We start from the raw sequence: 144,179 nt of genomic DNA on the forward strand, positions 1-144,179 counted from the left end.
TTATGGCTGCAACATAAAATTCATTAAAAGGGACAAGCCGTTGACTCCACTATTGCAACCTAACATCCTTAATAAAACCTAAAATAACCTACAATGTAAGAATGGTCTGAACAATTCAAAGGGCTTGAATACACTAAAATAACATCTGGCGGGAATTCTATAAACGGGTCAGTGACGTGATGCTTTTGTGTCCCTTTGGTTTAATTATATTTAAAAGGGTTAACATTTTAAAATAAGCTTGCTGATTACTGGCATACATTCTATTTTCTGAGGACCATGTCTAAAATTTCTGGTTTTGAATCATTTTGAGAGAATATTTGCAAGAATGATTGCAAAAATGTAAATGTGGTGTAACTGCAAAAACTTGATACCAAATAAATGATCTTGTTTAAACGAGGTGAAAATCTTAATAAAACACCATATCAGTTAGTTTGGCATAATCTGACATTAGTCCTATTTAATAGTAAATACAAGTAAAAGGAACACAATTGTTCTGAATATTATAATTAATTTGGGGAATCATGTGAGTCAAGTCAAATTCATGTAGTGTCAAGGTGGTGTAACCACCATTTAAGGAACAATTTTGCTAATTCTTTGCAAGAAGACACGTGACAGGAAATGAAATCACAGAGAAGAACCCCTTACTGCTAACTGCTGCATGCAAAGATTAGTAACTCTCTTGCAGAAATATTAATTTTAGGAAAAGTTACTCAGTATAAAAACAATGGAATACAATGGAAAGTTTGTTTTTCCCATAATAAAATACATTTGCACTCTTGTCATTCACTTAAACATCTCTGTCTGTCTAAAAGCATCTGATCTGGTATGAAATTTAGTGGTGGCCCTTCAGAGAAACATAATGCAGTTTGATCGAAAAGTCTGCAAGATAATGTCTTATTTTATTAGATCATCATAATCGTGTTGATACATAGCTCTATTGTGATCCTTTTGTATTAATCTGACTGCCCAGTGTGTAGAGTGGAACAGCTCTTTAAAAAAAATATTTTCTTAAGTGGAAATGACGAATGTAGAATACCTGAAAGGTCAGGGACGTGCTCCCTTCCCCATTTTAAATGGGTGCTGTGCTTCTCAAAAATAAGCAACAGAACGATTCTTGCCCTGAAATTTGACTGTTTATGATCACGCCATATCCAGTTACGATGCGTCAAAATTTGCAATGCGTGAAGTATGCTAAGAACAACATACGGTGTCATTTGACCCATCTTTTTCACAGGCAAAATATTTCATAATGTGTCATGACTGTCAGAGAGGAGACGGAGATTCAATTGCAGGTAATGAATACTTTATTAAGTACAGGGTAAAATAGGGAGAAATCGGTTTCCAGACACCAGCAGCACAGTCCAGAAAGCACCAGATTCCTTCTAGCTCCTCTGAGAGCCGCGAGAGTCTGCGGGAAACCGACTCAGCCCGGCGGTATCCACGGAAGAGACACACCTCTGTCCTGGAGGTTTCTCTCCACCGGAGAAGAGTGAGATGTACAGGAGGTCCAAGAGAGCAATAATAAGAGATAAGAGAGCAGGGGAGAGTACTAATTGGGGAAGGAGCTACAGGTATGAGTGATGAAAACTGGTGAGTGAGGAAAGCCCAACAGGGAAACACGAGGGCGGGGTAGATGAAGCAGACACCGGACACGTGGAGAGCTGTCAAACGGCACTCCACATGTTCGACAAAACAAAGAACACACACACCCCCGCAGGACACATGCCCCGAGAGAGCCGGGTCATGACAATAATGGGTGTAATGTTTGACTGATCCAATGAGAGGCTCCTGCTATATGATATGCTGTGGTGGAACAGAAGCTATAACCTTTCCTTGTTTAAACAGATTGTTTCTTAATTGTACCATTAGAAAATGTCAATAAGTAAATGCTATGCTGGGTGTGGTTTTTTGTTTGCTAGTGTACAATTGCACCTCCAGGCGATATGATAATGAACCATTTGCATGACATTGCCTGTGGACACCTGTTTGGAAAAAACAACACAACTATGGCTAGATTGTATAACAAGCATATCAATGTACTGTATGTACCCAGCTGTATTATGTTCACCCCCATCTATTTATTTTATTCTTATAGCTCAAGGCAGAAATGTTCCGTGAGTGTGCACTGAAAAAGCATCGGTGTGCACTGAAGAAGTATGCATCCTTATACTCCACAAACCGACGGCTTTGATATGGCCCAGTTTGAGTTTTCTGGGTTAAAACCAGGTCTGGACTCTCCACTGAATATTCAGACCCCTTTAAAGGCTGAAATTCCCTTTCATCCCTCCCCACCACGGTAATCCCTCATTAGTCAAAACCTCCTCTCCTTTCCTCTATGTTTCTCATGTCTCACTGGGCCGACTTGTTGGTAACAGAGCAAAGTTATGGCCGCTTCTTCTCTGTTTTCCACCTCATTACCTTTCAAATCTTTTGGGCTCCTGCATCCTATATCTTTGAAATGTAACTGCTCGAGCTATTTTTCCATCTTTGTACTCACATCAAAGATGCACGCTTTAAAGTCTCAGCACTTTTGCAGACAGTGCATTATGTAGCGGGACTTAAAAACAGCCATTAATGAGATTTTTCTCTGGGTGTCCAAGTGTTGTTTATCGACACTAGCCATTTGTTCAACTCCGTGGTAAATTATCCTGCAATATAACGGCTGAGTGTATAATTTATTTGTAGCTGATTCTTTGTTCTGTCCTTTCCACACTCTCATCAGCATTAGCACAGACTTGTGAACTTGGATCAAAGAATTTACCCACAATTCCTGGAATTATGTCAGCCATGCAGTTTCTCATGCTTCACAGTTTTTTTTTGTTTTGTCATATTTTACATTTAAGCTGTTGTTATTTGTCACTCCCGTCCTTGTGCAATGTTTTTCTGCTTCTCTAACACATACAATACTTTTATTTTCTCATGAGACCCCTCTCTCTCTCTCTCTCTCTCTCTCTCTCTCTCTCTCTCTCTCTCTTCTACACAAGGAATAACATTATTGTTATAATACCAAGAACACATTCTCATCACCATCAGAGATGTACTATGTACGCTGTATGAAGATGACTTGGTCATGAGTTTCTAAAAGTGTAAATTGTTATTTTGTGTTTTTATGTAAATTAATTGTTTTTTATTAAAGGTGAACTTAAATCTCAAATCTCTCTCTCTCTCGCTCTCTCTTCTATACAAGGAATAACATTATTGTTACCAAGAACACATTCTCATCACCATCAGAGCCACCAGTGACTGTCCAATGAGCTTCATTATCACCATTAACATTATCATCCTTGTAATCATATCCAGAACACTCTATTCTGCATCTGTTTACTATTTTCCATTCATTCATGTGACTCGAAAAACGAAAGTTGTTTTAGTAATGTTTCCCCTAACATCTGCCCTGATTTATTTCTGTTTGTTGTGTTTACGGATAATAATGAGGGCAGTTAGTGTGCCAAATGATTAATGGTAACCATAGGGACAGAGACTCTCTGGCTTTTTTGGGAGAGATGAAAAAGACATTTCAGCCATCTGCACTGATCGACGTCCTCTGATGGAATTTTATGTGGGTCAGCTCATTTTAAAGCTGTGTTCTCGAACAGCTTTTAACCCCAGTCTTGACATGCCTATTCAAACCGTTGGCTTATGTTTGGGATCTGTGAAAAGGTGAATTAAATGGTTAATTTTCCCACGCATGCTTTTCAAAAGGCTTCTTTTAAATGTTGCTGCAGGGACGGAGAAGTGAGAATAATAGCACGGTTAGAAACCTCTCACTTTCTGCTTGCTTTTGAGTCTCACTGGGGTTTATAAAGGTGGTTCAGACGCAGCCAAATGGTGTTGGTGGTGTTGTGTGTTGCTAGTAGATAGCTCTCCTACAGTTAGCAGATCGCCAGCTGAGCTCTGCAGCTCCTAAGCAGCCTCCCACTGGGCCCCAACAGCCTCTTCCTGCTGTCTCGAGATGGAGATATTTGGCAGAACCAGCGTAAACTGGTGCAGAGTGCTTCTCTTAATGTAAACATGCAATGCCGGGAACAGGAAACATTACACATGGCACTGAGATAAGCTCTGATTTCTGAGTGTGAGCTTTTGTGCTCACAAAGTGCTCAGGAAATTATAATAACGGCGGAAATCGTGCGTTTCTTTTTCTCTTTAGTGGTGAGTATTGGGGCCACTGATGACTTTCCTTACTTTATAACTTTCATGTGATATCACACACCCTGCGTTTACCCCTTAAACACACACTATCAGTCAAAAAACTTGATTTGAAACAGGAAGTCAGGATGGGACATTTTGAGTGACCCCTCCCCCTCTTAAAACAACCAATATTTAACATTTAGTTTACCTCACAGACTGAGATTCTTACATTAAGTTAGATTTTATGTGAAGAAACACAACTGCCTGTAACTTTCAAATGGATACCAGGTTAACAATTACTTTTTTCTAGTTAAAAGCTTTATATTCTTTTGTCACGCTGTGTATACACAACTTTTTCATTCTCTTTACCAATACATGTAGGTTCCTGCATTTAAAAAAGAAAAATTAATTTTAGATTAAGTGATTTTCAATGAAAATATACTTTGTCTGATTAATGTATGATTAATAAAAATTTGCTTTCTCTTTTATTTTTTTACCATGGTTACGGTAATGATTATTTTTGACCAGGGACGTGCACAGACATTTTGAGGGGCATGGGCTCAAGTGGAAAAAAGGGCACTTCTCATATTTGTTTTAATTTTTTCCAAACAAAATGTTAAATTTATTAAAATAACTATTTTTTGAAATCCCTCACACTCACCCAATTGTTTCATTTTCCAATAATGGTCTTCTGTAGAATTCACAAATTTTATCACAAGAACAGACAACAACATGAAATTAAGCCACATTGTGTATGTTTTCTATGCTAAAGTCTCAAGTATATATTTAGGATAAATGACTGCACAAAGGAAAATGACATTTTCACTAATAATTTGTTTATTTTGCACACGCCAATAAACTGTTGGTGTCCCAATAACACCAAAATAATTAAAACAATGACCTTCACACTAAACTGAAAAAGGCAGTTGGTGCTAATTTGTTATTTTACAGGAAAAAAACCTGTAAAAATAATTAAAACACTGCAAAAAATGATTGACAAAATACAAAAATACAGCAGCTTAACTAATTATTACTATTATTAATAATATTATTACCTATAATTACACTTACTGTACCATGCACGCGCACACACACACACACACACACACACACGCACACACACACACGCACACACACACACACACACGCACGCACGCACGCACGCACGCACGCACGCACGCACGCACACACACACACACACACTAATGGTGACAAGAACTTTGTTTCACATTTGAGGGAGGGCAGTTTAGATCTATCAGCATACACAACATACTGTATAAAATGGATAGTTATTAGATGAGGAGTCTGACATCAAACTTAAGAAGTTATTGTTTAAGGCAGGATAGGCTACTTAATGTACTGTTCAATTTTGAGATGTTGGTCTATTTTGCTTTCATGTCTTCTTTTGCTCTAATGGAAAGGACATTTCCAAAATACACATAAAGTTGTTTGTTTTAAGTCTTCTATACCCTCGTCTGTTTGCTTCTGTAGATTTCTTCTAAATTATCCAAAACAAGCGGCATATATATCTGCATATGTAAACATAACATTTTAAGGGAAAAGACTCTTGATGTATGTCATATTAACTAATAACTGGTGGTATGCTTTAGTTATTTTGTTTATCCTGTTCATCTGAATTGCCTGACAAATGTATGCAAGTTAGCACATTTTAATTACTTAATGCCTGGTTTACATATCAATGAGGCGGTTCTGATGACGTTATTAATTTGACTGTATTCAGCTGTCATTTCATCAAGTCAGCATGTATGCCAATGATATACTGCCTCAGCCTTAGCGAAACTTTAGCTATTAGCTTACTCATTAGCTCATAAGCGATGGATGTTAGCAAAACAATATTTGCAGTTTGTGTTTTGGATCATTAGGTGTGAATTCGAAAGCACATGTAGCTAGTCTATTCATCACCACTCACCTCCACACCAAAACAAACGCTACTGGAAAGGAGGGAGGGCTTCATTTCCTACTATTGGGCTGTGCTGCGCGTGCGCGCTATGTGCGGCAGACGCGGATGGGAGAAAGGCATCAGAACTCTCAACATTTCCCAACCTGACCAGACATTTTCTAGTGGTTTGCCAGGGAAAGCTGTGCGCAAATAGAAACACATACGCACATACATATATCCATTAATAAAAAAAATCCCAGAAAAAGGGCACTTTCTCTCGAGGAAGAAAAAGGGCCTGGGCTCAAGCCCCCAAAGCATCCCCCCCGCACGTGCCTGTTTTTGACTGAAGTCCCGGAGTAAGTCCTTTTTTGTAAAAAAAGTTCAAAATTGTGTTAAACTGGCAGTAAAAGTTTCGAAATTAATGCTTTTAAATATGTCATACCTTGTTTGTAATGAATTACAAGGAAATGATGCGAATGTTTTTAATAAAATCATGTTTGACATCTTGAAACCAAGATTTCACGAGAATCACTCAAGTAGTGTTGTCACAGTATACCGGTATTGACAATCACTGTGATATTAAAAAACTAGATTATTGGGCGTGCAAATCATAATTCAGCACCTGTTAAAGTTTTAACTTGAGAGCCCCAATAGTTATAAATTCTCTCTATAATCCCTATTTTAAGTGTCGGCCGACAAAAGGAGAACACACTAAATGAAATATGAATTTGACTAATAGAATTATTTGTTCATAAAAAAACATTTAAATATATATCGTGATATCCTTTCTGTGGATTCTTGTGACCATGATTACTGTGATGAAAATTAGATATTGTGACAGGCCTATAGCACAAAGGCTAGCATATCTATCTAAAAGCTAAAAAGCTTCAATATTTGCAATTGTTATATTTTTAAGATTTCATGGGAAATTTAAATGCTTGTTATTTATTTATGACAAATAAATGTATTTTATCATATTTAAGAATAAATTAAAAAAATGAAGGAACACCATCTAATAAGAGAACTCAATTACTCAATACTGTAACTGCGTTCCAGCATCCAACTCATGAGAACAAAGAATGTATACAGAAATGTTCTTTAGACAATAAGGGGCTAGTTTGAAGAATATATATTTGCATGTATTTTATATTAATTTGCTCTTGTTGCATAATGTGAAAATTACATAAAGTGCATAATGTAAATAATAAACAAAGACGAGGTTGCTGCTTCCAGTCTTCCATTTGCTCTTTTACTTTACTGTATTTTAATCTCACAATACATTCGCAATGTTGTCTTTCTGTCTTTCTGTGTCTAAAATAATAATCTGAGCTAATACTATATTTAGTGGTGGTCCTTCAGAGGGATATAATGCAGTTTAATCCAAATGTCTACTACAATGTTTTATCTTATTAGATAAGACACACAGCTTCATCGTGATATCCTTGTCTCTGCATTAATCTCTGATTACCCAGTGTGTCAGATCCGTCTCACTTACTTACTACTTATCAGCCTGCTCTATGATAATATTATATCAAACCAACACTGCCAGATTAATCACTCTTAACTAATGGGCTTCCAAAGTAAGTGTTATCTGTCTTTGGTGTAGACACCCTACTAATGCTTTAGCAATAATTTATACCCAGCCCACATTTGTTCGCAGTACATTCAGCAATTGTTCTTATCTCTAGCGCGGTGATGCTGTGTTGCAAAATAAAAATGCAAAAGAATATCAGCTCAGCAGGCTAAATTGTTTATCAGGAGAATTCAGCCTTCATGGATTAACAGCTTCTGCTACAGAAGATCTGATTAGTTTTTCCATAAACATATGCTGTATACTGAAGAGGACTTTGTGAATTGCTGTAGTGTAACACCTTCCTTCCTTTTTCAGATCTCTCGGACAGTATGTTAAATTCTCAGTGATTAGACGAGCCAGCTCGCTCTCCCTTTAACCGACGGGAACTAGGTTGTTACCATGGCGACAAAGGCATTGACGGACACGGCTGCGTGCGTTATGTGAGCTGGTCCAACATGAAAGTGGCCTTGAGTGGAATCCCAATGAGGATGGGCAAGTGAATAATCCTACAATCTAAAAATTGTGCCACACTCTCACACTCGCTCATCTAATCGTATAGATTCGTCCAGCGTGGAAGCACAGAATGAACTGAAATGAACACTTTGTATCGTAGTCGCTTTTTCATGGTTTACTTATGCTTGTATTTAATTGCAAGTGGGGAACTCTGCAGGTATTTCAGCATACAGTAGATACAATCTTCTGTTCTTTTTTCACTATATCTTGTTCCACCCCTCCCCCTGTCCTTTAATAGCCATGCACATCTGTTTTGAGTGACTGGCAACCATTTACATGGTAATTATCTACAAAACGCTGTGGTTGTTCACACAGAAATACAAATTGTGTCTCCCATTTGCCAGTTTCCCAGCTTTTTAAATACAATGTGATTGAAAATGAAACACCTTATTGTGACTAAATATTATACCAGCATTTGTTTCTCTGAGAGAGAGCAGTAGAGATGTGTTGGCATTTATTTCTCTATATTTGACCAGCCATTGCATATAAACTTGCAGTATTGTATTCTAGTAGAATAGTCATCATTAAAAAAAAACTGAGATATTAGACTAGATCTGCTTTTACTGTAGAAAATATCAGCGCTTGCAAGATAGCAAAGGAACAGTGTTCAAATTTTTGGTGAGTTTAGTTTTCGGGACGCAATGATGCATCAAAGCGTTGTCGTGAACATCAGCACATTTTTGTTTTCAGTCAAAATCAATAGAGGAACACCAAAGCAATTACAGTTTAGTTTGCAATCATTATGACATCAGTTTTTACTGTATAATATACATAACCCGAAAATGTGGTATGCCCATTTGCCCAAGGCTGAAATGATCTACAAAGTTTCTTTGTAATAGTGTATTGAGCATTTAGAGCCGAATAAATTGCAGACGCTTAATACTTTAGGATTTGGAAATAGCCCTACTGTTTGAGCCATCACAATACTGTGCTGGCTTGAACGCGCAGTAGAAATAAAGGCCAAAAACAGCGAATGATGAAACGCACCCAAAAGTGTGAAATCCTTCCCCCACCACAACAATAACCAGTGGATGCAGTCAGAGCATGTTTTCAACGACCACCATTTCAATTCTCAAGTTAAGGACCTCCAGTGCCTTTTCCTTTAGAAACCTCAAAATGACTGACGCTGTGTTACTGTATAGGGAGACTAAAATTGCATCCAGGCAGGAAAAAATAAAAATAGCTACAATTTGGGAGACTGGGGTAGTCAGTAATTGAGAACTGCTACTATATATTTAGCTAGGCCAGAACAATTACCATTTCCTAGGAAGTGCAAAATCTCTCATTTTCTTTTCTTTTTATATGTAGCTATAACTGCTTTAAGACCAGAATCAGGACCTCACATTATCATGTATCACTTTTTGGTAACAAAATGGTTTCAAGCATCAGCAGCCTATATGGTGAGCTAAGCAATTCATTTCAATTCATTCATATACTGTTTATTGTGAAAGAAATTGCAGCCCCTGCTTTGTACCCTGCATGTTCATAGAAAGTGCCTCATCAGGCATAATGAATATAATATAGGCATAATAAATGCTAAGCACAAAGGGGGAGTAAGACAGAAAAGCACTGCACCTCCACTCTCTTCTTTGCTGGAGCTCATATGGGCATGAAATATGCATGCGCTAACCATTAACCTTGCTGTCCTCCAGTCTACTGCACTCACTGGAGCTCAGCGGAGACGTTCTCTCCGGCCCTGTTCAATAATAACACACGCTCTGCTCAAAGTAAGTGTGTCTTCAGCCTGGCAGATCACTTTACAACCCCGACATCTACAGCCGACATATTCCAGAAGAATTTCAATGTGAAGATTTCTAGTAAATTAAAATGGGTAGTCATTATAATATAAAGAAGTTTATGGAAAGATAATAACCATCATCATCATCGTGTACACAGTATACAGTAGCTGTAATTAAAAAATGCTTAAACCAGCCTGGTGTTAGCTGGTCTGCCATGCTTATTAGGTTGGTTTGATATGGAGTATTTTAAGATGGTCATCTGAGAAACCAGCTTGCTGACAATATACATCGAACAAACTAAACACCAGTTTGCCTTGCTTAGAAGACCAGCCTAAACCCAATAAGACTGGTACACCATATTAGGCTGGTTAATTTTGTTAGAGCTCAACACAAACCCATAATAAGGTTATACTGAAAGTATCAATTTGATGTTAAATTCACTGTGGAGGTTTTTATATTATTGCCCTTTTGTCTCATAAAATAAAATTATGAAATTATAATTGCTCCATGAATAAAATTGTGTTTCCCTTGCTGAATCAACAAACATTTAACATCTCTAGTAATTCCCTGCTATTCTGAAAATAATCGGCATAGTTTTATTTTCTTCTTGTTTATTTCATCTGTTTTGTTGTCCTCAGTTCCAGTATTTCACAAATAATACCCATGCATTTATTTGAGTGCTGTCAGTGCTGTTACTCAATCATGTATATCGTCATTTGAATATTTTAATTAAACACAATGACATAAAATTTTAGGCTCAACTAGTTCTTTAACCCCATCTCTGCCTTTTCAGGATTAGAATAATAATCATTTAAGATTCAGTGAAGAGGAACCACAGGTTTTTGTGTATATGATGTTTCTATGAACAATGTCCAAAGTATTTTTATATAATTTTTATAACTGCCCCTTTCAAGAAAGTACTGTGATGGGACCATTTTTGAATACACATTTTAAAATATATTTATATTGAGATACCATGGCACATTAGTAGTATACAGTATATGAGGGACATTGTGTCAAAATGATTGATGGTAACCTTTGACCCTTGCGGGGTTTCCTTTTTGCCCGGACCACCCACATCGCGTTAACCTTTTGACTGTATCCGCCCATAAATTGGGCTGGGACCTACCATTTGGCGCCATTTTTCCGGGGCATGTCCGGGCATGCCTTGTTTGTTGTTTCTATGATGAATGATGCTCTGGGGATGAATTAAATTCTTACACATGAATGAAAATACAGGTTTTTAAAGGAAATGATGAAAAATAAACAGTCCTTTAAAGGAAACGATGAAAAATAATCACCCCTTTAAAGAAAATGATGAAAAAAATAAACACGGTTTAAAAATAATAATAAATGAATAAATAAAGCAACGAATGACTAAATAAATAAAACAATGATTAAATAAATAAATGAATAAATAAAGCAAGGATTAAATAAGTAAATGATTGAATAAAGCAATGAATAGGGTTATAGGATGTGAGTTTTACAGAGACGACTACGGTCCTGTTTCACAGTGACTGGATGCATTCCTGAGAGAGGCGAACACTCTGGTGTTGTACCGAAATTTGACTCCCCGTTAGATTACGACTCCCCTACTTCTGATTGGTTCATTCACTTAGGATGCTGCTTTGTGATTGGTCCCTATCTCTAAATCCCGCCCCCACACCTAATCCTAACCATAACCTTCGTAGGGGAAAACAGGTGAGTCAGAGCGCGGTTATATTCAGCCAAATGCTTGTGTTTTAGGTCTTTTTCATCTTTTCTTGACTGCTCTATAAGTACTTTCAAACATACATTGCATTATAATTTGCCTTCACCTTGTCTTTCAGTGGTGTAGACTTGCATCGTCATATGAAAGTAAGCCCACATGCATTACCCATTCCAAATGTCACATGTTAGTAAATGACAGACATAACAATTCACTTCTTAAACTGCATGTCCGCTATAAACCAGTGCTTCGGAAATCATAATTTAGTTCATACTTCTCTAATAACCTGATGGGTGAATATAATTACTGTGATACCCTATTTGTCTTAATAAACAGATGTACCTTAAGAGAAAATGATTAAATCCTAATACCATACTACGATTTACAACGTGGATGCAACTTCTATCTCGCACTAACTTTTTGACTTACAAATCCAAAAACATTTTTGCACATCTCAAATTGTTTTTTTTTTGGTAAACATTTTTATAATTTTAACATTTGCATTATAGTCAGTATAAAGTTGTCAGGCTTTACACTTATATTTTATATAGCGTTGTTCTAATATTTATGGCTTTCTGCTTATCCACGACTTATTCACGGCTTTGAGTCATCTACACACGTTGGTTTCATACATGTCTCACTAAAGCTAACCGGCGAGATGTTGTTCCATCCTCAACGCGGCGTCGGTTTACACCAGGAGCGTCTCAAAAGCGAAGCAGCTGAAATTCGTGAGACCACATGATTGTCCGAAGTTGTTTTTCTGAATTTTTCGTGTTTTAGGGGTTATACCATGGGAAAGTCGGAAAAAGGGTTAGGTTTGTGCAGTTTTTTTGTTGTACTTATTGCTATGTCATGCTTTGTTCCCTCATGAAAATGTATTATGGTTTTACTACACTTAAAAAAAACATTATTTTAACGCAAAATAAAGTTTTGTTTGAGGATAAACCTCTCGTCCTGCATTTCTGGACTCCTGCCAAGGATGCGATGTGAAATACTTACTGACGTCTGCACAATGACTTTTATTTTGACATAGAACTGTGCGGCTTGGACATGGCGTCCGTCAAAATAGTTTTTCCTTGAAAAAGAAAGCGAAGTTGATCTGGCAAAAAACCTGTCATACATACATGGAATAGTTGAAACTATTAAAAGTCTTACTATTATTTGCTATTGCTATTACTATTGCTATTGCTCTTACTATTGATACTATATACTTGCATTATACGCATATGAAAACTGCTTCTGTACATGTAATTAGGTTACTGGAAATATGTCAGCTTTTTTATCATTGTGTGTGATTCCCTTTTTCCGTGAAAGTATGAAAATTGTTCTGTATTATTAGTATGCATTGTAAAACTTTGGCTACTATATTGGCATATCAAAAATATATGTTTTAAATTTTAATTCTATTAAAATGTAACTATGTTCTTAAAATGCAGTATGCATTTTTCATGTGTTCAGATCTAAAACTGTCAATTGTTTCCTGAAACAGGCCTAGTCACTGTTTATTTTTTATTTATTATGCTTACACCATGTCTACACCGGACACGACACACTGTAAACCCGAATAAGTTGGGAAAACTCAAAAAATTTGAGGTAATCAGTTACATCAATTTTTTTGAGTTATGATGTTCCCAATTTTAAGTAAGCAAAACTAGTAAGTTTTGAGTTTGTTGTACTGTTGTTGACTCCTTTTAATTTTGAACAATTTTAAGTAAGCAAAACTAGTCAGTTTTGAGTTTGTTGTATTGTTGTTGACTCCTTTTAATTTTGAACATTTAGCAAAGTAACTTTTTTTATTTACAGCTAAATAAATGAAAGGTCTTAAGACAACCTAAACAGTTCAGCTGCATCAACAATTAACAAACAGCCTTCACAGAGAGTGATGCAACACACACACGACTGCTATTGCACCTCCCACAACCTAAGCATAAGCACCACTCTTCTGAACGATGGTAACCCCAAAAGTCAAAAATACAACAAACTCTTCTAAATATCCAAGATAATTGAACATTCATCATTAACAAGGCTTTTTCCTTTCTAAAAACTCATAAAATAACACTTCATTTCAAAATTTACTTTCCTAATGCAGTCTCACGCAAAGCATGCTGGGAACTGAATTTCATTCTCAACAAATCATCTTGAATTAACTTGTTGAAATTAAGTTAAACTAACTCAAAAGTAAGAATTAGTTACAGGAACTGAAAACATTTAAGTTAGGATTTTTTTTATATAAAATTAAGTTTACACTACTTAAACTGTTTAATTTCTTTGAACATTCGGGTTTACAGTGCAGGCGCTGCATCCAGTGTGGATAAAATTTTAAATTATAATGGGTTTTAATGCGTTTCTAATGTCCTTTTTTGTGTCGAATCGGTCGCGTCCGTTTTAGACACGGTGTCAGGAAGAATATCATTTTTTTGCAGTGTTGCTGTGCTAATGCCAATCTCTTCTTGCTCATTTTGAATCTCAAAAGTTAAAGTGTTTTAATTTTTGTTTAAGTAGTTTAACTCAAATTTAAAACAGGACTAATAGGAAAGTAATTAAATCTACAGTAAGTTACTGGCAAACCTGCTGCAAAACTACAACAAAGTATTACAGTGTAGTTTTTTACAACCAAGGTTGGAAATGTTAATTGCAATTACATGTGAGATAAAATATAGGCTGACCACTGTCACGGATGTGGAAGGAAGAACCCAATTGCAGGCAGCAGCGGTGGTGAAGGGGTTAACAAAGACTTTTATTGACACAAAGAAAACAAAACACCCTCGAGGGGGAAAACGAAAAATTATATATATATATATATGTAAAAGAAGACTTCCCACATGGGGGCAAAACGTAAAACAAGAACAGCAAAAACTAAACTAAAGAACACAACCAAACGTCTTACACAAACACGGCAGGGTAAAACACAAAACTCACAGTCCACGGCCAAGGCAAGGAACAGAAACACGGGAAGACACAGAGTTTTCTTCACACGGGTGAGTACAAGAACAAGGTACAGGGTACAAGGTACAGGGTACAGGTACAACGGCACAAGAACAGGTACACTGAACGCAACGCAAGAGCACAGGACAATGAAACATGAGGGCATTTTAAAGGAGAAAACAAACGAAGGATAATTAACGAGGGCAGGTGGGGAACATGAGACAGGGAAGCAATACAGGAAACGAGAGGGGCAGACACGACACGAGAAAGCACATGGGATGTAAAAACGTAAACAACTCATGACTTTCTCACACTAAACATAAGGGATCTGTCCTGATCCTGCCACACGACTAGAAAATCATGAACAAGAAGGCAGGACCTTGACAGACCACATTACATATGATAATAGAAATAGATCATAGAAAATAGTATGGAAAATTTGCGTCTTATGCTGTCCTTTTATTACTACAATATTCCAATACTGATTCCCACTTTCTTTCTCTCTCTGGAGCTTTTGAGTGTTTTCACACCTGGCTCATTTGGAGCTTATAGCATATTTAGAACACCTGTTCAAATTGCATTAAAATACAAAGTTTAAAAACTGTTTAGTGAGCGTCTCACAGTGATGGGCTGTAATCGCTCAATGAAAACTTGAAATACAAATTCTCATAGAATGTATTTATCACCAATAATACGGTATATTGAATCATCTGTTTATATTTTACTAAACCCCTGATGGTAGAGTCCAGACATCAATCTAAAAGAAAAAGGCTATAACCACGAGTTTTCTATTTTAAATGAGAGAATAATTTATGCGTTATGGATGTGACTAAAAATTTACATTTTTGAGAGACAACATACAGTATATATAGGATTTTTTAGGGAATTAAACGTTTCCATCCAGAAGCAAAACAAAAACAAAACAAAAAAAATCTCTTCATCGAACATAAAAAAGTTATTCTATTTTTTTCCATGTGCTTATTTAAGAGGAACGCGTTGCAGATGTGACAATTCACTTACTGGACTATGAAAAACTATGCTTTAAAAACACAAAAGAGAGACCACACATTGGTATTTTAACCATATGTTGACATCTGACCTATCAGCATAGTCACAACCTTTGGTTCATCTTTAGATTGACATTTGCATGGAATTGCCCAAAACAACAGCTACAAAGAAAGCCAAGCCTGCATAACAGTTGACTACGATGTATTCTGAACATTGTTGATACTTGGAGTACTTTGACCAGTGACAGATGGCAAATTTTGGTTAATTTAGAAATGTTGCCATGTGAAAGCAACACTACAAATCTTGTAATCCCTGTTTGGGAACAAAGCAAACCATCTGAAAACGTTCTTAGAGTCAAGCCGCATCTTTGCAGCTACCTGAAGTGACTCTAGTTGATCTGATTAATGCAAGGTCAAGCAATCCAATTAAATCTACAGAGTTTAAGTTAAACATCCTGTACATAAACACGTTTACTGTAAACTGCGCTGCAAGTGTAGAAATGGTGGTGGTAGTTTTTCCATGCACTGTCACGTTGGCTACTGATTCACTGGATAAATTGTGTAAGTGAGATAGAGGCACAAACTCAACAAAACATGAGACAGCCTGACTATCCACTGTGACCCAGGCGCTGTTGAACCTCCTATATACCCCCCCCAAATTTGGTAGATCACAGTATGTGTCAGTTCTGTCAATATGGCACTTCCTATTTATAAATTAATCACAACTTAATTTAAAGATGGCACACACTGTAAAAACGGCAATTAATTAAATCTTGGAAGGGCAAAAATATACAAGTTGAACCAATATTCTTGTCTAAATTCAAATATGCGGTCGCACAGAAAAATCTCCAGTGTTAAAAAATGTCAAATTAACTCTCACAGTGTATATATAATCCACACTTCTATAGGTTAATAAAGATAGCGTCTATTTGAAAATTTGCTCGGATGCTTTCGGAGAGTGAGCTCCAGGCGATCACCGGGTGTTCAGTGCTCATGTACCGTGCCCAACGCAGCCTCACCTCGGACAAGTGCTTCTGAAATGTATCGCTGGCTCTGATGTCTCTGGCGTTTAAACATGGGATTTAATTTGTTTTGGCTATATCTAAAGGGCAATCTTTGGTCTTATAAATCTATCATTTGCTCCTGGGAAAATGCAAAGTTAAGTTTCATAAATGCTATTGAATTTAAGATGTTTTAGTCGGAAGGTTCACTGCTCATTCGGTATCAATCCGCACATAACTGCCGGAATTTTGACTCCCCTCCAGATTACGACTCCCCTCATTGATTTTAATGGTGGATTAGCTAATCCTAACCCCTCCCCCACATCTAATCCTAACACCTAATGTTAGTGGGGAGTCATAATTTGGCAGGCACAACACCGGCGTCACTTTCCGCCAGTTTCACACAAGTCGGGCAGCCGTTTTCTCAAATTCACCTCAGGTAAGTGGCAGTAAATAAATGTTAATTTTAGACCAAATTAATTGACAAAGACGCAAATATTCAATGTTTTTGTGAAGATATAGGGTGTGTTATATGGTATGTGCACGTCCTAGGGAAAGTAAAGCTTTTAGTTAAGATATAGATAAGTGTTTACGTTGTAAATTGTATGTCTGACGGACATTAAATTTTAGTCAAGGGAACAAAGTCTTTCACCTTGCTAATTAATAACACGCAATGTTTAAATCTGTATAATGAAGGTTTTAAATGTAATTTTGGCGTGTTGTATGATTTATTTTTGTAAAGTTAAAATATGGCATGTGCTTTTTCTCTCATAAACCAAGTTGTGTACGTTATGTCCCTTACGAAAATGTAGTGGTTACTGTAGTAAAACAATGGTTATCACAAAATAACCATGATTTGAAAACCATGTTTTTGTAAAAACCATGGTAAACGATGGTAACTGTAGTAAAATCATGATTTTGCCCCAAGTAATCATTGCACCAAAAATCCATGGTTACTACACTTGTACCACAAAAAAAACATGGTTAATTTTCGTAAGGGGTTGCTGTATGGTGCTCCATTTCGATGCGACTGACTGAAATCTATTAAACTTTTTGTTAAAAATAGTTTTATTGGTTCATGGGCTTGTTTAGTGTGTTTTTGCCTGCGCTGTTTATTCAACGAAGATAAGATGGCATGAGGTTGAGTAATTTATTTGAGAACTTGGGTGAATTATTCATTCATGTTTCCCTCTGTTATCCAATGTTATTTCCAGGTCTATGCAGAATTTGAAAGAATCACTGGAGGAATCTGCACTCAACTTTCCACAAAGCCTTGGAAGTCCGTGCTAAAGATCTCATCAGGATGTATCTGTCACGGCTGGCGTGGTGGAAGAACCCAAGTGCAGGCAGGCGGGTATAAGGGGTTAAACACAAGGACTTTATTATAACGAACAAACACTGAACAAAGGAAATACCCACGCGGGGGTGTCAAAACGAGAACAGAACTGCTATACAAAACTTGAAATAAAATATACCTCGATGGGGCAAAAGTACACTAAACGAGGTACGACACAACGTCACAAACAGGGAAAGGTAAACCAAATAAACAAACAAGGCAAGGGGATCACACAAAGCACTAGGCACAAAAAACCTCACTTGACACATGAATCTCGGGACTTACAAGAACTCAGGCCGTAACATAGTACAACAAATCCGCAGCAAGTGATTTTCTCCATAGGAATTCACTATAACTATAGTTAAAATTCCCAAATAATAAAAATTAATTGAAGTAACAGATAAAACACTTAAATTTTAATTGACAGAATCTTTGCTCTATGTTTTCAAATATTAAACTAATTAAAAAACTTTAGTTGAATGAACTATAAAACGAATTGAGCAAGCATACATTTTAATATTTGAGTCAAGTTTGGGCCAACTAAAAGATAACAATTCAAGTATCACTTTGGGGACAGAAATTGAGTGAATGTAAAATTTCTGTGGAACTATAGTTACTAAATAATAATTAGTTGAAACAACTTGAATTTTTTTAAAGTGCAGAGTGCAAATGGAACCTGTTTAAACTGGGTTACGGGTTAACAAATAAGATGTAGGTTTTTGCACCTTCTGTCTATGCATTTCCATTTTGCATATTGCATTTCCATTTTGCATATTACATTGCATATTGAATTTTGCAACACATATGCTTCCATATCTGTCAACTCTCTATTTGACTATGCAAAAAATGACACCAAAGAACATGTGCATGGTACATAAACTTAAATAGGTGGCAGGAACGATTGAATGAATGAATATTTGACCCGTAAGACCTTGTGCTCTGTGTGTAATAAGGCTAACATGTTCAGCACAGATCCCCAGACGCAGCGGATGTTTCTTATCTATTATCCACCTGACTGCCTTCCAGTAAAAGATTTTCCCCTTTAGGCTCCATTACAGAAAGTGAGACAGCAGGGGGATAAGAGGCTCTGTGTTTGCTCATCCGTGTGTGAGGGGCCAGAAAATGGAGCTCACCCCGTTTCATTGACTGCTCTTCGGGAAGGTGCCAGGCTCGCACAGGGTGTTCAAAAGACGGAAAGTCCTTGAGATAACATTTTCCCAAACTCAATGTCCTATTTAAACAGCTGAGAACAGAGATCATACAGGGCCTTGTGCCAGATTTTTTGGTAAGTGATCAAAGAGATCAAGATTTATATGATGAGAAGAGGAGAGCTGTCGGATAAAGGAATGGTTTGTTCAAAGCCCATATGGCTTTCTTTTGTAAAACACAAAGCCTAATGTCTCTGCTAAAAAAAACCTTGATTTAAAGGGGTATTTTTTGTCTATTTTCAAAATCTTTATTATGTTTATGATGTGCTAAACAATAGTTGTTCATGTTTCGATAAAAAAAAAAAAGCTTTATATATTACATATTTCACCGGTGTTTTACACCATCATCTCGATTCTAAAGACTTAATCTGTCTCCCCACACTGGGACGATAATCGCACATGTTTATCGGCAGCGTTTTTCAACGTTCATACGCAAGCGATTTTCACTGCCGATTAGCCGAGTGAACGTGCAAATTCACTCATAGATGGCGCTTAAAGGGGTGGTGCAACAGTGTGTCCAACACATTCTCACTCCCGACTCGTCACATATTTACGCTCGGTCAGAACGCGCAGGGTACTCTTTTGGCATCGTTTTTCGACGTGAAGGGCACGTGAATTTCACCGTCATTATGAAAATGTATATTAGATATACTGTAATTTGCAATGATGATGTTTCGGGGTTTAATTTAAATTTAATGGCAAGGATAATTGTGTTTACATGACACTATTCAGACCGTTTGAGCAAGTAATGTAACAGTTTATTTATCGTAATATAAAACACGTAATACAAGCAGTCACAATGTCGTTCAAAAATACAGATATTCCAAGGGTACCAACGCCAAACGATCGATTTGTATGAGGAACAGATGCGAAAGTGATCACCGTCCGCCGTAGATCTCAAATCCAGTGAAGCACGACGTTCGAAATTTGCCGCCAGAGGAAGTTACGTCAGCTTCAATGCCATTGGCTCTCCCGTATCTCGTGACCAATCGCGTCATTTCGTTGGCTTTGAACATGAAACGGTATTGGTTCCCGCAACCGACTGCATATAGCTGTTCCGGTTTATATTTGGTGCCGACCTCATGCTTTCACGGACACGCACGGCTTCATGTAAAGGTAACGTACGGTTTTGGTGCAAAAAAGGTCTTCGAAACGAGTTGTTTGTTATATTTTTATTATACTTTTTGTCAGTTTGTGCAATAAATACCCGTGACTGTACTTTTATTCGCGTGCTGTGTTTTATATGGCTGAGAAGTGGTTAGGGTGAGGTTGGGGTTAGGTGCTACAAAATATTAAAACCATAACAATTATGAAATGCTAATAATTGCACGCATCTTGGTCTGGAGCATTTAGAAAACAGCAACGCAGTTCCCTGTTCGTCGAAAAACGACGCCAAAGGGGTACCGTGCGCGTTCAAAAGTGACGCCGTGGCCCGAGCGTAAATATGTGACGAGTCGGGAGTGAGAACGGGTTGGTGTGTCATGCATTCTGACTTCTTTAAAATGTAAAACGTGCTGTCTTCTCATGCTTAACATGGTCAACTTGTCAAAAAATGAGTTGGGCATATTACGTAGTATTTCTGTGCTCAATACACTCCCCCAGCGATCGTATAGGTTTTGGAAAGTTTTTTGTTGTTTCGTAACAATAGTCCCTTATTGGACAATTCTCCCAGAAAAGCACTCGGCAGCAAGGAGAGAAGGAGCATGCGCAGACGTCACTTTCACTTGTGTGCAGGAGAGAGAGAGCATACGTTCGTGAAGTTCAGGTGTATGTTTGTTCACTGCATTTGGGTGATAAATGTTATATAAATGGTGGATATAACGCTGGATTTGGAGATCGTTTGAAACTGATATATGGAGCCGTCCCAGCGCTAAAAGATGCCGGACATGAACCGCATGCAGTGAGTGAAATTGATGTTTGTGTTTTGTTTGCAATGGATGCGCACGTTCAGCCTACATCTCCCCCCCCCCCGCATGCACCGTATGCTTTCGGAAATAATCGTACAGATGTATCTATCTTTTATAAATGTGATCAAACTAAATACTCTACGAAGATACAAAGTATGCAATACTACTCTATAGGTACTCAAGATTAATATGAGATTGGCAGAAACCGCGTGTGTTAGGGCCGCTTTAATGAAAAACAGAAATACCCCGGTACACAAGGTGGCGCTGCGCAACTTTATGCTTCTGACACTCGCTTGTCACACAGAAGGAGAATTAATTGTGCTTCCTCTTCGTCAATGTGTGCTCGGCAAGACCGTTTTGTGCTTGAGCGCCACCAAGTCGTGTTTTACTGTAACTTCAGCAGGTTCAGGCATGTGAACAAAAGCGGAAATTTTATTGCTAGTCCAGGTTTTAATGCGGTGCTTTAATCCCCAAAAACGGGCCAGAGGCGTTTTTTTTTTAAATTATGCTTTTACGCCTGCCGTTTTGCGCGTCCGTGTGCACACTCACATTAGCGTTCTTTGTTTAGTCACAAGGCGTTAAACGTTGACGATAAATGCGCGCGATTACCGTCCCAGTGTGGACAAGCCTTTACAAAACAGGCCGATGAGTTCCTGGTTCAGTTAAGTCCCTCCTTACGAAACACTTTGATTGATCTACTGCTGAGCCCGTCTTTTGTGATTGGTCTACCCTTTCTGTGTTCCAGTGGGCAGGGTCAATGTATATTTTGGGATTTATGATGTCACTAACCCGGGAAAAAGTTAGTTGTAGTCTCAACGAGCCGTTCATTATAGTCTTTAAAAAGTGATTTCTGTTAAAGAAAATATCTTCCTTTTTGCTAACTTTGAGCGTTGCGACTTGGCAGATGTTGTTTATGCTTGAACAGTTCACTAACTAAATTTAAAGAAGCGAAATTCCATCAGACCTCCCATTTAATATACATTATAATTATGATATTCACTGAGATTTGGTATAGTGGTACATATTCTGGTCACAGTAATTTTACCTAATTTTACTGTTCTACTTTACATCTTTTACACATGTTTTTGAAATGCTGTAAAAATATCAAATTACAGAAAAAGACTGCAAATATACAAGTGAAACATATAATTTTTATACTTTACAAAAAGTATTATTTTGCCTTGTATTTCTGGAACCCCAACTGTCAGAATATTACCGCTTTTACAGATATTTTTACAGGTTTGAAGACTAAATGGAACCACATGTGGGCTACAACTGTTTAACCCTCAAGCAAGCCACTTTAACCTCAGGTTTCTCCCAGGGGACCATGTCAGTAATATGTGTACTGTAAATCAAGAAGTCTAGGTGAAATGATAATCTTGTGTAACCAGACGTTTCAATAAATGGCGGAATATTGGTCCACATTGCAGCTTATTCTGGCTAAAACAGTCCACTGAAACAGAAAGATACTGCCTGACCCACATGTAATGCAAACAACCAGAGTTTATTTTGCTTGTGCTGTAAATGGGTGGGATTATCCAAAATAGTTGATACCACAATACAATGACAACTTAAAAAAATTTATCAATACCATTAAAATGTAATACTTTATGTCTACACTAATAATCATATCAACAATTGGGTGGATATATGAGCCTTGAACAATTACACTGGCATCACTGTGTACACATGTTTATTTCTCAAACCTGTTTCATTCAGGTCAAAAAGAACTGGGTCACTTATGCTCAACATTTTCAAGTCATTTCAGTTTGTAGTGGCTGATTTGTATGCTGAATTAATTCACAAGCATCATCTCAATATGGAATGAAGTAAAGGAGATGCTGCTTGGAGACTGCTGCAAAGCTGTTCATATTAACATTTTAATCTTTTATTTTCCTGCCTGTCATCAGTGAAAAAAGCTGATGTGGAAAATGAGGGCACACATCTAACAGAGTCTGACGTGAATCTCGACCTGACGTAATTATATCACCCTCTCTTTGCGAAGTTGTAAATTTCAGACTTTTCAGATGATGGATCGAATTTGTACACAGCCCCTAAAGGGACCTTTGCAAAAATAAGAAATCCACATATACTTTCACATTGCACAACATACCTTCCGTGCCAGCAAAGTTTAGAATTTCTTATTTTCAGTGCGTATAACCTTTGGTATTATTATATGTGTCTTAATATGGAGTCAAAATGTGCATCTAATCATAGAGGTATATTTTAAAATCTTTCAATATACAACTTAAATATAATCACACAATGACATTTAAAGATCGAGAAACCTGTTCCACTGAAAGTGCTATTTGAGCATTAAAAAAGCCATTGTATTTATTCAGCATCAGCTTTATGCCTCAGGCACACTTTATATGGTAAGATACCAGGAATGCACAAAGGAAAAAAGAGAAACTGGAAAATGTAATGCATGACTGCTTATGTGAACACGTGTCTGCAAACAAAAGTTAGTGCTTTTAAATAAATGTCTCATACCGGGCTTTGAAATGTTCTGAGTTTTAGTCTGGAGTAATAGTCTGAATATTCTATTATCAATAACTCACCCTCATGTCATTTGAAAACTGTTTAACTTTCTTTCACGGCAAAATAAAATTAGGTATTTGCACAAACTATATTTATGTTTTTATGGTGCTCTTCATGATGTCATCTGTTCCTCATTCCCACCCACCGTCATTGTATGAAAAACTTTCTACTAAGCTTTTACTTTTTCAAGAAAGCAAGACTGTTCAGGTTTGTAGTGACATGAAAGTAAATCATTACAAAATACACGGGTGAACTTAAAAATGTGAAAATTTAGCGCTTATAAACACACACACACAAACTTGAAAGACAAGACACATGCTCTTTTTGCTGCAGGTTGTTTTAATGAAATGCTTCAACTCAATAGTGTTCAATATAGTCATGGTTTAATAAAAAAATCAACACAAAGCCAAACTTAACACCGAAGAAACAAACACTTAAAAAATGCTGGGTTATTTTCAACATCATAAAAATGCATTGGGTTGTAAATGAACCAATGTTGTTTTAACTCATTGTTGGATCAGATATAAACATTTTCTGGGAGTAATTTAAACCAACAGCTTGGTTCGTCCCTTTTTGACCCAACACTGGGTTGAAAATAACCCAGCATTTTTAGAGTGCAGAGTATATCTAAAATTTGCACTCAAGGACTTAAAACAAAGAGTGACATTACATTTATTCATTTGGCAGACATTAGAGTGAAAATGTTTCTACCTATATCTGTCTGTGTTAACTGGGACCTCAACATACAAACTGGGATTAAACATTCAAATACAAACACAGACAACAGATAGACTTGAAGTTCTTGTCATTTCACTTCTATGGAAAAAACATGGTAAATTCAAATAATAATTAAATGTGACTAACCACATTATTTTGCATAGGGATGATAGCAAAACCAAGCATATAAACTTTTTAAAGTGGAAAATCACTCCATCATGACTTCAGTATATTTCATGTAAAAAAAGGAGCTCTTTGTAAAATATAGGTAACACTACGCTTCTGCTGTTGTTCATGGGTTTATTTGACATTTTTCAGCATGTCATGTCAAATGACTCATTTGTATGATACAAGTGGTGTAAAATCTGAGTTCTAAAGCAAAGCCTGTTGTTGAAAATCACTACAGGTATTTTTTTTTTTTTTTTTTTAAGTTCTTCTAATTGTAGGTGCTCTGAAAAAATGATGTAATGGGAAATATTTGATTGATTTGCATGTAAAATATATTGCATTGAAACTTAAAGCATGTATTGTATAGTTCTGTACACAAAAAAATTAGGAGCACCACTCCTGTTCGTGTTAAAAATAAACACAACAATAGACATATCCAACTTTAAAAAATATAAATGGAATCATGCAGGAAGATTAAAGTTTGAAATGCAATTTACATAAGGAACCAATTTACATCCCTGAGGTACATGATAATGTCTGAGGTGCATTATTAAGTAAGTATAAAGCATGAAAAGTGCAATAAAAAGGGAGTGTAAGCATTTGCATAATATTGTTGATAAATATATAATTTAATTTATTATATAAAAGATACAAATTAATGAAAATTAAACAAATACTATATGTGAATAAAAAATAGGGTTCATTGATGTGACTTTTTGATAGTTATCTCATAGTCAAAACGTTTGCAAATTTACCTGAATTTAACTTACATGGACACAAAATCTACATTTGGATTCAAATCATTGTATTATGTTAAACAAAAGATTGCAGTAAGAAGTTGCCAGTGTCAATTTAGTTAATAATTAAATAAAAGCTTTCCTGTGGCTCAGTGGTTAGAGCATGGCACTAGCAATGCCAAGGTCATGGGTTCGATCCAAGGGGATTGCACATAGTCAGAAACTGCCAAATGCATAAATGTAAATATAATTTACCCTTCACGTGGAGTTTGATTGAAAGGCGGCCAGACCAAACATAACGCCGATGTTATGCGCCCCAATAGGCCTACATCTAATTTGCACAGAAAGGAAGTGTGTTTGCATAGATTGTTTGACAATGATATTTATCATGGCACCGCATTATTTCAGAACACTGACATTTCTGGAAGTCAATTGGTACACACAACCGTTTAGTGTCTAGTGTCCAGTACTGACTGCAGTCTGACCCCTGAGGTCATTCAATCTGAGAAATAATATCTCTATGTAACCTCATTGGGAACAGCAAATGGCTCTGATCACAAAAAGTCAAAATCGGTTGAATTTCCACCAACAAATTGTATAGGCCAGTGGTAGTTGTATTGGGATGAGACTGTTTGTGACTGTTCACATGGAAGATGCCCTCCACCCTGAGCTTCTGTGGAACACAAAATAAGATATTTCGAGAAATGTCTCAGTGGCTTTGTGTCCATACAATGAAAGTCAGTGAGGGCCAATGTTGTTTGGTTACCAACATTCTTCAAAATATCTACTTTTGTGTTCTGCAGAAGAAAATCCAACAGGTTTGAAATGACATGAGAGTGAGTAAATGATGAAAGTATTTGAATTTAGGGGTTAACTATACCTTTAAAGTAATTCATTTTTATTTATTATTATTGTTATTGTTATTTTTCACCCATATGACATTTGTTCTTCCATTGGACACATCAGCATTCCTCATAAAAGCTATTGTTCAACATCAGCAGACTCTAAATACAGCACACAATCTATATACTGTAAATCATTTTCCTGATACTTTAATGGTGCTTTTGTGTCTGAAGCTTAGGTCATCGTTCTTTGTGCTTTATAAATATCATGTTCCATAGAAACAAAGAAAGTCATATGGGTCTGGAAGCAACATGAGAGTAAGTAAAGGAAACTAAACGATGACAGACGTGCCATTTCTGAGTGAACTAACCCATTAAAATGCATGTGTTCTGGAGTAATGTCTTTGTGATATTCCCTGACGCAGCAAAAAATGTGCTGGCAAGGCACTGTCTGTTTCTCTCTTCCTCACAACCGGAGACAGCAGGTCATGACACATACCAGGATTTGAAGGACCGGAAAAACAGAACACGTGCAGGCAAAAGGGTTAAAACTGTGGAATTACAGTAAGTGCAAAAATACTTAAAAGTGAATAAAAACGTAGCAAGAGCTGTTTGTGTTTACAACACGTTTTACAACGGCGTTTTCAGCCGGGCTCCAGCAGTTTTCAGCCGCGTAAATGCGCCTCGGTGGACAAAGCCACTTAGTCATTTAGCATACGCTTTTATCCAAAGCGACTTACAGATGAGGGAAACAATGTAAGCAATTGGAACAACATAAGGATGACAAAAAGCATAAGTGCAATAAAAGAAAATTGGTCTCATATAGCCTATCACAGTATACAGAGCTAAGTTTTTTTTTTTTTAAAGGGAACCCGGTGTATAGAGAGATGTATGGCTTAATGCGTTGTAATAGCCTTACACTACTAGCATTTGTCGTTAGAAACACATCAAATATTTTCAGTTCTTAAAAAAACCCTAAATGTAATACTCATTTTAACCTAAGGAGGCCGCCATATTCTTTTTCAATGACGTAAACTGGTTGAACGCACAGCTAGGCAGCCGAACTAAACACCGACACACTAATCAGTTCTTCAGTAAATATAAGGTTCTGTAGGATAATATACAGTATATATATATATATGTGTGTAACAATGTTCACAGCAAGGAAGAAGGAGGAGGGAACCGGCGAATTTAAAATACGAAAGTAAAATGCCGGCAGCTCCCTCGCGGTCGACTGCCGGTCACACAATAAAACATAACGTAAAGTCCAGCCCCGGTTCTCTCTCGTCCTTTACTGTTGTCGCTCCTCCTTTTATATAATGATAAAAGAAGAAAGAAAGAAAATAAAGACGCTATTTGGTGTATTTTCCTACATTTTGATATTGTTTGTCAGAAACAACTCAAACATGCATATTAATAACAGAAATCATTTCGAATTTATCATATACATGATGTTTTAGCCATTATACAATGCATTTTATCCAGATTTTGACTAGACAGTAGCCTAACGTTATTGTCTTCTCTCCCTCGGTCATTAGCTGACGGGGGCTAATATTCACGTGCGCTCTAATACAGAATAAATAACCAAACCGCAAGCATTATTATTGTTTATCAGTATATTCTCATAATGTATAAAGTAGGCTACGATTATGGTGGATGCTGATGTCTTAAATAGTCTTAAATGTCTCAAAGGCGGTAGTTTAAAGCTATGATTTAATGCACGCTCACCTTGAACAGACGTCTAATACTGAACACGTTCTTCTTTTATGGCTGGCAGGCTGGCTTGTGTCAAGAGGACATACCACCACCTACTGTCCCTGTGTGTTTGTATATCTGATCTTGTGTTTTACGTGTCATATTTTACTGTTTTATATGGAAAACGTGTGTGTTTCGCTGTTGCGAAAGAGAACAGGTTTAGGTCGCAACCATTTGACATTACGGATTCTGACGCAAAAAATGGCGGCCTCCAAGTAAAAATATTTTTTCAAAGTTTATGAATACTGTGACAGTTACACAGTTTTTTTATTTCACAATTATAAAGTCAATGCCATTGTTCATTAAGCCATACATCGCTCTATACCCAGGGATCCTTTGAAAGAGTAGAAAATAGATAGAAGTCAGAACTGATCAGTCAGATGTTGACGGAAGAGATGTGTTTTCAGATGGTTCTTAAAGATGGCTACAGAATCTGCTGATCTTGTAGCAGTGGGCAGATCATGCCATAAATGTGGAACCGATCCAGAGAAGGTACGCGAGAGAGATTTTTTACCTTTTTGGGACGGCACCACAAGACGTCGTTCGTTTGCAGAGCGTAGGGATCTGGCGGGTTATATAACTGTGCGTTCAGACCGCCGCCGTCGAGAGCGTCAAAGTGGCCGAAAGTCATTCATTTTCAATGTGAGCCGGTGGCGAGCAGCGGCGAGGTGCGGCGCGGTGCGTCTTGGCCATTGAGGGCGTCAAGGAGAGTTGAAATCAGGTCAACTTTATGGTAATGAGCTGTGACGCGGTTCGGCGGCAACCAATCGGAACGTAGAAGTCCATCGCTTGAGATGATTCCAGAGAAAGCAGCCCTGTAAACTTTGGTTCAGACCACATTGGTTCCCAAGCAAAATGGAGAAGTTGCTGTGGCGGGTTTCCCAATCCTATACGACGCGTACAGGGACATAAATAAAAAAATGATACGTGGACTAAGGTGTCTGAGATTGTTTGTGTTCCTGGTGAGTTGCTGATGATGTGCATTAACGTTATACATTTTCTGTAAATAAGCGGGAATTTCATGCTAACTTTAGCGCCAGAGCATGCAAAACAGTGTTAACCATGAACACAAAAGCCACACTACACAAATGGCTTTTAATTGGTTTATTTCGTTAGCAAACCTGTAACTACAATAAAGTTCTTTCCACCGATCAATCTTTTGTGGTCAGTCTGCACAAGATCAACAAGCTTGTTTGCTGCGGCCCCTTTAAATACAAGATAAGATTTCGATCTACCTCAGAGCGTCAGCGCGCCCAAGACTCTTTCTACAGCGTTGTTGGCAGGGCGGCCTGAGCGATTTTGATGCTCTCGACGGCGGCTGTCTGAACGCTCAGTAAATCTGCATTAGCAAGTGAAGGCAAGGTGGTGCCAAATCAGTGGTGGTCTTGAAGGCCAGGAGCAGAGTCTTGAATTTGATTCGAGCGACTATAGGGAGCCAAAGTAACTTAGTGAAGAGAGGAGTGACGTGCGCTCTCTTCGGTTCATTGAGCTCTTTAAAAGTACAGGATCAAATACCATAGTGATAAAAAATGGCTACAGTTAAAAATAAATCTTGGTCACCCAGTGAAAGTGTAATTACTATGCATTAATTTTTTGTCCTCAGTATATAATATGCTGTCCAAAAAATGCTGAGGCCTATGTTTGAGAGAGCGAGAGAGAGAGAGAGAGAGAGAGAGAGAGAGAGAGCAAGTAAGGGAAATGTATTGGGCTGAGCAGATAGGATGATGGGAAACAGGGAGGAAGAAAATATTGCAACTGATGGAGAGACTGATAGAGTCTGTCCCTCCAAAATGAAGGCCATAAATTTTGTCCTACGGTTGGGTAAATGGCTCCTGCAGATTTCTAGCAATTATAGTTGAAAAAGCGAGAGGGTCCCCGTATACAAAGTCTACAGTTCTCTTTCGCCTAGAGAGGATTCACCTGATGCCCTGAATATGTCTTACACGATACATAATATGTGAGTTTCTGTTTATTTATAGATAGTTTTTTACAAAAGAGGGTTGGATTACAGGATATTAAATCCACCCCTGAGGAGTTTACCAGCAATATAAGCACTCTGTAAACTCCCTGAAAATCTGTTTCTTTCCATAATCTTACTTTAACGTCATTGTCTCATTTGTGTTTCTTATTCGATATTTTAGCTGTTGATAAAGCATGAGTGCTCCATTGGGTCTCCCAAGCTATCAGTAAATGCTTTTTGGTATAGGGTCTTCCACATTGTTTTAAAGCAGGTTCCTCATTAAACTCACTGCTGTTTTTTGAGAATCAGTATGACCTACAGCGTAAGACACAGAATTCATCACGCGTGAAATCTGTCGGTTTAATCTATTCTGCAAACTCGGCTTTCTCCTGAAGCTTATGCCATTGGGAAGAATAAATCCCAGACTTCATTCTCAGCTTCACATGTGTACATTTGGAAATCCAATCAGAGAGAGTGAAAAACGCCGGATGGAGGTAAGCAGAAATAGAGAGAGACAGTGACATCAACAGTGTGTAGAGCTATGACACACGTTGTGTGTCACAGCGTTCGGCCAGAACGTTTTGATTGGGCAAACGTTTTTTGGTCCTACACCTTTCACAGACGAATGTATAATAAAAAAATATTATTTGACCACTTTACTTCTTGATTGCTATCAGGATGTAAAAATATTTTCAACCAACATGACAAAAAATGTTTCTGGACAGGATCACCCACCATGCCTTTAAAAGTGTATAAATAACTTGGCAGTAGATGTAATAAATGTAGCTTATCACAATTACTATGTGTCATGGCTCTGCTTCTTTTAGTCTTGTTTTTCTTGGTCCTGTAGCTGAGCCATGGCAAAGCCTTTGGTTATGTGTGGAGAGAAACATATTATTGTCCTTTTGACAATAATATGCGTTCTCTCCAGTGTCTCGTCATTCGCCCCGCCCCTCTCGTTTCCTTGTTTTCTTTCCCTGAGTGTCTATGTTCCACACCTGCCCTCATTCGTTATCCCTCGTTTGTCTTCCCTTTAAATACCCTCTTGTTTCTTTGTCCTGTGTTCGTGGATTGTCTTATGGATATGTTCTGTGTATGATTGCTTCGTGGTCCTGCCCGTGTCATTTATTCAAGTAAGTTTAGTCAGTGTATCTTTGTCTAGTGTTGTCTTAGTTTAGTTTATTTAGTGAGTGTTCCTGTTTAGTTTGTTATTATATTCCCCGTGTCGTTGTGTTTTACCCCCTCGTGGGTTTTTGTTTTGTTTTGTTTATTATTTGTAAAATTAATAAATATGTTAACCGCTTCATTGCTGCTGCCTGCGTTTGGGTTCTTCAGCCACGCAAATCGTGACGCTATGAACACGTTCCAATAGCATTACAAGCAGAACATTTTTTACGTTATTTTGAAGAGTTTATCTGTTCTTTCAATAATTTAAAACTAGCAAATGTTCTTTGTGTGAATGATGTTATTTTCAGAAGGGTTATGCTTATTTTCTATAAAATGAATAATGCTGTCTTTAAATTATTCTTCGTTCAAACATTTATTTGTGTTTAAATAGAACTGTCTCAAGCCAAGCAGTCAAACTTTTGTTTGTCACATACCTATTGGCACACAATATAAAAACTCAGTTAAGAATATAAAGTCATGATTCATACTCACAAAATTATGAATTCTTATTATCATGTATATTTTTCATAATCCACCAGGTAAAATGTAGAATAAAATAAAATACAGTTAAAATTAAATCATTATTAATTTTGTAAGTGTGAATCATGACTTTTATGTATTAAGTAACTGAACAGGCACGGAAATAAGGTGATGGAAGTGCATACAATTTTGACATACACTTTGGTATGGAGCAAAAGGCAAACATTTTTTGTATGGGTCAGGGTTTGCACAGACAGAAAAAAAATATATATAAAAAAAACCCCTCTATTCCCATAAACAGCCAGGGCTAAAACATGAGCTGCCGGTAAACTAGACATCCCAACACAAGACAACTGACACAAGATATAAGGAACAAAGGAAGATAAGGGAAAGCAGGTGCAGGGCATGAACTAATCATTTTATGATTAACAAACAAACAAGGCGGGCTCAAGAAACCTGCTGGAGAGCACATTGTACACAGAAAATATTAATAAACAAAGTCTGTGTGCTTTGTTTACACTGAACCAAGAGACATGAGTATAGATCTCAACACCATACTAGAACGCCAACAAACATGACAACTCATGGAGCACAGAGTCAAGATTCCAACCGAATGGCAAACCAATCTAGAAGAATCCAGACTCCATGCTCCCACATAGAACATAACAAAACATAGAAAAGCACTGTGAGAGATGTCATGGTCCTGTCAGCCCTGCAGTGTCTAGTCTCTTGTGACAGGTTTGTGGGAATATCGTGTCTTGAGTCTTAGAGCATGATGGTTGGATCCTGACTCTTAGACTTCTATTGGGTTTTGTCCTTGTTGTCAGGATCTGGACTCCTGGGTCTTGTCTGATTGTGTGCACAATGCACATGGCATGTTTCACATGTTTTATCTCTGAATAGAATAGTCTAGTGTGATCATGTCAAAAACAATAATCATTCAAAAGGCGATAAGAACATCCAACCATCTAAAAAAAACATTTCTCAGTAATAGTTTCATTCTTTTTGTTTGTTGATCAGCGTGGATAAATTTGAGTTGTGCTCTGCTTTGCTCTAAACCAGAGGAAGCATTAGAGAAATCGCTCAACATCATTCCTAATCGCTCAACATCTGGAGGAGAGTGAGAGACACATAGATGGGCAAAGGTTAAGTTATATGGCTTAAAACGAGATGAGTGCTTGGTCTAAACCATCACAAGGAGTTGAACAGTTCTGAGCAGAAAACCTTTAACCCCATAATCTTCCAGATAAACGTCAGCAAATCTCTTCCTGGTGCTGAATTATGTTTGCTGGTCAGTCAGTGTTTGATTCTTTTGTTCATTTTGTTTTCACCTGATGTACTTGTTTATAATCAAATGTCCTCTGGATCAATATTCTGGCATATCGTCGCTGTCGGGCGGAAACCTCATATGTCCAAATTTGGTCAATTTCATATTTTTTCACAAATCAATGCTATTGGTCAGTCCCCGTGTGGGTCTGTTATTTTTACAAATTATTAAACAATCTAAAGTGTTGAAAATAGCTTGAGAGCAAATCTCTTAACTCCATTGGACACTTCAACTGTCTGAGAAGTCTCGTAACTCCACCTCTTCTTCACTCCGCGGGAGCTTCTCGGCATTACGTCTCCTGATTTAAAGTTTTTTAGACAATAACGAGTGAAAATAGTTAGGTTAGATACATTTGAGTAGGTCTGTTTTGTTAAAAATAGATAGCTGTAATGCTTCGGTGCAGAAGGAAGTCCGTGAGCCACGAAGGTAATTTTGCGAGCAGATTCTGCTAATTTCCGCCTATTAGACAGCCTAGTCAGCTCATTGTTTTTTGTATTACATCACTTATAGTTCTTAAACTTTTAAAATAGAGTTTAGGAAGATGTATGTAGCCACAGTCGTTAGCTTTGGTTAACTATTGAAGCCTTTTCTCTTGTCAAGAGGCTCAACGCAACCGCCGACTTTATTTGCGTGCAGTTTAATTTCCGCCTATATTAGACAGCCTGTTTAACGTTTTATTTTGGTATTGCATCACTCATAGCTCTAATGTTTAAAATAGAGTTTAGGAAGATGTATGTAACCACAATCATTAGCTTTCATTAGCTCTTAAAGCCTCGTCTCTTGTCAAAAGGCTCAACGCGACCGCAGACTTTGATGAACACTGCTGGCAGCAGCGACGTCTGTGTCCGTACCATTCTTCTCAATGACAGCGTAATCTCGTATCTCCCTGCTCCCAAGTTATAAACCTTGTATCTCCGATTAAACATGGTTTTGGGGAAGTGTTGTGTTAATGTTGGTACACAACAGTATATGATATCAATAAAAGGTATAATACCAACTTTAACGATACAATGTTTAATAACTCCAAAAATATGCAGTTTTTTTAACTTCCTGAAAAATAATGGTTTTGGAGATACGAGGATTCTGCCCGACAGCGACGATATGTAAAAATTGAATGGTTACTTTGTCAGCCCAACCTGTGGGCGCTTCTGTGTTCAGTGAATTTATAGAATACATTCATTGGTCACATGCAGCAATTATATTTATTTATTTGATATAAATTAGAAATAATAAGACAATGTGAAAATGTTTCACACTTTATGTATATCCACACATCTGGGATAATAGGCTATAATGTATGCCCATAATATCATGACTGCAAGTGTGCAACTGGTTTTACAGCTCAATGCAACAAAAAGTAGGACAAACCAAGGAGTTTTCCAAAAACCTTCTTGTATGTGAAATGACTTCTTTGACATACATTTAGGATCTGCTGTTGCTAGTTCAAATGACACAAGTAAGCCCCAGTTCACATTGGAACATCACATAGTATGAACTGAAATGGATTGGGCTGTTTCTGAAAAAGGTACTTACGTTACCGCATGACAGAAAAGAAAAAGGGAGAAAGAGATCACAATTTGCACTGAGAAAACACTACAAGCTTAGAGTTGTTCAGTGGTTAGTTACTGTGGTGAAATGATACAAAACATGCCAGTGTCCCTGTGTTGTTCTGGTCTTATCTGTATATGACCATTCTTTCAACATTCAATTAGATTTAAAGACCATAAATAACTGTTGTAAGCAATTAACTTTTTCCACCTCGAAATAAATAAACAATGCAATTAATTTAAAACCATCAGGAGTGACATCTAAAGTCATTCAACAGCAATGTGAAAGACTGATGACACGACACATGGTAATTCGAGGTTATCACATAAAAAGGCTTTTTTTCTAATCACTTTTTCTAAATACATGTACAAATATTACTATTGCATTGCTTAAAAGTAAATATTAACTTGTTTTCTTTGCAGTATTTGAGGTCTGAAAAAATACAGAGCATCTTTTGTGTCAGTTTGGCCTGTTTCTCCAGTTTTTACTTTCTGCAAATAAATGCAAATAAAAGCAATATTTTTATTTGAAAGTTGGTAGACATATTGTTAGAAGCTCACAAAATTAAACAAAATGATAATTTTACCCAAACACATACTGTACCTATAAATAGTATAATTTTAAATAAAAAAACTGATTTTGAAATGGTCTTTTTGCCACGGCTGTATTTAGTGAAAGGTTCCTAAAAGAACCGTTTCTTTCTTGCATGTTTATAGTCAGTAGAATTATAAGCATCTTTTCACTAAAAAGAACCCTTTAAGCACGATTCATTGGATGTTAGAGGTTTGTTACGGAACCAAACAGCCAAAAATAGTTCTTCTATGGCATTGTGTCGCACATTGGGTGTTTGAAAGTCATTAACATTAGACTGTGTTAGAAAAAAACGTAAAATCTTGGCTTAATTGAAGCTTTAATTTTAAGTATTAATGTAAGATTATGCTATTAATCATTAAACAATGATTTGCTTAGATGCTCTCTAGGTGCTCTTTATCATGATTTAATAAAGTGTATATTTCATTGCATAAATGTCATTAATACATCTGTGTGACAATACTTCCTGGGGCCATTGTAAGATTATAATTCAGGATTCTCTGTGGCACTATTAAATTGGTGTAGTTTTGTGACATTTTACACAAGCCCCAAAAGTGTGTTTTTATGCTCAGTCATGATCATGTCTGGATTCACAGCAGCATTTTATTAGCTGTTTCAGAGCTTCTGGTTGAAATACATCATGTGCTTTGAATCTAATAATTAAAGGGATGTAGTGGGTGATAATGACACAAGGGTGTTTTGGAATCTACTCTGAATTCTCTCACCTAAAGTGTCTTTCTGACACCCTTTATTTCTAACACCCCAGTGCTCTCTCTCGCTCTCGCTCTCTCTCTCTCTCTCTCACTCACACACACACACACACACACACACGCACGCACGCACGCACGCACGCACGCACGCACGCACGCACGCACACACACACACACACGTGTGCGCAAGCATGCAGGCACCTCTAATTCATTCAGCACATCTGCTTCTGCCATTATGCGTTATGATGTGTTATGACATGAATGCATGGCTAGGCAATGTTATAACATTGAGGTTTGGTTCTGTAATTGCACCAAATATGATGCAACCTTTGTAAAACATCATAAAAAAGCCCAACCACCGGGAGCTCCCTGCCCCTCCTGCATCCTCCACTAGTTATGGCGTTGTTGTCTGTTAAAGTTATGGTTCTGCAGAAAAAGTGTTTTTGCATTTAAATTTACATTTAATCATTCTGAGTTGTTTTAATGCAAAGTGACTAACAAATGTGGAAAACAAAACCATACGCAATTTGTCAAAGGCTGTAAGGAGAAAAGTCTAGAAAAGAAAGTAAAACTAAAAATTCTGCAGTGATGCATTAATGGTATATTAAATGTCAGAAGTAAAATACAGCGAAGACATTAGTCTTGTGTTAGTACCATGCACCATGACATAGAAGAATGGTTTTTGGTTCCCTAAAGATGCTGTTAGTCACTGGTTCTTATACCTATTTTTCCATGCACCTTTTTCTGTGACAGAAAGATTGTGTGTAAATCAACAATATCAATGTCAAGTATCACAACTTGCAATTCAAATCCAGCACCAACCTCTGCCTCGGGCCACCAATAACAATCACCTACTGTAGATCAAATTATAAAAGTAATAACAGAAAAACAGTAATTCTAATTTAGATCTCCATTGAAACCACACAGTCTACACTTTAATACTTTGCTTACCAGGACTCAGTCTTGTCTACGCTATATTATCTTCCCCCAGAAAGCAGCAGCTGCTTGTATAAACCTTATAAACTCCTTGTGGCATCTTAAAGAATTTACAAGACCCATTTGGCTTTCCAATTACCACAAACAAGCAGATCGAAATGTCTCCTCCTCCTTTTGCACTGCCTGAGGGATAGAGACCAAGTGTAGGTTTCTCCACCCACCCGGCATTGATGAAGCTCTGATGTGTCAGCCCCCGGGACTGTTTTATTTTTGTGACGTGTAAAACAATAGCAGACCTTTCAACACACACACACTCTCTCTCTATCTATAGCCCAATCGCTGTCTGTTTGGTGTAGCTGTTTGACAGATTGTAATGGTGTTCTCTGCCTCAACATGTCCTCCTTCACACTCCATGTACTGCAGCTGTACAGCATACCTGCACCTCGGTCGGAATATTTTTTAAAGAAAAGAAAGATATAAAGAGTTTATTTGCAAAACAGATAAATCCATTTTTAAAATGTTCAATAATCACGTTTTATTGTGTTAGATAGCTGTATTTTTTTGGTTAGTATTACTTAATCAAAACAACCCAACTGCAGTTTAATTGATATTACTTATAATAATAATAACAGTAATAATAATAATAACAATAAACTATTTTCTGAAAATTGTTAAAAACAGAGTTATCTGTTTTTGTAAACTAACTCTTCACATATGAATCAGTTTTAAGGAAAAATGTTGCTTACTGATAAAATGTTTATAAAAGGTGCTGAATTAAAGGTGCTGAGTGTGATTTTTAGGACGATCTATTGACAGAAATGCAATATAATATTCATGTGTTCAGAGGTGTATAAGGACCTCACATAATGAAACGTTATGTTTTTATTACCTTAGCTATTTCTATCTTCATTCAGTGCAGGTCCCCTTACATGGAATTCCCCATATTGTTTCTACAGTAGCCCTAAACGGTCAAACTGCTCTACAGAGCGCGTTTTATAAATATGTTATCTGCTTTGGCAAAGAAGTGAAAATGTAACGACATCTTAGTCCTGTGTCAGCTACCGTAGCACTTTGAAAGGTGAAAATTAGCTGTTGGTTACAATTCACAACTTCACCGCTAGGTGCCGCTAAAATCTCCACATTGCTTCTTTAAGGCAGACTCAGAAATAGAGGGTGGTTTAGTTATTTTCCCACTGTAAGTTTTTCAATGCTTATTATCTTCGTAAATGAGCAGCACTAGCAATATAAAAAAGACACAGATGCTTATTAAATATTTACAGAGTCACATATGAATATCTATTAATTGTATAATAGCTGCAATAAACCGTGTTCCCACCAAGAAATATAATTTAGTAGCTTGACTCTGGATGCATTTCATGCATCTATATATCACTTTTACAACTGCTTTAAATGGTTCATATTTATAATCTGTTTTAGCATTTTGAATAACTTTTTAATTACCGTTGGTCATCCTTAATGTTAGTCTGTGGGTTTTGCAAATATTTATTCAATGAAAAGTATTTCAAAGAGCTTTTCAACCTTGACAACACAGTGTTAAATAAATTTAACGGTGTTTTTTTCACAGTAAAAGTATAGCAGTTTATATAGATACAAGGTTTCTTTCCAACACCAAAGATTTATTTGCGCTGCTAAAATGTTTAAATCAACAATTTTTGATTACAATTTTTTTGTGTAAACCATACTGTCACGGTCCTGCCTTCTTGTTAATGAATTTCTAGTCGTGTTGCAGGATCGGGACAGAGCCCTTTTTATGTGAGAAAGCCATGGGTTGTTTATGTTTTCACATCTCATGTGCTTTCTCGTGTCTTGTCATTGGCCCCGCCCCTCTCGTTTCATGTATTGCTTCCCTGCCGTGTCTTATGTTTCCCACCTGCCCTCGTTGATTATCCTTCGTTTGTCTTCCCTATAAAATTCCCTCATGTCCATTGTCTCGTTGCTCGTGCATTGCGTTCTACGTACTATGTAGCCCATGTTCGCTGTGTTCCTGTGATCCTGTTTGCTGTTTAATAACCCAGTCAAGTCTAAGTAAGTGTGTAGTCTAGTCCAGTTAGTAGTGTCAAGTGTTGTCAGTTTAGTCCAGTCCAGTTTATTTTTTCCTGTCAAAGTTTGTGTATTATTTATTCTGTTAGTGTTGTTTTATCCCCTTGTGGATCTTTGTTTTGTGTTTTGTTTATTTAAATAAAGTCTGTCTTGTTAACCCCTGGAACCCCGCCTGCCTGCAATTGGGTTCTTCCGCCACGCCAGCCGTGACAGAATGCACGAGCCCTCTACCAAAACCAGTAGGCAGCTAGGCGTGGAGTCGGACGAGGCGTTTAGGAGCCGCCAGGCTCACGTCCTGTTCGGCTTCCGCCAGAGAGCGACCCCCGTGAAGGACTTTGCCATGGACTTCCTCTCCACCGCGCACTACTCGGGGTTCACCGAGGCAGAGTTGAAGGTAATCTTCAACAGCTGCCTCGATGAACCCTTCGAGCCAGCAGAGATGCGCCGGTTGAGACCCCTGGGCTTCGTGGAACGTCCACGGCGGAGTCTCTCACGGGGCTGGCGGATATCCCCAAGGACAGTCCCTTGCAGGTCGGGGTTTTGGGTGTTGCCACGCTGTCCGCCCCACCCCCTGCAGCCCCGCCTTCAGCCAGCCTCGGTGGCAAGCGGGGGAGACTTGAGTCTTGGGGGTCCTCGTCGGAGGCCTCCAACCCCGAGACAGCCGTGCCCTTCACCTTCTTCCTTCAGCCGACCACCAGATGGGTGGCTCGGCTGAAGAAGAAGAGGCAATGGAGGGGGGTGCGGGATCCGGCCCAATCTGTGTCCAGTCCGGTGCAGCCGGCGTCCCAGCCGGCATCCAGTTCAGTGTCCAGTCCGGTGTCCAATCCGGTGCAGCCGGTGCCCAGTCCGGTGTCCAGTCCGGTGCAGCCGGTGATCCAGCCGGCGTCCAGTCCGGTGCAGCTGGCGTCCCAGCCGGTGCAGCAGCCGGCCTTCCAGCCGGCCTTCCAGCCGGCGTCAAGCCCTGTCCGGTCGGCGTCTAGCTCGGCCCAGCCGGCCTTCCAGCCGGCGTCTCAGCCTGCAGTCTGCCCGGTCCCTAGCCGGGTCCGGCCGACAGCCAAGTCGGCCGCCACCAAGTCTCCGGGGACTCCAACCATGAGAGCGCCCCCGGGGACTAAGACTATCTCCCCTAAGACTGTTCCACCCTGTCCTAACCCATTTGGACTTCCCCCTTGAACTCTTTTGTTCCACCCCCCCCTCCCATGTTTGTTGTTTTTGTTGTCTCACCCCAGCCCGCTGTCATTTTATCATGTTTACCCTTAGTTATGTTTTCTATGTTTGTCTGGTTCTTGTCACTGTCCCAGTCCGTCATGTCTTGTTAGTCGACCCCTTGGTGAACACCTGGGTCCTGCCTTCTTGTTCATGAATTTCTAGTCGTGTGGCAGGATCGGGACAGAGCCCTTAGGTTTTATGTGAGAAAGCCATGGGTTGTTTGTTTTCACATCTCATGTGCTTTCTCGTGTCTTGTCATTGGCCCCGCCCCTCTCGTTTCATGTATTACTTCCCTGCTGTGTCTTATGTTTCCCACCTGCCCTCGTTGATTATCTTTCGTTTGTCTTCCCTATAAAATGCCCTTTGTCTATTGTCTCGTTGCTCGTGCATTGCGTTCTACGTACTCTATGTAGCCCATGTTCGCTGTGTTCCTGTGATCCTGTTTGCTGTTTCTGTCAAAGTTCGAGTATTATTTATTCTGTTAGTGTTGTTTTATCCCCTTGTGGATCTTTGTTTTGTGTTTTGTTTATTTAAATAAAGTCTGTCTTGTTAACCCCTGCAACCCCGCCTGCCTGCAATTGGGTTCTTCCGCCACGCCAGCCGTGACACATACACTTTAAAAAATAGGTCATATTCAAGCTGGGGTGCCATAAAAAACATAATAAAATGTACATGTTGTTCATGTGATTGTTCATTCGAATTTAAATTAATGTAAATTTACATTCTATGTCTATATATTCACATTTTTAACTGCATTTTAAAAACATGTAAAAATTCTGTACAATATAACAGTAATCTTAATAAAAAGAGACATCCATAAGTTCATTTGTTTTAAGCAACTACAACGTAAACAAACACAGTAACATTGGCTCAACCTGTGAAGTGAGTTTGCATGAGGACCGGAAGCAGAAAGAATGTTCACTTCCCCTTAAAATAAATGTAAATAATCATGAACCAGAAAGCAAATAATGAGTGTGCAATGTACAGTATTTGCATAGGTTTAATGTGTTTAGTAATGACAGTGAATAATTATAAAACTGACCACGGCTAAATGTTAAATCTGACATGTTCTAAATTATGCACTAGACTTGTGTGTTTTGAGTGCACCAGTATGGAGGTCCCTTTAAGGAGAGTGGCGAGGGCCCATGTGGGACAGGCTTAATTTAGCTCTCACAGAAGAGGATTCTGACACAGATTGTCTGTGACAGCTGTTTCCTCCCACGCATACTGTACACAAACATGTTTCCAGACTCTCCCTTTCATTCTCTCCCTCATACGCACACATACACAGACCCTTGAAAGATGAAAAGCATTTGATGATTAACGTGAAGTGAAAATTAAAAAAAGAGGGGTTCGTTAAAATTCCTTGGAGAACCGTCAAAGATGATCCACTGCTAGATGAGACAGCAGATGGGAAAACTAACAATCATCATCATATTTGCTTTACAGAAATTTTGAATTTGATTAATCAACATATGTTGTATACTATATAAAAAACTGTTTATGTGTGTGAATAATGTGTGTGCGTTTAGCTCGCTCATAATTCATTTCCTACTTAATAGTCCCCAAAGCTCATCCGAAACACTTTATCGCTTCCAGTCTTCATAGTCTCAGCTGTCTGTTCTTCCCCATCCAGCAACCCCCCAATCCTACACTCGTATATAAATAAATTAGCCAGTGATTTAGAAAACTCTCTGTCAACTCAAATTGTCTGTTGAGAGGGCTGTGGGACACCTGAGCATCTGTTTCAATTCACACCTCAGCCCTATGAGACAACACTCGAGGGGCTGTGATGAAAAAAGCCTTCAGTGGTGTTTTGTGAAGTCTTGGGTCTATGCTGTTTTTCTCAGGATGAGTGCTTGCGCATGACGAGTGATGAGGCAGTGGCTCTCCAGTGGACCCCTGACTGAGTCAGCACCTGAATCTTGGGTCAATCCTAATTATGTTACTAAAATGGTTTGGTAGCATTTACACGATACATTACAATTTACAACATTTACAACAAAAAAATACGTAATAAAGAGAAGTGTTCATTTCAGGGCAAAGATGTAGCCCAGTTGTGTTGTGTTCACAATGGTTTTGGTTGACCTGCATTATGTCCCCTGTATTTTTCTCTATGTTTTTTTTTTTGTGTGTGATTTCTACGTGTAATCAGTTATGCTGCTCAACTTTTTATTTGTACTATATGTTTTTTATATAACAGTACATGCTAAATGGAAAGTGTAGTCATTGCTATGCCACAGGGACTGATGTGTGGTGGCAGCTAACGCAGGATGAGATTTAGCTAAGAACATTCTCCGTCACTTCAGTCCAATGAGACTTTGTATGTTAATAATGAAACACACAACCCCTGCCCTAAATCACACATAACAGCACTTTCCCCATTCAGTAGCAAGGTTTTATAGAGCTAAGAAAAAGATGGATTGTAAAAGCATATCATTTTCTTGTTCTGTATGCACAGTGATGCAGTGTTGTTTGGACATGATTCTATTCTATTCTATTCTATTCTATTCTATTCTATTCTATTCTATTCTATTCTATTCTATTCTATTCTATTCTTAGCAGGCTGACTGAACGATTGTGTGTTTGTCTGTTTGGTACACGTCTTTCTTGTGATGATATCGCCCTCCAGTGGCAAGAGTAGTGGCACTGTTGTCGACGACATCGCCGTGCGCCGGAAGCGCTTTCTGTCCTGCGCAATGGCGTCATCACACTGACAGTTCTTCAGTGTATTAAAATGTTAAACACAATGAGTTGAGATTACACGTCTTATTCTTTATATCAACAACATACTGTAATCGGCGACATGTCTTTCCTCGTAGATTCAGCGATTATGTTCACATCTCAGGTGAGTGCTGCTCTTGCCACATCAGTCTCTTTTCTAAAATGATTAATTTAACTTACATGCAGAATGACATGAACAACACTAACATAAGTTAAATGCTACATTTGTGCCATTACAATGAGTAATACGTTACCTTTTTTCTTTACATCCTTTAGAGGAAAGCAAAACAACGTGCACGAGCCCCCTTTTTATTATTAAAAGGACATTCGTTTACATAAACGTAATATATATGATTATTATTATTTCCGGCTGTGATGGGATTGACAGTATGCGAATTTTTACTAGAGTCATGACTAGTGTTGCCATAAATCTGAGTGAGTGTCAGTTGTCACTTTTGGTCTTTTTTTTCAATTCCATGTCACGCTTTACTAGAGGAGGACATCAAGTTTTGAGTGCTTTATGTGAAATGGTTTCTATCCACAGGTGCTGTTTTTCGGTTTCGGGTGGCTCTTTTTCATGAGGCAGTTGTTTAAAGATTATGAGGTAACGTTATCATGCATTATGAGAGTTTGAGGGTAGATTTGGTTACGTTTGCTCTGTCCGTTCAGATTCAGAATCTCGCTTACATGAGATCTTGTTTTAATTTCTCAACAGGTTCGACAGTATGTTGTTCAGGTGGTGTTCTCCGTCACGTTCGCCTTTTCATGCACTATGTTTGAGCTCATTATCTTTGAGATCCTTGGTGTATTAAGCAGCACGTAAGTATATCAGTCACTGTATAAATGCGTTGTTTATGACAACTGTAGATCAGATGCTTTCAGTCACTTGATGTTTGTCTCCGCAGGTCCAGGTATTTCCATTGGAAGCTGAATTTGTATGTGATATTGCTAGTTCTGATATTTGTGGTGCCTTTCTACATTGGCTACTTTGTAGTCAGTAATATACGTTTGTGTAAGTCGCCTATTCTGTTTCTGTAGTGTCTTAATACACCTTCTCAGTGTTTTATGGAGCGTTTACATCACGTTGCTTTGTTCTCTCTTACAGTTCAGCGACAAAGGCTGCTTTTCTCATGTGTGGTCTGGTTCACGTTTATGTATTTCTTCTGGAAACTGGGAGATCCTTTCCCTATACTCAGCCCAAAACATGGTAAGAAAACAGCATTGGTTTTACTTTTTAAGTAAACATAAAATACGATTTCCAACCTATTTCACTTTTTTTTATGGAGACTGTAATATTCAATTATGCTATATTACGCTATTTTGAAATTGTGTGAGTTAACGAATTATGAGGGATTTGTGATGTCAGCTAAATTTGAACGTCGTTTCAGAGGCGGAGCAATTTAAGTGAATAATTGCAAACTTTTTTTATTTTACACTTTGTTTTTAAAGCTTTTTTCTAAACGCTTTTAACTTTTAAACGTTGCAGTCAAATATACAGATGTGTATCTCTCTGTCTCCTTAGGCATTCTGTCTATAGAGCAGTTGATCAGTCGTGTAGGGGTCATTGGGGTCACACTAATGGCTTTACTGTCTGGCTTTGGTGCTGTGAACTGTCCTTATACCTACATGTCATATTTTTTAAGGTAACATTGCTCTCAGACAGAAAAAAATTAAAACACAATTAAATGTGCTGTTTGAATGCATATTATGAGTGTATGTTCAATTTCCAATTCAATTATACTTTTATAGCGCGGTTTTCAATTTTGCATTGTTGCAAAGCAGCTTTACACACAGTTAGGCAGTGGGAAATACTATGTAAAATACTTAATATTTGTTTGTTTTAATTTCTCAGAAATGTGACCGACAGTGATATCCTGGCCTTGGAAAGAAGGCTGCTCCAGACCATGGACATGATCGTCAGTAAAAAGAAAAGGTAAGATCTGCATTTTCTTTTTCTGAACTATACTGTAGTATTATTTACTGATTTGTTAATGTTAAAAAAAAGTTATATCTTTCTAGTAGCAACTTCTTATGTGTGGTGTACAAAATATAGCTTTGCAGCACCTATAAAGAATATTTGACATGATACTGCACTCCACACACACTAATGTCTCTTTGTAGGATGGCCATGACAAGAAGGCAGATGTACCAGCGTGGCGAGGAGCAGAATAAACAGACGGGATTCTGGGGGATGATCAAGAGCGTCACCTCCTCACCATCAGGCAGTGAAAGTATCCTTAACCATAAGCTTAATGCAAAGTGCTTGACTAATAATACAGGTCCTGGGCTAGTAAAACGAGACCCTTTTGATCACAGTTAGGAGTGACCCAGAAACTGTAGGATTACCAGGATCACATTTCATCGCCACTGTCTTAATGATCGGAGCAAAACACTTAACCTCAGTCTGCTCCTGTGGGACTGTCTAACCATTTAAGTTGAAAAGCTTGAACTAAATGGCAACTAACTGAGTGCATGTGTAATGAGTGCATGTGCTTTTTAAGTAGAATGGTAAACCTGGATCTCATGAGTGATTTTTCTTAAGTGTGGCACCGCAGACCTGTCTTTGATCCAGCAGGAAGTAGATGCCCTTGAGGAACTTAGTAGACAACTGTTCCTGGAGACAGTGGACCTGCAGGCTACCAAGGTAGTGTGCTTTTCTTGAATATTGAAATTCAATGTATACATTTTCTAAACATAGATAAAATCATTCAATCATGGACATTGCAGTTAGTATTGTTTGTTTCTTGTTATATGAAGAAATTGTTCTTAAAAAGGTGCAGAAACCCTTTATATTAATAAAGATACATCAAAAGCATTTCACAAATGGTCTTATAACTCTGTGTCCCCAGGAACGGATAGAATATTCGAAAACATTTCAAGGGAAGTACTTTAACTTTTTAGGGTACTTCTTCTCCATCTATTGTGTGTGGAAAATATTTATGGTAAGAATGTTTTTTATTAATTTTTTCATGTTTTCAAACAGTGTGTAGTGAACTATATAATGTCCTAAAATGAAATGTTTATCCACTTAGGCCACGATAAACATAGTGTTTGACCGTGTGGGAAAGACTGACCCAGTGACGAGAGGAATTGAGATCACTGTCAACTATCTGGGAATTCAGTTTGATGTACGTTCTACAGACCTAAGCTACTGTTAACATTTTATATATATTTCGTTAAATGTTTATGCATTTACAAATGTGCTAGCCTAAACATATTTGAGATTTAGCCTGCTGTGCTGGGCCTAAATTGCCTTTTTGCTTTACTCTTTCTGTTCTCAACTTTTCTGTGTACTCTTCATTCGACTTATATTATCAAGTATTGAATATGAAAGGTCAGTTCATCCATAAATTTACATTTTGTTATAATCTAATTATAATTGAATTTTGTTATAATTTAATATAACAATTGCCTCCTCATGTTGACCCCTTTTTAGAACACAACAGGAACATGTGGTAAAGAATGTTTATTCTGCTCTCTTTCATAAAACGATAATGGACGGGGCTATTAAAAATTCTCCATAAAAGCCACAAAATTGTATTTAAAACAACTCACGTAGTATAGTCTGCAGTTAGTTTTCTGAAGTCACATGATGGTTCTGAAATTTAACTCATTATTCACAGAAAATCGATGGCTTGACCATAGTCACCATTTAGTTTCTTTGTACGGAGCTTGTACAACAATCTCTTACAAATAACTCTTGTAAAAAAATTTATAACATAAAAATTAAACTAATAATAAAATCATACTGGTTTCAGAACACACAAGGTCGATTAAAAGATGGATATTTTAATTGTTGGACAGAATGCTCAATTTCAACATCTAAGGAGTTTTCCCTGGACATTCTACTCTCCCCCTAGTAGCTAACAAGTGAAACGGCACATTATGTAAAACATTCCTGCATTATCACACAATTTGTCAGAACAATAATTTTAAATAAAAAATTTCAGATAATTTAATTTTCTTGCCCTGATCTCTAATCGGCACAATCCCCTAATAGACTTTATACTCATGACATAAGCAAGCCGTGATTGCGTGTGCTGTGTCAGCTGACATTTACTGCTTTTATTGGCAGTTAATGTTTCCCCAGCCTGTTAAAGTCTCTGTCAGCACAGCGCTCATAATGACGGTTTAATCTTTCCCCACGAGGAGCTAATGATTCAGCCTCTTAAACATGTAACATCTGCGTCCGGGTTCTCTCTCTCTCCTGATAAGAGCAAATGCTGCTCGTCCTCTCCTAATGGATAAAGCCTCTTAACCCATGTGCAGAGCTTCTCTAAACCTCTGTTTTCCCACAGGTGAAGTTCTGGTCTCAGCACATTTCCTTTATCCTGGTGGGAATCATCATAGTCACGTCCATACGAGGCCTTTTAATCACACTTACCAAGGTAATGAGGCATGAACACGCTTTTCTTTCTCAGTCAATCTTATCACTTCAACTGCCTCATTTTACACATGTTCGTGTAGGCGGGGATGAGATTATCCTGTCTGAACATCTGCGGCGTGCTTTGGCCGAATTCTTTTTCTGAGCTTTTATGGCATTTAAAGCACAAACTGTGCGGTTTGGGCTAATCTGTTAGTTTTGTTTACAGTTTTTCTATGCCATATCCAGCAGCAAGTCCTCCAATGTCATTGTGCTCGTCTTGGCACAGATCATGGTAAGACAACATTTAAAACAGACATAAATGTAATGGAAATTATTTCTTTTGAATCCATGCAATAAACAAAATGATGAGGGTGTGACATGTCCCACGTGTCCCTACAGGGAATGTATTTCGTCTCTTCCGTGCTCCTCATGCGTATGAGCATGCCTTTGGAGTACCGCACCATAGTGACAGAGGTACTGGGAGAACTCCAGTTTAACTTCTACCATCGCTGGTTTGACGTAATCTTCCTGGTCAGTGCCCTCTCCAGCATCCTCTTCCTCTACCTGGCCCATAAACAAGCACCCGAGAAGCACATGAACCTGTGACCTCATCAGCAGGGGCAGAACAGACTGAAGTGTCTTTCTTCTGTCTCTCATTTTAAAGGACTTCAATGCCCCCACCCTGTAATGAGCATTATTGGGTCTGTATTTCCTGAATCAGGAGGGGGCTAGAGACATTTATATGTTGATATGGGCCTTGGTTGAAATCAGTGATGCTGAATTTTGTTGTCTTTCAGTATATGGATTAACGTTAGTCATGAAGAGGAAATATGGTGTGTGTAATTTCTGTCTTTTTTATGGAATTACTAAACATAAAATATTCTGAATCAGATTATTGTCTGAATGGCTGTTTTATGTGTGTTTGGATTAAATGGTCATGAAATCTGTATTAACCATACACAAGAGATTCAATGTGAAATTCAACCAACAGCCTGATTTAACTTTATGGTCGAAAAAAGAAAAAACATCATCACACTGATCATTGATGGAATTCATTTCTTCCAAAACAGTTATATACGTGTACGTTTTTCACAAGATCTTAGGATGACCTGTTGGACTCTTGTTTTTCTCTCTTGAATGGCCTGTTAATTGTTAATTTCATTCCATATCTTTAATGATTCATATATTAATACTGTATTAAATGAGAGTCGTGCCAATCTTCTAACAAAGACTTGACAGAACAAATAGTACACGTGGTAAGGTATTTTGATTTGGGGTAGGCTACTGCAGAACATGTGCGTTGTTTTCTTTATGTAACAGACGAGTACATTTGATATAAGGACTGTAGGGGGCAGTGTCTACGCGCCATATCACTGCACGGCGTTTTAACAAGGAATGCTTTTGCAGAATTGAATGAAAATGCTTTTCAGGCATCCCCACTGTTTCTTAAAATGATAAAAATGGATTTCACAGAACCAAACCAAAGAGGTTTTACTCTTTACATTTACATGAAGTCATTAAACAGACGCTTTTATCCAAAGCGACGTACAAATGAAGAACGTCACAGGCGGTATAGAGTCCAGCAGAAAATGACAAAAACATTCTGAAAGAATAAATTATAAATCGTTATGCATCGCCTGAAAGCCCATAACTGCTTTTACATTTTCTCAAAGTGCCTGTTTTATTTAAATGACTCAAGCGGACGGTTTTTTAAGATAATCTTTTCAAATCCTTTGATGCATGACTTATTACATTTGTCAGGTCTTTAAAATCCATGTTTATTCATTCAAGGTGTGACGTTATATAGACGGTTTCATCAGACGCACGCGCCTAGCCAGAATTCAGTTATCTTCCCGTGTTTGATTATCGGTCTGGCTAGATGCTTTTTTTATATTAGTATACATTTATATCAATGTACACTGTAAACCCGAATGTTCAAAGAAATTAAACAGTTTAAGTAGTGTAAACTTAATTTTATATAAAAAAATTCCTAACTTAAATGTTTTGAGTTCCTGTAACTAATGCTTACTTTTGAGTTAGTTTAACTTAATTTCAACAAGTTAATTCAAGATGATTTGTTGAGAATGAAATTCAGTTCCCAGCATGCTTTGCGTGAGACTGCATTAGGAAAGTAAATTTTGAAATGAAGTGTTATTTTATGAGTTTTTAGAAAGGAAAAAGCCTTGTTAATGATGAATGTTAAATTATCTTGGATATTTAGAAGAGTTTGTTGTATTTTTGACTTTTGGGGTTACCATCGTTCAGAAGAGTGGTGCTTATGCTTAGGTTGTGGGAGGTGCAATAGCAGTCGTGTGTGTGTGTGTGTGTGCGTGCGTGCGTGCGTGCGTGCGTGTGCGTGCGTGTGTGTGTGTGTGTGTTTTGCATCAATCTCTGTGAGGGCTGTTTGTTAATTGTTGATGCAGCTGAACTGTTTAGGTTGTCTTAAGACCTTTCATTTATTTAGCTGTAAATAAAAAAAAGTTACTTTGCTAAATGTTCAAAATTAAAAGGAGTCAACAACAGTACAACAAACTCAAAACTGACTAGTTTTGCTTACTTAAAATTGTTCAAAATTAAAAGGAGTCAACAACAGTACAACAAACTCAAAACTTACTAGTTTTGCTTACTTAAAATTGGTACAGTGTACGTATTTAATTAAATTAGAACCCATCAACAGTTATTGATTTTTGCAGAGGTCTACCGGAAGTTAGGTTTGGGCCACATGACGTTAGGTTGTTGCTGCTGTAACCGTCAAAACAAACCTACGTAAATAATCATCTTTGACCCTAACCCCATAATATATGGGAGTTCTCTTCATATATTACTGTGTTTTTATAAACTCAAAAGGCATCATTTTGGGAAAAATGCTGAAATTACTGTATTCTTAAATTTCATGCCTCAAAGGGTTAACAAAGCAAGTTTAAATAGATTTTTTATTGTGTAGAGCCCAAGCAGAACAGTACAGGTATAACTGTTACAATTAATACTACCATTATCTGTTTAAGGCTGGAATACACTACAACACTTTTGCTCAGATTTTGCCCAGTTTTTCAGTCTGGACTTGCAGATTTTATCGCTTAATGTGTGATTCCGTTTTTTTCTGAAACTTTCAAAAAGTCTGCAAGTGTGTGATGTCTAGTTTAAAAAATCTGTTCAGATTTTAAAAGTGGTGTAGTGTATTCTTTAGCTGTTAATATTATGGAATTGAAAATACTTCAGTATTCTTAAATCCTGGAGTGTATTGTTTGAAGGGCATTTCACTGCTTTTAGATTGTAGTTGATCAGGTACAGTAAGTACATGGACCTGTCACTAAAGCAGGATATCGACGGATCTGTCAGTTCATTGAGCTCAGAGTCTCTGGTCCTCACTGTCTGATGAAGATGATGATGACGAGGACGAAGTCTAAAATGAAAAGAAAAACATTAGTATTAGCATTTAGCTAACTAGCATTTATCTCTAACATAACAAAAGTTATTATTTTAAATTAAATGGATCACTTATGCACAAATGTCCCACCATGTAGATGGAGAGCTAAGAGCATGATTTTCTGTAGGCTAAATAACCACTAAAATTTCAGTCTGCTCCTCACACAAAGCTATCATATGGCTTTAGAAGACTTACAATGTTTCATTTTATATTTTGTGATGCTTTTTATACAAACGTATAAGCATGACATCCAATACATTGTACCCTTTCCTTTAATTTGTTGGAAAAGACAGCCTAGAACTTTAGTGTAGGCCTACTTTAGGTTTGGAAGTATACACGAAGGTAAGGATGACAGAATTTTTTTCCATATTCCTAAGTATCCACTCAAGGTTGTGTCAAATATTTGCAAATCTGAAGAAATTTCTAGGTTCATGTAACCGAACAGTTGGGTTTGGCCACAACCAACACAAAAGCAAGCAACACAATCTCAGGGAAATTCGTATCTATTTTGCAAGCTGGCTAATTCGTACGATCTTTTCAGATGCATTTCAGTTTGATTTGCTTTCGTTCCAGTGATGTTACGTTTAGGGGTGGGGGAGGATACGGGAGGAGCTTCAGTATTGCTTTCTTCTAAAAATCGCACATTTTCTATACAATTCACAACGTAGAAATTAAAACGAATTAGCCACCTCGTAAAACAGTTACTAATCGAGAATTCGTAAAAACCCATGAGAACCTCAGAATTTTTTAGATGTGTATAACTCAGTATTGTGCTGCTTATAATTTTCATAATTAAAAAATCATTCGTCATAATTAAAGACATTTCCTGTTCCTGAGAATAATAAATGCCTGAAAGCGTTCCTTACCCTTGAACGTGGTGGAGTGGCAGTTTTTTCTGTCTCCTTGTCGCTCTCTTTATCTTGATGCTGTTCGTTCGTCTCTTCCTCTTGTGCGCTGGCTGGTGTTGGAATATCAGCGGAGGGCTCTTCATCCAGCAGTTGAGGGGTGATGGTGATCCCTTGCGCTTTCAGGTGGTCATAGGCTGTCTTCCCAGCCACTAGGAGGACCAGCCTGTCACCGCTTTGGCGGATGAGGTTCACAACCTCCTCATGTGTGCTCATTTCCACGTAAACTCCATTCACTTCCACAAGAATATCTTCATCTTCTAGTCCGGCTCTGTCTGCTGCTCCACCTTTCACCACCTGACAGAAAAAAACCCATTCGAGAAATAGCTCATTTTATTTTTTGAGATTTATAGGCCCAGTCATTAAATGGAAAACAGTGGCCAATACATTTTTTTTGTTTAATTTCACTTTTGTGTTTCAGAAAAGAAAGTTACTATTTTAACATCAAACACTGGACCTACAAACAGGTCTAGACAAGCTGCTTTACTGTAAATGTCAGCGTAGGGCTAGTAGCACTTCAAAGACATTATTTCTGAGAGCCCACCTCTTTGATGTACTGTCCATGCACTCCCTGGATGCCATTGAGATGGAAGCCATATCCTGCAGCAGTCTTCTCAAGTCGGCACAGTTTGGGTTTGTGGACCGTTTCTGCGGGAATGGGTGCAGGAACTGCTGGGACGGGTGCAGGAACCGCTGGGGCTGGAGTCAGGGCAGGTGTAGATTCAGGTTCAGACTCTGGATAGCTGGGCAGATTTGCTCTCATTTCCTCATAGTATAAGAGAGGAGAAGCACCACCCTATACAAGACAACATGATTTTAATAATCCCTTGATAGAAATTTATTTTAATTTGTTTGAATACAGTATGTGTCCCCAAAACTGGAATACAGGTTATACAAGGAAATACAGTAGTATTTAAAATGTTTTAGGATCAAGTGGTATAATGGTTCGAGTTTTCATCTTTTAAAAGAAATGTTCTATAAGAGCAAAAATAACGAGAATCAGTGTTTCAAATCAAATAGTATGCAGTTCTTCAGTATAGAATCCAAGAGACTCACCAGTTTGTACATTTGTTCTGTTTCAGCATCCAGCACCAGGAGGCAGCACTTGTTTCCTTGTTGACGTATTTTCTCCACCACCTCCTCGTGTGTGCAGCTGTGTATTTCGTCTCCGTTCACAGCCACCAGTCGGTCAGAATCCTTGAGTCCTGCTCGCTCTGCTGGGCTTCCCTTATCAATTTCTCCAATGTAATGGCCTAAAGACATTCAGAGACACACACATATGAATACTAAGTACCAAAATATGTCTAAACTTTACAATTGTATCTAAACTTGTCTATATATTTATATATATAAGTCTTTTTCTGTTTTGGTGGTAGATAATTTTTTGATTGCTTATTACATCATTTATACATCTCTTGAGAATTTTTAATAGATATTTTATCTAAACATTATATTTCTATTACACAACGCATATCACAGCAAATGCCAGAGGAAATATTTTACGGTTCTTTTTTCAGAAAGTATAGTATTATTTTTGAACATTTAATAATTTAAGCGTAAAGTAATTTAAATGTAAATTTCTGATGATTATTGAATATGGAAAATATTTTTTTTCATTTGTTCTGCTGAACACAATGTAAGATATTTGGAGGAATGTTTATAACATAAACAGTTCTAGGGGAACCTAGCTGTACAGGTTCCTGGGCACCACCATCTCTCAGAACCTGAAGTGGGACAATCACATTGGCTCCATTGCTAAAAAAGCCCAGCAAAGGTTGTACTTCTTACATCAGCTGAAGAAGTTCAACCTACCACAAACTCTATTAAAACAGTTTTACTCAGCTGTCATAGAGTCTGTCCTCTGCACATCCATCACTGTCTGGTTTGGCTCCGCCACAAAGTCAGACAGACTGCAGAGGACGGTTCGGACTGCTGAGGAGATCATTGGTGCTCCCCTGCCCACCCTCCAAGAACTGTATACATCCAGAGCAGTGTTGTAATGTAACGAAGTACAAATACTTCGTTACTGTACTTAAGTAGAATTCTCACATATCTGTACTTTACTTCGTTATTTATATTTCTGACAACTTTCACTTTTACTCCACTACATTTCCTAAATAAAATGTGTACTTTTACTCCGATACATTTCTCCTAACCATCTTCGTTACTCGTTACTACAAATGAAAGAATTTTCAGAAGAAATTTGAATTGGTGACGTAATGCCTGTTTGTTGTCATGTCAACCGCCAAGCACGACGAAGAAGAAGTCCTGCTTGTCCGGGCATGTCACATTATTGATGCCATCATGGAAGCACCTGCTGCAGGCTCTGCTGCTAACGTTACCACTCCGGTAGCAGATGACGAGCATCTCGACTACAGTGACGAACTTGGTGAACTCCGTGGTGGTGACGAAGATAACGTTACACACCCGTGGCCGTATTTGCAAGAAATATTTTCGTACATTGGAGTGAAAAATTCTTCCTACCGGATTAAGTGTGGGTTTCCATTACTCTGGTTTTATTCGCATTTTGAAGTTTCGCGTCAGAATGGAAATGCCAAATTTCTAATTAAAAACCCTTAATTCGCAAAAAGGTTTTTACGCTCGCTTGAGGTGGTTTTTCATTTTTGCGAAAAAGGGTTAATGCGAATAATGGGAGATGGAAACGCATTTGCTGAATAAATTCCTCCAAAAAGTCACGTAACTGCACTATGAGACTGCGTAACCTGACTAACCAGAGTAATGATCTTGTGACACAGCATCAGAAATGTTGTGATGGTCATTCTTAAACGCCTGAGCAAAGTCGTCAAGTATTTTTGTAATTGCCTCTTAGAACTGTCACGACTGTGTTTCCCGAACAGCAGGCATCCACAAAAGCACCGCATTTATTGAGTTTCCTAATCGTCTGCTTGCGCAAGTATATCAAAACTATTATATTCAGTGGCTTCTCTTACTGATATTTAGTGCCAGTTTATTAGGTTGACTAGTTGGATGGAAACGGCAAATGTTTTATGCGATTTTCCAATTTTGCGCATAAGCTAAATTCGCAACTTTGGATGGAAACCCGGTATGCCTACCGAGAGTCACTGAAATATTGGCATTAAAAAACTCCCCGTCCAACCTGAAGAAGCACATCGAGGTAGGTTAAATTAATTTTCATTCAATTCACGTTATTTAACATGAATTAGTTATCATAAGCCTGTTCAGATATCTGGCTAACGTGATGGCCAGGCTAACGTGTGCTAGTTAACTTTTCTGATTAGCCAATGTGCAGATATTTAACAACACCAATGATTTTCCCTCCGAATTAATTCAACACATAATACTGAAATGGTTAATAACGGTTTCTGGTATAGCCTAAGTGGCGGCCGAATATTTCCTAGGTAAATTAGTGTTACACCGGTGGAGGGATTTTTTTTGACCACATTAGGCTAATTAATGGCAGGTTACAGAGGAGCCTTCAGGATTACTCACATCTTCAAAAGCACCGTGCATTTTGTTGAACTTGAGATTTGCTTTGATTTAATTACCTCAAAATTCTAACCGTTCACTTTTTTTTAAATACCTTTACTTTTACTTTTACTTTTAATACTTAAGTACATGTTATATCAGACAATTACTTTTGATACTTAAGTATACTAAATGTCAGGTACTTTAAGACTTTTACTCAAGTAATATTTTAAAGGGTGACTTTAACTTCTACCAAAGTCATTTTTTTGTAAGATACTTGTACTTTTACTCAAGTATTGCTTTCAAGTACTTTATACAAGACTGATCCAGAGTGAGGAAAAGGGCTCAGAAAATCACCCTGGACCTCTCACATCCAAGCCATCATCTCTTCACAATGCTGCCGTCTGGTCGGCGCTACAGAGCACTGAGCACCAAAACAACCAGACACAAATACAGCTTCTTCCCTCAGGCCATACCTCTTGAACAGTTACAGTAAATGTTTTTACACACCGTGCAATTAATAACTCTGTGCAATAATAATTAAGTGCAATATTAATTATATCCTCCAGATAATACACTATCTATTTTTATACAACTTTTTCTGTAAATTATATTTCATTCATTCTGCTGTATATAGCACATACCTCGTACTACAATAGTCTATTCTTATTTTTTACTTGTACATATTTACATACATACATAGCTTTACTCTCTATATCTTTATCTTATGTTTATTGTATTGTATTTCTTAATTTTTTATACCCATAGGCCCTTATTTAAATCATTGTGTATTCTATTGTGTTATGGTCTCTGTGTACTGTTGTTGCTGTTTCTGTGTTCTGGATGCTCCTGTCACCAAAACAAATTCCTTGTATGTGCAAACATACTTGGCAATAAAGCTCTTTCTGATTCTGATTCTGATTTAAACACACAGATAACCTTTGCACATCAACCTATAGCGTCATCAAAATTATGACAGTTAAGCATTATCCGTGGACTACGATAAACTTTGCATCATTAGTCACCACACTGCTAGCACTACAGCTTGAAGTCATCTTTCAATTGACAATTTATTTAATGGAAACTGTAACTGGTATGTGATGTATTCTATCGGTTGGATTTTAAATCTTGTTGGAAGGAATTTTTAATGGTTTAATGGAAAAAGCTATTGGTATATAATATATGGTATATTAATGGAAACCATGCATTTCTGTGCTGGTTTCTACTGAGTTTCTATGTTTTTTTTTTTAGCAGAGGCGATAGCAAATCATACTGAAACACAAATAATATGGATGGAGCGATTGTGCACAAGGATTAAGTAAATTAAATTAAGTTTGATCTCTATTTTAACCAAGAGCCCTGTGCAGCATTCACTCACCGGCACGATTAGGCTCTGCCTTCAACATAAATCCATAACCATCCGCTCTCTTGACCATGTCTGCAATGCGTGGCTTATGTGGGAGGTGCCTGACCGTTGCGTTATCCACCCCTTGCCGAATGCTTTTGTTTTTGAAGTATTTGTCAGCATCCTCATCCACCAGTAGAAGCATGACACAGTTCCCAATTTCTTTCAACTATCAAAGACAGAATGATGAGTTTATCCATTGCTATTCCATATTTGTGATGTACGTTACATATAAATATTGTTGATAAAAAGGAAAATGCCATATGTGTTTATTAAATGTTGTTACTTACCTTTTGCACAATCTGATCATGAGTGGCACTTTCAAAATTTTCACCGTTTATCTCCACCACACGGTCGCCCCCCTTCACGCCAGCCTGATCAGCCACGCCTCCAGAAATCACTTCTGTCATGAATGTGCCTTCATCACCTGAGGGTCGAATAGGTTAGATTTTTTTTAAATAATAATAAAGACATATAGACTCAATACTGGTCTTCGAAGAAGAGTTAATTCGGCTTGCCTTTGGTAGATCTTAGAGAGAAACCAAAGCCCCGACTGGATTTTTGCAGATAACATAATTTGGCTTTAGGGGCTGGTGCTGACACTCCATTCATAGTGGGTTGGTTTTGACCGGTCTGGGACTGAGGTTCGGCAAGGTTCACTCCATCGGTTTTGGCCTGCTTGTATGCATCTTCTCCAATAACATGGAACGTGACAGTCATTCCGCTTTTTCTCACCATATCTGCAACCTGGCACAAGAAAATGTATGAAAACCATCCAACATTTTGGATATTGGGACATCCCCAAATAATTAGACTTAAAACCATCCAAAACAAAATACTAGATCTGTTTGTTAAAGGGATCCTTCACCTAAAATGAAAATTATTTTATCATTTACTTCTGTATGACTTTCTTTTGCACAAAAGACGATATTTTGAAGAACATTGCTAACCAAATAAGATTGGAACCCATTGACTTCCACTGTATGTACATAAAACCAGACATTTCTCAAAATCCTCTTTTGTGTTCCACAGAAGAAAGATTCATTGGATGACAATGGGGTGAGTAACTGACAAAATTGATATTTTAGGGTAAACTGTCCCTTTAATACCTGGTTGTGCTCCATATTGTCCACAAACGTTCCATTGACTCTGATTATACGGTCTCCATCCTTCATACCAGCCAGTTCAGCAGGGCCGCCCATCTCCAGGGATCGAATCAGGTGACCCTCCTCCCCTTGCTCCACCCGGAGGAAGAAGCCATAGCTTTGCCCCTCACGCTTGGTAAGAGTAACAATGCGTGATTTTGTCCATGCCATATTTCTACTGGGAAACATCCATAAATCAGTGGGAACTTCTTGCTGGGGTCATCTAACATGTGATAAGATAACATCCAATGTCATTAAAAGCATATTATATGCAGATAACCAGACGTCATTATACACCAGAAATGTAGCGAAAGCGATTGCCAACAGCAATGCAGCATATGCAATGCAGCACTTTATGTCTCACTATATGTGTTATGATGACAACATGTTTAAAGTTAATTTATTATAAAAGAAGCAGTGGGTAACCCTTCCCTGTTGACATGATAAGGTAATCTTATGCTCTTAAATGCAGAAGATAACTGGGGTAATATGAGCTTCAAAGGCCACATAATCAAAACTGTGTGTTTGGGTGCAGCTGCAAAGTCACTAGAGGTGGGGTCAAAATTTACAACCTACACATTATATAATACTTGCAAAATGAAATGTATTTCTGAGTTAAACAGAATAATACAAAACAATTATGGACTTTATTTACAAGTTAAGGTATGATATCTATTCCATTCATTACAGTGCAGAGGTTGAAAGAGGGCTTGGTGATGGTGCAGTTGTTTTCATGGAAAAGTAACTTATTTACATTTTGTCGAAACACTTTCTTTGGAGTTACATGTACCAGTGAATTAAAGACAAAACTAGGATGTTTTTAGGAAATTAAAAGGATCAATTATGATTTCATAAAAGCTCAAATAAAAAAAAATGTGTGTCACATTATGATGTTGGCTTGTATTGGTTCAAAGTGCAGCTTTTATTGAGTAACACACATAACCAAGGAATTAACCCTATTGTACCAGTGAAAAAGTGAAAAAAAAGAAAAAAAAGAAAGTTCTGTGATCATGTATTCACCCTCTTGTCATTTCAAACCTTGTCGTTTAAAACCTGACATTCTTTCTTTTCCAAAACACAAAAGATATTTTGAAGAGTGCTGGTAACCGAACGACGGTGGTACCCATTCACTTGCATTAGTTTTGTGTCTATACAATAGAATCGAATACCAGTATTCTTCTAAATATCTTCTTTTGTGTTCTGCCGAAGAAAGAAAGTCAGGTTTGAAACGACAAGGTTTGAAATGACAAAAGGGTGAGTAAAGGATGACAGAACTATCCCTTTAATGTATGTATGAGGGTTTAAATACAGTACACTACATATAATGGAATAATAAGGGACGGGTGGACAGAGTTAGGAAAGAGAAAAATACCCAAAAAGGACCAAACTAAAAAGTAGAATTTTCAAAATAAGACTGCGCTAAGACTGACATGTAACAGAGAGCGAGAACTTGGGACAGTTGTTAATTGTTAACAAAGCAGCTGAATGTGATTATGTCAAAGTGCATTTCACTTTAAATTGTTTATACCTTGTCTCCTCTCCATTCTTATGAATGTGAACCATGAAACGGCGGTGAAGGTTCACACAGACCTGAAGCATGCGTTTAAGACTTTAAATATGTTGCCCAAAGCTCTGATTAATGTTTAACTGGGGTGAAAAGCACAAACATCCAGCAACTTAATCGAGCACCAGTGATGCCATGTTAATTACATAAGACCTCACACATCAGCTGAGAGCTCAAGCACACCTCTCACACTTGAATGGTCCATCGACTGCTCTATGAACCGCCAATGCTATATTATTAGACTGAGGCTAAAACAACCCTTTTGCAATTGAATAATTAATGCCTCTTGGTCATTACTTCTCTTTTTTGTAAGCCATATGAAAACGTTTTACTTTTACTTCGCTCAAGCTGTCAGACTGTTAGGTGTTGTGTTTTAAATATCTGTATGTCATTGCAAGTACATCTAGAACATCAGAGTCAAGTTCCCATGGCCCGGTCCAAATTCCAATGCCCAATAAGATCATTCTATTCTATTCTATTCTATTCTATTCTATTCTATTCTATTCTATAATGTCATTAAATGTCTTAATAATAAATATTTTTCAAACCACTGGTAAACTAACAACTGTCTAAAATGATTCACAACAATAGAAGGAAAAAAAAGGAAAAAAGTGGATGCCACTCACCGGTTACAGTGCCTTCGGTGTCCCAGACGAAAGGGGTTGACTGCTTGCCTCCGCTCAGGTGTTATCTGGCAGTGTTGAAGTTTGTGTGAAGGACTTTGACATGCCAAAGGTTGTTCTAAAAGGTAAGTTATTTAACCACGTCTCGTGGCGGGAGGTTTTTTCTCTGTTACTATGAGTAACCATATTCCACACTTGAAGTTCACATAGAAAATAATTATTCCTTTTGTACTCTTTTACTAGCTATGCAATTAAATGGCATTCATGCTTTGAATGTATCAAACCCAAAGTGATTTTTGTTCAGGCTCCTAAGATTTGCATAAAACAATAAGCTATAAATTAAATTCAGCACTGTAAAAAGTAATACCTTAGATCTACTCAATAAAATTATGGCAACAGATTACAAGCAATTTTTTTAATTAAATACAACTTATTAGAAATGAGTAAATTTCAATCAATTTTATTGCTTAAAAGTTACACAATAAAATTGAGTAAATGTAAATTGTGACATAATAAAATTGACTTAAGGTTCCAAGGTCTACTTAATTAAATATTAATAACAAATAATCAAAAAGAATAATTCAACTTTAAATATTATACAGCGAAGGTAGAATTTACCTAAAAATGATTTTTTTGCATACTCTTGACACGAAAGGTTCTGAGGTGAATTTATCTTGGTCAAAACTTTTGGAAGAAAGTCAGAAACACAGACATTAAATGAAAGAAGCATACAGAAAAACACACATATAACTCCGTAAATAAGAATAATAACAAATTAATTCCTTCCCTTCTAACACTGTGGCCTAACCAGATGAATGATACAAGAAGCCACGACATTTAAAAAAGCGATTTCGCCGAAGCGGCTAGTAATTCGGCTTTAAACAGCACGGAAAACATATACCTTCCTTAGAGGTTTTTCATGCTTTTGAAAACGTTTTAAAAACATTCAGTGTCCAGTTTTTTAATGTTTTAAGAACGTCCCCAGCTAACAAAAGTCACCATCATGGTGATCAGTGTTTTCTTGAGTTGGGCTCTTGACCCTTAACTTTCATAGGTTGTTTTTTTTAGCATGCTGTATCTGTGTGCTTTTAAAGTACATTCGTTATCACTGTAAAAAATGATTTGTTGTCTTTTGTTGTTTCAACTTAAAAAAATAAGTTACCTGGTTGCCTTAAAATTTTAAGTTAGTTCAACTTAAAAATATTAGTTCACTTAATGAATTTGTTGCAAACTCGTTGTGTTGACTAATATTTTTAAGTTGAACTAACTTAAAAAGATAAGTTACCTGGTTGCCTTAAAATTTTAAGTTGAAACAACAAAAAACAACAAATCATTTTTTACAGTGTGGCAATGCAGTGAGAAACTAATCGAAGGTATTGCTTTTTACAGTGTAGGCTAATGCAGTGCAACATTTTTTTCATAATCATGCAGCAAGATTAAAATGAAAACCAATGGCTTTATAAAACCCATTCGAGAAATGGGAGCCACAATGTCTGTTACTCTGTTACTATTTCAACAATGAACAGATGCTTAAGCAAATCAGCGACGGTGTTATGCAGGTCGGTCTTCTGGTAAATCAGAACCTCTTATGGGTGTTTTCAGTAGCCTGCTCAAGTGACCTGAGCAAACTCATAAAACCCAAATCCTGATGTGTAGCAGAGTCAAGTTAGGAGACACTATGAGTACGTGTACGATCACAACTTTGTTTGCATTCCTTCTGCGCCTGTTCATGTTTGCCTGAGTTTCCATCAGGAGACTATGACTGTCCACAGACAGCCTCAGCACATCTACTCAACCGCTTCATTTGGACTTCATTTGGACTCTGTTTAAATTGCTCATCAGACAAAAATAACCCAAACAGAAACCAAAGAGATAAGAATCTGTAAAAACATTTTCATGGATGGGCAGATGATGACTTGTATATTATCACACTATCTTATTATATGATTACATTGTATCATAAACGCATTCATCTTGTAAGATTTTTACTTGTTTAATGAAACCTGTCTAATGTAATCGAAATAGGCCTACAGTACGAACAAAATTAAGCCATGGGATATTTATGCAAAAAGTTACTTTACCTTTTTGCAAATTTCCAATTTATGTTTAGATGTGTAACTTCACTTAATTTTGTCACTTAATCACAATAATGATATTTATTGTAACAATAACAATAATAATAATAATAACAATAATAAGATTTATTAATAATAATAACTACAAAAAAATACAATAATACATTTAAAATTCAAAATGTATTAATCTATAATGTAATAATCTAGATTTTAGATTTTTATCTGGAAATTAGATTTTTATTAGATTTTTTAATGAAAAATAAATGTGATAGTATGCTGTGATATGCTAAAACAAGCCCAGAGAGGACAAATATTTGATCACTTATTTAAAGTGAAATTTAGATGGAGATAGCACAATGACATTTATTACAGCACAATCTAACAGAAATATATATATATATATTAAACTGCCTTGCAACGGAGTTTCATTGAAATAATCATTTCACCCTCAGTTATTCACCTGTTCTGCTTCCCACAAGGGGGCACTGATGCATCACTCCCCCGTTCTTATCATTCATAACTTTTAAATCTTCCAATGTATCTTCTCCACTCATTCTCTTCAAAGTCTCCACCTCTTCACGATGCTCAGATCCCTGAAACCCACAGACTCACCCCCATATTCCCACCCCTGTTGTTTAAAGCCTCATCAATAAACACCCAGCCCGCTCGTAAAGAGAAGCAGAGAGACAGACGTACCAAAGGCGTTCAGAGCTGCATCACATTCTCTTAAAGATCAACAGAGTCAGCAGCAACCACGACAGAAACCTTTTATTTACGATGAGCTAAGCGGATCGACTTATCTTAGTTCTCCCTCTTTACGTTTTTTTCTATTGACTTTTGGTTTAATCCTTCTGAAATCCCATGCACACTAAACCACTACTATTGCGCTTTTACTAGACGGATGTTTTAAAGGGAACGACTACCTTCAATTTGTTGTGACTATGCCCGCAATGGATTTACAAGCGTTAAATGAAACGTCTGGGATTTGGGCATGTCTCCAGTTTCAGAACAGTTCGGTTCTGAACGGGAGTTTGGAGGTTCCCAATGGCACCTGCGGAGACGCGCTCCTGTTACCCAAGACGCAACCTGCGCGCCCCAAAGGTAAGAATTAAAAAATCTTAGTTATCTATTTCTAAATATATTAGTTTGTTGGTTTATAATTTTCCTTGGGGAAACGACGATTTGCTTAAGTTACCCTGAGAAAAATAGATAAATGCACTTCTGTCAGCATCTAATTGCGCTGATTTGTCATTTAAGACAAGCCTGTATTGAAAAGTTGCTGTTATAAAACTGATGTGGTTTTGACACTTTTATGGTCGACTGCGTCAAAAGAATAAAAATAAAGCACGTCTCTATGGAAACCTGATTTCCATATTATAAGCAAAGGTTCAAGAAAGAGATATTCTAAGATACGAAACCGGAATAATTGGGAAGGACATGGCCCTCTCAATATCTGTTAATATAGCCCCGAATATTTGGTTTAATTGGGATGTACATGTCTAAATGAAACCATGCGCAGTGTCTCCTCGGGAAACGCGGAGTTTGCGCTCTCTCTCCTGCTATTAAAATCACAGCCGAGCGCGTAAATAATTCAGCGGTCGTTCGTTGCATTTGTTTCATGTTCGTCCTGCGGGCAGTATGTGACGAGGGCTGTTTTTTTGCGAGCAGAGATTGTTTATCTTGTGCAAGCCTATAGTGAGTTAAAATAAACCCCTGATTTATGTAAAACATATCACTGTAAGCAATCAATATTAACCCGCAAAACCCACAATTAAAAATAAAGGTGGTGGATAGGGAACCATTTTTGGCTCACCAAAGAATCTTTCCATCAAGGGTTCTTAAAAAAATCTATCTCTTTCTTTCATTTTTGTAGAATCATTTTCCACTACAAAGAACATTTTCTACAACAGAATTGTTCACGTTAAAGGTTGTTTAGGAAACATACAGCCAGACAACGATCCTTTTTAGGAACCTTTCATTTTTAATAGTGCATTAAAAAATAAAACATTCCAAAGTGCTGCAAGGAGAATCGATATTAGCATTGAAATGAGCTACTTCTTATGGAACAAACAGGCACACTTTTTTTCAGGAGGCCCTTGAGAAAAGCTGCACGTTGGCTTGTGTATTAGATTAGGGACGGACATCACTTGACGGGTTTAACTGGCACTTGCAGCATATCAAGCCATAACCACAGTGGCCCCAAGGTTTCATGCTGTTGTGCTGTAACAGGATTGTAAGATCTCTGGTTGTGACTGGATTTCTAAATTTTTAACTGTAAATATTGAATTAGACATTAGAATGTTTAAAGACTATTCAGACAAATTGCGCTACATCAACTTGAATACTGTAATTTGGCAACTGGGTAACTTGGCAAAAGCATACAATTATAGCAAGACAAAACAATGCAAAGATGTACTGTATGTAAATGAATAATAACAAAAATCGAATTCACTACCCACTTTCACAATTCACATCCAAATCAACCAGGTTTATTCAAATAAGAAATATTTAATAATACCGAATCATTTTGCATTACATTAGTTACGCCAACAAGAGTATATGTTTAAGGCTCAGATCAGGTAGAAATAAGGTTTCCTCTACATTTGTCTGTCTCCCTGGGTGGAAGTGTTCATCATACCTCCAGGGGGATGGCTAAATTTAGTGAACGGCCACTGAAGAGCCCAATCACAGAATGCTCTACAACACACATTTGCTGCCCATTTCCTCAATCAGGAGAGGCTGTTGGGCCTCTCTGTTCTTGCGTCCAGCGTGCACCGTGATCATCAAACACTCCACTGTGATTATCGCCATCACACAGTGCTCCATCAGCATCGCTCTTCAAATCCACAGATTCAGGCCTTTTACGTTCATAACTGCACTGCTGCCTCATGACGAAACCATTGATGGAGATGTACCAGAATGTTTTTTTTTTTGACTCTATAATGAGAACAAGAAGGGTTCTGCCGGTCGGTTGCAAAAATTGCAGAATTCTTTCCACACCTGATGCATGAGAGGCGGCAGCATATCAAGTGTATGCATGCCTGGTACGAGTGTGTGCGCACTATATGAAGAGTTTGGTTCCAAAATGAGATAACTCCGTTTTTTATGATGTTTTCATTGTGTTTTACTCTGTTATTGTGTATTTTTTGTTATTATGGCTTAAATCAAAACAAATCAACTACAGTCTGATTGATATTAATTGGAATGCACGATAAAAACATGATTTTTGAAAAATTTTGGAATCAAACTATTCATATATTCAGATCTTGTATGCTGGCTTTCATATCGTAATGTATTAACTTGACCAATAACGCTGAGGTGATGCTGCATCCAATCTCTGGTGAGAACCTTGTTGAGTCTGCAGATGGTATAAGATCATTACTCATGAGCTCATTTAACATTTAGATGAGTTCAGCGGTGAAGCTAAGCCCTCTAGTTACAGGATCATTCCAAATGACATAGATGCCGACTGAATGTCATCGGTTTGTAGTTTTAGGTTACTAATAGAATATGTGACAAATCGGAATATGTCATTAGATAATGCATTGCTCTATGCCTGTCTTTAGCTGTAATCTTCGCTGTTTTTCTGTCTTTTAAAAAATGAAGAAGAAAATGAGCAGGACATTGTAATTGTATTATTGCAGTACCGTGTGCCGGCACAGCTTTATTGATGGTGTTAATTGACAAATGTGATGTTTGGTTACCCTGAGCACAGCAGGATGTGTTCAGATTCTAAATGACTGTATTACCAGTGTTTTTGGCTCACATATTAAGGTACACAAGTACATAACAAACCCCAATTATTATAACTGACTAAAGGAAATTATGTGTTTATACTGCAATGCTTACCCATTTGATAATGTTTCAACATTTGCGTATTTGAGAGAGATACCGTGAAAACATCTTAGACCTGATCCTCCTGCATAAAATGAGATTAAGTGCAACGATAAGAACACAGTTTAAAAAGTGTTCATAAAGTGGCCATAAATGAATAATACACCTGAGACTTTTTCTAAATGTGGGTGAGCTCGTCCGCGTTCCTCACCATTTAGATTTCTCTTGCAGACACAGATGTGCACACACAGGTGCGGTCTCGCCTTCTGACACTTAAATTGTTATCATCACATGTAAAGCTTGCTGACTCACCGTAGACTCACTGCAGCTGATGTCATGACATTCGCAGCAGAAAATCTCTCCAGGCTTTGAGTAATTTTGGTAAATACGAGAGCGACATGCCAGTGTGATGTCGTCTTCAGCCGTTTGATAGAACCATTTACACATGCAGTGCAGGCATGATGGGAAGGTCGGAATGATGGTGTAAGGGAGGAGTGAACTGCATGCGATCATTAGTTTGGGAGAGATGCTGCACATTAACTCTGACATCTAAATGGTACTGTAGAGAGAAAGGCTATTTTCAGAATGGAGTACTTGACTATGCTTTTCTGAATACTTTAAAGCATGTAGTGCCTACTAGACTTTAGAAATAGTATGTGAGACAGAATTTCAAACAGTGGATGAGAAGATTAAGTCTATCAAGTGCATTCATTGGGATTCAATATGCCTACTCTTTTTTTCTTGTGCACAGTATAGATAATATACACAGTAAGTAAGAAAGTTGGATTAGTAAAAAAAGGTATGGTGGTAGGACTATATTCTGAATTCAGTAGAACTTTTGGCAATTTTGTATTTGCAAAGCAGCATGACATGCAGAGTCTGTAGAAAGACATCGGTTTTAAAAATAAAATGCATAGAAAATATTGAATACGTGGTTTTAGAATAAATGGTATCTTTGCAATTCTCTCAACACAATATACGTACTTTAATTAAACTGAAATTGTCTGTTTTTGTAACTGGAATGATTTTATTTGTAGTGCTAATAAGCACCGTGTATATTTACATTTACGCATTTGGCAAACGCGTAAAGCGACTTACATTGCAATATCCTACACATTTGTTCCTAAGTATGTGCAATCCCCTGGGATCGAACCCACGACCTTGGCGTTGTTAACGCCATGCTCTTACCACTGAGCTATGTGTATATTAGCATTTTTCGTTGTAACGTAAATTTAATATATGAAATATTTTAACTTATTTTATTGTCTTCCTCATCCAGGAAGCATTGTCTTCCTGACCCATGCTGGGTCAAAACAGGACAAACCCAACCATTGGGTTATAATTTAAACAATGCTGAGTTGTTTTAGCCCAGAATGCTGGGCTGTTTTAACCTATGGTTGGGTCAAATATAAACATTCTCTGGGTAAATTTACCCCAACATTTGGGTTTGTCCTTTTCTGAACTATCCATGAGTTGGAAATAACCCAGCATTTTGGAGTGCAGTGGCTAAAATAGATTATCAACCAAACTTTATTTTAATATGACATCTATTTTTGAAATAAGCAGTGTTGTAATCGGCACACTATACATTGGAGGATGTCTCGGTTTTGATGGATCGCTTGTGACGTAACTTGTGAATGTTGACAGGTTTGTGCGTGACAGGACGTGTTGAGATGTCCTAAACAAACTGATGCCAAGATTACATGGTGAAATGCTGAGGGAGACATTTCTCCATAGGGAGAACAGCACAGAAAAGAAAGTCTTTGGATTTGATTAGACAGTGCCTTTGTAACGTTTCAGTTGTGATGGAGTCATTCTCCTGAATGTAATTTATGTTTCTACTTTGTCTCAGCCTGTTTGCTTGTTTGTTGGTCTCTGTGTGGGGTCTATCTAAGATGGCTTGACAACTGGTGCCAACTGTTAATTTCCATTTTATTAGCAGACATCCTATACCTTCCATCCATTCCTCAAACCTGGAGGGCTAGATGAGCACTGAAGTTTGTACAACTTGTTCAATGAAACAAAGTATATTTAAGGTCACTTCAGCCCATTAAAAGCAACTGTTAAAAATACTAACACATGCTGTTAAAATTAGTCAATCCTCCCCCAAGCCAAAAACTGCATCAGGGTTACCTAATACCTCACTTCGAAGTATTTCCCAAGGGTCATGAAACCCACGTCTGTGACAGAATATACAGCAATGTGCAAACTGTCATGTTCACGGCTCTCCCACGTAGAAACTAGTGCTATGAATACTTGATAACGTTTGGAAGCATTTTAAGCAACAAAGAGAGGAAAGTGACAGATTGCATTGATTTAAGTTGAGCTACTCATGTGGACCACATGTCTCAAAAGATCAAAGTCCTGGAGTTGTAAGGATCATTTTGGCGAATCTAATCCTTTAAGACCGGTGGCTACAGGCGATCGGTAATGGAGCACACACACAGAAGTCTGGGCTCTAGTCAAACGTGGCCTCGATTGATTGCTTTAGCCTGACTAAGCCACAAACAGGATATGACTGTTCACATCCCATAATCCTCTCTGCTCATGCTGGTCCACATTGACTGTTCAGTAGTGAAAACAGCTTGAAGACTTTGCACTTTGACGAAAAATGGATTCTCGTCTAACTCGGCACAAAAAGTTGGGCTCACTGTTGAGATTGGTTGTTAACTCTTTATTACAGATCATTACAGTGGAAGTTATGCTTGACTATGTATTTACTTTATGGTGAACAAGTGCTGGTAAAATATTGGCTTTAAAACCATCTCTTCATTTAATTCATAAAAAAATTAACCATAATTTGTATTATTAATGTCTGTGTTGAGTGAAGCTTATTTTCATTGTTGCTTTTCTGTTTCAATGTGGAATCTGATGCATATTGCACAGGTCACATTGGCACTTAACCAGAACAAAATTCTGGTCTGCATGGAGTATTTATGTATCTTCTCCCATCTAACAGCCTTTGATCTAATAAATCTGGTGAACATCTGTTTTTTGAACAAAAGTTTGAATGCTTGTTTTTTTGACATCATATAACCCTACCATGCTTAGAGGTCACTACAGTATGTCTTCAAACAAGGACAAAAGCAACAAAGCAGTTCAAGTCTTGTTTTACACACACACACACGCACGCACTCACACACGCACGCACACACACACACACACACACACACACACACACACACACACACACACACACACACACACACACACACACACACACACACACANACACACACACACACACACACACACACACACACACACACACACACACACACACACACACACACACACGCACACACACACACACACACACACACACAAACTCACACAAAATGTCTTGTATAAAACATATTAAACAGGTATTTCAAACATTAAAGCAACACTGTAGTTTTTCTGCCTTAAAATAATGTCTCAAAATTTTTTCAGTGGTAGAACAACTCTTAACTGGACGGATTCTACTCCCGCTGCTACTTGAGCAGCATTATAGCGGCTACAACCACACTCTGTAAAATCTGTGTTCAGGTCGGTATACACAGCCCCACCCATCCCCTGCCTGCAGAAGAGTGCCACATGGTTTCCAAACAACGTTTCTGGATTCGCTGGCTCCATTAACTTAGTAAACAAATTCACGTGTATTGCTCTGCCCACCGGGCAGCTTATACAGCGACATTATTTACAAAACTGGTAACAGACAATTGCCCTTATCAACCACATGGGGGAACCCGTGAGCAAAAAGTTCTAAAGTGTTGCTTTAATGTAAAACATCTAGGCCCGGTTTCACAGACAAGGCTTAGCTTAAGGCAGGACTAAGCCTTAGTTAAATTAGGATATTTAAGTCGCTTTTATAAAGATGCTTTAGAAAAAACATTACTGCCAATCTCATATTAATCTTGAGTGCCTATACAGTAGTATTGCATACATCATATCTTCAAAGAGAATTTAGTTTGATCAAATTTATAAAAGAGAGATACAGCTGTACGATTATTTCCGGAAAAACACGAGCTGCTAGAGGTGGGACTAGTGGGGAGAGTGGGATGGAACTACAGCACGAGCAAGCCACATTATCACATTCATCCCTTCGTGTTTTGTACATTATGCACGTACACGCCGATTGCCAACAAAACACAGACGTATGACTTAGATTGACTTACCGCGTGCAGTTCATGTCTGGCATCTTTTAGCACTGGGACCGCACCATCTGTCAGTTTCAAAGATCTCCAAATCCAGCGTTTTATCTACCGTTTATATAACATCCATCACTGAAATGCCGTGAACAAACAGACACACCTAAACTTCACTATCACAAGAGTAACGAGCTGCAGCGCAGCGCAGCCCATCTTGACGCACCGCAGATAATCTTGATGGTTAGGGGGTCTCGATCGTCGGTTGGCTCATGACGGGCTCTTTCTTCGCCTTGCCGTGCTTTTCCGGGAGATTGGAAAATAAAAGGAATAGGATCCCTTTGACGACACAGGGATCCAGAATTATAAAAAAACTTTCCGAAACAAGTTGGAGTGCTGGGGGAGTTTTTTAACAAGATGACCATGTTAAGCATGAGAAGCCAGGACGTTTAACAGTGTAAAGAAGTCAGAATTTGTGACATAGCATGATACCCAATCTTTAAGCCAAAACAATGGCACTGATCTATTTTAAAATACAATATGTCAGGGTAAGCTATTTTCAGTTAAGACAGTTCAAACATTAATTTTAGTCTGGGACTCGTCTCAGGACTGGAACATGACGTAATCAAATCACTTTCTCTCGCCTCTGAGCTTTCAAGCGCACAAGTTAGTTTTGCTAAGGGTTTATCGCGAAAGTAGTAGCAAAAGTCAAGGCGGGAAGATTTGAATCTGCAGTGACAAGTTTGAGAGGTTGTAGACGGCCGAACACGCGGGAGAGGTGTAGCGTCGGCGGCAGCACAGGAGAGCGAGTTGCAGGTTTTGATGGTACCTGCTCATCAGGCATGGGGAGAAGCTCCGAGTCCTTTGCCACAGTCCCCGGCGTGGAGCACTGTTGTGAGGAAAGGAGTACGCAAGCACCATAAGCCTCCAAATTTATCCGGGCAGCCCAATGCTTGGGCTGTGTAGGCTCGTTCAAAACGGAAGCAACGGAGGAAAATGGGAATAACTGGTACTGGCACTGAGCACAATATTCAAGTGGTTCAAACCAAGCTGGTGAGTGTTTTTGCTATTAGATTTTCCCCTTGCCTTGACGCTGACACTCTTTGTGCTTATCTGACTGAAAGATTGGGCAAAACGGTGACATGTCGGAAGATTGAATCAGGTTCAGTTCGTTTCATGTAACTGTGTAGTGCAACGAAGTAGCAGACATGTACAACCCACAACTTTGGCCGGCGGGGATCTATGTACGCCGTTTTTTTTAGGCTCGTAAATCGAGAGCTAATCGTAATAGCATGGCTCATGGATCAGAAAAGGTGGATGATTTGTCACAGCACCGTTTAATCTCTGTTATTACACCTGCAGCTCTACATGAGAGTGGTGGCCATGCAGCTGCTTGGGATATATTCAAATAAATTATCAATATCGTGTTGTATAATGCAGGAGGCCTGCGTGTTGGACATAGTGAAGCAGATAAATCACGCTGTTTGGTGGTGGATAAACTATTGGAGACATGAGATGTTCTGTGTGTTCAAGAGACTTTCTTGTCGAAGCAGGCTCTGGAAGGTCTGAATTCCTTACATAACAATTTTTATGGGGCGGGTGAATCTACCACAGACTTAAGTGCTAAAATAGCCCATGGCAGAATATCTGGAGGTGTAGCCATACTATGGCACAAAACGTTTGATCAACAAGTGAATGTGGTCAGACTGGACGTTGACAGGGCTATTGGTATTGAGTTTAATAGTGGTGGAAAAAGCTCATTATTCTGAATATCTATACACCTTATGGGAGTCCCCAGAATGAAAATGAATACCGATATATTGGCTTATATTATGTCTTTTACACAGGACAATGCATCTACATGTTTTTTTTGTACAAGATCAAGACATACAGTAAAAACTAAGCTAAGCCAGGTTGGAATGAATATGTTGAAGAGTTCCATGCTGAGGCTAGAAGGGCTTTTATAGTGTGGGTTGAGTCAGGTAGACAGACATGGCCCCTTGTTTGAGTTTAAGAAGCAGGCAAATGCAAACTTTAAATATGCCCTACAAGAAATTGCAAAGGAATAATACAAATGATTCTGGAAAGAAATTAATAGAATGAAAAATTGTTAAACATCTTTGCCAACAAATAATTAATGGTGTTAGTGGGGTAGAGGAAATTACTCAGATGTGGCCAAAACATTATCAAGAGCTGTTTAATTGTGTTAAAAGTAACCCCTTTATAGTGGGTGATATTGATAATAATGAAGATGTGACTGTCTCATCACAAGAAGTTTATGAGGCAATTATGATGTTAAAAGGTAACAAGGCATGTGGTAGGGATATCTGATGAACATCTAACATATGCAAGTAGAAAACTTTGTCCTTGTCACGGAACCACTCCGACACCACGTGACCCATCCTCGGACTTCTGATCATCATCACCTGTCACTCAATACCCCTCATCACGAACTGCATTTAAGCTGGCACCTTCTCTCACCCAGTGTCTGGTCTCGTTTGTACGTAACAGACTCTCACTAGCACTTACCTGGTTGAACTCGCCTGTTTAGTCGCCTGTTTGTTCACCTGTTTAGTCGCCTGTTTATTTGCCTGTTTAGTCGCCTGTTTGCTCCAAGTTCCCTGTGCCATCCAAGTCTTCCACGTCAGTCAAGTTGTCATCATTGAGCATCTGCAATCTCCTACAACTGAGGACAGTATTACTCCTCCCTTAATCTGCATTACTTATTTACCATTACCTTATACTTACCTACCATATCGCACTGTGTGTGGAATAAAGCTTACGTTGTCTGTACTCACCATCTGTCTGGCTAGTCATTCTGTTACAGTCCTTTGCTTGCTATTTGTTTTACTGGGTTTTTAGTCCATGGTGTTTTACCTGATCCTATCTGTTATGTTGGTGCCTATTATTAAAGACAAAGCTGGTAAAATAAACAGCATGAATAATTACCGGCCTATTGCCTTGGCCAGTGTTTTATCTAAGGTTATTGAGAGGACGTTATTGAATAAGTTACAACAGTTTGTTCTGACTTTTGATTACCAGTGTGGTTTTAATCCGAAACATGGCACAGATATGTGTATTTTTGCTTTAAAGGAGATTTTAGATTTGTATAACAGGCATAATTCCACAATTTTTATGTATTTATTGATGCTTCCAAAGCCTTTGATCGCGTAAATCATGAAAAACCTTTTTACAAGTTATATAATACTGTAGAGGAGTTCCTAAATCTCTCTCTGGTAAGAATTTTGTCTTTTTGGTATGCTCATCAGTTAATGTATGTAAAATGGGGTGATCATGTTTCTGAACCTTTTAATGGCATCAGGCAGGGAAGCATTTTGTCTCCCTTTCTTTTTAATATTTATATGAATGATTTATGAAAGCTGCTAAATAATTGTGGAACAGATTGTAGGGTGGGTAACACCACTATTATCCATTTGATGTATGCAGACGATTTGGTGTTTTTTTTTTTTTTTGCCCATACAGTGGTGGTCTTCAACAGTTACTGATGATTTGCTGTCAATATGGTCTAGACCATGACATCAAATATAATGCAAAGAAAAGTAACATTATAATTGTTAAAACTAAAGAGGATGGGAAATTGTCATTTCCTGATTTCTCTCTTTCTGGTTCTGTTCTGAAAGTATTTGATGGGATTAAATACTTATGGCATTATGTAACTGAGAACCTGTCTGATGATATGGATATTTACAGACAGCACTTAGTTCAGTCAGGTTGTTTCTAGGTTGTGGAGCAACTGGCGTTGTAGCTTATATGTAAATATGTGATAATGTGGATTTAGGTTTGTGTGTATTTCTGGACCGTAATAGTCCTTAATAAAGTTTTGATTGATTGTGTAATAGAATAATATATGAGTGTATGAGATGTAGATGCTGTGGAAGAATTTCAGCCAGTGTAGTGTACTGAACATTGAAAACAGTCACATGAATATTGCAAAATGTGATAGGTGCACTTACAATATATATTTAAATGCTTTACGAAGTGTTCCATTTTAATGACGATATCATGAATTTATTGAAAATGTGTGATGTTCTGGCAGAGTCATGATTCTTAGTCTAATATTTATGTTGCAGTAATATTGCAATTTAGTATTCCCTCAATTGATCAAGTATTCCCTCAGACAACTATCCAATTTCACATCAGAATTTCTGATACATACTGTATATCAAGTCTTTAACTCATCACTTATATTAGCTGATGGACCGTGATGGAAAAAAATGATTCTGTGTGTTAAAATGCAATTTCTGGCCACAGAGACCAGCTGAATAAGCCACAATCCACCAACAGTGTCTAAATGCAACCTGCTTTAAGTGTTTTAACTGAGAGAGCTTTTACAATCCAGAAAATTAATATTGTTTTGTGAAAATTTCTGTGTTTCCCATTACCAGCGTCAGGTTGCATTGTGGACCATTAGATGCACGGACTAACGTCTTGGTTATGGATGTAACCTCGGTTCCCTGATGGAGGGAACGAGACGTTGTGTCGAACCGACAGAATGGGGTTTGTCTTGAGAACCTATCATCTTCTGAGTATTTAGAAAAGGCCAATGAAAATTGGCGAATGAAATTTGCATGCCAGGCTCCTCCCCGAATGTCCAGGTATAAGAGGGAAGCCGGCGTGCTCATTCATTCACCTTTGGTCTGAGGATGGGGTGGGCGGCCAGTGTTGTGGCATGAGGGACACAACGTCTCGTTCCCTCCATCAGGGAACCGAGGTTACATCCGTAACCAAGACGTTCCCTTTCTGTCGGTCTCTCGACGTTGTGTCGAACCGACAGAATGGGGTTCCTATGGAAAACGCCACCGCACTGAGCCGCGTCACAATCTCTGTGGAGCGACGTTGACTGGCCTGGGCGAGTCAGACGAACACGCTAACGCGAAGTTATGACCCTCCAGTGGAGAGGACGGGGGACCCAGAGCTTTACACAAAGTTGGGAAGCCCCTATCGCCGGCCGTCACGGGCGGAGGCCTAGTTCTCTAATTGGCGAGAAGCCGCCCGGCACCGTACGGGCCACTGGGTAAGCATTATTCCCCCCTGGGGGAAAAACGCTGCAGAGGCCACTACCTACCGTAGGGAGGAATTAGTGGAGACACCACATGGTCTCACCATCAGGGGAGAACTCATGGGAGGAATGTGCGGACTGCAGGAGTTAACCGCAAGGTGGGAGTCCACCTGGGGAGGTCATGGGTTGCCAAGGTGGGAACCATTCATGAGGATACATCAGACGGAACAGCCCACGGAGGGGGGGTTACCACGTCTGGAGCACTAGGTCCGGTTAGAGCTATGTGGGAGATAACTCAACTGTTCCCCGGCCTAAGGGGGCAGGGCTGCTCTGCCCAGCCTGTCCCCTGGAAGGGTGCTTAGTGATGGATGGAATGCCTGTTCTTTACCCGAGGGGAAAGAAGTGAGGCGGGATCGCCACTGCTCCCCTACCGGCTGCCGGTCCCACACCTTGCCAGGATGCGGGCTGACACCGGTTCCGCGCGTAGGTATTAGAACCTCACGGAGTTGTTAGGCATAGCCCAACCCGCAGCTCCGCAGATGTCTGCCAGAGAGGCACCCTGAGCAAGTGCCTATGAGGGGTGTGCCTCACTCCCAACGGGCAGGGGCGAATAGAGATCGGTATGCCCTAACGAGGGCATCCACGATCCAGTGCGCCAGCCTCTGTTTGGAGACAGCTCTCCCTTCTGCTGACCTCCGAAACAGACAAAGAGCTGCTCAGAGCTTCTGAGCTCTGCGTGCGGTCCAAGTAGAGGCACCGTGCGCGTACTGGACACAACACGGATAGGTTGGGTCTTCCTCCCCGGTGGGGAGCGCCTGCGGGTTCACCACCTGGTCTCTCGGGAGAGTGGTGGGAACCTTGGGCACGTAGCCGGGGCGGGGTCTCAAGATAACGTGAGAATCCCGGCCCCGAGTTCTAGGCAATCTGTGGACACGGAGGGTGCTTGCCGATCCCCTACCCTCTTGGAGGTGAGCGCCATGCGGAAAGCCGTCTTTATCAGGACTGAGAAAGAGCGGCAACCCCGAGAGGCTCGAAGGGGCGGGGCCTCTTAAGGCCCGCCAGCTAGGTCGCAAGAGGGTACGGAGCGCGGAAGGTGGTCACCCTTGCGCGCCCCTTAGGAACCTAATGACCAGGTCGTGCTGTCCCAGAGGCTACCCATCACTTGGGTCATGATGAGCGGCCGAAGCGGCTACATACATTCCCAGTGTGGAGGGGGAGAGGTTACTCCCCAGTCTCTCTTGATGACGGGACAGCTCGTACCCGACCGAGCAACTCCGCGGGTCTTCTCGCCGAGAAGAGCACCAGGACGAAAAGAGGCGCCACCTATGGGCGTATAGCCGCCCAGTGGCCGAAGCCCTAGCCTTAGTGACGTCCCAACCAGACCGGGGGTGGGTCACTCAGGATCTCCTCGTCCCGTCCAGACATGGAGACCAGGTTCTGCCTGGGATGCCGTAACGTGCCCCTTCCCCTGGGGAAGCAGTTCGCCAGGGGGAGCGGCCAGTGGGGAGTTGTTGTCAGAGCCTTAGCTCTGAGAACCAAGTCCTGGTTAGGCCAAGGGGCGTAACTAGTACCACTTGATGCTCCTCTTCCCTGGCCTTGCACAGGACTCTGTGCAATGAGGCTCACTGGGGGGAAGCGTACTTCCGCTTGTCCCGCGGCCAGCTGTGTGCAAGGGCATCTGTGCCAAGGGTTGCCTCGGACAGGGAGTACCAAAGCGGACAATGGGTGGAGTCCGGGGAGGCAACAGGACCACCTGTGCCTGGCCGAACCTCTCCCAAATGAGCTGGCTGCGCGGGGATGGAGTCGCCACTCCCCGCGAGGCGTCGACTGACGAGAGAGCGCATCGGCTGTCTGGTTCAGGATGCCTGGGAAGTGTGTGGCTCGCAGGGAACTGATCACCTGCTGACTCCAGAGGAGGAGGCGCCGGGCGAGTCATGTTTAGCTGCCGTGAGCGAATCCAGTGATAACGCCACAGCAGCTGTGCTGTCCGACCGGACCAGCACGTGCCTGCCTTGCACGAGAGGTAGTAGCCTTCTCAATGCAAGTAGCACAACCAACAACTCTAGGCAGTTGAAATGCCAACGCAGGCGGGGGCCCGTCCACCGCCCCGACACTGCTTGCCCGTTTGCACGCGGCACCCCAACCCCAAGAAGGTCATGGAGACCAGGGGGTTAGGGTGTGTCGGCAGAAAGCGTGTGACCATACGCCTGCTGCCGGTGTGCCATGTTCTCCAAGGAACTTGACTCTGTAGCCAGTGTTGGAGCGGTCATATGTGCATCGACCCGAGGGTGACCACCCCCGCCGAGGATGCCATGTATCCCAGGAGCCTCTGAATTGTTTCAGGGGGACCGCTGACTGTCTGAAAGCTTCAGGCAGTTCAACACTGATCGGGTGCACTCTGTAGTCAGTCGCACTGCCTCTGGGAGGCCGCGTGGGTGCGGGCTTCCTCATCGCGGGTCTCGCACCCCCCTCAGGGGGTGAGCAGGGCCGCTCATGAGGACAGAGTCGAGTTCCCTACCGAGAAAGAGGACGCTCTGCACCGGGGAGAGCTTGCTCTTCTCAGTTGACCTGTAGCCCCACCGATCTAGGTGCCGGAGCACCAGGTCCCTGTGTGTACACAACAGATCTCGAGAGTGCGCAAAACTGAGCTAGTCGTCGAGATAGTTTAGTACCCGCACACCTCCTTCCCTAAGGGGAAGGAGGGCGGCTTCCACGACCTTCGTAAAGACTCGTGGAGACAGGGACAGACCGAAAGAGAGGACCCTGTACTGATATGCCCATCCCTCGAACACGAACCGTCGGAACGGCCGATGTCGAGGGAGGATCGAGACATGAAGTACGCGTCCTTCAGGTCGATTGCCATGAACCAGTCCTGACACCTGACGGATGTCAGGATGCACTTCTGCGTGATCAACCTGAAAGGCAGCTACTGTGTAGGTGCCTGTTCAGAACACACAGACCCAAGATAGGGCGCAACCCCCCGCCTTTCTTGGGGACAATGAAGTACAGGCTGTAAAACCCGCTGAGACGGGCTCGATCACTCCCTTCACCAGAAGGGTGGCGGCCTCGGCCCGAAGTACGGGGACATCCTAGCCTCTGACTGAGGTATATCGGATGCTGAACTTGGCGGGCGTGAGGCGACCGAGACGGATCGTCTTCCCTAGCCAGCCTGACAGTATGGGAAGCCGGACAGGCTCCCAGAAATGAGACGGGGACTAAAGGTACGATCTTTTTCATCGTCCCCCCAGGGGGTGGTTCGATGGCTAGCAGTACGGATTCCTTGCCGGGGGAGGTCCCCCGGGGAGGAGATCGGCTCTGCTGTTTTTCCTGCCTGGCGACTGCGCAGCTCAACGCACTGTCTGACTGAGAGTGCTGAGGGCTGGTGTTTATACTCGACATTGCGCTTCGCCATGACGCAACGTCGAGTTTGCCGTTCACCATCGTNCATGGAGACCAGGGGGTTAGGGTGTGTCGGCAGAAAGCGTGTGACCATACGCCTGCTGCCGGTGTGCCACGCTCTCCAAGGAACTTGACTCTGTAGCCAGTGTTGGAGCGGTCATATGTGCATCGACCCGAGGGTGACCACCCCCGCCGAGGATGCCATGTATCCCAGGAGCCTCTGAATTGTTTCAGGGGGACCGCTGACTGTCTGAAAGCTTCAGGCAGTTCAACACTGATCGGGTGCACTCTGTAGTCAGTCGCACTGCCTCTGGGAGGCCGCGTGGGTGCGGGCTTCCTCATCGCGGGTCTCGCACCCCCCTCAGGGGGTGAGCAGGGCCGCTCATGAGGACAGAGTCGAGTTCCCTACCGAGAAAGAGGACGCTCTGCACCGGGGAGAGCTTGCTCTTCTCAGTTGACCTGTAGCCCCACCGATCTAGGTGCCGGAGCACCAGGTCCCTGTGTGTACACAACAGATCTCGAGAGTGCGCTAAACTGAGCTAGTCGTCGAGATAGTTTAGTACCCGCACACCTCCTTCCCTAAGGGGAAGGAGGGCGGCTTCCACGACCTTCGTAAAGACTCGTGGAGACAGGGACAGACCGAATGTGAGGACCCTGTACTGATATGCCCATCCCTCGAACACGAACCGTCGGAACGGCCGATGTCGAGGGAGGATCGAGACATGAAGTACGCGTCCTTCAGGTCGATTGCCATGAACCAGTCCTGACACCTGACGGATGTCAGGATGCACTTCTGCGTGATCAACCTGAAAGGCAGCTACTGTGTAGGTGCCTGTTCAGAACACACAGACCCAAGATAGGGCGCAACCCCCCGCCTTTCTTGGGGACAATGAAGTACAGGCTGTAAAACCCGCTGAACATCTTGGCTGGTGAGACGGGCTCGATCACTCCCTTCACCAGAAGGGTGGCGGCCTCGGCCCGAAGTACGGGGACATCCTAGCCTCTGACTGAGGTATATCGGATGCTGAACTTGGCGGGCGTGAGGCGACCGAGACGGATCGTCTTCCCTAGCCAGCCTGACAGTATGGGAAGCCGGACAGGCTCCCAGAAATGAGACGGGGACTAAAGGTACGATCTTTTTCATCGTCCCCCCAGGGGGTGGTTCGATGGCTAGCAGTACGGATTCCTTGCCGGGGGAGGTCCCCCGGGGAGGAGATCGGCTCTGCTGTTTTTCCTGCCTGGCGACTGCGCAGCTCAACGCACTGTCTGACTGAGAGTGCTGAGGGCTGGTGTTTATACTCGACATTGCGCTTCGCCATGACGCAACGTCGAGTTTGCCGTTCACCATCGTGCAGAGGGTGGGAGCGGCTGTGATAACCCAGAGAGAGAGGAAACTCTCCTTAGAGAGTAAGTGGGCGCTAGCCCCCCAGAGGGGGCCAGCAGATGGAGAGACGGGGCAGGATCTGTCCCTAGCCGACTTCCTAGCAATGTGGCTGGGGTCGGGCCCAATGGTAGCCTCGATCCCCTTGAGGTCTTCCCATGAGGGCCGCTTCACCGCGGCTGCTGATGGGGCGATGGTCTCCTCTTCGCTGTCTCCTCCAGGGGGGGCACCTGAGTGGGGGGTGCCAGAGCTGGAGGGCGTCGAAGAGGACCAGGGCTGCTGGGAAGCAGACAGTGCACGGGACTCGACGGCCGAGGCGGCCGAGCCCCGGCACGGAAGACTGCTTCTTTACTGTCAAGAACCCTCCGGGGGAGGCCGCGCACGGGTCTCGCGCCCCCCGACGGGCGGGGGGTGAGCGGGGCCGCAGCGGCTCGACAGTAACACCAACCAGCCCCCCCTTGCGAGACGGGTGCGTCGAGAAAGCGGACCTTCTCGGCGTTACTCATCTGCGCAAGGATCGGCCAGAGGAGTTTCTCATGGACCACAAGTGTGGACATCGTCCGACCCAGGGCCCGCGTGGTCACCTTGGTTGCCTGTAGAGCGAGGTCGGTGGCGGCGCAGAGTTACTGCATAAGCGCTGGGTCGGTCTTACCCTCGTGGAGCTCTCTCAATGCCCTGGCCTGGCAGGAGCCATAGCGTGGAGAGAGGAGGCAGCTTGGTCCGCCGCAATGTAAGCTCTCGACACCAGAGATGCCAAGACCCCACATGCTTTGGACTGGAGTCTAGGTCGAGCCCCCCCCAGGTGGCCGCCGCCTACGGGCACGAGTGCACCGCAGCGGCATGCTCCACCTGGGGGACATCGACGTATCCTCTAGCTGTCTCAACCTCGAGGGAAGAGAGGGTGACGGAACTTTGTTTGACGTGAATCCTGCCGGAAAGGGGCGTTCCAGGTCTTACTAAGTTCCTCATGCACTTCCGGTAAACACGGCACTGGGGGCGGGCATGGCTTGGAGCCGCGCTCAAACCTGAGGCGCCATGTAGCCAGCCGCGAGTGCCGGGAGAGGCAGTGCGGGCACTGCAACCCAACACTCACGGCGGCCCGGGAAAGCATGGCTGACATTCCGATGTCCGCTTCTTCCTGGGCTCGACGCCCTGAGGGAGGGAGCCCGAGGAATCGTCGGAGTCGGATGGCAGTACGTCACCCCCCGATGCTGCAAGAGACATCTCGTCATCACGCATCGTATCCGAATACGTGATTGAGGAATAAGACGGCGGACCGTCTCCTGGGGAACGGTCAGACGAGCGAGACGAGGTGTGAACGGTCTGTGAGCCCGTGGCTGGCGGATTATCGCTCACAGTAATCCTCATATCACCCTTGCTGCTTGCCGTAGCGGACAGCAGGGCCGTAGTCCTGCCGCCACGGAACGGGGAGCAAACGAGGTGGTGGCTGAGTCCCCTGGGAACACAGCCACCTGTGACGTAACGTCTGAATCGTCAACGCCCGCAGTGCGGGCAGGACGTATCCACAACGTCTGCCCCAGCGTACTGGAAGCAGGCATTGTGTCCGTCCCCCTCCTCGATGAGTGTGTTGCACCCATGAGAACAGCGGGACAAGCCACGCTGGAGAAATTTGCTCTTTTAGAAAAGGAAATTTGCTCGAACACCTCCGGAACTGCCGAGACGCCCAGGGGAGAGTCACTGCAGGAAGGGACCGTCCGCTGTCCATGTCATAGATTCCAGCAGAAAGAATGATCACCAAGATCGTAGAGAAGCTCATCTTTATTTACCTCTATATAAACCACATTTATAAAAAAAGTATTCATATTCTTTTTTTTGTAAATATTTAGAAAAATAAAAATCTGTGATGGGGAAAAATACAAATAAATAAAAGACCACATAAGAGTTAAAGTTTTACTGAAGGGGTGTTACCCTTCTGGGTGGTTTTGAAGAGTAAATTATTATAGTATCAAGATATTTTTTAAATATTGTCAAAAAATAGAAACTTCAAAGAAAATACAGTATGTAGTTAAAACTCTTATCTTGTCCACTTGTTTTTTTTCTTATTTTACACAAAATAACTGCTGCAAATCCTGTTCAAACTTTTTAATTTCAAAAGCATTGATGTGTCATCTGCTAACTGAAGTTTTATGTTTTTCTTTCAGAAATGAATTCACTCCGCATACTGCTCTACTCCATCATTTTCTTACTGAGCGTGTTTGGAAATCTGCTCATCATCGTTGTGTTGATGGTGAACAAACGAATGCGGACGGTCACCAACTCCTTTCTGCTCTCCCTGGCCATCAGTGACCTCATGATGGCCATTTTCTGCATGCCCTTTACTTTGATTCCCAACCTGTTGGAAGATTTCATTTTTGGAGCAGCCATGTGCAAGATTGTGGCATATCTTATGGGTAAGATTGATTTCAGTGTATCACTACAGGATCAAGTGAGTCTAGAATTTGTTACCTTGCCAACAATAAAAAAATCCTTTGTTGACTTTACCAATAACTAATCTACTAACAGCAGCTCATGCATACTGGTTTCTAAGTCTCTTTTGAAATGCCCACTGTTCACTATCCCTCTGATGCACACTGCACACAAATGTTGAAAGCAATATAAAAATGTGTGAAAAACCAATCAATTTGATTGGCTGGAAGGCAAAACCCAGGAGTCCTGTGCCATTCTCTCTGCTCTGCTCTTTTATTATGGTATCACTTATTAATGAACTGCCCCCAAATTGCACATTAAAACAACTGTGGTTGCTTGCTTCACAAGTCAGTCAGGTAGATTCTTCCAAGCACTTTGGGCAGAATAACCAGATGTGATTCAAAAGTCTCAAGACTACTGTGTTTACATAATGACCTCATCACGATCCGCCAGCCAATCAGCTTTCAGAGCAACATGACACAAGTCTTGTCAGAATGCTGTATATCGCCATCAGAGCTCAACAATCACCCGCCTCCACCCCAGATCCACTTGTCTACATCTTTTTACGGGTGACTAACATTGCAGGAGCGTCTTTTTTGCACACTGCCGTGTGTGTTAGTAGTAACAAGTATTCATTCTTTCTCTTTAACAGCAGCAGGTAGATTGAGTTCTGTCAAGACCAAACAAATTGTCATGAACATTAATGCACTTAAATTTATCTGAAGAGTTTTCATGACGGAAATCAAATAACCAAGATTTTTTATTTTATCACGTAGATATTGACATTGATACCAAATAATTGGTCACCAATGTACTATGAACACACACTGATCTGCACGTTTTTATGAATCAATACCTTTTTAAATGAAAGTCATGCCTCTACAATGCCAAGGTCGATTTTGACGCACAAGGACCACAAAAAAAATATTTTCAGGAGAAAAAAATCGACTTACAGTAAATTTGCTTATATTCAGCACACCACATTTATGGCTGTACCCACCATTGAGGTCCAGACCTTTGGTGTTGCTAATATTGTAGAAAACGCCTAGACAGCTGATCTCAGACCTGGCCTACCAAAGCAGTCTAACAGTGCTCGCTAATGTCACAAATGATGGAGGTGGCCAATTAAATATAGCAGGGTGGGAATAATTATCCTATCCAATCCAATCATAGAAGGCTTGTGTTCACAGAAGCCAAGCTTGAATTCCGTTTTAATTGTGAAAGAGTATGTAAGTATCTAAAAGTCTAATGTTTGACAACTTTTTTTTGTATCACAGAAAGGGTAAACGACTGATCCAGTGATGCTACAAAATACCATTTTGCATATATTTAATTTACGTGATTTATGTAATTCACATAACTGCAGTGTGACAAGACAAAATTAACCATGTATTTCTAAAAGCAAGCAACCTGAAATGTCTTAAAATACACATATTATGGAAGTCAACATTTTATTGTGGGGATAAATATAACATAATAATTGTCCTATTAAGGAAACCAAAACCCTGCGACCACAACACAAAAAGAAACTGTAGACTCAGGTACAGTGCCCCAGGAAAAATGACATTGTCCTGTTATAATTCTTACTTGCATACATGGTTGATCAGATAGCGTTTCTAAAGGATGCTTTTTTCCCGGCATCATGTTCACTGTCTGGTGGACGTCTTGGGGTTGACAGAGTTCAGAAGGTTGCAGATCTTATTTGCTTGAGTGTGTGCAAGGTGCCTGAAGCCCATGCAGTGTCAGAGCGGCATGGTAACACGTCTAACGAGCTGTGCCAACCGTCACCACCCTCACACTGTTTATTTTTGAGGGGGAGGGAGAGGAGGGGATTTGTAAAGCAAAGAACAATTTCCCTGGTATGAGCTTTGGTGCTGAGGGTGAGATCAGATCAGCTGTCGGGCCATCAGGACAGTAATTCTGCAAACACGCAGGCCTGTGTCCAATCTCTGGTGTCCAATCTTGCCGAGCCCTCTGATAGAATGCCATTTTAAAATGTTGCTAGCTTTGTACTTTTACAAGAACGTATTAAGGATTTGTCACCTTCAGTTTAGCTAGGAGTCAACACCTCGGAAAACATAGCTGTACAATAAATACATTTTCGTGTTGAGAGCAACTGAATCAGAAAAGATGGTGTCTGAACCAGATATAAAAGCAAAGATTGAATTGGGATTGTGAAGGTGGGAGATGGTAGAGATTCTGGTGGCGTAAGCCTGTGATTCACAACTTATTTTTCACATTTTATGTATGTTTCCCGTATTAATGATTTCCCAGAACCGGAGATGAGAACCACTGCCCTAGGCCACATTCATCATATTGAAACCTTTCATTGATGACATACACACGTATTTCTGTGGGTGTGTGTGTGTGTGTATGTGTATGTGTATGAGAGAGGGGGTGTTTGATAGAAAATAAAGTAAAATTAAACAGAAAACAGAAAGAAAACAATTAAGGAAAACTAATACAGCTGTATACAGACAATATATAAAATGTCTAATGATCTGCAAGATCTCTTTAATATTACATTTATTTTTCCTGGACAGCACTAAGAGTAATCTCCTGCTTCTTGCTATTGCTTTTGAAACACAGCCCATGTCAGTAATGTCACAGGCATGTGCCCGAATACAAATGCTTTTAGCAAAGGCTCAAATAATGGCTTCAAAATGAATAACAAATTCTTAAGAATAATAGACATAATATTCAATGTATGCGTGTCCTGTTAAGACGTTCAGTTTATTTAGAAATGCAGCTCTTCACTGACACACATCAGCTGACAATGCACGGCCAATATCAGATACCAAAAGAGAGAAAAAAAAGAGAGAGACAGAATGGGAAGATTTTGTGCTATGTTTCTCAAACTGACAGAAGAATTGTGAGGTGGATAGTTGTAGATGTTTTGATTACCATATACCGTAAAGATTTATTATCATTTACCCTAATGTTTATCCAATATTTCCAAGAATGTACGTTTTTTTCTAAGCAGCTGGGCATAATTGAGCTTAAAAAAAGAAATATGATAAAGCACCACAAAATAAATATATAAATAAAACTAGCCCAACTGTGTTACATTCATGCATTGCTGTTAATTTATTAAGCTGGTTAATTTAAATTAGTTCCATATTGTCGCCTAACACCGTATCTACACCGGACGCGACAGGCGTGACGCGACATGACAACCTGCTTGTTCTTAATAGGTTTGTCGCGTCTCGCCACGCCGCATCCGGTGTGGACAATATTTGAAATTATAATGGGTTCTAATGCGTTTCTAATGTCTTTTGTCGTGTCGCGCCTGTCGTGTCTGGTGTAGACACGGTGTAAGTTGAATATATTAGCAATACTCATTATGCATTATAAAGAACCCATTTAATATTTTGTACATAAATAAAAATACAAATACAAATAAATAATTGTATGAGTTAAACATATTTGTTTAATAAAAACTCAAGAATTACTATTAAGAATTACACTGGCTGCTGCCTGGTGTCATTATGTGAACTTCTGGTTTAAGCCACGGCCACTTCTGGCTTTATCCGAATACGAATAGAATTTTTGAAATATGTAATTGTGACGAGGGAGGCGTGACAAGAGCCGTGGGAGGAGGAAGCGAGGCCGGTGGCGCGAGTGATAATGAGTGTCAGCTGGGCGTCACACCGGCCTCGCATCTCTCACGGAGGAGATCGGAAGCATAAAAGGACGAGCGACAGGAGGATACGGCGAGAGAGGACCGGGCCCGGACATGTTAAGTTTTGTTTATGTTTGTGTGGCTGGCAGTTGACCGTGAGGTGGCTGCCGGCCTTTTCACTGCTGGATTATTGTTTGTTTATTTTTGATTAAAGTTTATTGTAAATGTTCGCCGGTTCCCGCCTCCTTCCTTCCCTTTTTTTGAGCTTATTACAGTAATGTAAAAAAATAAGTAAATAAGTAATGGCTCTGCAAATACCCTAATGTTTCCTGTTCTCGTAGGCTCACATGTCCTTTACTCTAAGTTTCAAAACAGAACTAAACAAAGTCTTAAACTGTGCTTAGATTGAAAATAATTTTTACACCTTTGTATTGTTACTATATGTAAAAATGTCTTGTCTGTGTCTACATTTATTTATCTTAAATCATTTTAGTATAGAAACAAAGCTATTAACACACTGAAAACAGACACAATGCTGCTGTGAGCAAACATGTCGATTTCACCTGAGTTTTTTAAACTTTTTCAGTTTCAATTCAAATGTATTTATGTATCGCTTTTCAGAATTTTGAATAGTTGCAAAGCAGGTTTACAGTAAAATACATATTAGTACAGATAGCAATGACAAAAAGCACATTTGCTAAATGGAAACAAAATAGAATAAAACAAACAGGAGTGCAGCATACGTAAATGGAATCGATTGAAAAATAAACCAACAACACGTTGTAGTCCCAAGATGCTAGTGTTCAGTTTAAAGCATGCATTATTTATATCCTGAATTTAGACAAACAATTTAAACTCTTGCTTCTAGCTAAATTATAATTACCTTGAATGATACATTTGCCCATTCTTCCATCAAAAAGTTTATTAAAAATGAGTTTAATTTCAAGTGTGATTATTTTGCTTTACCACAGGTATATCAGTCTGTATATCAACCTTCAGTCTGGTGGCTATAGCAATTGAAAGATACAGTGCCATTTGCAATCCGCTGAAGTCCCGTGCATGGCAGACCAGGTCCCACGCCTATAAAGTCATCGCTACAACATGGGTTCTGTCCTTCATTATAATGTCACCCTATCCCATCATCAGCACCCTGGTCAAGGTACCCAACAACAGTGCTCACATGTGCCGTCCCTCCTGGCCAAGGAGCGAGGTGGCGCAAGCATGGTAAGTGCAGAACATATTTCTCAGGCTTTATCTAGAACCCAGAAGCATGCTAGATGTAACAATATAGTAATAACATAGTAATAATGTATTTATGAAAGAATGAGCTTATTTAAAATCAAATATGTCTGTTGTGTGTATTGTTGACACCTACAGTACACTTTAAATGTACAGCATACTTTGCATAGGATCTGCTGCTATAGATACTAGTACGATAATAATTGTCATGATTCTGCCTCCCTATGTCATGTAATTCTTGAGTCATGAAAAAGCCTTAGGTTTTATGTGGAGAGAATCATATTATTGTCTATCATAGCATATTATGCATTCTCTCCGGTGTCGCGTCTCTGACCCCGCCCCCTTGTTATCCCGTTTAGCTTCCCATTAGTGTTTGATCCCTGCCCTTCACCCTCCCTGTGTCATTATCCCTCGTTTGTATTCCCCTATTTAATGCCCTTGTTTTCTCTGTCCTGTGTCGGTTCGTCTTGTATTGTGCCTGGTTGTGGCCGGTATCGCTATTCGTTAGTTTTTGCCTGTCCTTGTGAATACCTTACCTGAACCTTTGTGTGAGACGTTGTGTCGGTTTGTTTCTAGTTTGGTTTTGTGCCCCACGTGGGAAGTCTTTGTTTCTTTTTATTACATATTATTATTCAGTCTTGTCTTTGTTACCCCATTGTGGGCTTTTGTTTTGTTCCTGTTTTGTGTAAATGCATCAGTTTCTTGTTAACCCCTTAATACCCGCTGCCTGCAATTGGGTTCTTCTGAAATCCCTGACAAATAATACTGTGATGTACCTATAACAAGAACAAAGCTGATTTAAAGAAATGTGTGGGTTCAATTTAACTTGAGCTCTGAGGTAAGCTGGTAATTATGAAATAAAAACATGTTTTCTGACTAATCAATCATCGATGTAAAGCTTGTAAATCCTATAGCCTCCAGAATGCATTGCAGCATATCGTATTGTAAATTTGTTACACTGTAAATACACATTTTTTGTTTATGTAAAATTTGATTAAAAGCAAAAAAAACAAAACAGAAGGAATAGAGAAAAGAACAGACAGGATCATTGCAGCAAATATTTTCAACATGGAAGGTTAGACATAAAATCCCAATGAACCAATACAATCAATTACAATCCAATGTACGGTCAAATAGATATGCTACTAGACGAGCAACAGAAGGTAGATTCTTACTCCCCAGTGCTTAAATGAATTTCCTTAAACATGCAGTAAAAGCATGGAATCTTTTACCATTGTCAGTAAGTAGGATAACACGGAAATTAGATTTTGAAAGGCATGTAAAAGCACACATTGGATTAATATATTTATTGAGGGTTACGGAATTCATTGAACGAGCAGGCAATGCTATATACCAAAAGGAATGTTTAAAGTAGTATTATGGGATGTCAAAAATGTATAAAATTTTTATGGATGAAGGAATTTATGGACTTTAAGTGCTGTGCAGACCCCAGGAAGACTGGAATGTGAAAAATGTATTTAAGTATGGTGTAATGGCACACACTGATGACAGACACGATGCAACCTCAAGTAGTTATAATCCAGTTTATAGTATCCAGTAGTGCAAACAACGAACATTCAATGGAACAGAACAGGTAAACATCCACGTAAACTAATAACAATGATGACATCCACGGAGTAGTCAGAGATAAGGGTAACACAGAACATGTAACAACTTTACATTTAGACCTGACCATGAACAGAACAAAACACAAGGAATGCAGATCAGGTGTGGGTGCAATCATGAGTCTCAGGTGCGGGTGTAATCAAAGATGGTGATGAACTGGTGCAAAGGATTATGGGGAGTGTAGTCAGTAACTGTTAAAGGTGCGGTGAATAAGAGTCCATGGAGTGAAAACACGGGAAAAGCTGGCAGGAGAACACAAGGGGGCAGACAGGACTGTTACATATGGAATGATGAGGGGATTTTAAGTGTTAGACGTACCCCAGGAAGATTAGCAATGCTATTGGGCAGAGCTAATGGAGATCCAAATATAGAGTAAAATTATTATACTGTAGATGCTAAACATAGATGTCAGTTTGTTTTGGACCCAGAACATTTGTTTAATGACCAATCCATCCAGTATATCATACTTTTTTTGTGTCTACTGTATTTCATTATGAGAGAAAAAAGCAGAGTATCCAAGAGTGATTCTGCAGCGTGTGATTAGGAGCAGGTGTGTTGTAAACTGCTGTGTGCCTCATGTGGCACATTCATGTATTATGACAGCCACTAGTTGTCATGCAGCTAGACTGGTTCCTTTGAGTTTGCTAAAATATTTTACATATTTATTCTTAACATTCTATTATGGACACAACAGATGTGTGCCTCATGTAGCACATTCATGTTTTATGACAGCCACTAGCTGTCATGCAGCTAGACTGGTTCTTTTGAGTTTGCTAAAATATTTTACATATATTTTTTCTTAACATTCTATTATGGACACAACAGACTGTGAATTTCAGGAAATTTACCATGAATAAAAGGGTGTTAATAGTTGCAGACAATGTTCCTTGAATTAGAGCTAGATGATTGGACAGCATTTTCCTGAACTGAAGCTGCGAGTAATCTTTTACGAAAATACACACTGCTGATTTTTTTCACGAGAAAACGGCCACAGCCTAGAACAGAACAGATTCATGGAGTACCAAATGAAGTCGCAAAGTAATGACCAATTCATGGCCAAGACCTATTCATTACTCTTTTTTTGCCTCGTTTTCTCTTCAAATCATGACTTTTTTCTTGTTTGAAACCAGAAGAGTTATGTTTATAAATGATGTTTTATCCTATTGTCATTCAAATACAACTCACTTGCAAATGGTCACTTGCATATTATCTTGGCACAGTATGGCTAAATATTTGCAATGTATAACAAAAACTCTAACAAAGAAATCAGTTTTGCATTACATGTTTTTCAATTTAATTTTACAGACTTACTGTTAAAAATTGTGAAGTGAACACAGGGCTCTGCTCAACACACGTGGGTCTGCCAAAAAAGGTTTTACTTATGTTAACAATATATGTAATGTTTTTAGTTTAATAGATTCATATTTTGATATCACAATAATCATCAAAATAAACAATTAATGTACTGTACATCTGAGGCTGTTACCAAGCAATACAGCAACTTTGTAGAAATCATAATTCAACCTCAATGTTAACCTTTCATAGTTTTAATACCTTTTGTTCTTGTTGGTGATTCATGAATGATTCATGTTGATTCATAAACATTTTTCATGAAAATAGAGCACTTGTCTGACAAGTCTTTAAGGAGCTGTGCATGTGTGGGTGTATTAGTGGGGGGTTTATTGGAAGTGCAGTGTTTCTAAAGACGGAGCTTTATATTGTCATCTTGTTCCTCCATTGGTTTTATTTCCCCTGTTTCTGCTTTTTAAGGTATATCCTGTTGCTGTTTGTACTGTTCTTCATTCCTGGTGTGGTGATGATCATCGCCTACGGGCTCATTTCCCGAGAACTCTTCCGTGGAATTCAGTTTGAATTGGAGCAGAGGAAGGGACAATGTGGTGAGACCCAATGATGTATTATTTACATCCCAGTCTGATTTATTGCCAATTTTAATAAGCGCCAGACCATCTCAAAGAGTATTTACTGCTCTCGTCTATGTGAACATATTTGATGTCTCACCCTGAGGATTCAATTGTCTGTGTGTACAGTCATGCCCATCTGTTTATAAAAAATACACAGCAGAAAATTTCTTTAAATGCCTCTAAAATGGACTACTTGCACTGAGCCTAGTGACGTATTTCTGCCTTGAATTAGTACAGCTTGCTATTTTCAGGTTTTGTGTTTTTACAATGTGCTGTAACTGCCTATGAAACCCTACCTAAAATCAGAATTCAAAGCTGATTTTAAATTCTGTACATTATCAGAGAATTAAGAAAAATTCTAAACATCACTATGGTAGGTACACTGTCTGGAAAAGTCCTTTCTCAAAGCTTAAGTTTACAAAACCAAACTGAGAAAGCAATGGTTGGTTAAAGGTCCAGTGTATGAGTTTTAGCGGAATCTAGTGGTGAGGTTGCGAATTGTAACCAACGGCTCAATCCAGCCCTCTCTTTCGAAGCATTACGGTGGCTGACACAGAACTAAGATGTTGTCAGATGTCACTTCTTTGCCGATGGAGATAACATATTTTTGAAACACGCTCTGTAGAGCAGTTTGAACGTTTAGGGCTACTGTAGAAACAACATAGTGAATTCCATGCAAGGGGACATTCAGAAAGAGTAATGAATGTATGTAGATAGAAATAGCTCATTGTAAGGTAATAAAAACATAATGGTTCATTATGTAAGGTCTTTATATGCCTCTGAAGAGGTTTATTACATTTTTATTACACAATAGTTTATTACATTGCATTTCTGTCAATAGATCCTCCACAAAAACACACTATGGGTCTCGTGAGTTCCACACTGGAGCTTTAACAATAGTATTTCACAGTTTCTCCTCACACAGAGGTCTATTGTAGACATTTAAAGGCGGAGGCTATTCTTTCTAGAAACATTGTTGTTGCAGGTTGAAAGCCTCTTAAGTTCCCTTTCTGTCGGTCTCTCGACGTTGTGTCGAACCGACAGAATGGGGTTTGTCTTGAGAACCTATCATCTTCTGAGTATTTAGAAAAGGCCAATGAAAATTGGCGAATGAAATTTGCATGCCGGGCTCCTCCCCGGATGTCCGGGTATAAGAGGGAAGCTCATGCTCATTCATTCACCTTTTGTTCTTCAGAGCCTACGCATCTGATGAGCTTCTCTACGATCTTTGGTGATCATTTTTCTGCTGGAATCTACGACGCGGACAGCGGATGGTCCCTTCCTGCAGTGACTCTCCCCTGGGTGTCTCGGCAGTTCCGGGGGTGTTTGAGCAAATTTCCTTTCTAAAAGAGCAAATTTCTCCAGCGTGGCATGTCCCGCTGTTCTCATGGGTGCAACACACTCCTTGAGGAGGGGGACGGACACGATGCCTGCTTCCAGTACGCTGGGGCAGACGTTGTGGATACGTCCTGCCCGTACTGCGGGCGGTGATTATTCAGACGTTGCGTCACGGGTGGCTGTGTTCCCACGGGACTCAGCCACCACCTCGTTTGCTCCCCGTTCCGTGGCGGCAGGACTACAGCCCTGCCGTCCGCTACGGCAAGCAGCGAGGGTGATATGAGGATTACTGTGAGTGATAATCCGCCAGCCACTGGCTCACGGGCCGTTCCCCAGGAGACGGTCCGCCGTCTTATTCCTCAATCACGTATTCGGACACGATGCCTGATGATGAGATGTCTCTTGCAGCATCGGGGGGTGACGTACTGCCATCCGACGATTCCTCGGGCTCCCTCCCTCGGGGGGTCGAGCCCAGGAAGAAGCAGACGTCAAAATGTCAGCCATGCTTTCCCGGGCTGCCGTGAGTGTTGGGTTGCAGTGGCACTGCCTCTCCCGGTGCTCGCGGCTGGCTACATAGCACCTCGGGTTTGAGCGCGGCTCCAAGCCACGCCCGCCCCCAGTGCCGTGTTTACCGGAAGTGCATGAGGAACTTAGTAAGACCTGGAATGCCCCCTTTCCGGCACGTTTCACGTCAAACAAAGTTCTGTCACCCTCTCTTCCCTCGAGGTTGAGACAGCTGGAGGATACGTCGTTCTCCCCCAGGTGGAATATGCCACCGCGGTGCACTCGTGCCCATAGGCGGCGGCCACCTGCGGGGGGGGGGGGTGCTCGACCTAGACTCCCGTCCAAAGCATGTGGGGTCTCGGCATCTCTGGTGTCGAGAGCTTACATTGCGGCGGACCAAGCTGCCTCCTCTCTCCACGCTATGGCTCCTGCCAGGCCAGGGCGTTGAGAGAGCTCCACAAGGGTAAGACCGACCCAGCTCTTATGCAGGAACTCCGCGCCACCACCGACCTCGCTCTACGGGCGACCAAAGTGAACACGCGGGCCCTGGGTTGGACGATGTCCACACTTGTGGTCCATGAGAAACTCCTCTGGCCGATCCTTGAGCAGATGAGTAACGCCGAGAAGGTCCGCTTTCTCGACGCACCCGTCTCGCAAGGGGGGGCTGGTTGGTGTTACTGTCGAGCCGCAGTGGCCCCGCTCACCCCCCGCCCGACGGGGGGTGCGAGATCCGCATGCGGCCTCCCCCAGAGAGTTCTCGACAGTAAAGAAGCAGTCCTCCGTGCCGCAACTCGGCCGCCTCGGCCGTCGAGTCCCGTGCACTGTCTGCTTCCCAGCAGCCCTGGTCCTCTTCGACGCCCTCCAGCTCTGGGACCGCTCCAACACTGGCTACAGAGTCAAGTTCCTTGGAGAGTGTGGCAGACCGGCAGCAGGCGTATGGTCATCACGCTTTTCTGCCGACACACCCTAACCCCCTGGTCTCCCATGACCTTCTTGCAGACAGGGGTCCCCTTAGGGATGCCTCCCTGTAGGGTTGGGGTGCTGTGTGCAACGGGCATGCAGTGTCGGGGCGGTGGACGGGCCCCCACCTGCGTTGGCATTTCAACTGCCTAGAATTGTTGGTTGTGCTACTTGCATTGAGGAGGCTACTACCTCTCATGCAGGGCACGCACGTGCTGGTCCGGTCGGACAGCACAGCTGCTGTGGTGTATATCATTGGTGGCATTCGCTCATGGCAGCTAACATGACTCGCCCGGCGCCTCCTCCTCTGGAGTCAGCAGGTGATCAGTTCCCTGTGAGCCACACACATCCCAGGCATCCTGAACCAGACAGCCGATGCGCTCTCTCGTCAGTCGACGCCTCGCGGAGAGTGGCGACTCCATCCCTGCGCAGCCGGCTCATTTGGGAGCAGTTCGGCCAGGCACAGGTGGTCCTGTTGCCTCCCCGGACTCCACCCATTGTCCGCTATGGTACTCCCTGTCCGAGGCAACCCTTGGCATGGATGCCCTTGCGCACAGCTGGCCACGGGACAAGCGGAAGTACGCTTCCCCCCAGTGAGCCTCATTGCACAGGTCCTGTGCAAGGCCAGGGAAGAGGAGCATCAAGTGGTACTAGTTACGCCCCTTTGGCCTAACCAGGACTTGGTTCTCGGAGCTAAGGCTCTGACAACAACTGCCCCCTGGCCGCTCCCCCTGGCGAATTGCTTTCCCAGGGGAAGGGGCATGTTACGGCATCCCAGGCAGAACCTGGTGTCCATGTCTGGACGGGACGAGGAGATCCTGAGTGACCCACCCCCGGTCTGGTTGGGACGTCACTCAGGCTAGGGCTTCGGCGACTGGGTGGCTATACGCCCATAGGTGGCTCCTCTTCTCGTCCTGGTGCTCTTCTCGGCGAGAAGACCCGCGGAGTTGCTCGGTCGGGTACGAGCTGTCCCTTCCTCAAGAGAGACTGGGGAATAACCTCTCCCCCTCCACACTGGGAATGTATGTAGCCGCTACGGCCGCTCATCATGACCCAAGTGCTGGGTAGCCTCTGGGACAGCACGACCTGGTCATTAGGTTCCTAAGGGGCGTGAGAGGGTGACCACCTTATCCGCGCTCCGTACCCTCTTGCGACCTAGGTGGCGGGCCTCAAGAGGCCCCGCCCCCTTCGAGCCTCTCGGGGTTGCCGCTCTTTCTCAGTCTTGATAAAGACGGCTTTCCTGATGGCACTCACCTCCAAGAGGGTAGGGGATCTGCAAGCACCCTCCGTGTCCACAGATTGCCTAGAACTTGGGGCCGGGATTCTCACGTTATCTTGAGACCCTGCCCCGGCTACGTGCTCAAAGTTCCCACCACTCTTCCGAGAGACCAGGTGGTGAACCTGCAGGTGTTCCCCACCGGGGAGGAAGACCCAACCTTCCGTGTTGTGTCCCGTATGCGCACTGCACCTCTACTTGGACCGCACGCAGAGCCCAGAAGCTCTGAGCAGCTCTTTGTCTGTTTCGGAGGTCAGCAGAAGGGAGGGCTGTCTCCAAACAGAGGCTGGCGCACTGGATCGTGGATGCCCTCGTTACAGCATACCGATCTCAATTCGCCCCTGCCCATTGGGAGTGAGGCACACTCCTCATGGGCACTGGCTAAGGGCGCCTCTCTAGCAGACATCTGCAGAGCTGCGGGTTGGGCTGTGCGCAACGACTCCGTGAGGTTCTAATACCTACGCGTGGAACCGGTGTCAGCACGCATCCTGGCAAGGTGTAGGATCGGCAGCCGGTAGGGCGTATGCCTGCAAAAGCCCTTCCCCCTTCCTTAGAGGGACTCCCCTCTTTCCCCCACTGGGTAAAGAACAGGTAATTTATCCATCACTAGCACCTTCCTCGGGGCAGGCTGGGCAGAGCAGCCCTGCCCCCTTAGGCCGGGGAACAGTTGAGTTATCTCCCACATAGCTCTAACCGGACCTAGTGCTCCAGACGTGGTAACCCCCCCTCCGTGGGCTGTTCCGTCTGATGTATCCTCATGAATGGTTACCACCTCGGCAACCCATGACCTCCCTAGGTGGACTCCCACCTTGCGGTTAACTCCTGCAGTCCGCACATTTTCCCATGAGTTCTCCCCTGTTGGTGAGACCATGTGGTGTCTCCACTAATTCCTCCCTACTGTAGGTAGTGGTCTCTGCAGCCTTTTTCCCCCGGGGGGAATAATGCTTACCCAGTGGCCCTTACGGTGCCGGGCGGCTTCTCACTATTTTGAGAACTAGGCCTCCGCCCGTGACGGCCGGTGGCAGGGGCTTCCCAACTTTGTGGTAAAGCTCTGGGTCCCCCTTCCTCTCCACTGGATGGTCATAATTTCGCGTTAGCGTCTTCGTCTGACTTGCCCAGGCCAGTCAACGTCACTCCGCTAGAGATTGTGACGCGGCTCAGTGCTGTGGCGTCTTACATAGGAACCCCATTCTGTCGGTTCGACACAACGTCGAGAGACCGACAGAAAGGGAACGTCTTGGTTACGGATGTAACCTCGGTTCCCTGATGGAGGGAACGAGACGTTGTGTCCCTCATGCCACAACACTGGCCGCCCACCCCAGCGGTCGGGGGAGGATGCTTAAGGCTCCTCAGACCAAAGGTGAATGAATGAGCACGCCGGCTTCCCTCTTGTACCCGGACATCCGGGGAGGAGTCCGACATGCAAATTTCATTCGCCAATTTTCATTGGCCTTTTCTAAATACTCAGAAGATGATAGGTTCTCAAGACAAACCCCATTCTGTCGGTTCGACACAACGTCTCGTTCCCTCCATCAGGGAACCGAGGTTACATCCGTAACCAAGACGTTTTCTAAATATATTTATACATATATCTTCTGTGGAAGACACATGACCACAAAATTTGGTCCAAATGCAATGATAGGATGTCGCTTAGAAAAGCGCTCTGAAGGAAAGGTGGGATCTTATGCTCAATGAAGTGTATGTTTCATGCATGAGAGAGAAGGGACCTGACACATACATCATTTTTACATGTTTGAATCGGTATGTTGTTTTGTTTTGTCCAAAGGTAAAATAACTTTTTTTTAGCAAATAGATATCTGAAAAGTAGTTACAGCATTTCAGATGAAATGCAGCTAAATGCATTTTGCACAGTTAACATTTATTTCATTTGATATTAAATCAAGGGAGTCGGAACCATTGTATGTGGGTGGGACAGGACTCACTCACTTTTTAAGACCAACGATATTGGACCCCCTCACTTTTAGCATCTCTCATTTAGCGCAGAGCTCCATTAGTCAAATTCATTCCACATCAGGAATGCTTGATAAATTAAACTCCATTTCACATTTTAGCTACAGCCTTCACTTCAATGCTTCTGCTTCCTCAAATCCATTCCGCCTGGCTCATTTAAAGTCCATACAAATTGAACTACATTCCGCATTTTAGCTACAGCCTGACTTCCACGCTGCTGTTTTCTCAAAGTCCCAGTGAACCATAAGTTGCCATCGTTCTTACTTCCATATTTTGATGCATTTCCGAGTGAAATGGCTTTCGTCTTTCTCTGTGATTTGATTGGATGTATAAAAACAGCGGTTGCATTTTAAAAAAGGGATTGGCAGCAGACTGACAGTTGAAGGGAAGAAGTTAATGAATGCTCTGCCCAAGCCATCTAATTTACGTAATTTAAAATGGATAGTCATTACAGGAAGGAAGTGCATTTTCAGATTTTAACTAAGGATTAAGAGGGCACACGCATTTTAAAAAGAGAATGACCCACATTGATAAATTATTTACAGTAAACACTGCAATATTTCATGAAAAAATAGGCATTGTTATTTTTAATTTCACTGGGACTTTAAATCCATGACACCTGGCTCATTCAGAGTCCGTATATATTAAACTCCATCTCCTTTCGACACAGCAAGGTAAGTATTGTTACACTATAATGTATTGTATATTATACAATAATAGCATAATGTAAATGATCAAATAAATTAAAATGATTAAATGGATGCTAACTAACTGGGACAAAAGACCCCTACTACCCCTAACCTTACCATACACTTTATTATTAAACAACTGTTAGCCTTTTTTTTTTTTTTTGATGAAAATGAATGCCTGTACGGTGTGATATGTGATGTGAAAATTCGAACCAGCATCAAATAGTGCCAAAACTACTGGCCATGCCTTTTACTCACCACACTGGTGGTAAACTGGTCTCGTTTTTACTCAAGGGTTTTCTGGGGGAGGACTCACCCACATTTTTTGTGCTTTCGACACCCATGTATTAGATCAGCTTTTTTTCTGTGAGAACGGCTAATTTATTTAAATCAAATGAGATTTAGTTATGTGACTGTCTATGCATCTAATACATGTAATACATCTCTGCATGCAGGTGCGCCAAACGTTTTGAGCCCTAAGAACAAAAATGCAGTTGTGCAAGTTGTCCATTGCAAAACAATAATAAGAATAAATATAAACTTGATATGACTGTAAATATCTCATTGACAGAACCCTTAGAGGTTAATATCTGCTGAACCGTTACAATTACATTTCATTCCTGAGGTTAACTGTCCTGGATTAAATCAGAGTATATTGATGTAATAAATATGCCCACGTTTTTTTCTGTGCAGCACTGATGTTGCATTAAAGCTCCATTGCTGGCTGACTCACCACTTTCCCCACTAAAAGATTTCCTTTGAATGAACAGAATGTCATTTCCTTTTTTAATTTTGATCGGTAACAATTTGTGCTACAGGAGGAAACTCATGAATGTAGAAGTACAACCTGCTGTGGGTTTTAGTGAACTGGTGAAAGGAATGAAGCAGAAGGAATTTAATGGTTAGGTTCTGAAGGAAGCATTGCATTGGTCATAACTATGTACTATGTGAGAATCCTAACATAAACAGCATATAGTATTTTGGCGTTTGTAAATGATTGACACGTTTTTTTTATCTATATTCTTCCTTCTGAACACAACATGCAATGTAATTAAAGTTTATAGTGTGAACATGTAAACAAACGTGTGTCACGTTATGTTGAATCTACTGCACAGCTGACTAAAAATAACAATTTCTATGATGCCTAAGCTTACTTGGCTAAAACCTGAAGTGTTCGTGTAGCTCAACTGATAGAGCATGTAGCTTGCAGCGCCAAGGTCATAAGCTCTATTCAGAGTAAATACATGAATTCATCACTTGTATAAGACCTTGAATTCTCTGCATGTCACGCTGGATAAATGTGTAAATGTAAAACTTTAACAGGATTATGATTCTGTATTTTTCTGCCTTGCAACCAAGGGTATTTCATTCAGAAAATGCAAATCTAGCTTAAAATGTAGTCTTGTTTTCTTACTTTTGACGAGCATGTAACTTAATGTCTGCCTTGTGCTTTCTTTGCAAAATATGCAATGCTTCTTCTCCAGGAATGAAAAATGGTATCAGTGGTGCTGTTTCATGCAGCAGTGATGATGGAGATGGCTGCTACCTCCAGGTGTCCAAGAGACCCAACTCCATGGAGATGTCAGCCCTCACCCCAACAGGCTCGGCAAAGGTGGACCGCCCCCGCAGCAATACGTCCGAGGCGAAACTAATGGCCAAGAAGCGTGTGATCCGTATGCTCATCATCATTGTGGCCATGTTCTTCATCTGCTGGATGCCTCTGTATTCTGTGAACACCTGGAGAGCGTTTGACAACCGCTCAGCCCACAAAGCCCTCTCTGGGGCTCCTATCTCCTTCATCCACCTGCTGTCCTATACCTCCGCCTGTGTCAACCCCATCATCTACTGCTTTATGAATAAGCGCTTTCGCATGGCGCTGCTGACCACCTTCTCATGCTGTTGCTGGCTCTGTCGCAGGCGGGGCTTTAAGGAGGGTGATGATGAGGTCACGGCCACCGGTGTCTCCATGTCCAAGTTCAATTACACCACCGTGAGCACCATGGGCCCATGCTGATTCATTTTCAGCATAGGCTTCAGGTTGGGATAGATGGAGAACATTGGGGATCGATGTTGACAGATGGTCTGGGCTTATAAGTTAAGTTATAAATATAACTTCATCTTAGTTTCATCTTAGAACATTGTGCCTAAAGTATGATGCTTTGACCTTGTTGATGGGCGTTTGATGTAAGTAGCCGTATTTAAATCAAAGAAGTTTGGTTGTAGCAAATTTGTTGTGTATCGCCCGCCTGCAACTATGAAAACTGCATGTTTCATAATTGATTACTCATGGTGTTACATACAGTATATGACAGAGACTTATATAAATGTATGTACCTTAGATGGCAAAACCTTCGGAAACCATTTTGGCTACAATATCATCTGTCACAATCAAATACTTGTTATGTATTGACTATATTCTGATGTATTGTAGAATAAGTGAACTCTAGAAAAATGCTCAGCTACGCAGTAACCATTTCCTGAGGAAGTCTGGATACGAGCCAAGCAGGACTCGTCGGTTCATCAATGTTAGAAAATGCCATGACGTCATGACCTACCAACTTAGCGCTATCATCAAATGTTCTTGATGTTGCCGGAGAGTCGGCAGGCCATTAACTCAGCAGGCAGTTGAGTCGGTAAGGCTGGTACCATCCACCCACATGTATCCACCCCCTCCAGTTGTTAAACAGCTATGTAAATGAAGCTTACAGTGGAAAAATAGTCGGGAAATTGGCTAGTGGGATGACAGCCTTATATATTGTTACACTTATGTTAAGTGCCTGCTTAGCATATCCAGTGTTCTTAAGATCCCTTGTGCTGTTAGCGTTTTTCTTCAAAACCATTGGTCTCATCAGAAGAAGTACTGTGGAGGACTTCTTATTCGAAGCCTTTATCAAAAATTATGTTTTTAGCTGTTTAGGACTCTAGAATACTGACATAGCTCTGAATTACCTCTGAATTTCTCATATAACTCCAATCATATCTGAGCCAACATCATCACTGTATGTAAAAAGTCTTTGCAGTATTACACAAAAAACTATGTGTATAACCAGTCACAGCATTGTGTAGGTCTGCTGTGGGTTTTTGGCCAGTGACCTCATTCCTCATTTATGTGAGTGTTTTTTATATATCGTTTAGTTTTTAAGTTGCCCTTCAAGTCCTTCGCAGTTTGTGGCTCATTGTCTTAAGTAGTCTCAAACGCTGATGGCCTCTGAACTTTGGACTCACTGATTGGGATAAACTCATAATCTCAGCGGTTGATTTATGGCTGCTTCTGTGCCCTTGTACATATTGTATAGCTATCACTCTTATCACGGTCATCTGAATGGATCCTCATCCAATAACAGCACAGAAAACAAAGAAACATTCAAGCCTGATTCCCCATTGTGCTTTTTCCACTTCAGAAGATAGAAACAGAGAATGTTATTGAGGCTGGTTAGAGAGAGGAAATGTCAAACCTTCTTGACTGCCCTTGCATCCATGGGAAGTCAGTGTGGTATCCACTTTATTGTTTTCCCAGCTAAATTGCATGGATAATAATTAACCTTTCATTCATTTCATTCATATGACACTATAAAAAAAAAAAACTTGTTACCTCATGTTTTTTTTTAACGTTCACATTATAATCACGACTGTCAAAATGTGCTTCAATTTATTGCGTAGCACTATACAGTGTCATTTAGTCAAAACAATGTCAAAAGTTACTTTTGTTTTTATTTTACATTGCTTATTTTTTAATTTACCGTACAGTAGGACTAAGAAACAGTGCAGAATGACCAGCATAAATCCTTATAAATATCCGCTTGCAGTCCTTTCTGTTTATTTTTCACCAACTCCTCTCTTCGCTGGCTTTTTGCCTCCATTGTCTTTACTTTCTACTTTTGCAGTGTTCTGTATTCTTATTGGATAAACATGGCTTCATAACCATGTACTGTAAACATTAACTATGTTTCAATGCAAAGTTGTGAATTTAACTATTGCACAAAGTTGGAAAATCACATAAAACATACAGTATGTGGAAATCAAGTGCAGTTTCCATCCAGTAAGTCGAAGGAAACAAAATTGTAACGTCCTGAAAAATTGGCATTTTCAGACATATATAACCAAAAAGGTAAAAAATCGGTGCAATAGCAGTTTACTGCAGGTTTTTTTCTTTATACAGTATAATAGATTACTTGGCCAATAAATGAAAGACCACAATTTCATCTTGTTTTCAGAGGTGTATGCTTGTTTGGGAACACAGTCTAAGACAGTTCTGGGAGATGATTATACCGAACTCTGTTGAGCACAGACTTTTAGAATGACTAAAAAACCGTTCAGCCCACTGGTTACTCCATCAATTGAAGCAGTCACATGACTTTTCTAATGTGCTTTGAGGAATTTATTCAGCAATTGTGTTTCATCGTTTTTGTGAATATCCACTAGTTGGAAAAATATGACTCATTAGAGCAGAAGACTTTTTATGTGATTTCTTAACACGCATTTTCCCATTTTATGTGATCTCCCAAAATGCACATAAAATAGATGGATGGAAACCTGGCTAATGAGATTATTGCATCCTTATCCCCAAGATCCTTTTAACACGCTCTGTCCTGATTACCTCCCAACGAACTGCAGACCCATTTGTTCCTATTTGAATTCATGGTCATTCATACATTCCCTGATGGACTAACCAGGGTTTAATGGAGACGTGTCCAGGTAATCGATTAGCGGTCTGCATTCAAGGCGGTGTTGCAATTGAACTGCTTTTTGATGTTTTAGCCTCTGATCCAAATTCTTTCTCAAAATTATAGTATTTTTTATGTTTTGCTCAGAGAGCATTAAACAACCAAATAAGTAAAAAAAGTTAAAAAACTAGTGAAGTAAAAAAATTGAGCTCTTACTGATTTCCTGGTTTGAAAAAAGGTCAAAATACTTTTTGTATTACCTCATTTCAAAAAGGGTTTGGCAATGTTTCTGTCAACAGATGTTTCAGTTTTTTTCTAATTAGAAGAGAAATGAGGTCAGCAGATAATTTTAGGTCTGACATTTCCAGACACATTACGACTCTTTTTATTGCATCAATGAATACAATACACGGCAAGTGGTAGAAATCTTTTATTTAAATAGGCATATAACTTTCTCAGAAACAATGTTATTGATATTTAAAGCAACTGGCAAACTGAGTAATGAGTCACGTTTTCTTTTATAAAGCTTTTACATTTATTAAGGATCCCAAACGAAGGAAAACTCATAACCAAGTAGGGATTTACGTTTGAATGCTTATTGAGCTCTAAATGTAATAGTAAAATACATCATAGCGTGCAGCGTCAGACCTCGACTGCAAAGGAATTTATGGATATGAGTCTCTTTGTCTCTTTTTAACGGTGTTTTCGAATTAGCAAATGTGGAATCAATTAAATTCTAAACACTTAAATGAAAATAACCAGACAGAAAGCAACAACATCTGGCTGGTAAATACAGTGAAACTGTAATCGTTTAGAGATTGTAAAGAGCTCGGCCTGTGGACATTTTTTATGTATTTTTTGGCAAACTTAATTTGTCTGACATCACTACGTGTAGTCTGGATGTCCCTCCTTCCATTGTAAATGCCCTCAGCATGGGTGCTTTGTCTGAAAATAGAAGGGTTTTAAACGTTTTAATTTCCCTGTGGTGTCTTTCTTTGGGAATGCTGAACAGTTTGACTGGGTTTGTGAGCTCAGTCTTGTACTGTTGAGCTCTCTTCTGATTAATAGTAACCACGAGGCAGACTCTGGGGTTATTATGAGATTACTCACGCCAGAGCAAACACCACCTCTTCTCTCCTGTGCCTGGTGGTAACACAGGTGTCCGTAGACCTCATCTTTCATCTCCCTCCCCTTAAAAATAAGAATTACTTATTTGTCAGCTTCCCAAAATCCATCGTTGTATCATCGATTACAGAAAGCAAACGCAACAAAAGCTTAAGTACGTGATTTCACTCTGAATCGTCAAAAAACAATGTAGATTTGTTTCATAAAATTTTAAGTGTTGCATTAAGACTATATTCAGTGACAGACTTTGACATAGTGTCGCAATATGACGCACATCTTTCATCTGTACAGTTACAAAATAAAATGTTAAAATAACAAAACATCTGTTAATCATGCAAGATTCTAAATTGTAACCTCTCACACACAATGCAAAAACTAATCCTCTGAGCTACATCACTTCATCCAGAGGTTAGGCAAATGAGCCCACCTAAACCAGATTGGCCCCAGGTCTTTCTGAGAAATGCTTGACTTTGCTGGCACTGTATGCACAAGTTTACTGATAGGACGTGATTTCATCAACAATGAAAAAAAAAGATTCATCAGTCAAGATGACAAGCTACGGGAACACTAAAGGTTATTTTTACATGAATATGCAAGCATTCTCTTTCACAGGCAGCTTGACACAGCCTTGGAATCGGGCTTAGACAGTATCTGTTTCTAAAGCCTCGGACAGATTTCACTCAGAAATCATTATCTGTTACACATCCATGCAGGCCATTGACAGATTGTGTTTTCTAAAACAAATAGCAAACCTATGCTCATCAAAAAATGTCTGATTTTATTCAAATGACGACCTACAAACACAGTCTGAGATACGGAAATGGATGCACAGAAAAGATGTGATTTTAATTAAGAAGATTAGGAGCTTTTTTCATTTTATGTTTTCTAATCAGTTTAGTTTCGGTTATTAAAAATCTTAGAGATTACAGACTTGTATTTTCCTTATGAGGGATTGCTAATTAATTGGTACAGACCAAAATAATGGGTGGAGAGATCCATCACTGACAAAAGTATTCATAACGAAGAACGTAATCTACCTTTGTAATATTTTCCTAAAGAAATATATTCTTATTAAAAAAAGTCTATTCTGTATGTATTGTGTAACCTGCTTCAATGAACGTTTGAACATTTTTGAGATAATAGAATCAAGTAATATGCTAAATTTAAAGTGAACAATTAGAATTAGAGTACTCTGTTAAAAACTGTAAATTATTACTTAAAAACATTTTTGGAACTGTAAAAATTCAATAAATTGTTTTTAAAAACATAATGCTGTAATATCAAATTACTTTAATTACAGCAAAGATATGGTAAACAACATGAATTCACTTTTTAATGAAAACAAAATCTGCAGAAAATACAGACAGTTACCTGTTAAAGTATTTCTTTTCCTACCAGTGATACTATTTAAAATGAATGTGTACACCCACACATATGCATATTTTTAACATAATGATTTAAGGTTTACATTTGAATGTGTAAGGGAAAATGTAAACTGTATTTTTGCATTTACTACCTCTTTTCAAATGGTCTTGCATTGTGACAAATTACACAATACAAATATATCATGCAGACTTTTGTTTTATGTAATATACATGAGATAACAAAAAAACTATGATGGATTACATTGGACATTTTTCATAAGTCTTTCACATTTCACAACTATCCATGCATTGTGTTAACTGTTCTGTAAAAGTGTAGAGCAGATGAAGTATTGTTAATGTTTGCTTGGAGCTCCTGCCGCCACCACAAGAGGCTCAGAACTGTGGCAGCTTTCTAGAAGTTATTACTCCTGGCATTAATGGCAGTGCCCAACACAAAATGGACCTGAAAATGGAGTCAGCCCGTGCACTTATGTGTAGGGTATATCCATTTGGGGTCAGAGGAGATTTAGGACATCCACTTTTCCCACTTGTTTGAGTGCTGAGTTACTTTTTGCTGGTCATAGGAAACATTTATAATACATGACATATCCTTTTTATTAGCTCTCTACCTACAGGTTTGTAGAGTTCTGGGTTATTACTGGGAACAAAGGCTTGGTGTTTTGTGATGAAAATGGTCCACCAAATAGAAAGGAAAATGTATCTCGTCCCTTCGATGATTTATGCTGGATCCGCATTTATTAGGACTGAATGTTCATGCTGTTTTTTAAATGGATGTATAAAAATACCAGGACTATACATTTAATCTCTGTGTATTGTGTAAAATGGTTTATGGTAGCACAATGGTCACTCATTAATTATAATCTTAAAAATAAAAAAGTTAAACATTAAATCTAGGCCACCAATGCCTTAAAACTATATGTGTTTTAATATTTGTTTGTATCTGACTGTATTTGCTTTACATACAAGCTGAAAACTAGAATTGAATGCTAATGCGTGTGGATGAGATGTATGCAAAATCCTGTGATGTTTACTTTTTATCTTGCGTTGAAAGATGGCTGTTTACCTTTGTTGTGAAGTTGTTTTGTAGGATTTCAAATTGTATCATATTCAGGCTTGTATTCAGTGTGTTGATAATTTTATGCTCCATATTAATCCAACCTATGACTGTTGTGACAGCCAAATTGTGTTTGTGATTAGAAGATGAACTACAGATTGAGAATGTAAAACAATAAAAGCAACAATAGATGATAAATGGGCAGTTCTGGAAAAAAAACAACTCAAAAGAAATAATTATATTGGAGGGTAATGAAATAAATTATTTTTTGAAGATAACATATAGGTTAAAACTGAAAGGGAGTAACATCAGAGAAAGTATGAAAGTCTATTAAATGAGAATGGATTTTAGTGTATGTATATTATGGTGAATATAGAGTAGCATAGACACTACTACAGTGTATCAAGCGAAATAAGAGAATATAAAGGGCAGTATGTAGAGGAAATACATCAGCTCTTGGTTTAATGATACTTCAATTTCCTTCTGCCACAAAATCATCACTTGTTCTTTACTTCAACACTATGACTATCAATCTGGTTGTGTCTGAAGTCAAAACGTTCTGTGTGCTGAAATTGGACTCTGCTTCCTGAATTTTAAGCAATTTCCCCCAGTGGCCAAATATGAAATTATTGTGTGGCCACTTTTGAAGTGCAAGATAAAGATAGTGCAAGATAGAAGTGCAAGATAGTAAACTTTATATGAATCTAAACTTTGGTGGCTTCACATTGGGTGACTCTTGTCAGTAATTCAGCACAGCAGGGTCGATTTTCAAGGCATGAATATTTGCAACAAACATGCATATTTCCCAGGGGATCCTGTTGTATTACAATTGCCTGTAATACAAAAGACGTACACCTGTTGCCCTTACAGTGTTTAAATCTGCATTCAAGCCAGTCAGATCCTTGTTGGTCCGCTTATGTTGTGTAATGTAATGCTGTACAATACTAATATAATAAAGTTTATTAACTGCATGGTGTTTTGTGGCTAGACTCCCATGATCAAACACAAATTTCAGGGTAAGATTTCACTGGCCTGCAAAATTCAAGTTTAAAAGTTTTAATGGAAAGGGTTAGTGATGTGTATATATAAATAGTGATGTCCATAGTGCATCATATCAAGAGATGTATCATCGTTTTTCTTGAAGCTGCAAAAGCTTTCAAAGAGAAGATTATCGATTGTTCTTTTAAACGAACCGCATCTCTGTACATTTATGGTTATTTGCATTCCTCCCACAGCAAATATTAAGTACCCCAAAGTACTGCAAGGTTCTGAACTTCTGTTTTAAAATGCACACTTTGAACAATTTACTACCCCATATGCAGTCTTGTCTTTCTAATTGTTCATTTACCTGACTAAGAGAATAGGACAAAGTGTACTTCTTCCGTAAGTTTTGAAATTCTTTGAGGAAGGTAGTACTCCAATGTTTTGCAATTATGTGCTTTAGAAATAAAGATCTGTCAAATACTTAAGACCAGAAAAGGCTGCCCTTCTAAAATCTATGCATGGTTAAGGTTAAATAAAATGTAGTTCCCAGTTTTAGGATTTAGTAGAACACTTTTCTAAAGTTATTTCGTTGTGTTGTACTGTAGAGACGGTTTCAGCTGCAACAACATAAACAAACGTTATGTGGCCCAAACTTAACTTCGGGTAGACCTCTACAAAGAATATTAATATATAAAGTAATATTAATATAAATTAAATATATAAAATATTTTTGTCATGTAATCTGTAATCAGTAACTGATTACAATTAACAAGTAATCTACCCAGCTCTGCAAACAGCAAACCCATGGTCTAGACAGAGTATTAAAGGTGCAGTTTGTAACAATTTTGCAGTAAAATATCCAAAAACCACTAGGCTAGTGTTATATATTTTGTTCAGCTGAGTACTTACAATATCTCAAATGTTTCCAACTACTTGTAAATCGTGAGAAAATCACCATTCTAAACAGTGACACGGGGCTGTGCAGTCGCCTGTCAATGGCGTCATATCCGCGTTACCCTTTGTTACCGCCTTTACTGATGTAGAAACCGCATGACAACAGTGTCGTGAACAAATGTGGAAGTAGTGTCTAGCCTCTAGCAAGCCACTAACTTGTTTCGAGCAGTGACTTATTCATGGACCACAATTACTCGCAACATTTATAAAACTTTACCTCATCCGCTAACATGATTTATCGTTCCCGTCTGATTGATGGCCATCAGCGGTGGAGTTGAAGACAACAGATCCCATCATTCCACACTCTTTCACAGCGTCATCAAGCAACAGCATTGTTGATGTTTTGATCGTGTGCCCTCTAGCAGCGGTTTTTACAAACTGTAGCTTTAATAAGTTAAACTACCAAATTTTGATTAAAATTTAGATTTGAGATGTATGGCTAGAAATGTATATTTTTAGTTATTATAAACATGTATACTGTAGAGATATACATATTTATCTATACCTCTTCTTGTGTCATTATTATTACACAAAGAAAGAAAAATCTCCAAGAGAGCTGTGAGATGTAATGGCATTGAAAGGCAACCAGATAGCATATGTTCAAAAGAAGAAAATACATCAAACACTTGTGTTTATCAAGCTTTATTCAGTTCACAGTGATCAGGCAAAGATGAGAGGTGTGCTTTCTTCTCACTGCTGAACTTTCCTGGCCTTGACTTTACACACCAAATGAGCTGTCTGGACCAAACATCAAAAACATCAAGGTTTTGAAAAATGTCCCCTGACCACATTGTTAGTGACCTCAAAAGATGAAAACAATGTGAACGAGTAAAATGTGCAAAACGTCCTTGTATTTATGATCCTTCTCCAAGCATCTGGGTACCAGCGGATATAGAGATGGAGACGGGACGGTAAGGCAGATTAGCACTCAGCAGATCTGACCTGAGGCCATATATTTTCCAGTGCACATCTGCATTCATATACTGTAGGCTTCCCTCCAAATGATGTCATTGGATGTGGTCCAGAAATAGACGGTAGGAAAAGCAATCAGTCATCCGAGAGATTTTACAACGGCCATTTATTGTTACAAGACATGCTTAAAACCCAAAAGACAATATGACTCAATTCTAGCTCACATACTGTGTATAATACACATGACTTTAAGGCACGGATGAAGAACCCCTGTGCTGTAGTTTAATGCAGCAAAGCGAGAGGTAAAATCAGGATGATCTCAAAGAAATCTCCAAGACAACTGGAAGAAGAACTAAGAAAAGCTAACCGTTACATAATACATTCAAACTCAAAGAGGTATGCACACACATGGTGTATCATAGAGAAAGAAAATACAGGTGTATGCAGTTAAAACAAGGTAAAACCGGGAAAAAGCAATCTAAGTAATATTTCAAAATAAGTAGGACAGAGAGTAATCAATCGAACATAGTGACCCTCAGTAGCGCTAATGAAAGTCCTAAATACCATGACACTGCCAATGTAACATTTGTGTTCCATGGTGGCTTGACAGCATCTGTCTAATGAAGAGAACGGAATGTTTCTCCCCATTAAAGTAATGGAAAACAAGGCACTTGGATTGATTTTAGAGACATCTGTTTCAAAATCCCCCAGCCCTATCTCCAGCTGCCTAACAACAAAACCAACTGTAAAACAGGTGATAACTGTCCACATAAAAAACATTCTAGGTAGCTAACCATTGACGTTTATGCATTTGGCACACACTTTTATCAAAAGCAGCTTACAGTAAAAGCAATACAGATAATGAGCGTTTCCTTGGAATCAAACCCATGACCTTGGCATAGGTTGTTTGCACATAACGGCATGGCGCGAAGTGCCGATGGAGGGCAGCAAGTGATTTTCTCCATAGGAATTCACTATAACAAACTCAAAATACCTATGTTTCCCGTCGTTTTTGACTGTTCAAATCAATCAAACCATGAAAGGTGTTTTTATTGTGTAGCAAAAGTTGATGTTCATTAGGGGGGAAATGCAAGTATTGACTGAGAAACGGAGATAAAAATGCTTGTAAACCTAAATCTGCGGTTGTGATGAGCCGAGCCGGATGACTTTCTAAAACGCTGAACGAGGTTTAACGTACCTAAACAACGACCAGGGGTGCGTTTCCGAAAAGCATCGTTAGCCAACTACGGTCGCAAGTTCCATCGTTCCAACGATCAATCGGAAGCAGCATCGCAAAGTTGTGTGGTTTGAACTACAGGTCTAGAGCTGTGGTTAGAATAATCGTTTCTTATTATTATGACATGTAGACATACATGCATCATGCTTTTGATCAAAGTAAGCATGCAACATGCGGTGCATTCTATATCCATCATTCTAAATATATACTAATTCAATTTTACATCTTTTAGTTCGTCAAGAAAATAGAAGCGCTGTTTTTTGACAAGTGAGCATGCGCATGCGCATGCCTTGCATGCCCTAGGACCCTGGGGAATCCCTGGGTGGAGTTACGTAGGAGGAAACTTATGAATGAGTTAAATATCGTGAAATAAAAGAAAAAAGAGAGCAAAAATATGGTAACAGTAACGGAAATAGTTTTCAGATGCAGTGTATATTATTTACACCAATAATATGACATTAAATTGATCTAAACGGATGTAACAATGAAGGCAGGTGAGGCAGCGGATCCACATGCAGTTAAGACTTTTAATAAACAAAAACACAAAGTACAAAACAATGAAAGAATAAAGGAATAAAGAAACAAGGAACCAAAGTACTCAAACCACGGGGACACGAAAGAAACATCAAAGAACGACTGACACTAGACAACTGAAACACAAGGGCTTAAATACAGATAACTTAACAAGATGACAAGGCACACCTGGGGAAGACTGATTAACACCAAAAACTACAACAAACAACAAAACACATGACATAGACATGAAATACGGACTGGGATCGTGACAGAGCCCCCCTCTAAGGGCGGATTCCAGACACCCTTAACTGACAGTCTAGGAGAATGGCGGAGTGGAGGCGGAACAGGGGGCAGGATGGAGGGCCAGGCCCCATAAATAGATGGTAGGAAATCTTGCGAGCGGGCTCTGGACTGGCGGCCATCTTGGCAGCGGGCTCAGGCGAGGCGGCCATTTTGGCAGGAAGTAACAGAAAAGTTCACAAACACAGGGGAAACACAGACTGAGATCGTGACAACGGATTAATTAGAAGAAGGTATTACTCCCCCACCTATGTGACATCATCAACTATGTTGGTTCAAACAACAGATGTGCAACAAAGTTACTATATTTTTGGGAAACAGTCGTGAGTAGCTAGTTAGTTTCTCAAACAATGCATCGTACTATGGTGGTTAACCAGCGAGTTATGTCGTTGTTCATGAAACGCACCCCAGATGAGCTCAAATTTCTGTCAAACCTTAGTGTTTTGTGTTTAAAAGATCGAGTCCCGATTAAATGGATAAAGTGGTAAATCTTGCGTTAAGTGTTTCTCCCCTTTAGAAGTCCATTATAATGAAACAGCTTAACGTACCGAAACAACGACTAAAACCAAAACCAAAAACCAAAGTTCTATTAAACCTTAACTGTAATAAACACTAGCTACTGTTAAAAGAACAAGTGCTTATTCCAGGGATAAGAATAGTCTCACGTTAAGCTAATTCTTCATAGAACATTTACATTTAGTCATTTAGCAGACGCTTTTATCCAAAGCGACTTAAAGAGAGTTCAGGGAGCAATAAGCGATATGTCATACAGGAGCAAAAATACAATAGGTGCTAATACAACGTTACTAGTTTCAACAAAAGCCAGACCAATACCTGTTGAGAGAAAGAGAGAGCGTTAGTTTCGTTCTTTAACTCATTTGTCTGTCAAGTATTCACAGAAGAGATGGGTTTTAAGTAGTTTTTTGAATGTTGTGAGAGATGTGGTTTATCGGACTGAGTTAGGAAGAATGTTCCACCAGGAAGGAGTTGTGAAGGAGAATGAGCTGGAAGCGATTTACTGCCTTTTTGAGAAGCCAATACAAGACGCTGCTCATTTGTTGAATGCAGGGTTCTTGATGGGGTGTAGGAGGGTGTGAAAGTATGCCGGTGCAGATCCAGTTATAGTCATGTAGGCAAGCATTAATGACTTGAATCTGATACAGGCTTGATAAGGGGAGTCACATGAGCCCTTTTGGGCTGTTGGAAGACGAAGCGTGCTGCTGCGTTCTGAACCAGCTGGAGTGGTTTGATAGCCTTTGCAGGAAGACCAGCAAGGAGAGCATTGCAGTAGTCCAACCTTGAGATTACCAGGGCCTGGACAAGGAGTTGTGCCGCATGCTCGGTGAGATAGGGTCTAACCTTTCTAATGTTGAATAAAGCATATCGGCATGACGGCGTTGTCTTTGCAGTGTGATCATTGAAGGACAGCTGTATCAAATATGACTCCGAGGTTCCTGGCTGTTTTGTAAGGAGTGATTGTTGTATTGCCAAGTTGGATGGTGAGATTGTGTTGCACCGTGGGGTGTGCCGGAAACACGAGTAGTTCTGTCTTGGCAGGGTTCAGCTGGAGGTGATGCGCTTTCATCCAAGCAGGCTGTAATGCGAGCTGCTACAGTGGCATCGTCTGGGTGAAATGAGATGTAAATCTGGGTGTCATCAGCATAACAGGGATACGAGAAGCCGTGTGCCCGTATGATGGGTCCCAAGGATGTAGTGTAGATGGAAAAAATCAGCAGTCCAAGCACCGATTCCTGTGGAACCCCAGTGATGATGTGGTGAGCAGTGGACAGCGAGCCCCTCCATGACACCCTGAAGGATCTGCCGGAGAGGTAGGATTTGAACCAGCGGAGAGGAGTGCCTGAGATTCCTAGAGATGACAGGTTTGCTAGCAGTATCTGGTGATTGACAGTGCCGAACACTGCAGATAAGTCTAGTCTAGAAGTGTAGAAGTTCATTATAAAGAAACCACATAACATGGCTCAAGGCAGCGACAAACTGAGAACATAAAACTTTTCTGTTATCATGTTAATGTTTGATATCAGTGATAAACAAATGTGTTTATTTTGGTTTTCCGTAGTTGTTGTTCAGGTTGTTAAACATAGGTACTTTGAGTTTGTGATAGTTCATTCCTATGGAGAAAATCAATTGCTGCCCTCCAGTCATCATAAAAACCACGTGATTGCAAACAACCTATTGCTAGCAGCGTAATTAACCAACCGGAGCACATGCACCTGGAATTTGGCTGGAAAGGTGGCGGTCTGGGGTGCGTTTCCTAAGCATTGTTAGCCTACCGTCGCAAGTTTTGTCATTGACAGCATAGTTCATAGTTCCGTCATACATCAGTCACACATTCTATATATATCATTCCAATTTATACAAATTCTATTTTATGTCTTTTAGTTTGTCAAGCGAATTAAAGCTGTGTTTTTGCATACGTTCCCTGGGACCCCGAACGTAACTAAATGAAACATCCGGAATTAAAACAATGGAGGACAAAATAATGATAATTAAAGTAGTCTTTAGATGCCACAGGAATATACAGGTATAATCTGACATTAATTAAATCTGAATGGATTCTTTATTCCCCCATCAGTGTGATGGCATCAACTACATAGTTGAACCAATGTGGTTGAAAGGACAGATGTGCGTCAAAGTAACTATGCTTTTAGGATACAGTTTTGATTACCTAGCTAGTTTCTCCAATGATGCATCATACTATGGTTGTTAAGCAGTGAGTCACGATGTTTGAGAAACACCCCCCCAGGGTTGTTGTTTGTGAGGTAGTCAAAGAAAAAAGTGGGTAAGTAAAATTGGAATGAAAAAACGATAACACACACTAACATACATTCAAAAATAATTAAGGTTTTGAAGAATGTCCCCTAATAACATTGTTAGTAACCTCAAATAATTAAAACTATTCTCTGGGAATGCACATACTAATAAAAAAACATCAACGATTTGGATAAAATCATCTGCCACAAACAGGAATGGAAATGTTTTTGTAATTTATCAACAAGCTGTTCTTGGCTATGCTTTAGGCTCATCGCTGACCAGCTTTAGATCCTGGCGAGGTTAGTGTTGGTTTGAAGGAAGCTTAGTGGGGAACAATGCCAGTACACACACAGACACAGAGGTTACACAATGGACTGGAACCGGAATTACAAGCAGGGTCAGTGCAGATGGCATGTCACAAACAGAATTGACCTATCGGCAACATCTAGGATCAACTGTTCATGTACCGCAGGGATAGATTAAATACATTTACATTTAACCAGTTGAATATGGAGTGACACTGAAATGTAGACCTTCGTTTATGACCTACAACAGTTTGCTATTTAGGTTTGTACGTTGGCATGGACTCACTAACTTAACTAGTTTTAACCAGAGATACGATACTGAAGCACAAGATGACATTAACGATCTGCAGATGGAAACTATAACTTAGTGAAAGTATGACAACCAGAAAATACATGTTTTTGTCATCACTGGGATTGGAGATTAATCCGGTTAATGCAGCCACATTTTGCTCTTTTTTGTGTGGGTTTAGGAAATTAAATAAAATTAATTCCATTCCTCATCCTCCCAGGACACCTGGAATTTGTTTTACAAGTACCCCAGGCACATCGTTTAATCATTATTGTAGTATAGACCACCATAAAACCGATGACAGATTTGGATCTTACAATGTTTCTCTATGGCGCTGAAACCTAAAGTTGTCCGAGTTCTGGTCCCCGTGGAAGTCATATTCAACTTCCATTAGCTCATCTGCGTTCGAGGGGAGGGGCTTACTGATAGGTCAATTAGCTGAAGATGACAATGACACCATACTGAGCATGCAGACACAAGCAGAAGGGACTGAGGGCACGTGCACAGATTCTGGAAAAGCACACTCAGACACTAAAGGTAAGTCTGGAGAACATAGACACCGCGGTTGAAGACCCAGACAATGAGACATGGACTGACAGGCTGAAGAAGAGGCTGACAAGATCTAGGACAAGTCCAGTAACTCCAGGATAGGCTGCAGATCGGCTGTGACAGGACTGGGGCAGATGTGGCCTCTGCTGTAAGCTCTGGGAGAGCTGGCACTGAGTCGGGCACAGACGTGGGCATGGGCAGTAGTGCACTGACCTACTCTGACAGTGACGTGCAGGTTGAAGAAGATGGGGAGACTGAATGAACTAACAAAAAGCAAAACAAATAGTTCTGATACACTGCAGTGAAAATTTGGCCAGATCAGATTTTTTTCGGACTATAGATGCTTTTGGTGGCATAACCACATTGGTCATCACAGTAAAGATGCCAAGCTGCACTGGGTTACCATGTGTGAAACTTTAGCAATAGACGTTCTGCTACTGAGATTTTTCTTGGGCACAGTATTCAAATCTTACATCTTTTTCCGACAACAGCAAGAGGCAAACAATAAAGCTTTGGAATATGCAATATGTATAGCTGTTGTCACATTGTTAGATGAGAGATATGTAGCCGAAACGAGTGGTGGCTGGTGGAAACGTCATCCTCAGCACTTTGAAGACTGATGTGTTCCTGTGTCAGAACATCTGACGTAACAACCTTTCACTCCAATGACAAAAAAACAAGCAATCTTCAAATCTGACTTTAGCCATTCAGAATGAGATACTTCAGGAAATGATCTGATTTTAATTCTAACTCCTTACAATGGTTTGTATCATTCTAATACAAAACAATTTGTATGATTTCTTTTTTCTGTTCACACTACAGAAACACAAAAAGGATTTAGAAGTTTTGATTTTCTGATTCACATAACCCTTAGAAGTCAAGTTAACTTTTACAAAGAATTCAGATACTTTACAGATCAGGTAAAAGATTTTATGGAAGGGAGTTTTCTTCAAAGAAGCAAGACATGCATTTCCTCCCTCAAACACAAAGAAGAAATGACAGTACAAAAATGAAAACTGAAACTGTGAAATGTGAGATCAAAAGTACTATTAGTAATACTCTCTGACAGCAGCACTGCAGCCTCAGAGTTTTAGTTTTAGACATACTGGTGAGGGGATAACACCTTTATCAATGTTGTGATTGGTAGATTCAAGTGCTAATGTGCTAATGCCCACCTCTCATGCTCACAGCTTTCTAAAATGGGTTAATTCGGTTAAACTGGTGGAAAATCAGCTGACCATCACCACATTAGGTCACATTTGAATCAAAATGACTGTGAGTGAGCTAGTTATTAGCAACCTTGTCAGCTCAATTGGTTAAAGGCGCATCATTGCACCTGCAGTTAAGGGAAAAAATTGGCAGTAGGCAGTGGCCATTTCTCAAACAGAAGGCTGAATCCTCTGCAGGTCGCAATTGCAGGCTGCATTCAGTACATCATGCATCATTGCATGCATTCATAACTTGTTTTTACATTTTTACATTCAGTAATTATTGATAAAGTAAATTAGGTGCAAAATCATATATTAGTAATATGTATATATTCTATGCTTGCTTTTCATTATTTGCAGACTTTAAATGTTTTGTAGCATATTAATGTGTGCATATTAGCTATATTCTAGTTTGAGACACAACTAAAAACAACAACACCAACACCCCGACATATAAACAAAACCTTAACAGCATGATAAAAGGATGTTTGAATCTGAGTTTCTTAAAAACAATCTGTGTGATCATTAAGATTCGACTATAATTCTGACTTGAGTAAAGACGTACATATGTGTTGCATTTTTATTGTTTATGTATCATTTTATTTGACTTATTTACCATACTGCTTGTTATAATAACACCTGTAGAATATGTCTAATCATTCTTCTAGCAAAGAGAGCCCTAGCCTAGAGTAGGTACATTCTAAAATGTTCATCAATTGGCTGCATCATTCAATCTATATACACAAATAGGGAAACAAGGTACAGGTGTGAACAATTAAAACAAGTTGTGCCGACCAGAAACAATAAAATACATATTCAAGATAAAGACACGATAACATGATACTGCCAACCAAACATCTGGTTTTATGGTGAATTAAAAGGTTCTGATTAATAAGAAGAACAGAATGTTTCTGCCCATTAAAGTAACGCACATTGTTTTAGCTCTTTTTCTGAATGAGTAAATGACGTCTTACTGCTTTTGTGGTTCTCTAAGAGATAAAGTAAAAGGCAATAATGGTAATACATCAAGCACATTTCTGTATTTCACATTTCCATACAGGAAATTCTAGTCCCACAACCCAGTTAACATGCCTCTGGTGGAACAATGGTTCTAGTGCAGCGGTACCACATCTAATTATATCAAATCATTCATAAACTATCTTGAGACCTCATTTTCAAAGCCAGAGATAATCTAAAGCACCAAAATGTTCACTTGCCATGTAAGAATTTAACATTTGGGTTTCTATGGAAGCATATTGGTAGCTATTTTCAATTTGAAATGCAATATGCAAAATGACAATGCAAATGTGTATTTAAATATACATTTTAAATAACACATTTGGGATTGCATTTTCATTTACACACAGTGCGTTGGATTTGGTTTGGTTGGTTTATCTTTTTCATGTTTTTGTGTTTTTCTTAATTTCTCCTGTAAAGCGGCTTTGGAACAATGCACATTGTGAAAAGCGCTATATAAATAAAATTGAATTGAAGATGCATTTATCTGTTTGGGAAAAACGGAAAAACTGTATTCCTAGACGCGACACTGGGCGGCTTGGCACTTCCGCGTCCCGTGTGCGACCCCCTTTGGTTTTGTTATAGTTACTATATATCATGAGGAATCGATTTTCTCTTAATCTTCTGAGATAAAATAGCTCATTGTTAACATTCTTATCCCTAAACATACTGTCATTTTCTGGACCCAAAACATATACCTACTGAAAAAAGACTATACATTGGAGTCATATGGATTAACATCTTGATGGCTGCGTTTTGGGTCTGCTTCCTTTTCCTGGACCAACAGCGATTGAGACCTTCCATAAACCTTTTTTTTGTCTTTAGCTAAAGAAAGTATCTCCAACACTGAACAAGATTGTTTGAGATACTGAATTTTGCTGGGATGGCATTTGGGTGAGTAAACAATGAGAGAAGTTTTGTCTTTGGGTGAACTAATCCTTTGTGTAACCAAAATATGTATGATGGTTATAGTGGATGAATGTGGGTCTGAATCACCGATTTTCTTTTTTTACTTAACGTTCTATGAATGTACCTCAATGTGGCGTAATTGCAGTAGGCCAAATCTATGTCTCATCTGTGGGACAGAACATTCAAAATAACAACCTTTTGTTCCACCAGGAAAGGTTTTCTTAGTGCGACAGCATCCTGATGAGTAATAGTGAAGCAGTTTCAATAAATGTTAAATCTTAGGTGCAGAACAACATCATAAAGAATGTGTTTGATTTGTTTATTTCTGTTGGTAGTCGTGCTTGATGACCACACTGATGAAAGATGCTGCAACGCAATGCACTGGACTTTTATATTTGATTTTGCAGATAAAGGCAGCTGTCAGGATGTGAACTCTTCCTGAGGCAGACTGATAAACGTGGGAGGAAAATTTAGTCTTTGCTGGAATGACAAAGTCGAAATTGTGTGACTCAGAGAAAAAACATTTCATTCCTTGAGTTGAACATTGGGATCTGGAAAGAGACATTATAGGCCTAAACTCCTTCAACGTGCTGTAATGAATGTAAGCGATATAAGTCAGCAGACATCTTTCATATCGTTTGTATGGAGAAATACTTGTGAAATCACACCTGTGCATGGCAGTGAATCAAAATAGGGCTAACGGGCAAATATAATTGACCTTACAAAAGGTTTGGAGTCAGCAGTGAGTAATTGCAACAGAGTCATTTGCTTTCCCACTGTCTCATCATAATTAATCATTAACCTTCAAAATTAGGTTAACCAAAGTGATTTTCGTGTTATTATGGTGTGCATTTTAATGGCTTATAATAAAATCTAAAGTTGCTTTGTTAAGTAACCTCCCTGTCAGATAAGAATTACTGTAATTTTGTTGCATGCCGTTTGTCTCAACAGATGTCAACAGATGCCCCAAAGAACAGCTCTATGCCCGCTTTCAAAGTTTCCTTCAAAGGACTACAATATTCTCTCATTTACATTTAATAATTTAGCAGACACTTTTATCCAAAGGTACTTACAAATAAATAGACAAATAGAAGCAATCATCAGCAAAAAAGGACAATAATTGTAAAAGGGATAGTTCACCCAAAATGAAAATTCTGTCATCATTTACTCAATCTCAGATTGTTCCAAACCTGTATAATGCATTTTTTCTGCTAAACATAAAGGAAGATATTTGGAAGAATGTCAGTAACCAAACAGATCTCATCTCCCATTGACTCCCATACTATTTATTTTCCCAACTACGGCAGTAAATGGGGGATGAGATATGTTTGGTTACTGACATTCTTCCAGTTATCTTCCTTTGTGTTCATCAGAACAAAGACATTTATACAGGTTTGGAACAACCTGAGAGTGAGTAAATGATGACAGCATTTTCATTTTTGGGTGAACTATCCTTTTGGAGTCATATACACAGTACATAGCTATACATTTTTCTTTAATTGACATATTTTACATATGTATTTTTAATTTTCAGATTAAACATTACATGTAATTAAATACATTTCTTACATCAGTATTTTTTATGTATTTTACATTTCATAAGCAACATTTTGCACTACTGGTGTATTTCTGCTCAGGCATACATTTGTGTATAATCTGGTTTTTACCCTGTTAGGGGTGCAGTTAGGGGTGAACCTTCATGCTTGCTCATGCAAAAATGAATATGAAATCACCACTTTATAAAATAGTTACTTAAAATGTATTTTTGTGTGATCAGGTTGGTCTTGTCCGACAAAATCTAAATGATGTTTTATTAACAAAGTTCGGGAGGAACATGTGCAGATAATTAACCCGGCTGGCTTGCTATGACCAATCTCATCATTCAGATAATTAACCCGACTGGCTTTCCATGACCAATCTCACAATCAGATAACTAACCCAGCCGGCTTTCTATAACCAATCTCACCAAACATCTTTTAGCCTGGGAGAAAACCCCTACAAATAGACAAGACCCCTTACCCTCATTCTCTGTACATTATCGCAGCATTCCTCCTCCACACCAACTCCTCACCATAAGCCTATTTTTACCGCAGCATAACAGGGGGGAATGACCTAAGTCTGGGCACACACCGGAACCGGGGTTCTCTCCCCGGACAAGTTCAGAGGAACCACCGAGCTCGGAGCCCTCTCCCCGGGACAGCACGCCAAATACGCATATAATATCCGTCCCCCATCTGTAGTTATTATATACGAGGCGAACTCGTGAATTGACCATTATCTTCTAAATAAAGTCCAACATTAGCAAATCCTGGTACATTAGCAGCTTTAGAAGACTGACAGTTCAATCTGCTTATTTTTGATACAGAAGAAAATAAGGAAACACAATAAAAACACATAAAACTTGGTCTATTAAATGAAATTCAATATTGAATCAGCATTACACAAAACTACATACTGTATTTGTTTTTATTATCAAAGTTGTCAAAAACTCAGTTGAATCAAACCGTTCCAAATGTATTCTCTGAATAATAATTAAGTGTTTTTCAATATGCTGTGAAGTGCTAAATATCTAAAGGCTAAACATCATCACAAGGAATAGCTTTTCCATAAAGACTTTTTATACAGCATTCCTCTCATTATTCATCTCATGAATAATGTATTTTATTTCCATGGAAATGCCAGCATCGTATTCTGAAATGGACATCAACATTCTAAGATGTAATCTTTTTCTGGATCTCTGCCAGTTTATACTGGCTCTGACTGGAAATTTACAAACAAACAGCCCCACAAAATCGATATTTTCCTTGTGATCTTTTACCAGCACTGCACCGCTCATATAAAACAGAAAGCATCATAAAGGTAGTGGACTTAAATTCCTTTAAAATGACTCAATAAGCAATATAAAGCCTGGTTGAATACAGTTTAATATGAATATACGAGAATGTCCGTGTAACAAAATGTGATGCATAAAACAATCAAATAGAGTTAAGTGAAAAAGCCTAATGCCAAAGCAGCAATAAATAACAAAGCAGTCCTGAGTGAATTATTAGGAAAACTATGTCGGGTTGCATGAGATGTCTTCACTCAGCACCTCACCCATTGGCTCATGACTAAGACATCCTTGTCAAAACGCGTTATGCCTCTGAGAAACATGCTGACCTGAGAATGTGCGGAAATGCATTCCCAGACCACAGCTGCTCATTTATGCATGGAGTTCATAATAATAAAATTAAGGCAGTAGATCTCCCGAGCAGAAATAAAACGAGGAACAACAAATTTAAAACTTTAAATTAGTTTAGGGAAAACTCCTGTTTCTTCTGAGAATCGCCTCTGAGATGAAAAGAAAACCCTCAAAATCCAAAGAACTAGACATTCTGCCATTAAGATTACATGCCAAAGTTCACTTCTTTGCTCTACCGGTAAGAAACTAAAACCTATAATTGGAGTTGGTGTGGTCATCCAATTTGATGTTAAGTGAAATTATTAATGACTTCTGGGACTCATTAAAATTCATGATGGTGCCTCACCAGAGTAACTTGCATAGTGGAACAAATGTGACATTTCCCACTCACCCCTCATTTTGCACCCAGTGCTCACAGGAGATGGGTGGGTGCCGTGGAAGCAGTGCTGATTCTCATTATGCAGGAGACCCCTTTCAAACACACAGCCCAAATTGACAGGTGACCTTTCATGATGTCACTCCTCCACAGACTGTCTCATTCGTTCTATTCATTTGGACTCCGAGAAAAGGTGAGGAGTTCCTTATCTGCGACCAGGTGTTGTTTGGTAATGCGCTAAGTTAAGATGATAGAGTGTCTGATTGTAAATTCTGTCCGGTATGAATTATGTATGGCTGTTAGCAGACAGAGAAAATTATGCTGTTGTGCTGTTGCAGTAATAATGGCGCGATTACAATAATTGTTCTCGTTTAACTCATCTTATCTGTCCGTCTCTCTCTCTCATTCTCCTTATTCTGCTCCTTCAATTGCTAAATGAATGAAGTGTATGTGGAGTCACGTTTCGGCGGAACTACTGTAGAAAGACGTTTATTTTCATCTGGGATATGATTATTCATTTATAAGCTAAAGAGAAATAAAAGCATAACACCCTTCTTTATCCATGTAAAGCTTTTGCACACATTAAAGTGAAGCTAATTCAGCCCCTATTGAGATGGGAGAGTGAGGTTTACATCCTGCCCAGCTCTGTACCAGCTGGCATCATTACATGACACGTGACCAGTTGATTTACTGCACTCCACATGTACCTTTCTTGGCAATCCCAGCATAAACCTTGTCAAGAGGACCAAAGAAGTTCTTGTTTTTATGGTGTTTAACCTGTGGTTCAAGCCCTCTGATATTCAGGAACTGGCTATGGTGTTTCTTTTCCAGGCCCTCTAAGAGGTGTCTAGTTATCCTATGAGTCTTATCTGATGGCAAAAGGCATTTGTTTTTATTGGCCTGGAGAACCCCATCACAATGAAATGGAAAAACGGCTTTAGAAGGCTAGCTGCCTGCTACATTAATCAGACACAGATAAAATCTCTATGGTTGAGTCAAGAAGAGGCAAACATTGTGCGCAATACTCTATTGAACATGTCTAAATATTATCCAACATTTGTATACCCTTTTATCTCTAAGGTAACCAACTACGAACCAGCTTCATGTCTGAATATTTTCACGTCAACGCGAATTCAAAGTTGCTGTGATGTCAGCCATTTTGCTAACTTATTTAACTTTTAAAACTTTTTTTAATTTGGTAGCTCCTCAGCTCCCATGACCTCATGTGATAGAACAGTGTTCATCTAAAACATACTTAAAACAGTACACCATATGATTAGGGTATTCTCACATACTGTTTTTGAACATTGTCTTTGAGTGAATGAGTGGTGTTGTGTACTAGACATGTGATGCTTGGAGTATACAGCATATGAGTCTCAGACGGTTTCATCAGACGCACGCACCTGGTCCGGGGTTAACTTCCGATCAGTGTTTGTTTATCAGTCTGGCTGAGGCTATTAATATAAAGTATAACAATTTGTTTTATATATAATTCATATTAAAGGGGACATTTCACGAAAAGCTGACTTTATCCATGTTTATATGCTACAATCGGGTCCCCAGTGCATCTGCCAACCAATCCAGTAACCTCGTTTTGGTGAGCCTTTCTCTGCAAGCATGTAAGAAAACGAGCCGATTAGATTTCGCTCCCTTTCTGACGTAGGATGGGGTTCTTGTTATAATATTACCGGCCCTTTATCTGCACGTTTCACCCACAGCTCTGTCACCATTCTTGTTTTCACAAAGATGGAGGTGTATCAGTTCTAACGCCATTGCAAAAGTTCAAGCAAAGCATGCTAACTGTTCTTTCATTTGCTGCACAGACCAGCACACAACACTATTTAGAAGTCCCAGCCTCAGAGGAGACAAGCGAGCAGTGGATTTGTTTTATTTTCAAAATCTCCCAGAAACAGAAAGCAAATACCTGCTTGTTTGTGCTAATATCACTTCAAGCCAGAGTTGCACTTACTGTAGGTCCAATATAATAAGGCAAAACTAACGTTACTGTTATTGCCGTTTATGTAACCGATCTGATGGCAATCGGTCCGGTGTCATATACCTCGCCATAGTAGGAGAAACAGGGGAGCCACGACCTCGCCATAGTAGGAAAAAATTGTGCTCTCTTACAAAGATTGACGTTTGCACATGCACAATTTCACACACAAGCTTCTCAGTTCTGATCGATCTGCGTGTTGAACTTATTAGGTGAAACTGACGCCATAGGGTATGTGTCGAAGGTCACGTGACTAAACCAGTCAACAACTCTCGCTGCATCCGCTTGTTAGAAAAAGTGCATTAGCAGTATTAACTATCAGTGATATCTATGGATTTTTAAGGTAATCAGCTAACCTAACGTCTCGGTTACGACTGTAACCTTTGTTCCCTGAGGGAGGGAACAAGACGTTGTGTTGAGAGAGAGACTGGGGTTTGATCTTGAGAACCTATCATCTCCGAGAGGAATTTAAAAACACCAATGAACTTGATGAATGGCATGCGCACGCGAGTCTCCACCCCGTCCATACGGGTATAAAAGGAGGTGGCGGCACCCATTCATTCATCTTTTGGGCTGAGGAACCTGAGATACATCTCCCGGTGGCAGGAAGAAACACAGTCTTGTTCCCTCCATCAGGGAACAAAGGTTACAGTCGTAACCAAGACGTTCCCTTTCAGTCGGTCTCTCGACGTTGTGTTGAGAGACAGACTGGGGTCCTAAACGATACGCCATGGCGCTGAGCTGTATCACGAGCTCAAGTGGAGCGACACTGTCTGGACTAGCGAGTCACAAGTGAGCGCTACTGCGAGACGTAATTTTCCAGTGAAATCGGTAACTAGTAGCATACTTTGAGAGGCTCGTACCGACGGCCGACATGGGCGGTGGCGTTGTTCTCTATTTTAGCGAGATAGCCACCTGGAAGGACAACACTAACCCGATCGGGCATCTCCGTGGGTCTTCACCTGGTGAAGCCAGCCATGACCGCAACACCTCCGTCGGACTCGGCGATGAGTCTGTAACACCCAAGAACACAGCTGCGAGACATGCCCGCAACTGTGAGAAATTTGCTCTTTTAGATGCTCTGTGGCTCACTGCCGAAACACTCAGGGGAAGTCCGCTGCACGCGTCTTAAGTCCAGCAGTGTAGTTGTTTTCTCGAAGAGAATAGTTGCCTGACATCCAGTCACGTGGGTTCCGAAGAACAAAAAGATGAATGAATGGGTGCCGCCATCTCCTTTTATACCCGTATGCACGGAGACTGGCGTGCACGTGCCATTCGCCAAGTTCAACACAACGTCGAGAGACCGACTGTAAGGGAACTAGCAGTTTCCATTTTTTAGGTATTTTATGCCATTTTAATAATCAAATGTATGTGAGAAGAAAAACAACTTTTATATATCGATCTGTTTATGTGATAGGCATCAATTTTTATCATCTTTTGTTACTAATTTAAAGGCATTTTGAGTAAAACGTCACTTTATTTAATGAAGTGCATACAAACAATGGAGAATTGTTTTCTGGGTTCTAAGTGTGATGTTCTGCATAAACCATATTGTTACTGTTTATTCCTAAAGTTAAAACATATGAACACTCCACAAACGAGCTCTTAGAGGGGGACCAATCACAACAGCCTGAGAAGCAGAAACTTGCTGATATGGTAAGGGTGGGAAATCTTCAGACACACATTCAACGCAGGTAACCAATCACAACAGAATGGGTAATTTTCACCAATCAGAGCATATCGTAAGGAGGTTTTTTTATAGAAACCTGAAAAAATACGATCGTTTTCTGAGAAGAGAGACAGCGGTGACGAATACAGATGAAATATGTGAAATATAAAGTGTTTTTAAACTCGAAACATGAACATCTAAATTTATATTTTTTATTAAGATGTTATAAAATTATATTAATATTTTGTTTATCAGTTGTGTTATATAAAATTAAAACTACTGAACAGTTATTGATTCTTTGCAGAGATTAACTGGAAGTTTGGGCTATATAACGTTTGTTTATGTTGTTGCCGCTGAAACTTCTATGTATTGTCAAACACAGTGAAAAGCACTTTGGGGCAACCTGTCAAAGAAAGTCTGGTTAACTTGAATAAATTATGACCCATAAACATGAAAAACCTAAAGTATACCATATTAAAAATGTACTGGTAAAATCCCGGTTTATATTAACATAGTTACATTATTTTAATACCCATCTCTGTTGTAATACCTGTCCAGCCCCATGGTCAACCCGGCGCCCTACTCTGGTTCGGTGGAGGATTAGAATGGATTTCTGCTGCAGTGTTCGCTCGCCCTCGAGATGCAGCAGCATCGTTTCCCAACTGAGAGGGCTAAAATCTCATTCATGTTAAATCTGTTGACAGGTCGAGCGCTCCAATGGGCAGAATCACTATGGCAGCAGAACAGACCGGCCGTGCAGTCCCTCAATGCCTTCCAAATTTACTTCTGAGAAGTCTTCAGCCGTCCTGAGGGCAATGCATCCGCCGGTGAACAGTTGTATGACCTCAAACAAGGCAAAACCTCCATTCATGATTACTCCCTCTGGTTCCGTACCCTAGCCGCTGCCAGCGGATGGAATGAGCACTCCCTGTGAACGACCTACAGACAAGGACTCAATCCCTCTCTGCGGTTGCATCTCGCGGCATATGATGACACTATCGGGCTTGAGCGCTTCATCCAGCTCTCCATTCGTGTGGCCACCTGCATACAGAGACTCAACGACATCCCCTACAAAGTTCTGATCACAACTGGAAAACCCCTCGGCCGATGACATGTGCATTTCTGCATAGGACCACTTAAACGCCAAGGTGGCCAACTCAGTGTCGAGGATATCTGCCTGCTGGTTCTGGAGGATTCCACTGCTGATGTCGTCTTATGGCGCCCATGGCTCATCGACCATGACCCGGTTCTCTCGTGGAAGTCGGAGGAAATCCTGAAGTGGGGCAAGAACTGTTTCTCTCGGTGTTTCCCTAATCTGCCACAACCCATTCAATCCGGTCCCATGATCCCTATCCACTCCACCTCTATCGAGTCCACCGGAATAACTCAGTGGAGATACCGAAGACTACGCCCACTTCAGTGACATTTTCTGTCCCCAGAGAGCCACCAAGTTACCACCTCACCGACCATGGGACTGTGCCATTGACCTCATTCCCAATGAACCAGTGCCCAGAGGTAAAATATACTCTCTCTCAGTCCCTGAGCAGAAGGCCATGGAAGAATACATCTCAGAATCCCTCCAACAACGTTATATCCGCCCTTCCACATCCCCTGCTGCTTCAAGAGTTTTCTTCGTTGCCAAGAAGGACAGAGGCTTGAGGCCATGCATCGGTTACCGTTCACTCAATAGAATCACAGTCAAGTACCGGTACCCCCTTGGCATAGCTATGTGGAGCCCAGATCTTCACAAAGCTGCACCTCAGGAGTGCATACAACCTCATTCGGATACGTGAGGGGGACGAGTGGAAGACGGCCTTTGTCACTCCAACGGGTCCTGACGAATATCTGGCCATGCCCTATGGTCTAGTCAAAGCACCCTCCGTATTCCAAGGCTACATGAATGAGCCGAACATCACTTGTACGTCTCTGAGGTCCTCCAGCGGCTCTGCAAACACCTGAAAGCTTAGAATTTACTTTCCATCAACCAGCCATCCAATTCCTCAGCTATAAAATCAACGCTCAAGGTATCCAGACGGACGAGAGGATGGTGGAAGCTTTTCACTCCTGGCCTACTTTAACTGTGGTGGGGCCACAGTTAAAGAGCTCCAAAGGTTTCTCTGTTTCTCCAACTTTTATCGACGCTTCATTCAAAATTACAGTTCCATCACAGCACAGCTCACTGACCTGTTGAAGAAGAAGCCAAGTCTCTGTCCTGGAGTCCAGCCGCCACCACAGCTATGAAGACTCTCCAGAAAGCTTTTACCTCTGCCCCACTCCTAGTTCACCCCGATCCGCAGAAGCCCTTTGTAGTAGAGGTTGATGCATCCACTTCAAGAGTGGGTGCCCTTCTATCCCAGCAGCAGGGGACACCACCCAAACTACATCCAGTGCCTTCTTCTCCCAGAAACTTTCCCCGGTGGAGCAAAACTATGACTTCGGCAACAGAGAACTTCTCGCCATCAAGCTCGGAATGGAGACACTGACTGGAGAGGGCCCGCCATCCATTCACGGTCCTGACAGATCATCGAAACCTAGAATACCTCCATGAAGCCAAAAGACTCAATCCCCATCAGGTTCAGTGGCCCCTCTTCTTCACCTGATTCCAGTTCACCATCTCTTACCATCCAGGTGCCCCCAGAATCCCCCAGAACATCACAAACCCATCCTCCCTTCCAACCTGATTGTCAGCCCAATCCAGTGGTCCCTGGACGAAGGAATGGCATTGTCTCCGACCCGCTCCGCCGCGATGCCCACCAAAGCACACCTATGTACTACGCAGCCAAAGGACCCCTTTACTCCACTCAGCACACACTTCCCTGGGCACTGGTCATCCAGGGACCAATCAAACCCTCTCGCTGCTCAAAGATCGATTATGATGGCCCGGAATGGCAGAAGATATCAGAAGGTACATGAGAGGATTCCAGGAGTGTGCCATTTTTAAAAGCCCATGCCATCTGCACACAGAAAAACTCATGCCACTTCCTGTTCTCCAGTGCCTGTGGTCACACCTAGGAGTGGATTTTGTCACAGACGTCCCTGTGTTGGATGGTTGCACTTGCATCCTGGTGGCGTAGATTGGTTTTCTAAAGCCTGTCGCCTGGTCCCTCTGAAAGACCTGCCCACTGCCATGGAAACCGCAGAGGTACTGTTTAATCATGTGTTTCGTAACTTTGGCATTCCTGAAGATGTAGTATATGACAGAGGGCTCGAATTCATCTCCCGTGTGTGAAAGGCTTTCCTCTCTCTCCTAGGTGTGACCGTCAGCCTATCTTCTGGATACCATCCACAAAGAAACGGCCAAACTGAGAGAAATATCCAGGAGATAGGCCGCTGTCTCCATACCGTCTGCCACAACCACCAGAACTCCTGGAACAGGTTCCTTGCATGGGCCAAGTACGCACAAAACTCGCTTCGGCAGCCAGCTACCAACCTCACACCATTCCAGTGCCCTCGGCTACCAACCCCTGGTCTTCCCTTGGTCAGGAGACCCGTCTGAAGTTCCCTCCGTCACCCACTGGTTCCAGGAGCGCGAGAGGGTCTGGGAACACCTCCAGACACCCCACCAACACCTCCAGAGAGCCATCAGATGACACCAAATGCATGGAGATGCCCGGAGAGCCCCTACGCCTGCCTTCCTACCCATACAACAAGTGTGGCTTTCCACCCGGGACGTTCGTCTGAGACTGCCGTACAAAATACTGAGTCCCAGATTTATTGGTCCCTTCCCCATCCTGTGACAAATGAATGCGGCCACGTATGAGCTGAAGCTACCACTACAATACCGGATTCACCCCACTTTCCACGTCTTCGTTCTCAAACCATTTCACTCACCTGTCTCTCTTCTCCACACAGAGCCTGCTGACGGCCCCCCTCTCCCACTGGTGCTCGAAGATGGAACAGTCTACTCTGTGCAGGAGATCCTGACATCTCGGCGTCGCGGTTGGGTGTCTAGAATATCTGGTGGATTGGGAAGGATACGGGCCTGAAGAAAGATCCTGGGTCCCGCGTGATGATATTCTTGATCCCAGCCTCCTCACCGAATTCCGTGCCTCCCACCCTGAAACCCCAGCCCCCCGCAGGAGCGGGCCATGGAGAGGGGGGTTCTCTCATGGACACGCCAGGCTCCACCGCACTTCCACACTCACATTCACCCGAGTTCTAGCCAGCACACCTGTAGCTCATCACTAATCACCGCACCCAGCACTACAAGCCAACCCCTGTCACAGACTCATTGTCCGGTCTCCCTTACAGAAAAGGACTCATGCCTGTGGATTACGACTTACCTGTTTATCAAGAACTTGCTTCCGTGTCTCCAGCGATCTCCTAATGTTCTCCGGCGATCTCCCAGTGTCTCCTTGTGTTCCCCCTGTTCATCAGATCTCTCCAGGATTACAAGGATTCTGTGTTGCCCTTCGTGTTCAGTGGTTGGCAATCTGCACCTCGTCTGTTCACCAACTCTTGGTAACAAGAACATTTATCAGTATCCCGTTTGCCATCCCAAGAACTCGATATATTCATACTCATACTCACCTGCTGTTGTTACTTACCTGTTGTCAATAAAATACCTGTCTGGCTTTTAACCCCTCTGTTCCGAGTCTGCTTACCGTTGCTATTATGCCCTATTTTTATAGAGCTTATTCCCTTAGGGCAGGGCTATTCAATTAGTTTGTCATGGGGGCCAGTTCATGAAAAGCATCCCAAATGAGGGGCTGGAGAGATATGGCTTGCAATATGAGGGATGACACAACAACAACAACAATAAGAAATCCATTTTATTTTTTCCCAAATTCCGTTTTTTCTGTTTTAATTTTTCTGCATTCTGCATTTTCCGTCCTTCACTATATAATAGTAATATATTTGCCCACATGAAAAAAATACTTCAGTATACTACAGTATTCACTTATAAACTATATTAAAAACCTGCAGTAAATACAGTACGTTGGACCATACAGGGAAAAATAAAAATAGAAATAGTAGAATCTTACATAATACATTTGCAAGATTCTGTGCCATTCCACGTTATACAGCAAAATCTGTTTAAAGCCTGAAATCCGTGATTCAATCTTAGGGCCGTGTATGTTGTTTTTTACATTTTTGCCCCATAAGACACCCAAAGTTTTTTCCTACATTTAGAGATGCTGATGTTGTATGTTAAACTGCACAACAACAACATTGGTGCATTGTAAGATGCCCAAGCAGGCTTCTCTATATTCAAACATGTTCATTTGTTGTATCTGTACTTTTGAAATTGTGGTCCTATTCGTGCTAGCAAAATGTCAGAAATGAAACTAATAAAAGTTATCATCCGTCATCGTCCTGTTCATCGCGTCTCACAGGAGAGAAGGCTTGCGAGTCGTGCTACTCGCATATCATCACATGACTCCTTCTTGGTGTTGCTGCAGCTCGTGCTGAATGGAACAGGCGCGCGTTACTTCAGTACTGTAGGGTCCGTTCCCGACTGAACTAAATTTATTCTAGAGATTCTTTTTCACACTATGCTACTTGAAGGGCCGACACAAATTACATCGAGTGCCGGATTCGGCCCGCGGGCCGCCAATTGAATAGCCTGGCCTGAATAGCCTGGAATAGCTATGTTTCCATCCACCAATTTTAATGGGCATTTTGGAATATCGCATAAACAAACGCTGGATGAAAACAAAGATACGCATAAACTCTGAAAATGTGCACACACAAAAACGTATGCACTAAACTGAGATTGTCTCTTCAACAACTCTGTATTCTTTATTTACAGGAATTTATTTACAGGAAGCATTTCTGGTTAGCAACATGGCTATTAAAACATGGGATTATTGATTATAACACAACCTGAAAATACTTCAAAGTTTACTTTAACTTGGACACTGTGAACATAACTCACTTTTAGCTCTTAACACAACTTCCTATTTAAAATCCCTGTCATCAATCCCCAGTGAAGTCATTGTCATTTTCAAAAACCTCATTTGCATACATTTGTCATTATTTTAAATTAGGACTCTGCTCATCCATCTAGTTTAATGTCATAAGTGTTCTATTTTTCATGTCCACACATTCCATCTGGCATTTAGCACATCAAAAATTACAGACAGACTTGAACATACTGTACCTGAGGTCTCTGAATCTGTTTAGGTGATTACCGTGAATACTTGCCAAAGTCACTTGATTGATGTAATCCAATGTAACAAATGTAACCACAGTTTGTCTAACTGCATTAGCCATAACATTAGTAGAATATTTGAATTTCTTAACAGAAATCCATCATAAGGTCTTTATATAGGCTACAGTTAAATAATCTCTCCACGGCTGCACGGTGACTTGTTTATCTACATACATTTATACATTTATTCTTTTCTATCGCAGAACTGTAAGGAAACACTGTAGTGAAAATGAGGTAAGGTAATTCCATCTAAATAGACAGCTTTACCCTCAGGGGTCAGGCTCCTCTGTCACCTTTAATTTGGTTTTCCACCTGCACTGGATGTTTGTGGAGATATTCGCAGAACTGACAGTGTCACCTAATTCACGGGACTGGCATATCGAATTAAGTGCAAAACCACCAATATAATAATGTGAATACACAATTCCATCAATCCAACAAGTAGTTATTCACAATGGTTAAATATTTTCTGGTTGTCTGTGTTCTCCATGCTGTGCCCTTCACTGCTGTCAATAATAATTAGCTTTTCTTTTCAGAATGAGATTGAAAATATAACTCCTGATTTAATTTTCTGTGGGTGAAATGCTGTGTTTGTGCAAATGTTAGATTTAATCTATTGTGTTATAAACAGGTTGCAAACACTGTGTTATGGTGTATGTGTATTTCTGCACCCATACAGGTTTCAGCATTCACTCTTAGCAGCATGCCGCTGTTGAACACTGAAAGCAGATTTTCGGCACTGAGCCTATTTTTGAAAGTATATATAGCTGCCTGTAGGTCTTCGAAAGTGGATAGAGCCGTCATCAAGTTGCATGATCTTCCATCTGAATGTTATTTTCAGTTCAAAAGGAAACTTTTTAGTCTTAGACACTTAGACTCCAAATATGTTTAATAATATATTTTGCTTCAGTGTGTCCGCAAGAAATATCCAGACATGCTTTGAAATTAACTGTAATAAGTGCGATTTTTTGTATGAACAGGGAGTTCTGCAACAGATGGTATGGCCCACACACTGATCTGATCTCACCATCATTGAGTCAGTGTGGGATTACATGATGAGAAAAAAATAATGTGAAAGGATACAGTAAATGAATAAGAACATCTCCAAGATGCTTGCAACATCTTAACCGCACACTACTTTACTCTCGGAAGTTTAGTTGAATGCTGTATTGTGAGAATGTTTTCCAAAATGTAAATGAATGAAATTAATTTTGTTGTGAGCACCATTTACTATTAAATCAGCACATGATGGAACACGTCAGATGTGCCAAACATGTCCTGGAAATTGAAAAGGCCATTTCTGGGATGTTTTGGATTCATTTTTCTACAGTGAAGGAATACTGAGACACATCATCCATCTTTCTAACAGTCTATGGTTACAGTTATTAAATAGCTTTGCAGATCCGTTATTGCATGCATTTTGTTCATTAAAAAAAAAAAACGTTTAAGATTAAGAACATATATGGTTAATTTTATTAAAATTTTGAGATTTTGGAGATAAAATTTTGTGGAGGGAACGTGAGGCTTCACAACACCTGCCTGCAAAGTACTTTGTTTAATAAAACTTCCTTTTGGCAATCATTGTTTTGAAGACTTTTGAAGGCTTTTGCTGCACATCACATATTAAACTTGTTATAAAACTCATTTCAAATGTACTTTAAGACTATTTATCAACATGCCATGTAATGTACTGTAGGATTTTATGATATTATGAATCAGCATAAACTTAAAAGCACTAATTTTACTACTACTACATTTTATTTATAGGCGCCTTACTGACACTCAAGGACACCGTACAGCAAATAGTACAGCAACAATAGCAACACTCATCAAATAAAAACAATGAATACAAGCTAGATATAAACATGGAATAGGCACACAAATGAATACTCACAGAAAGAAAAATCACAGAAAAGCCTACATAAAAAGTATGTTTTAAGACGAGATTTAAAAACATTGAAATTTTCACTACTTTTAACATCCTGCGGTAACGAATTCCAAAGGTAGGGAGCTGCGTGACTGAAAGCTCGAGAACCCATAGCTGTGCGTGTTCGAGGGAAACCAAGATTAAGTGCAAATGATGATCTGAGAGCGCAGGTGGGAGTGTAGTTTTGAAGGAGTTCTGCTAAGTAGGGAGGAGCCAGGCTGTTAAGTGCTTTGTAGACGAGGAGAAGAATTTTAAAATTAATTCGATATTTCACCGGAAGCCAGTGCAAGTGATGTAATGTGGGAGTAATGTGCTCAGCTATAGAAGTCCGACAGACGAGAGTTCTGAACCAGCTGCAATTTATGAAGGAGCTTTGACGGCAAACCGTACAAAAGAGAATTACAGTAGTCAATACGAGAGGTGACTAGAGCGTGAACTAATGTCGCTGTGCTCTCAACTGAAAGAGCCGCGTGAAGAAAACTTATATTTCGTAGTTGAAAGTATGCAGAACGAACTATTCCATTTATATGTGCTTCAAAGGATAAGGTGCTATCAAAGATGACACCTAAGGTTTTGACCTGAGTAGAAACGGACACTGATAGGTCATCAAAGAGCATAGAAGGAGAATTGGACTTAGCCAGATTGGTTTTTGAGACAACAAGCAAAATTTCCGTTTTAACACTATTCAATTTGAGAAAGTTAGAGGTGAGCCACTCTTTAATCTCGGCAACACAGTCCGCGAGAATAGGTGGAGGAAAGTTAGAGGCGGGTTTGACAGACAGGTAGAGCTGGGTGTCGTCGGCATAGCAATGAAATTGAATGCCAAACTTCCTAAAAATGCTACTTAAATATTCCAATGAATAGGCTATTTCTCAGGGGTTATCTTCTAATTTTACCCCTTGTTTTAAAATACGTTTCTGACACAGCTCACAAGCACACAAACTAATTCTAATTTAAGACAATTTAAGCAGTTTATAGTACATTTTAGGTTCGGGTTACAATGCATGTGAATATGACCCACACTTCTGGAATTCTGGAGAAACTAATCATATTTTTATTGCTGGTATTGAAGTAAATGTGGAATATTCTGTATAAAGCTGCAACTCATTTATGTAGCAGAAACACTGTTAAGCTTCACACGTTCACACAAGCCTGACGTTTGTCACACGTCATATTTGTCACAGATCTAAAATAACTTCCGATTTCAGCACACTACCTCAGATGTCTTTGCACAGTCCCTTCTGTCGAGAGTATAAACATGATCCGTGTCAGCCAATCAAAACTGTGCATCATCCTGTGCTATAGCTTATGGACGCTCCTTCTGATATTTGTTCCTTTAACCAATTGGTACGGCATTATGTTATTAAGCATTATGGGTATGATCCCCACGGAACACAAATACTGATAAAATTGTCACGTCAATTAAATTGTCAGTTCTATAGTTCATTCATATTAGCAAAATGTGACTAAACAAAATTTGACAACTTGAATTTCCATTAAATCCTATTGATCTATTGCAAATAGCTGCCTTTCCCATCATTTACACAATGAAATCCGGATCTTTCTGAAAACCATAAATCAAGATAACAGCAGGAAAGATGCATAATGTCAGTAATACATGCGCTCCATTGGCAGTGTTTATGCTGAGTGGGAACATCCTGTCTAGCTGGGGCTGGCGTAAGCGCTGTAGCAACTTCAGAATGCCAAAATTATAATAAGGGTGATGGACAGTGTGCACCGTTTGGAAATAAACAAGTAAAATGACCCGCTGCTGGATAATCCGATAACAAAAGGTAAAGACATCTGAGGACCCTTTGTGTATGCACTGCATATAGAAGAGACTGGGGCGAGTTGTCACACTTTCTGTTCCAGTGAATATTTCTCAAGATAGGATTTTTGAAAGTCAATTTCTAAGCACGTACCTTGAAGTCTTGACTACAAGAAAAGCTATTGAACATTTCCACCATTATTCTTCTATATTTGTCCACCAGTTCTGCCACACATCTACAGTCGAACAAGCATCATGCGGCAGAAACACTGTCACTAATTAGATATTAATATGTATTCAATATTCTTATGCAGCATCTTATTAACATTCTATTAACAGCACCACAATTTAGTTGTGAATAAAGAGTTTTTGACATAAGTGACTGGAGGAGAAACATTATTGGTTATGTAAATCATCAAATTGTTCTGAACACAGGGGATACCTGCCATTTTCATAAGGATTCACATGGAACTCACATACTGTGCAGTATACTACTGGCTGCTTGCTATTTGTTTTGCACTTGCTGTTGACTTAATAAATCTTTCTATATACTTTCTCCCCAAAGCTACTAATTACACCCAAACACGACGCAAAATGAGCTGGCTGTTTAGGAATCTTTCTTGACGGTAGAACGTCAGCCTAACAGATTCATTTTTGTGCTGTAATTACCTGCATCCACACACAAACTTCATCATGCAGGAAATAAAAATAAGTAAATTAATGGAGCTTTTTATGCACACTAATTTTGTAGAGCTATTTGTTATAATAGACCAAAATTGCTCTGGTATGAACTATTGAGAAGCCATAATTGCCTGGTTTGGTTATTACGGCTATTATTTTAAGTCACACACTTTTGTGCCATATAATTCTTGCAGTTTAATAAAATGCTAATAAAAAGCAATGAACTGATTTGTTTGCAGTGTTTGTTAGTGTAATCATATTTTTTGTTGTTTACAGCACTTGATTGGTTCATATTGGAGTTTGTTTTGTATGTTGTTACAGTACATTATCTGGAATGTCTTTGGTTTTATATGGAGTATGTTGTCACACAACATAGTTGAGTTGAATTAGTTGAATGGGAAATGACAGAAATATTCTATACTGTACCTTTAGTGTGTGTAGTAAAGTTACGATGTTTGAAGATAAACCCTGAAAAATATTCATTGGAATAAAAAGTGTCACCGCTAGCTCCAGCTTCCCCCATAGACAATGTAAAATAATTCTTTGGGGACAAAACTTTGTATTTTCTTAGAGAACACTAAAAAGGCAAAAATCCTAAGTGACACTTCACTGATCTTTTTGAAAACGTATTTCCTGGTTTTAAATTGCATGTGGACTGTGAAATCCTCTTAGACACTTGAGAGTGTTAGTGCTTATAATAAAAAGAAAATCAAAAAGCACCTAAGTTGTTTCGGTTTTCATGTTCATTTTGTCTGAGGGATGATGTGTCAAACTATATTAACTCAGGAGCTTCAACGCAGATTCTTAAAAAGTTTCAGTTGATGCCATTTTACCAAATAAATGAAATGACACTTTACGCATATATAATATACGCAGAATAAAAGTATAAAGTATTATGAAAAAGTCAACTACGAACATTCAACATGTTTAGTGCAACATATGTGAAGTGGCGATACGCAAGAAAAAGTGAAGGCGGACTGACGACGTCACACTCGGCGTTGATGTTTGCAGGCCTATGGACAACTATTTCAGTCATAGCAAGACCACAGTTCTATCTACTTGAACAAGAAAAGACAAATGAAATTTCTTAAATCGCTAGCAAAAATCATATTTCATGCTAACAATTAAACCTGACATCAACTGTACTATAACTTTGTTTTCCTAAGCTTACATTGCGCTAAAATCACGGTCGCTTTAGCTACCATGCGCTTGGGCACAGGTTGGCAAGCGCCTCACAATTATATGTTGTTTTGTCCATAGTGCATTACTGTTTTTGTTTAATTCTCTTTTTTTCTGTCGTAATGTATATTTGCACTATGTTTGCACCATATGTACACTTTCTTCTGCACTAAGCTCCTGTCGCTAAGTCAAATTCCTTGTGTGTGTAAATATACTTTGTAATAAAGCTCCTTCTGATTCTGAGGGCGTTTTCAGATTGGGCTCGTTTGCTGCGAGCTCAAGTAGTCCGAATTTGAGTGCGATTGTTCCCGGCACCCCACAAGTTTGTTTTTTAGCAAGTTTGAATGGTTTTGAGAAGAGAGCTTCATTTTTTGACCTGAAAATAGGATGTTTGGGGAATTGGGTGAGATGTTATGGATTTGTGTTTACAGTTTTGAGAATACGAGGCATAATTTCAAGAAATGTGTTTAAGCAATCGAGAAAAACTGTAATTCGATTTGTGTTTACTACGATTATGAGTTTAGATGGATTAAGCTAATCAAAAAGCTCTGTTTACATGGTCCATTCTTAATCAGAATATTGTCTTAATCGTATTAATATCGGATTATTGTTGTCCATGTAAACGTGGTCAGTGATGTAATAGCCAAAATACAGATGACTAATACTGTAAAGTTACACTATAACCCTGACCTTTAGATGAAATATTTTTTGATGGAGCAGTATTAGGTAAACATCTGATACAGCCGTTTAGTTTTGACTAGAATGATACAGTAGACTAAACAATCTGACCCTGAGGTTTCCCACGCTCTCAGATCCCTGATAACATCCAAGTGTAGTTGGAAAGTTCTGTGGGTTATGTGAGAATCTAACCTTGACCGGTCCTGACAATAAACCAGTGTTGGGCCGAAATGTTGTTTTCAGGTCCCATTCTCTTTAAGCCTCATTTAGTCAGAGAGGTCAACAGGCTGATGATACGCTGGAGGTGACCAAATTTCTTTCTGGATGTCAGAGGGCTGTTTTTTATGTTTCACCTTGTGTAGCAAAAGATGAATTTACAGTAAAAAAATTCAAACCTTTACTTTGACCTGTTGGGGACTTAAGGCTAATTCACACTGATCCAACAAACGGCACAAACTTGTTTGTTGGCGGTTAGTAAATCAAGGTGCAACTCCATTTGTCGTTTGTTAGTGTTGTTTTTTAACTGCTGACCATGTTCAATCGCCATTTTGTCAGATAGTGAAATATATAAATACAATTATTCCAAATAAATATTGTAGTGAACTAAAACACTTAGTTATCTTTGTAACAAGAGAGAATAAAATAATAATTGTTAGTGTTTGGCTCCCCAGTTTAACCAGATAAGTGCACTTATAGTTAAATATAAGTAGAAACGTACAGGTACACTGGAGCTTTTTTTCTGTTTTTCAATGTGTATTAATCTGGAATTTTGGAACATGCCTTCACAGACGTTTGAAACAAGTCACTGTAACATTTGTGCTATAATTTCACTCATTCATTCCTGTTTAACAAAATAGGTAAACCGCTAAATTGCAATAGTGAGAACAACAGACATGAATTATTCTAATGCTCTGAGGTTACACAGCCTAGAGTGGCTTTAATAGACAGTCAATTAAGACAAGACGAGTGATAAATGTGTGAGACCAGAGCAACTGAGGGCTTTAATTCACTAGAGGCTTTTAAAGGGGTTCTCAGCATTTCTAAGGGTTTTTAATTATATCCCAGAGGCACAGAGAATAATATCAAAATTAAAAAAATTATGTCATAGACTAACAAATTGTGCTCTATGGACACCATATTAGCAAGCTTTATATTTAACTTGCCGAGAAGATGGGCATATAACTGTATGGATTTAATTTTTACATCGATTTTTGGACGGCAGCTTCTTGCATTGAAAGTGTGAGCAACGAGTAATCACAAGATCTCGCTTTCTTACACATAATTAAATCACAAGCCATGTGAAAGTAGAAAATTCGCTTGAATCTTGAATCGGTCAATATACCATTATAGTTGTTGAATGATGGTCAGGCTCTCTTGATGCATGTGATGAATCTCAGTCTGTTTGCTGCAGAGAGCCAAAACGTTAAAACAGAGTTCAGCAGATGAAAAAATAGCACTAAAAGATGATAGAATTCTCCTTCTTAAAATACAAAAATATCAGTTTTGGAAAAGTATGTATGTATTTGACCCTTGTGTCAGTGTGGGTTTATTGTTTTCACTTCGTTATCCAATAGCTATTAATTCAATTCAATTCAATTTTATTTATATAGCGCTTTTCACAATGTGCATTGTTCCAAAGCAGCTTTACAGGAGCAAATAAGAAAAACACAGAAAGGTAAAACACAGCACAGTGCATGGTGTTTATAGACCAAGCAAGATCATTATAATAAATAATATCTAATAAATAAATGAATAAATAAATAAATAAATGCAGTCTCCCGGTGAGCAAGCCAACACTGCACTGCTCTGCTGTGGCGAGGAACCCAAACTCCAATGCTGAATAATGGAGAAAAAAAAACCTCGGGAGAAACCAGGCTCAGCCGGGAGGGCCAGATCTCCTCTGACGTGTCATAGCTGCACTCAGTGACCCCGACCAAAGCCACCGAGCAACGTCCACGAAGAACAGGGAGAGCCCACGAGCCGCGACCCAGGAAGCCCCACCCGCCGAAACCGTGCAGGTCCAACCCGGTCCCATTCCGCGATCAACAACAGACAACAGAGGAACAACCAGGGAAAAGTAGTAATGGCATAATTAACTTTATTCCTCTGTTGTCCGACATCGACCACAAAACAAGACCAACCAGACCAGACCCACACAGTCCCAACAAATGAAACGCCCCGAACCACAACCAACAAGCCCCCCCCACTCCCTACAACACCCACCCAGCTACCTCCAATCAAAGTCACTGAGTGCAGCCATAACTTCAAACTGCTGTCGTGTGATGTAAGTTTAGCATTAAATACCAAGTATTGTAAATTTAGCATTTATGTGACAGGTAGTCCGTCTTTGCTCTCGGCTGGGGATGGAATTGTCTGAGCTGGGCCGGCCAGATGGTCGCCTTTTTCTTGGGTGGTGATGGAATTGCCTTGGATGGAGCTGGATGGTCAGTCAGTCCGCAGGCTCTCGCAGGAGGATGGCACGGGATTTTCCGATGTAGCTGGCGTAATCTCTAGTTGTGGATGGGCATATGACGTTCATCTGGGCCTGGCGGAATCTCTCCCTACCTCGGGATGGGCATCCCGAGGCGAGGGCAGAAACAGAAAGAGAATAATTAGCGTAGCTGCTGTTCATTAGCTATGTATTAGTGAATGCTTGGCTGAAAAGATGTGTCTTTAATCTAGATTTAAATTGGGAGAGTGTGTCTGACCCTCGAATAGTATCGGGGAGGCTATTCCAGAGTTTAGGTGCTACGTATGAGAAAGCTCTACCCCCTTTGGTGGATTTAGTTATTCTAGGTGTTATCAAAAGTCTGGAGTTTTGAGATCTTAGAGAGCGTGATGGGTTGTAGTGTGGTAGAAGCTCTGTTATGTAGGTAGGGGCTAAACCGTTTAAGGCTTTATAAGTAATTAAAAGAACTTTAAAGTCAATACGATACTTAATGGGTAACCAGTGAAGGGTTGATAACATTGGGGTTATGTGATCGTATTTTCTGGACCTGGTTAGAACTCTGGCAGCTGCATTCTGAACTAACTGTAGTTTGTTTATTGATGCTGCAGGACAACCACTAAGCAGTGCATTACAGTAGTCAAGTCTTGAGGTCACAAATGCATGAATAAGCTTCTCTGCGTCAGCCACACATAAAATATTTCGCAATTTGGCAACATTTCTAAGGTGGAAGAAGGCTGTTTTTGTGACATTTGAGATGTGATTTTTAAATGACAGGTTGCTGTCTAATATAACGCCAAGGTCTTTAACTGTATTTGTTGGAGTAACAGTGCAGCCTTCAATTTGCAGGTCATAATCCGAAATATTCTGCTCACGTGTCTTTGGTCCGATAAGTAATATTTCTGTTTTATTAGAATTTAAAAGAAGGAAATTACAAGTCATCCAATGCTTTATATCGTCGATGCACTCTGCCAATTTGGATAGTTGGAAGGAATCATCTGGTCTTGATGAGATATATAGCTGAGTATCATCTGCATAACAGTGGAAGCTAATTCCATGTTTTCTAATAATGTTTCCAAGGGGCAGCATGTATATGGAGAATAGCAAGGGTCCTAAAACCGATCCCTGAGGTAATCCATAATTTACTTGCGTTAGATTTGATGATTCCCCATTTAAATGGACAAATTGATGTCTGTCTGATAAGTAAGATCTGAACCATTGTAGTGCCTGTCCCTGAATACCGGTATAATTGTGTAAGCGATCTAGAAGTATTTTATGGTCTACAGTATCGAACGCAGCACTAAGGTCGAGCAGGACTAGGAGTGAGATGTTACCTTTATCTGATGCTATAAGCAGGTCGTTTGTAATTTTAACGAGCGCAGTTTCAGTACTATGATGCGGTCTAAAGCCTGACTGGAATTTTTCGTGTATGTCATTATTTTGTAAGAAAGAGCACAACTGAGTGGACACTACTTTTTCTAGTATTTTAGACAGGTAAGGGAGATTTGAAATCGGTCTATAGTTTCCTAGTTCATTGGGGTCTAAGTTTGGTTTCTTGATAAGAGGCTTAATGACGGCCAGTTTAAAGGCTCCTGGGACATGGCCTAGATTAATTGACGAGTTGATAATGTTATAAATGGGCTCAATTGCAACGGGTAATAACTCTTTTAATAATTTAGTTGGTATGGGGTCTAATAAGCAAGTTGTAGGTTTAGATGTTGCAATAAGTTTAATTAAATCTTCCTGTTTTATAGGTGAAAAACACTGTAGCCTTTCTTTTGGGGCGATGGTTGGTACTAATTTATAGGACAGACTTGGAGGTTGAGATTTTACTATTTTGTCTCGTATGTTTTCGATTTTCTCTGTAAAAAAATTCATGAAATCATTGCTACCAAGGTGCGGCGGAATACCCAGGTCAGGTGAAGTCTGTTTATTTGTTAGTTTAGCAACTGTACTAAATAAAAACCTTGGATTGTTTTTGTTAGTTTCTATGAGGTTACGGAGGTGCTCAGCCTTTGCTGCTTTTAGTGCCTTTTTATAACAGTTTGCACTCTCTTTCCACGCAATTTTAAAGACCTCTAATTGGGTTTGTTTCCATTTGCGCTCCAGTTTACGTGTTTCTCTTTTAAGGGCGCGAGTGGTGCTATTGTACCATGGTGCTGCGTTTTTCTCATTAATCTTTTTTGACTTCATAGGTGCGACAGCTTCTAATGTATTAGAGAAAATAGTGCCCAATTTGCTGGTCATGTCATCGAGCGATTCTATATTTATTGGTATGGTTATTAAAGGAGTCAGATCTGGCAAGCTCTTTGCGAAACTATCTTTAGTAGTTGAGGTAATTGTTCTACCCTGTCGATAACGAGTTAAACGGCTGATTTCTGCAGTGCGCAGTGTACATGTTATAAGATAGTGATCAGTGACATCGTCGCTTTGAGGTATAATATCTATATTGGTTAGATCGGCTCCGTGAGATATAATCAAGTCTAGTGTATGATTAAATCGATGAGTGGGTCCATTGATGTGTTGTGTTACTCCAAAAGAGTGTAATAGCTCTGTAAACGCCACTGCTAATGCATCGTTAGCACTATCTACGTGGATATTAAAGTCTCCGACAATTAGTACTTTATCAACGTTAACCAATAGGTCCGATAGGAAGTCCGCAAACTCTTTCAGAAAATCAGTGTAGGGACCAGGGGGTCTATACACTGTAGCCAACGTACAAGAAAGCAATGGTTTTTTACTGTCAATTGGAACAATTATGTTCAACGCAAGCACTTCAAATGATTTAAATTTATGCTCCGTTCTCTGAGTTACAGTAAGAAAGTCTCTAAAGATTGTTGCGACACCGCCACCTCGACCAACCGGACGTGGCTCATGCATATAACAGTAGCTTGGTGGTGTACACTCATTTAGACCGTAATAATCATTTGGTTTAAGCCAGGTTTCGGTAAGGCAAAGTATATCAAAACTGTTGTCTGTGATCATTTCATTTACAATAACTGCTTTTGAATTTAGTGATCTAATATTAAGTAGGCCGAACTTTATGAGTTTGTTTTGGTCGTTTATTACATTGTCCTCAGGTTTAATCACGATTAGATTTTTTCTCTGAGATTTGGCTATTTTGTTATTTTGTAGTATTATTCGGGGGACAGACACAGTCTCTATGCATTTGGAAGCAGTAACATTTCTAACAGATGAGTGGGAGGAACACAGACTATGGTTGAAGTTTTGACTTACCGCTGGGAGACGTAGTCAAGCGGTGCGTAGCGTCTTTGAGATGTTGTCAGACAGAAGAACCGCTCCGATGCTGCTGGGGTGCAGGCCGTCAGGGCGGAAGAGCCTAGGTCGCTCCCAGAACAGATCAAAATTATCAACAAAGAGCAGCTTCTGTTCAATACACCATGACATCAACCATTTATTTAGAGCAAATAGTCTACTGAACTTTTCATTCCCTCGTCGGTAGGTAGGAAGCGGCCCTGATACGATGATCCTCGCTGTGGGCGATGCGTTGCGTACCGTCTCGATCAGACTCCTGAAGTCCCTCTTCAGGATCTCCGACTGCCTCATCCTGACGTCATTCGCCCCCGCGTGCAGCACGACAGCTCCGACGTTAGCATCGTCCTTCAGGATCGCAGGTACCTGCGCAGAGACATCAAGAACACGGGCGCCAGGAAAACAATGAGTGTGCACCTTACCTTTAGTGGAGGAAGCGCGTACGTTCCGGACGATTGAGTCTCCGATGACCACAGCGTTGCATTCCGTCTCGCAGAGGGCGGCAAAGCGGTTCCTGGTCGGGATCTCGAAGACCGGTGGCGGCGGTTGGGTCATCGCTCCAGTCCTGGCTCGCGCCTTTCGCCGTGGTTGTGCCGGTGCAGGAGTGAAGTTCATTTGGGCTGACCGTGTTCTCGAAGCCTGGGCTCTGTGCAGAGAAACACGCGGAGTAGAAGTGGAAGGAGTATTAAAATCGCGATGAAAACTTACCGCGGATTTGCGAGCGTCGGCTCTGGATGTTTCCAGCGCCGTTTTTCGTTCTCGCAGCCGTGTCTGCTTCTCTAGTAGATCCTGGATCATTAATATAATGATAATGGATAGAATTCACACAATTAATTACAATGCTGTAATTGGATATTCGAAACAACACTCAACAATGGTATATAAAACTACTAAAGATAACAAGCGTTTCACTAATTGGTCTTTTAACTCAAAATCTTTATAGTTGGATGTACTCAGATGCAAGCTCCCTGTTTGACAACCGGCCCTGGCCCCCTCCTTTATGCCTCTAATACCAAAGGAAAAGCAGTTGAAAGAAAATCAATGTTGCCTGAAAATGAATATTATTGCTGGAGGGAACTCCTTAGGGCACGCTGAACAAAAATTGATGGCATGGCTCTTGCTATACAAGTCAATACAGCGTGTTCTACCTGTTGTACATGCAATTTAAATACTACCGTGATGGTAGTATGTCACTTTTGTTTTCACTTAGCATAACATTTACCATGCCCGCATTATAATTACTGGAGAAAATTATGGTAGCAGAGCGATATTTATGGATATGGCAGATGTTTGTATCTACAGCGTTTTTAATTCTTTTTTTTATTTTGTTTATTTGTTTTATTTTTTTATTCTGCAGATGATGAAGTAAAAATTGTTAGCACATGTAAAATAATCAATTGTTTTTCATAGTTTGTTAGTATCAGGGTGTACTTATAGTGTGGAGGGCTGTCATGTTTGAAGCAGAATGTTTTAGATCAAAGACAATGACAGAATGCATCTTGGGTCCTTGAAAATGTTTCTTTGAAAGGTTTGAATGCATTATTTCTCCCATTTCGTCTCGCACATACACTCTTTTGATGCAAACACTTGTTGAATCAGAGTCAAAAGAAATGTTGGGAGTTTCGTGGATGTTCGGTAAATAACTTCAAACAACGGTGTTGTTTTCTTATTTTGAATGGGTGGTTGTCATGACATATAAAACAAGCCCGGTAAAAGTGTTTGTGGACATCATGCTCTGGCACAAACTCGAAGGCAGTAGCACAGACCATGTTTAGACAATTATTCATACAAGCTCTTTTGTTCCAGTGTCTGCACCGAGGACTTTGAAGAAAGTCACACACGCGCAGTCACGACAATATGCTGAGAGCTAAAAGCACAGGAGCCAAGGCAATTAATTATTTAAAAAAAAAACTGTGTATCCTTGTTGAACCATAGAGAAAGGAGCTAAATAAAGATCTTCTCCA

The 144,179-nt window shown here is 40.1% G+C and overlaps 4 protein-coding genes and 1 long non-coding RNA gene across 6 annotated transcripts in view; 3 read left to right on the forward strand and 2 right to left on the reverse strand.

Annotated features, from left to right (window-relative positions):
* Nucleotides 1-2,949, forward strand: part of LOC130555440 (uncharacterized) — a 28,214-nt gene extending 25,265 nt beyond the window's left edge. Inside the window, exon 4 of the long non-coding RNA XR_008963124.1 lies at nt 1-2,949. This exon is cut by the window's left edge and continues 4,140 nt beyond it. This is a non-coding gene — a long non-coding RNA (uncharacterized LOC130555440).
* A 39,424-nt stretch (nt 2,950-42,373) lies between these two features.
* si:ch73-390b10.2 (Golgi pH regulator) lies at nt 42,374-47,676 on the forward strand. Its single transcript, XM_057336030.1, has 14 exons — nt 42,374-42,542; nt 42,963-43,022; nt 43,134-43,237; nt 43,324-43,430; nt 43,524-43,625; nt 43,941-44,061; nt 44,271-44,351; nt 44,540-44,649; nt 44,974-45,062; nt 45,268-45,360; nt 45,451-45,546; nt 46,717-46,806; nt 47,011-47,076; nt 47,184-47,676. Exons 1-14 carry the CDS (start codon nt 42,501-42,503, stop codon nt 47,388-47,390), a joined length of 1,368 nt encoding a protein of 455 aa, XP_057192013.1. The 5' UTR covers nt 42,374-42,500; the 3' UTR covers nt 47,391-47,676.
* A 2,071-nt stretch (nt 47,677-49,747) lies between these two features.
* pdzk1 (PDZ domain containing 1) lies at nt 49,748-62,181 on the reverse strand. The gene is made up of 10 exons (XM_057336046.1): nt 62,072-62,181; nt 59,304-59,368; nt 57,078-57,291; nt 56,487-56,715; nt 56,259-56,395; nt 55,942-56,137; nt 52,173-52,369; nt 51,661-51,912; nt 51,078-51,413; nt 49,748-50,187 (listed from the first exon to the last, which is right to left on the reverse strand). Exons 3-10 carry the CDS (start codon nt 57,282-57,284, stop codon nt 50,134-50,136), a joined length of 1,608 nt encoding a protein of 535 aa, XP_057192029.1. The 5' UTR covers nt 57,285-57,291; nt 59,304-59,368; nt 62,072-62,181; the 3' UTR covers nt 49,748-50,133.
* cckbrb (cholecystokinin B receptor b) lies at nt 61,994-105,903 on the forward strand. The gene is made up of 5 exons (XM_057336045.1): nt 61,994-62,476; nt 81,299-81,547; nt 86,157-86,409; nt 89,821-89,948; nt 98,195-105,903. The coding sequence occupies exons 1-5, from the start codon at nt 62,317-62,319 to the stop codon at nt 98,722-98,724; spliced, it is 1,320 nt and encodes a 439-aa protein (XP_057192028.1). The 5' UTR covers nt 61,994-62,316; the 3' UTR covers nt 98,725-105,903.
* Nucleotides 105,904-142,179: 36,276 nt separating this feature from the next.
* On the reverse strand, nt 142,180-143,010 carry LOC130556172 (uncharacterized). 2 transcript variants are annotated; one of them, XM_057336940.1, is made up of 2 exons: nt 142,924-143,010; nt 142,180-142,861 (listed from the first exon to the last, which is right to left on the reverse strand). In XM_057336940.1, the coding sequence occupies exon 2, from the start codon at nt 142,828-142,830 to the stop codon at nt 142,195-142,197; it is 636 nt and encodes a 211-aa protein (XP_057192923.1). In that variant the 5' UTR covers nt 142,831-142,861; nt 142,924-143,010; the 3' UTR covers nt 142,180-142,194. The 2 variants fall into 2 exon arrangements, with proteins under 2 accessions (XP_057192923.1, XP_057192924.1); XM_057336941.1 differs by having other exon boundaries at nt 142,180-142,581; nt 142,660-142,997.
* Between the last annotated feature and the right edge of the window lie 1,169 nt (nt 143,011-144,179).

The sequence above is a fragment of the Triplophysa rosa genome, linkage group LG6 (assembly GCF_024868665.1).
Source record: "Triplophysa rosa linkage group LG6, Trosa_1v2, whole genome shotgun sequence".
Classification (NCBI taxonomy): domain Eukaryota; kingdom Metazoa; phylum Chordata; class Actinopteri; order Cypriniformes; family Nemacheilidae; genus Triplophysa; species Triplophysa rosa.

Excerpts from the sequence above, each read along its gene's own strand:
- si:ch73-390b10.2 (XM_057336030.1), top strand. The coding sequence starts at position 42,501 with ATGTCTTTCCTCGTAGATTCAGCGATTATGTTCACATCTCAG. Across the intron at positions 42,543-42,962 it reads CGATTATGTTCACATCTCAG|GTGCTGTTTTTCGGTTTCGG; the intron begins GTGAGTGCTGCT and ends TTCTATCCACAG. Across the intron at positions 44,062-44,270 it reads TACATGTCATATTTTTTAAG|AAATGTGACCGACAGTGATA; the intron begins GTAACATTGCTC and ends TTAATTTCTCAG.
- pdzk1 (XM_057336046.1), bottom strand. The coding sequence starts at position 57,284 with ATGGCATGGACAAAATCACGCATTGTTACTCTTACCAAGCGTGAGGGG. Across the intron at positions 52,370-55,941 it reads GGCAGAGCCTAATCGTGCCG|GCCATTACATTGGAGAAATT; the intron begins GTGAGTGAATGC and ends GAATGTCTTTAG. Across the intron at positions 50,188-51,077 it reads CCACTCCACCACGTTCAAGG|ACTTCGTCCTCGTCATCATC; the intron begins GTAAGGAACGCT and ends TTTTCATTTTAG.
- cckbrb (XM_057336045.1), top strand. The coding sequence starts at position 62,317 with ATGCCCGCAATGGATTTACAAGCGTTAAATGAAACGTCTGGGATTTGG. Across the intron at positions 81,548-86,156 it reads GATTGTGGCATATCTTATGG|GTATATCAGTCTGTATATCA; the intron begins GTAAGATTGATT and ends GCTTTACCACAG. Across the intron at positions 89,949-98,194 it reads GCAGAGGAAGGGACAATGTG|GAATGAAAAATGGTATCAGT; the intron begins GTGAGACCCAAT and ends CTTCTTCTCCAG.
- LOC130556172 (XM_057336940.1), bottom strand. The coding sequence starts at position 142,830 with ATGAACTTCACTCCTGCACCGGCACAACCACGGCGAAAGGCGCGAGCC.